We start from the raw sequence: 144179 nt of genomic DNA on the forward strand, positions 1-144179 counted from the left end.
GTGCTTTTCGAGACCCCATGGTCGCGCATGGTATCCACTCGTGAATGGAAGTGGCCCCTTGAGCCTTCGCCATTCAATGGATTTCAAACTCAATTGCAATATGCTCATTTATATTCAGAACATTCTCCTCCACTCATCATCATGATCATTCTCTTGACATTGCCATGGTTCACCTTCACTCATTCTTGCCCAAGGCCCAATTCTTGTTCTAGTTCTACTTTTCTGAGTTCTTCCATCCCCTCTTTCTATAGTTAGATTGATAAAAAATGATAATATCATTGTCTGAGTAGAATTAAATTATTCATGTCTATTAATTCAATTCAGACAATAATAATTAACTAAACCTCAAATAAGTGTGACACTGTCATTGACACAGATTGATCCATGCATATCCATTTCAATGATTCATCTCTTCATTTCATTCTTCATCATGTTCTTAATATAATGTAGGCCTATGTCATTGTCAGTGAACAAACATATTTCTTTGTACTCATCTACGTCAATGATCAAAGACATACACCATCGACCACTGTAGTGTACACAGTCATCAATCAATCATTCAGATTCAGAAATTATCACTCATAGACATCAGCACATTCATTTTTCACTTTAACTACCGGGTAGCTTACTTTCAGACTTGTCTGTCTTTTCTCTTGACCGGGTCGAGATTATTATTCTCAATCTCTTATAACTCTGTTTCCTTTTTTAAGCTCGAACTATGAACTATTAAGTATTTAACTTACATTTACCTATATCGGAAATCAGCCTCAGCTCACAAAAGCCGGTCAGTCAGACAGTGTAAGTGTAACTAGCGTCAGTTCGGCGTTCGAATCTTTCAATTCGGTTGCGTAATCAAAACATCAATTTTCACTTGTCATTGAAACTGAAATTTCGAACTAATACAATTCCGAATCTATGGTAGCTGTGAAGAGAAAGAGAGGGGTGAGATAAGGAAAATGTGAAAGGGCGGGGGATTTAAGTTGTTTGATGATGTTAATGAATTTTTAATTGAGATAAATACGTATAATCAAAACAGAATTACGTTAATGTCCAACGTTTTTGTTCTGGTTTAGTATATGTTCTTGCTTTTGTGTGTGTTTTTTTTTAGTGTTTTGTTATTTTTTAATTGGGATGGGAGAGAATTATAGGCCTATATTCCTCAAAGAAAGAGAAAAAAGAGACACCAAAAAGAAAAGTCCCTGCCAAGAAGATATGAAAACACATTTTTAAGTATCAGTTATAGTTCACTTATTATACCAATGCAGTTGCCGGACCAAGAGATGCATTTTCCGTCTCAGTCCGCCCCCTTTTGAAAACATCATTTTTTGTCCAAAAAAAGAGAAGGGAGGGGGGAAGAGAAAAGGAAGAAAAAGAGAAAGAAGGAAGGAAAAGGGAGGGGAAGAAAAGAAGGTGGAAAGCCGGGGTAGAAAGAAGAGAAATAGGGAAAGGGGATAGAAGCTATACAGAGGAGGGAGAGAGGAAGAAACGATAAGGAGGAAAGGGGAAAGAGAAAGATTCCGTATCGGAATGGCCCTATATTTTAGTATGCCCATGCACACCCGTGACAAAATAACAAAATATCGAAGCCAAAAATAAAAGGAATGAGTACGGGACTGAAAAATGAAATGTCAGTTTTTAATTTTTGTCAAAAAACTGTTAATCTACATGTACTTAGATCGGGTTGTTGCGGCCTCTTGTACCATACTAAATAGTTTAGGAAGGGAAAATGAAAGATATAGGCGCGAACCTTGATGGGGCAGCAGCTGTCAGAAGAGGAAAAGAAAAAAGCAAAGGAAAAGGAAGAAAAGCAATGAATGGCTTGATAAAGAAGAAGAAATAATGGAGGAAATGTGAAGAAAATGAGTGGGGAGAATCGATAGATATCAAACCTTTGGGTCGCCGCTGTAAAGTAAACATAAAACAAACATCCGCTCGCATTGCCGTTTAACATGTTTAATGACATAGAAATACATGATTTTCTAAAACAAGATTTTGTTAAAACTTTTTTACAAATGTTTTGGAATTTGAACTTGATTTGTAATCATTATTTGATTTGTATTTTGTATTTGTTTACATATAATAATGTATGCTTGATTTATATTTGACTTTTTGTTTATACAATGCTAATGATGGAAATGAAAATAAAACTTGTGCTTGAACTAAACGATGTAGCCTATATAGTGACGTTTAACATAGGCTAGTTTTAAAACTCATTATAGAAAAATAGTTTATTGCGCTTTGCATTTTTATTATTTTTTGTAAGATCATAATATACATCACGGTCAAAATTTCGAAAAGGCTCTAATGTCCTGTTTTCAGTCCTAACTTACTCCTGACTCATAACAAGAATTCAGTTCGCTCTTCGCGCTCACATTTTCTGTTTACTACACATCTTTTCATGGCCCTGGGAAGCGGGGGTCCTGGGGGTGCTGAAGATTTTCCCAGAGGGGGTGCTGTGTGTATTATTTTCCATCAGCAGCACCCCCTTGTATTCTGGTAGGTGTGTCACATAGGAGAAATATATGGGAACCAACATGTTGTGTTGAAACCCTTTTTTTGGGGGGAGGGGCTTTGTCAAATTTTTGGCACCAAAACGACCTTCATTTATTTGAAGTGAAACCGTATTTTTTTGCCTAGCTGTCAAATTTACAAAGGCGCATCCGGGGGGCGAGCGGCCCGGGCACTCCTATTGAAGGAGCAACGTAGAAAAAAGGGGGAAGAAGAAAAAAAGGGGGAGGAAAAAAAAGAAGAGAAAAAAGGGAGGAAGACGAGTGAATGAAACAAGGTGAGGAGAAGACTTGGAAAATAAAGTGAAAATATTTTATGTCACTTTACAAGATTTTCGCTCATGCTTTGCGCTCGCATTCCATGTTTGATGACAAACATAAACTTTTTGGTCAATATAGGCTGAGGCGGAGCTTAAAATTCTGAGTTTTGAAGTCATTATAAAAACGTATTTCAGCTCCTCCATCGAGCTTTCCAATTATGTTTGATTTACAAATTGATTTTGAAAAAGTGTTCTGTAAAATGTCCGTTTTTTGTCTCAGTATCAACATTTTCAGCACTCGCTGCACGCTCCCATTGTTTGATTTGTTAAGTACTTATTCTTTTCATGTATTAAAGTAATCAAAATATCCCTTTTCAGGTTTGATTGTCAATATCTATCAGCCAGCGCTGCGCGCGCTCGCAATTTGATTGCTGAGTAATTTAATTACCTCTAATAACGGTAATTCTATACTTATTATATAGTATTAATAAAAATATCAGTTTGCGCTTCGTTTTATCATTATTTTATTAAGTTCCAAATATCCATTTATGAACTTTCCTACACAGTGCTTGAATTAGTGCTTAAATTGACCCCTTTTCAAATCGGAATATAAAATATTTTCAGCTCGCACTTTGCGTTCGCTTTATTGATTTCATGATAAAAAATATAATAAGAATGCCCAGATAGTGGGTATAAATCTAAAACATGCTTGTTTATTGATTTACGCAACTTGTTCTTTATTTAAAACATGCTAATAATAAATTATTCAGTTTCAGATTAGAATATCATAAAAATTTCAGCTCGCGCTTCGCGATCACATTATTAATATAGGATTATCCAATTCAGGGCCGAAGCCGCGGGGTGGGGGAGAGTTCCCTGGGTTTTGCGGAACCCTGCCACTTGCAAACAGCCCCCCAAAAAAAAAGGAGCAAAGAAATTAGGAGAAAAAAGTAAAGGAGAGGAGGAAAAGTATAAAAAGATAAGAAAAGTATATCTCGTATATATTTTTGCCAATTTAAACAGATTATCATGCTCATGATTTGATTTTTGTAGCTTTGTTTCAGCGAGATACGCGATTACGCATCCTGTTATGATTACAAAAATGGATGAATTTAGAAAAAAAAAAATGTTCAGCTCGCGCTACGCGCTTGCATTTTTAGAATGTCAAGTTGCTATAGCTTAATCCACCACCAAAATTCTGCTCGCTTCACTCACTGGTGGCGGATTCGGGGGCAGCTATAGGGGACACTTGTCCCTAAAAATTTTCTGTAGGAAAATTGCCCTTTTTTCAAAATGGAAAATGTCAGAAAAAGTGCCCTTGTAATACCCTTAATGAAGTAAAACATATATTTAAGGTAAGAAAATCACAAAGATTTTGGCTCACGTTTCATCAATTATTGTTTAGTAATATGCTCACTCTGCATGGTCCTGGTTACCAAATACATAAAATGTTCAGTTTTCCGGCTGGAAAATCACAAATTTTGAATTGGGTTTCGCGCTCACAGAAATTATTGTTTATAAAGGTAGCCTATTTATTTTGCTCCTGCATGGTTAAAAAAATACTTAGAATGTCCACTGAGGTTGGAAGATAAATTTAAACTTGTGCTTCGCGCTCGCATTGTCCGACTCGTGAGATATGTATCCTTTTCATACAGTCCTTTTTTTTCTTTTCCGCAGTCCTTTTTACTTTTCTGGTCAGTACATTACAGCTTGGGGGCCGGGCAGGGGGGCCCACCCCTTCCGCGGCCCCTGCTTCATTTGTAGTAAAAAAAAACTGAACTGCCGTCTTCATAATGGTCCTACACATTAAACACAGTGCTTAATGTTCAATTCGATCTTCACTCTCGCATATATATTTTTATTGAGCAACTCCTTCTTTATTCAAAAGTGTGCTCAGCTCGGTTTTCACACTTGCATCGTTTCTATAGGTATAGCAAGAAACTATTTTTCATGATTGAAAAAGTGATTAAATTAGAATATGATAAACGCTTATTTCGATATGATATTTTTTGAAATCGACAAATTAAAGTACGGTACGAGGGAAAAACCCTGAAATGTTCCATATTGATAAACAAAATGATTGAACCACTTTATGTACATAATGTCAGATAAAAAAAATATTGGCATTATCGTGATATTGGGATTCTGATTGGGAACCACCGTAATAAGAACAGTTTTTATTTATAATTTCAGTTCGTACCGGTACCTACACCTTATTGTCAGCTAACCGTGTACGACCACTCCTCCGAGAGTCCTACCTTCTTTGAGGAAATGTAAGTTAGACTCCGGTTAATGTCCTAATTTGTGTGATTCATTTAATATCTGTTAATATAATTTTCTTTAGGATGGATAGGCACAAAAATTTAATTTCTCCATGCGTGATTCTCGGCCTCTTTGCCGGGCCTGCCTTGGCCCTGCAGCCTGAGCTGGGCGCTCGCGAAATTGCGATCAACTGGCGCTGGCCCGCGACGGGTGTACGTACCGGGTACGGTGGTGGGACAAGTGCCGAACGTTTCGGCATTATTGACCGGCCGCGGCCTGGTGTGCTGGCATGTGGACCCGTGCCCTCGACGTGACTGTGAATGTGATCATGCGTGTCCGGTTGTAGTGTATTTGTCTGCTGCACACAACAGGAGCTAGAGGAAGAAGGAAAAGCCATGAAAGCAGGAGGAGAAAGAGGGTGAGAAAGAAAAATAGAAAATGAAGACGTGTAGTGGCCGAAAGTGGCCGAATGTTCAAAGATACACCTCACAAAATCAGTCGTAAAACAAGCAAACTCAAATCATATCAAACAGCCAGAAGCACCAAATAAGAAAAACCTAAAATATATTTGAAGCTGAACTAAACTCAAAATAAAGATGTCGACTAAATGAAGTCAAGTGATGCTCTGATTTATTGGTCAGCAATCTAGACCTCACAAGGCATTGCCTTTACAAATTATATATTCAAATATATTAAAAAATAATGTCACATGATAAATTCAACCAATAGAGAAACAGAGAATGGAAGAACCCAGAAGAGTGGAAGAGCCAAGGGTGAAAGGTGAACCAATGAGGATGAGGTAAGATGATATGAATGAAGAAGAATGTTCTGAATGTAAATGAGAAAATGACAATAGAAACATGTAAAGATCCATGGAGTTGGAATGGCAATGGAATGATGTGATGTAGAAACTAGGGAATGAGAGAAACAGGTGTGTGACAATGGTATAGAAATGGGAAGTAAAGAAAAGTATGGAAAGCAAAGTGTGAAATAAACAATAAGATTAAATAAGGCAAAATTCAACCCTTACAGAAGGAAAAGAGTAGGAAAAGGAAGGAGGGGAAGATGAGGAAGAAGAAAATGAAGATGAAGAAAGTATGAAGAAAAAAAAAACATTGACACAGGTCTATATAATATGGGAAAAATGTATGAATGCAAAATGAAATTTATACATTAATACAGGTCTTTCTCTAAATTAAAGCAGGGTATTAATGCCTCAACTTGATTTTATGAATCCTGTATCTGACGTTATAACCTGGGATGGAATTGAGGCCGGCCTTGAGTCCATATTTTCACAGTGTACTCCAGCTCTTGACCTCATCTCGGCTGGAGTCATGTGTTCTGAGACTACATGTAGGAGGTTTTCCCCAGGTTTCATCTCGGGGATCTGACCTAGACTCCATTCATGTTAATCCCCCATGCTTAGAAATGTAATACATTAGATTCACTTGGCTTATTACCAGTTGGTCTAATAAAAACAAATTATTCATTAGGGCTCTGGAACATTTCATACATATCATAAAGAACTTGCCTTTGTTGTAATTTTGCCATTATGGTTACTTTGTAAACCACCCCAGGATAACAGTGCTATAGCCAATCTAAACTATCAAAAATGCTGACTCTTATCTTTACTTTTGAACCATACTTATCCCCTTTGGTGTCATTGATAATGTCTCTACCATTCCCCAACTTTCACCCAGCTCCCAATACATCTTTTAAGACAGCACCTTGTTTACACCAAACTGCTGCACTCCATCACATACAGTCGGTTCATCAAGTCACTGTATTCTTACTGCAACTTGAGGCTTGCAGTTCATGGAGGAATTTAGCACAGCCTATTTGTTTTATTCTACAGATTGATTCACTGAACATATATACCTGCTTATGAGAATGCCAATGTAGCAATAAAACCAAGAACATGGCTGCATCATCATCAGGAAGAGAATTAGAGGAGAGCAATCTCACTTTGTTTCCAAGGCCTCCAGGTGATGATCTTACCCAGACATCAAGGTTCTCAATTACTGGCTGGTTCCGCAAGGGAAAAGGTAAGGAAATTTGCTACAATGGCAAGCTGTTCTTAAGTTTAATCCTATGGATCAATAATATCCCAGGGTTCCCAGCCCATCAGGGAAATCAGGGAAAATTATTTTACTTTTTTTCAAGTAAGGGAAAAATCAGGGAATTTGATGACAAATACCTCAAATCAGGGAAAATGCCTCAAATGAGGGAAAAATCAGGGAATTTTGATCAGCCCAAAAGTTGAAAGCATGTTAGTCAGTCAGACTCTGTTATATTTTGTTGCTTATCAAAACAACATCCATTGAATGACTGGTTATGGTGGTACTAATTAGTTTTACATCATTGTTTTTATCCCAAAAAGACATTTAATATACTGCAAACACTTGGAAAATATACAAAACTGGGAGTGGGTTTAAATGTTTATCAGGGAATTTTTCAACTTCATTAGGGAAAAACAGGGTTTTTTTAAAATTGATCAGGGAATTTTGTTTTCTTGAATAATAATAATAACATTTGTAGGGCACTTTATACTGGTGTTTCAAAGTGCACAGGTTGGCAGATTATAATGATATACAGTCAATCGGTCAAAAAAGAAAAAAAAAGTTATGAGAAAAGGTGAGCTTTAAGTGACGATTTGAAAATTTCTACGGAGGTAAGCTGGTAACCCTGTGTTGGGTAGTTCTTACAATCAAATGTTTGAATTCTTGATATCAAGAAGTAAATAGCTTATGTCAAGGAAGTCATTACATAAGGTTCAGTCTTGTACACAGAATCTTCTGTTCCTCTATGTCCAGCTGCTGGTGATATACAGTGACATCTGAAGAATTGATGCAGTCCTGGGGAGGAACCTTCTAATCAAATTTAAATTCTGCATTAAGCCACAAAAATCAATCTTTTCAAATTGTAATACATCCTTAGACTCTACTACATGCTCAGGAAGACTAATTCATAACTTACAGTTTCTCAATGTAAAAAAGTTCCAACTTGTATTCTTATTAGCTCTAATCTCGAAAAGCTTGTGCACATGACTCCTTGCAGATATGGTATCAAGAATTAAATTCTTGATATTAAGAAACATACTATTATTTACAAGTAGAGCAAGATTTTCAATGTTTTTTTTAATGTATATATTTGTGTGATTAAGTTTGTCAAGCATGGATTAGTCAGATATGATTATTTACGTCTGGGATCGACAGTTAACATTACCATCCAAAAGTTGTGACTTGGGCTGTAACCTCTGCACCAATGTGTAACTTCTTCTATGTATAGCTTGGAAAACAAATGCATGCCACAATGCCCAGTTATTTATAGACATTTGTAATCAATAGAATTGTTAAATTGAATTGAATTTAAATCAAGAGAACAGAGTGATCAATAGAATATCATTTGATTTGCAGATTCCCAAGGTTCCAAGTCCAGTGACAAAAACCCTGGTAGCCGACCCAAGGATCTACCAATCAGGAAGTCCGTACTAGAACACAAACAAGAAGAAGAAGATCTAGAGGCTGAGAGAGAAGCTCCAACCAACACTGAAAGGAGATCGTCTGATGGTAGATTGAAACCCGAAGGTCAATTAAGAGGTTAGAGTTTTGGACAGACTTTCAATTGTCAATATTTTCTTTAATTGTCCCTTCCTATATGTGACTAGGCCCTTTTGAAGGCTTGCTACAATTGAACTTGATAAAGAACTGTGCTGACATTGTTAAGATGAAAATCAACATCTTGTAAATTTTAGAATATTCAGTCTGATGCTGTACATGTTTATAACCTAGGATAGTTAATTGATGGAGTTCGTTCCATAATATATTTTATATCGATGTGATAAATATTGTTAGGGCTATGGATATTTACTTTCTCTAATGTAACAATTCTGTTGTATTCACTTAATTGATCTAAGTTCAGGGAAAGTTTTGGGGATTTTTAATCTATTACATCTTACATTCGTTGCAGAGCATGACTATAGGTGATGGCGGCATCACCAGTGGCGTTAGTCTTTTTCTCAATTGAATAATAGGGGTAATATAAGGTTAAACATTTGGAAGTCTCTTCTTTCCCTTTTTGGTCACTATTAAGAAAATCATGGGGAGGCAGGTCTGGTCATCCCCTCCTCCCCCCATAGCACTGCTTTTATTGTCATGTATATGATGACATGCCTGCATTATAACTAGAAGTTTGATTTTTTGTTTTATGCACTATTTTAGGTTTACTTCCTCGAAGCCTGTCTCCTTTGGTCGGTGGTGGGTCAAAGAAGGATCTGGACCAGTCTTTGTCCAAGTCCAGAGGATATGAGTCCAGTGTATCAGCACCGGTGGTCAATTACACTCGGAGCTTGACCACTGTCCTTAAGCACCTTAGTAGTTTGATTGAGAGGAAGGGACAGGTAAGGAATAGTGTTATTTTTTAAAGTTTAGTTTTGGTGTCTATTTATAAGGAAAAGGGTGTTTAAGGTTTAAGTGTTTGTGGTGTTCTAATAATATATTGATATTAATATGATATATTAATATAATGGTATTGTTGGTGTTTAATATGTGATGACATTAATCAAGGCTCGACATTAGCGGTGGCCCGGGGCCACCAAAAATTCATCTCGGGCAACCATTATTGAAAAAATGTTAAGTTTTGGTGGCCCGAATCGGGCAACCAATAATTTTCAAAGTAGCGCAATTTTTCTCCCGATTTTGCATGTATTTATCAACTTTCTACAGTTCAAATTGCAAGCCAATTCGTCATGCGCATTTTTGTTCATCTACACGCAATACACATACACAAAGATTGCATAGTCATGACAGTACGTAGGCCTACTACCGCTAGCATACAGTAACTATTATTCAGCCGGCCGCGCCGGCTGTCTGGCTGAGCTTTGCGTGCATGAAACCACTGCAGCTAGCTATGCGCAAGCAGACTATTCAGACTCAGGGAGCTGTGATAAGAAATGTTACTGCTAAGAAATCTTCCCCAGAACTCAGAAAATCTACGTCAAAGTCACATTTTACACCAATGAAATGCCTTTCTACAGTCCGTATTACTGAAACCTGATTATCTGCAAGCATTAAAAGGAGGAATTATGACCTCTCTTTTGACTCAAAAAGACCGATTTCCAAATGCATTAATACACATAAAACACATAGGTGAGTACATCACAGTCCCGTATGTGCATTTGTATGTATGTTGATATTTGGTTTATTTCGAAGCTGTGTCTCTTCTAGCCAAAAATAAATAGGCAGCTTCTTTCTTTCTTGTTTACAAATGACTTCTTAAACCACTCTTAAGGAAGTAAATACTTTGGGAAGGCATTTCATTGATATGAAATGTGAATTTTTCCATCATTTTGTCAAATATAGGGAAGGAATTTTCTCACCGTTTTTTCCAGATAATTTTTGCCGTTTTCTCATTTTTTTTCTTTCATTTTTTTACAGTGATTAAACCATTTATACCCCTTCCCATTGAATATGCCTGATTAAAGAACATGTTTCTACTGAATAATAATTTTCCCCATTTTTTGATAATTTTGTCTTATTCATTTTTCTTACAAAGTTACATTTTCTTTTGTTTTTTCTTTCTTCATTTTTTCTTTTGTTTTATTTCACTTATTCATTTTTTACAATTTTTTATTTCTTTTTTCAGTATACTATTCTAAAAATGATTTTTGTTATTTCCCCCTTTTACACATTGTTCTATAAATTCTGCAGCATATTTTTCTGTGATTTTCTCCTGCTATAATATGCTGGAAAAGAGAAAATAAACTGGATTTGGGGCCTGCATAATCTTGGTTTTTTGATCAAAAAGGAAGAAAGGAAAAATAATTGTTTTGTAAATCTATCTGAGTTTGCTATATGCACTATTTATTTACTTTACCATTATGAGTGTGTGTCGACACGGAGATTAAAAATGCACAACCTGGGAACAATACAATTCTTTTATTCTCTTTCAATCATTTCATATTTACAATGATAGAACAATTTATATATTACCACAAAATAAGCAAAGTAAAATAACAGCAAGCACGATTTACATACAAGATGTACAAAGAATAGTGGTACGTGTTAGTGACTGCAGAATATTTCACTTTGTTTTATTCATTTTAAATTAATGTTTTTCTTTATATTTTTCGGGCCACCAAACTTTACTAATGGGCCACCAAAAAAATTATTTGAAGGTTTTGGTGGCCCGAACGGGCCACCAACAAAAAAAGTTAATGTGGAGCCTTGCATTAATGATGGACTGCTGTTCTTCCTGATGTTTGAAATGGTGTTGGTGTTGAATGTTGTGTAGACATTGGTGATTTGAGGTTTATCTCAAGAATCATGTGCTGAACTAAACTCCAACACTAACTCTGGGCTTTGAAAATAACGTCAATCATGTTATAGTTAGCCCAACACCAAGTATCAACAATCCCATCTCCAGTTTCATTTCTATTTGGGTGTTGTGGCTAGTGAATCGGCCCAAAAGACAATTCTTAGTAAACTTGTTTGCACTAGAACTTTGTCATATATTTGATAATGATGGACGATATTTCACATTTTAGTGATGATACAGCAATATACTATCAAATGCGTAATATGCAATGCTATGGAACCCTACTTTAAAGTATAGTATAGGGTAAATAATATGAAAATGCTATATTTTGCTTTCTACAGGATCCTACAACCTATTCAGACAGCAGTCTGCGACAGTATTGGATGCCAGACAGTCAGTGTAAAGAGTGCTATGACTGCGGGGAAAAGTTCACTACGTTTAGACGGCGCCACCATTGTCGGGTGTGCGGACAGATTTTCTGCAGCCGCTGCTGCAATCAGGAAGTTTCAGGCAAATTCATAGGATTCATTGGTGAGTGGAATATGCTTTTCTCCTTGTCTTTTTGTTTCTCTTTCTTATTCATCTTTTCTTACTTCTCCCCTTCTTGTTGTCCTCATCTCTCTCTTTTCTGTGTAGTCCTATGCATGCTTTCCTGTGTGCTGTGCATGTGACTTTCAATAGTTTTCAATTGAATATCATGTTGGGGATACCAAGGCCTTTCAGAAACTGCAATTCTTATGAGGTACTTTGTAAACAACTTTTCATAATTACAAAAAGTTAAACATTTGATCCAAATCCTGAAAATTTCAGGATAAGTATTTACCACCACATTTTCCTCTGAATCCTGAATTCAGACTGGAGGCTTCAATCTTTGCCAGGTAAAATAACACTTCTGGCCTCTACAAGAAGATGCATTGCAGCAAAGGAATGGGTGTGGGGGCTTCTGCCATGGTTCAAGTCTGGTCGCTTCCTTGTACCCTCTCTCAGAGGGTATCAGAATAAAAAGTTTTAACTTTTTGTTATAATTACCCTGATGAGGTACAATTTTCACACTGACCTATCACAGTCACTTTAAGATCTTCCACCACTTTGAGTTTCTTCCACCATTTAAAATCGTGACTTGACTTGAACTTAAAGGTCAAGTCCACCTCAGAAAATTTTTGATTTGAATTAATAGAGAAAAATCAGACAAGCACAATGCTAAAAATTTCATCAAAATCGGATGTAAAATAAGAAAGTCATGACATTCCAAAGTTTCGCTTATTTTCAACAAAATAGTTGTATGAACGAACCAGTTACATCCAAATGAGAGAGTTGATGATGTCACTCACTCACTATTTCTTTTGTTTTTTATTGTTTGATTTATACAATATTTCAATTTTTACGGATTTGACGATTAGGACCTCCTTGCCTGAAGCACAAAATGATAAAATAATGGAATTCCACGTGTACAGGGAGGAATGAAACTTCATTTCACATGACAATGACGAGAAAATAAAAATATTTCATATTTCATATAATAAAATACAAAAGAAATAGTGAGTGAGTGATGTCATCAACTCTCTCATTTGGATGTAACTGGCTCGTTCATATAACCTTTTTGTTGAAAATAAGCAAAACTTTAAAATTCCATAACTTTCTTATTTTACATCTGATTTTGATGAAATTTGCAGTGTTATGCTTGTTAAATTTTTCTCTTTATTCAAATCAAGTTTTTATTGGGGTGGACTTGTCCTTTAATCTTTATAAAACATTAAATATTTTCTCTATTTACCTGCAATATCCTGGAAACCTTCGGGTCTGTACATTTGTGTTCAGTTACACTCAGTCAACTTACACAGGTGACTGCAAGGCCAAACAAACCTAGTATGGATATGTTTTTGCTGTCTTAAAGCAACTGTTGCTATATTCTCTATTTTTCCTTCAATTTCCAGGAAACCTTCGGGTCTGCACCTACTGTTGTAAGGTTGTGCTGAGCTATGCTCAGTCGGCTTACACTGGTGACCTCAAAGCCCTACAGGAGGACCTGATGACCGTTACTGAGGCAAACACACCGAATTCGGAGGATGCCGTGCTGACACCAAGAAAGAAGTTCTTAGGATTCATGGATGAAGATATGAGAAGAACAAGGTAAGTATCAGTCACAGGGACCTGTTTTCATAAAGACTTGCAAGTATTGCACATTTGCAGTAATTATTAACTTCCATGGAAACCTTGATTGTAATTCGCTGCTGAACCATGTTACTATGGTTGCTGCTATAATTGCAAAGTTACAATCATTGTATCTTTAAGAAATAGGCACCAGATCTCATTTCCATCCTGTTTAATCATCTGAATTTTCTATTTTTGCTTCATTCTATGCAGTTATATTCATAGAACATGAATTTTGCATGTTTAGGGGGTTTTTGTCTCACCTGCGAAGCAAAGTGAGACTATAGGCGCCGCTTTTCCGACGGCGACGGCGGCGGCGGCGTCAACATCAAATCTTAACCTGAGGTTAAGTATTTGAAATGACATCATAACTTTAAAAGTATATGGACCTAGTTGATAAAACTTGGCCATAAGGTTAATCAAGTATTACTGAACATCCTATTAGAGTTTCATGTCACATGACCAAGGTCAAAGGTCATTTAGGGTCAATGAACTTAGACCATGTTGGAGGAATCAACATCGAAATCTTAACCTGAGGTTAAGTTTTTGAAATGTCATCATAACTTAGAAAATATATGGACCTAGTTCATGAAACTTGGACATTAGGTTAATCAAGTATCACTGAACATCCTACACGAGTTTCACGTCACATGACCAAGGTCAAAGGTCATTTAGGGTCAATGAACTTTGGCCGAATTGGGGATATCTGTTGAATTCCCATCATAACTTTGAAAGTTTATGGATCTGATTCAATTAAACTTGGACACAATAGTAATCAAGCATCACTGAAAATTTTGTGCAAGTTTCAGGTCTCATGATTAAGGTCAAAGGTCATTTAGGGTCAATGAACTTTTGCCAAATCGGGGGTATCTGTTGAATTACCATCATAACTTTGAAAGTTTATTGGTCTAGTTCATTAAACTTGGACATTAGAGTAATCAAGTATCACTGAACATCCTGTGCGCGTTTCAGGTCACATGACCAAGGTCAAAGGTCAATTAACTGGCCGAATTGGGTGTATCTGTTGAATTACCGTCATAACTTTGAAAGTTTATGGATGTGATTCATGAAACTTGTACATAAGAGTAATCAAGTATCACTGAACATCCTGTTCGAGTTTCAGGTCACCTGATCAAGGTCAAAGGTCATGTAAGGTCAATGAACTTTGGCCATGTTGGGGTTTTTTGTTGAATAACCATCATATCTCTGTAAGTTTATTGGTCTAGTTCATAAAAAGTGGACAAAAGAGTAACCATGTATCACTGAACATTTTGTGCGAGTTAGAGTAGTATTCAAAGTCAGCACTGCTGCTATATTGAACCGCGTGATGCAGGTGAAAAAAAGGCATTCCACTTGTTTTTAATGGAAATCTATCAGTTGCTATGATGAATTTTATTATACGAGAATCAATTGAAGTAGAAAGTATGCTGATCTTCGAGCATCAAATGCATTCAGGTTTACGGTTCATAAAAGTGACAAGAGCGACGGTATGCTGAACCTTGATTACCTGATATGTTTCAAATCTGCATATAATTTGTCAAAATCATTTTATGTATCATGCTGCTGAAATCCAAAAAAATTTAATTAAAAAATGCAGCTTTCTGTTAAAGGAGAATGAAACCTCTGAAAGTAGTTGAATTCATATAAAAGTGAAAAATTAAAGAAATCAATCAAAGTTTGAGGAAGATTGAATGAATAGTAAGAAAGTTATGATCATTTGATTATTGAGATCAATAATGTTATGTTGATCCTCCCATTGGCAATGCGACCAAGATCTGTGATGTCACACCATTACGTAAATTTCCCGTTTGATTCTCGACCTCACTTCGGACTGCAAACTGCGGTCGCATACCCCGTTTTGCGTTTGCAAATCTCAAACAACTTTTCCAACCCCGATAAACCCATCTTGGCCAGGTAATCCCCTTGTCTCGATTTCACCACCACGGGCCAGCTAAACGAGCGTTGAGCCAAGGACGAAATGATAAACAACAGCTGTGCTATTACGTAAGACTTGTCTGCCTGTGGAAGGATCTTCAGAATGAAATTATTGTATTCGATATTAATCACGTTTTCAAAGGCATATTACATTCAGACATCCAATACTAGTCCATTTTCAATTTCGAACGAAGAAAATCGACCTTGAAATAAGGAAAGTATGCGGAATAAAAATTACGGTATGCTTAGCATACAAGGACCGCGATGCATCCCATCTAGTTTCTGTCCGTACAGCAAGAAAATATGGGATGCATGCCGTTCACTCGCGCAACGATACAGTCTTAACGAAAGAAAGGAAGGAAGGAAGGAAGGAAGAGAGAGAGAAAGAAAGAAAACGAAAGAAAGAAAGAAAAAAAAGTTTCTATCAACGCGTGTATACATGGAACTCCATGCACTTAACAGAATGCAATCCATCGTGTGTGGCCCCCTGCTGTGACCGTTGATGCTGGGGTGTATTATCTTCGGACCGAGGTCAAGAAACAGGTGTTTCTATACTTAAATTTCATGCTTGTTTTGAGAAGAGATTTGATGATAAGGGAAACTTGGGGAATACTGCTCTTAAACGCAAAATTTTCGTCATGATTTACAACTTCCCCATAACTTTTAGTACACACTTCACTTAAATTTTCTCTCTTATCAATTCTATAGCAAGATCCAGAAGTTTTTTTTGTGTGAGAGAACATGTAATTATTATTATCAATTGTTATTATATATCTTGGATATTTGATGACATAGATGTATTGAGAGCAGTTGATAACAAGAAAGCAGTCATATTCGTCCTCTTATATCTGTCAGCAGCATGATAGACCATGAAGTCCTTCTTCAGAGATTGCATGTACAGTAGACTTAAGGTTGATGCCACCGCATTAGCATGGTTATGGTCGTATCTTCACTGCAGACGACAAATGATGAATATCAATGGGACTTTGTCAGAGGAGGCTCTCTTGAAGTACGGTGTTCCGTCCTTGGACCGCTACTCTTCACTCTGTACACTGCACCTCTTGGAGATTTTGCTCTTCATCATGGATTACAAGTTCATTTTCTATGCTGATGATACGTAATCGTATGTGACCTTCGAACCAAGGGTGAGAGATGATGATGCTGATGCTATTTGACATCTTACTACCTACCTGTCAGAATCCCGGAAATGGATGGTAATGAATTTTGTCAAGCTGAATGATGACAAGACTGAATATCTAGTCTTTTTTTCACCACATCTGCGAAACAAGATTGTCCCACAAATTCTTCAAGTTGGCAGTGTGTCTGTGTCCCTCATTCACAGAGTGCTCATAATCTGGGTGTCTTGTTCAACCAGTGTATGAAGATGGACAAGCATATATGTAAGGTATGCCAAGAGACCTACTGCCAGTTATGAAATATTTCAGATATAAGATCCCTGCTCATTGGTTCTGAAGCAGAAAGCTTAATTCATTCCTTAATATCCTTGAGGATTGACTTCTATAACAGTCTGTCTTCATTCCACTATGCTGAACAGAGTACAGTGCATACAGAATGCTGCTGCTCACCTGCTTACTGGTACAAAGAAATACATTATGACCCCATCACCCCCTCCTCTCATGGAGTTGTACTGGCTACCAGTTAAGTACAGGATCGAATTCAAAATCCTTCTCCTGACTTTCAAGGATGTTCATGGTTGAGCTCAAGGAGCGTTGTGGCCCAGTGGAGTTGTCTTCTGACTTTGAAACAGAGGGTCATGGGTTCGAATCCCATCCATAGCGTAATTTCCTTCAGCAATAAATTTATCCACACTGTGCTTCACTCAACCCAGGTGAGATGAATGGGTACCCGGCAGGATTAATTCCTTGAATGCGTGAGCGCTGAAAGGCAGCTCGAGCTAAAGCCGGGGTAATAAAATAATGATAACATCGCGCCTTCGAATAGAATATTTCGCGATAGATGGCGCTATATAAATGCCTATTATTATTATGTGACCTCTCAAACTCTTCAAATCGTCCCTCAAAACTCACTTATTTCAGCAGATGTGTGGTAATTAGCTTATTTGGATGATCCTGCTCCTATGAATGTTTTGAACAGAAATATGGTGCAATATAAATGCTGGGGATCATCATCATCTTCGAGTGTTTGTCGTATAATGTAATAGAATGAGCAAAAAGAGAGTTCCATGTTCAAATGACGATTTGTACATGTGTGACATCTCAGATCTTGTTTGCATTGGTAAATGGGAGGATCTCCATAGCATTAGTGATCTACCATGTGAATGCTGGTTAACTTTCATATTACTTGTCCAATTTTTTCGAACTTTCATCGATTTGTTTCTTTTATTTTTCTGTTTTCACACAAGCTGACTTGTTCCACAGGTTTCATTCTCTTGTATAGCTGTTTCTTCTTTAAATTTGTATTACCTTTCAGCCATGCATTATGGTGGTGATGTTTCTAATCGTGTTTATTTTTGCTTATTTGACGTTCAGTCGAGCAATGAGTGTTGGGAGTGTGGACGCTCCTTCATCCTCTAATCTCTTTGAAGTCTTTCCTGGTCTTACCAATTCAACTGATTCACAAGTATCCATTGTTGAAAATCAAAAGCTATTGGTAAGTACAAGTTATCATTTGTAACAGTTATAAATATGAAAAGCATTTCAATAATTAATTTTCCTCTTAACCTAAACAATTTTGTGAATACTTTGTCAGATCAACAGTAGAGAATGTTTTTTGTTAATATCAAAGCTATAGATAACTGGAGTAGCTATCAAAATGAGTTCTTATGTATGATAGCCAATCCAATCGAAAGGTCATTTGATAAAGCACATTTTCCTTTCGGTTACAAAGCGCTGTGCACACATTCCAAAACAATAATTAAACAGCTTAGTCCACGTAATTCATTGTCCTTTTTAGCAAAATAGATTGGATTTAATGGCTTTTTTTAATAATACAAATAAAAAAGGTTATTTTGTTCTTAAACTCTATATAGAAATTTTGTGACCTTGCATTTTTTTTCCTTTCATTAGAATTCGGCACAACTTCGAGATCTGTGGGTCCTGATAAAGAATCCCAACAATGGAATAATGTTTCAGAATCATCGTTACCGTCTACGGACCTATCCTGATTGCATCATCGGTAGCGAGCTTGTTGATTGGCTCATTCAAAACGACAAAGCTGCTCAAAGGTAAGACTAGATATCAAAGCATCTAGAACGAACCTAATGAAAGATATTGTAACTGTACTAAGAAATTGTTCTAGAAAAGAGATCAAAGGGATTAATACACTTGGTTGCACATGATGATCAATGTAATCAATTGTAAAATCAACCCTACGATCAACCACCATGGTTTGTTATACAGGGCTTAAGGGTTATGTTTAATAAGGGGGAAAGGCTGTGATACAAATATACGAGAAAGAGAGCTCCAAATGGGGTTTCATACATTGTAAATACATGATAAATTTGATGTGTGGTATTTTGATATATTGATTAACCTGGGTTAACTTAGACCACACTTTTATGGAGTGCCAGTTGTCATCTCATTCACCAATTAACAATTAGTGTTATTCTGCTTCAAAAATTGGTCAAAAAATATATTGCGTCGGGAAATTGGAAGAACAGGAAAATAACACAAAATTTGCTGGGTTTGAGTTAACAAACCTAGTTGAAAGGCAAGTCCAAAACCATAATAAATGTTTTGCAGCCGAGAATTTCATTTCAATACTGATCAATATAAGAACTTGTTTTTCGTACAAACAATGGTGGACTGGAACCATCTTCCAGCCACCATTGCAACTTCTCAGACAGTCGCAACCTTCAAGGCAGCTGTTGAAGACCACCTTCTATGGTACTGCTAATCTTCATAAGCCCCCTCTCACCTAGTGTGCTATACCAAAACGATCCTGCACTGTACACATCCAGATCCAGAACAGATATTGTGAATCTTAAATAATTAATTGATGTACTATAATTGCCATGAATATGGAAGAAATATTATGAAGGCAAGCATTCCACAGAAGTGTGGTATCAAATTCTAGTTTAGACCATGGTGAAACGTAGGTTGTATTATCAGAATACCGATACCACCCATGTCTGATTTCCAAGAGAGATAATCACTTTAGATATACTGTCTGCTAAATGTTGTTTTCCATCAGAGTACAATCTATTGACATTGGTAAAGAATTTGAGAGACTATGGATGGTGAGCAAGCATTCCTAGTGCATACATGTAACTTCCAGGCTAGTATGCTAAACTTGGCTGTCAGCTGTTATAGAGGCTGTTATATCCCAGCCATGGTGTAATTTCCTTCAGCAAGAAATTTATCCACATTGTGCTGCACTCAACCCAGGTGATGTGAATGGGTTCCCGGCAGGATGAATTCCTTGAATGCATGAGCGCTGAAAGGCAGCTCGAGCTAAAGCGGGGGTAATAATAATAACTCGCCTCGGAATAGTGTTTCTAGATAGATGGCACTATATAAATGCCTATTTTATTTTTCTGATTGTGCATGTTTTGAATATTTTAAAATTCCACCAGAGTACAAGCTGTGGCCATTGGTAAAGCCTTGCTAGATGCTAAATGGATCAAGTGTGTTACATCATCCTACCAGGAAGGTTTCGTTGATGGATATGCCCTCTATTGTCAAGGAGAGGTAATCATGGCTGCTCAAATATTTCAAACATCAATGTGAATTCATCTTTCATTTGTAATACATAGAAAAATTCTGATTAGGTTGTCAACCATTGTACTTGCTATTGAGGAATTTTTCATTGCTTTTATTAAAGATGTAGGCCCATATTCTGATAGGAGGTTTAACTTAAACTCAGGTTTAAAGTTGTGGTTTAAGTGTGGATAGCCAATCGTTGCATAAATCACAAACAGTAGAGATATCATACTTCAGCTCATTTGGCTCTCAAATCATTCATAATTGTCTAGGAAGTATAAATAGTTGATTGTCTTCACCATCAATGAATCAGGAAAAAGCACAGTAAACATAAGAAACATACAACTTAATAAAAATTTTGATACTTATGGCTTTCCATACTTAAACCACAACTTTAAACCTGAGTTTAAGTTAAACCTGCTATCAGAATATGGGCCGTAGTGTTTTTGAATGGAATAAAGATTGCATTTCTAACAAATATCTTTTGACTCTACCTCACGTTACGGTTTAGGGTTTACTCTCCATTCCATATTTACATAATCATAAAAAGTGGGCATCATTGTATCGGGAAAGAGACAGACTTTAAAATTTTAGTTAATGAAATAAAATAAATGAGACTACAAGTCCACCCATTCCAAAATATGCCAACATTACTTACCATTCTTATTAGATGAGTTGATAGATGATTAGAAATTCGGTGTAGGTACTACTGTATTGTTAAAAAGGCATTGTGCCATGAGCTGAAATCTGTGCCCGTCATTTCTAACGAGTGCAGATGGGGCATAGTAATAATGGACCAAATTCACAAAGGCGATTTCAATTTTACCATGGTGCATAACCGAGGACTGTGTATATTTTGTGTACATAATTGCGCTTATTTTACCGCGGTCACTGGGAAGAGTCCAATTGTAAATGCGTGTCTTAAGCAAAGGGTGCTAAATTCATGCATGAATGAAGTGTGATAATACAAGAAATCTCCATAGTCCGTGGCTTCGTACCTCTGTACAACTTAAATCACCTTTGTGAATTTAGGCTAATGAGTCCATGGTATTTCACATTACCCCTTTCTCCCTATCTCCATTTTCCCTTCAGTTAGCGGAGAGTCAGGACTTACTCGCCCCCCAGGGCAGTGAGTCGGAGAATCCCGTCTTTGGAGAGTTCATGGAACCTGTATGGTTCAGAGATATTCATCAAGATGATGACATCAACTCAGAGGACGATCTGTTAGGTATGCCCAAATTTTCACCTCCGTTTATCAAGAATTCTGTTTAATGTCTGCTCCTGCGATCATTATCCTGATAGAATATCTGCAAATTAAGCTAAACATGAATAAAAAAATCTTAAAACGTTACCCTAACACTAATCCTAATCCACACTGTTGGAACACTTGTGGAAGAAGAGGGGCTATAGACATAGCCAAAAATTGAAGATTAAGATGGATGGCTCATGTGAGAAAAAGAAATGGTGATCAGCTCGGGGGAAGTTTTACAAAAATTTACATCTGACTTTAAATTACTGCTTGATTCCAATGCATACATGATATTTAACATGAATGATGAATAATATTCATTGAATATATGATAGTATGCCTCTTCTGAGCTTGATATGACCATTGTGGCAACATGCTACACTATCTGTAGACTAATCACAATTAAGCCGATTATTATTATTGAATATGCACAATTTTGACATTTTAAATACATGTATGTACAAAAATTTTGAATGGGCATATTTTGTACCGACGGTAAATCCATCCAGGATGACTCGTCAGGGACCGGGTGTGCACCGGGCAAAATTTTGTTGGTACTGAAAATGGGCTGGCGAGTGGCGATATCCCTGATGCCAAACATGACTGGAAAATTCAGTGTGATTTAAAAGTTAAGTCCACCCTAGGAAAATGCTGACTTGAATAAATAGAGAAACTAGCATAGTGCTGAAAATTTCGTTAAAATCGGATGTAAAATAAGAAAGTTTTGACATTTTAAAGTTTCGCTTATTTTTCACAAAACAGTGATATGCACAACTAGGTGAGTCAGTTGATGATGTCCATCAGTCACTTTTTTTTGTTTTTTATTGTTTGAATCAGACAATATTGCATTTTTAAAATTAATTTGACAATAAGGACCAATTTGACTGAACCATTATGGTATTAAACAATGCTAATTCCACATGTTCATGGAGGAATTAATCATTGTATCACTTGACAATGAGGAGAAAATTAGAATATTTCATATGATAAAATACAAAAGAAATAGTGAGTGGATGATGTCATAGTCTCCTCATTTGCATACCAGCCAGGGTGTGCATATAACTGTTTTTGTCTCACCTGCATAGCAGAGTGAGACTATGGGCACCGCTTTTCTGACGGCGGCGGCGTCAACATCAAATCTTAACCTAAGGTTAAGTTTTTGAAATGACAGCTTAACTTAGAAAGTATATGGACCTAGTTCATGAAACTTGGCCATAAGGGTAATCAAGTATTACTGAACATCCTGCCTGAGTTTCATGTCACATGACCAAGGTCAAAGGTCATTTAGGGTCAATGAACTTAGTCCAGGTTGGGGGAATCAACATCAAAATCTTAACCTAAGGTTAAGTTTTTGAAATGTCATCATAACTTGGAAAATATATGGACCTTGTTCATGAAACTTGGACATAAGGTTAATCAAGTATCACTGAACATCCTGCATGAGTTTCACATCACAGGACCAAGGTCAAAGGTCATTTAGGGTCAATGAACTTTGGCCGAGTTGGGGGTATCTGTTGAATTACCATCATAACTTTGAAAGTTTATAGATCTGACTCATGAAACTTGGACATAAGAGTAATCAAGTATCACTGAACATCTTGCATGAGTTTCACGTCACATGACCAAGGTCAAAGGTCATTTAGGGTCAATGAACTTTGGCCACGTTGGGGATATTTGTTGAATTTACCATCATATCTCTGTAAGTGTATTGGTCTAATTCATAAAACGTGGACATCAGAGTAACCAAGTATCACTGAACATCTTTTGCGAGTTATAGTAGTTTTCAAAGTCAGCACTGCTGCTATATTGAATCGCGTGATGCAGGTGAGACCGCCAGAGGCATTCCACTTGTTTGTTAAATTAAGCGAAATTTTAAAATGTCATAACTTTTTTATTTTACATCCGATTTTGATGAAATTTTCAGTGTTATGCTTGTTTGAATTTTCTCTTTTTATTCAAATAAACTTGTTGTTTGGGTGGACTTGTCCTTTAAAGACTAACTTTGAATAAGCCGTGTGAAAACACTCCCTACTGTAGATTTACAAAGAGTATGGGATTTGAAATTGAGCATTGTCAGAGTGAAATTTCAGCAGTGAAGAGTGACTGGTGGAGGTATGTTGATTATAAACTGTCTTTTTGTGATATCAGGTATTTTGGGGCCTACCCCCTCTCCATCAGTTCAAGGTAATGATGATTGATAGTGCATATATATTACAACATAAATTGCTTTATTTCTTAAAAGATCCTAACATACAGCCCCATCATTCTCATGACTGGTAATAACGACCTAAGCTTTGCTATGCCTAAAGGCTTGTTCAGCCAAAGTGCAACAAACTGTCATAAACTGATGTAAATGAAATCAGTGACACATAGAGGTATATAATGTTTTTAAAGGTTTGAATTCCAATATCAATAGGCCTTTTCATATGCCATTGATAAAGTATATGATGTTGTCTTTTTTTGGTTGCAGCAGGCCATCACAAAAAGCCTGAACAAGCCTTTGTTTATAAGCAGCTTGTGCTTTATTAATATACATACACTGTATCTATATAATTATATATTCATATTTCATTTAACTGGTAAAGTGCTTGTGAATGATGTCCATGAGTGATATTCACTTGGTTCACAAACGGTTGACCTATTTTTGAGGTTTTCTTATACCACATGGGCTAAACCCATTTGGTCTACAATAAATTTGGGCTAATTTCTGTTTGGTCTACACTCCACCTGGTCTAATACCCACATACAGTCCGACCTCTCCTATCCGGCCTCCCCTTATCCGGATCTTTCTATTATCTGGATGCACATTTGCCAAGATTTTTATTTTTTCAATCTAGTATGTAGGGAAATGAGATTTCAATCAAAACTCAAAAAAATTCTGCAAATTCAAAAATCGCAAAATCACTTTGATTACAAACATTTTTCCAATATAGTCTACCTGCAACCTTATTATTTTTCATGAAAATATCTTTTCCAGCAAATCGGGGCATAGCGCAACCATTTCATCACATTCGAGAAAAAAACAACACGTCTTGCTCAGGCCTTGTTGTCTATACAGACAGCGCCATCTATCATGATTGAGCCTGCTGTCAGTAAAACAATAGCTGACTTCGATGATCCAATTTAGTTTCATCCAGTCATTCTCTTTCTTTCGAGTTATGCTTGATGTATTCCTCAATCATTTTAGCTGGTAAATTATCCAAGTGTTTACGCAACCAATCAATTTCATTGCCGTAAGTGCCTATAATTTGCACTGACAGCAGTGAAATACTGTCTGTGTTCGCCCACTACAATAGATTACATGTAGCTACCATTGGGAGGCAGCTGGGTGCATTTAATATTGGGTCTCTCAGATCAAGATTAATCCATTATCCGGGTTGGTGCTGGTCCCAATGCGTCCGGATAAGAGAGATCGGACTGTAGTCAAATTCTCATTTAGGCTATTTCCACTTTGTCTCTTACTAATTTTGCACTTTGTCAAGTGTAAAATTTGATTCATAAACAGTCCATCCTATTGCATGTACATAAAGTGGTGATAGACCAAGATAATGTATAAAGATGGTACAGCCTACCTGGATATTAGACAGTAGAGTATATAGGCTGTATGGCAGTTAGACCAAGTAGACATTCAGGTTGTAGATGAACAAGGATTAGACCATATGAGAAAGAAAGACAAGTGGACCAAACAGGTGTAGACCAGGGGCCGTCTTACAAAGAGTTGCAATTGATGTGATTAGTCGTAAATATGGAAAACTACCAACGTCAACATTTAAAAATACATGTTCAAAATATTTTCTAGAAATGACGTATGTTCATACATGTACTGATGTACATTCACTGTCTTTTCTTGACAATTCAGTATGTTTCTCTTTGTTTTCAAAGGACATTGAGCAAATTTCCTGAAGAAAAAAATTATGACATTGATGGATTTCCATATACTTGAGATTGATATATTCAATTGTAACTCTATGGAAATCCATCAGTGTCATAATTCTTTCTAAAGGAAACAAAGAGAAGCACACTGAATTTTCAAGATAACAATGAATTCATGAATATACATCATAATTAGAAAATATTTTGAACAAACATGCATAATAGATGTTGAAGTTTCTGGCCATCCATAGTTATGATTGATTGGATCAATCGTAACTCTTTGTAAGACAGGGCCCAGATGGTAATTGACCTGATTTCATGCCTCCATCCATCTCACACCCCAGACCGCAAATCAATGAATGAAGCAGTCATCATCAGCCTTCCCGAATCGTTGCCTTCGATAGACCATCCAACGGAGGAACAGGACGGGAGCGATCAGTCTCGCCAAAAATACAATGCTTCCCCAATACCGACCTTCAAATTGGAGTTAGATACAGGTCCTAATGCTGTCTTGTAATAATCTCTTTGTGGCATGTTTGTGATTTAACAAAACTTCTTTGTGCTGGGCATCTTTTTTTTGTTGAAAAAATAATTATCATGATTTCTTTGTCTCTTGATTTTGTTCCTTCTGCCTTTGCTTGGTTTCTGTGTTCTGTCGTGGTCTAACAATGTTCTTTGAACTCTATCCCAGGGCCAGATTTCTAATAATTTTATATCAATCGGGCAATTCCATAAAATATGTACGTCCGACCCCTTATATGTGGAACCTTCATGACATTTTCTGTCCCCAATTTCTTGTTCTTTTGGCACTCTGTAATATTCTCAAAGGACCATGACTTGGTCAGATTATGAAGTGTAATAAGACTTGAGAAAAATGGGGGTCGGGCATACAAAAAGGTTGATCATTTTATGGAATTGCCCAATTGCAAGTAACAAGCTACTGAAATGGTTCAATTTAATTGCCTGACAGTGGTGAATTTGTCATAAAAATGCAGCTTTTGTTACTGACTGACAAGTTTTATGAAACGGGTCGAAGAAATAATGATTGAAAAGAAAAAAAAATCACTGCTTTGTGTGTTGCCATCATTGGAGCAAAATTCAGCAGCTGTTACTGTCATCAATGTTGAGAAACATATTTCAATACATGTATAGTCTAGTTTCTATTGTCATTTTTCAACTCTTCTGTATTAAGATCATTCGTAGACCCATGGAATGCATCTGTGTAGCAGTGTTAATATGCATGTCCAAGTAGAGCATGAATGTGCATTGTGCTATGTCGTCTTGTTTTTCCTTGTTCACCTATCTTTATATTAGTCTCCGTCTTTTCTAGAAGGAAGATGTGAATTTTGATCGAGCATGATGTCTATGTAGTTGTTTTCTTTTCTCTTGTAGCTGCGATGGCCTTGTTCTTCTCATTGTCTTAAGCACAAATCACACTTATTCCGAATCAAGCAGAATTGGCCAGAATGAAAGGACTATTGTTCGACCACCAGTTGGTCATTTAAATCTACTTCGAACACCGTTTGAAAATACCCCTCGAATGTTTTGAACATGACCAAAACCTTTGGGACGGTCAAAAGAAATGACAAAAATATTTCGAATGCACTCAGAATGCAGTCAAAATATTGAGAATGCGCCTAGAATGTCCAAGAATGTAGCACAAATTATCATTATGACTCCATTGCGGTTCATTTTGATTAGTGTATGATGATTCACCTGGTCAATTTACTGAATTTCAACTCCAGTTTGGTGAATTCATTAGTTCCTCCCCAAAATTTCTAGATTTTTTCAAATATTTTTTTTTGTTCAAGTTTCTGCTTGATTCCTGCTGATTCCGAATAAGTGTGATGGGGGCTTTATATGCACTCTACCCCGCCCACATCTCTTGATGTTAGCATCATTTGTTCATCCTCTTACATGTATTGCTCTCTTTAGATATGGATAGCAGTTTTTCAGAGATTAATCTTAGAAATAATGATTTTCACCTTCTATTATGCATTTTTACCGATTCTTCCTTTCTTCATAGATCCAGCATGTAGTGTGGTAGTGCACTAACCATTTTGTAGAATTTCTTGTATTATGAGTGGTTTTAAACAAGTGTTGCAAAAATCTGTTCTTAAAGTTGTGAATTGAGTTATAATAAGCTTGAGTGTATATGGCAGGCTAAAAGTGAGTTACAATCATATTTGATAGCATTCGCTATAGGTGAAAATCATCAGTCGCTATTAAAGATCTCAATGCCTGCAAATATGCAAAGTGTGGTTTTGCAAAATCAAGATTTCCTTTTGATTATTGCTGACACAAAATTTATTCTGAATTTTTTGAGGCATCTCTGTTTTGTTTCATATCCCTTTTGTCCATAAAATTGTGCATATCTTTTCATGGGCATGTGAAACACATGCCTGACATTTCATTTTTGACTGGGTCTCCAGTGTAGTTTTACAAAGATCTTCTGGAGCCAAGTTTGATTTAGATATAAATATAAAAATTAAGCATGCATAGCATGAAAATGTTCACCATGAACATGCCATAGGTACTTTTTAAGGCAATCATGGACTTTCACAGAATTATTTTTTGGTATTAACTTCTCATTTTTTATCATGTACAGGAACTCATGATGGTGGACAGAAGGAAGGATTGGCCAATGGTCATTGGGAAGTGACCAATCAAGAGATCTCCGTTCCTCACACCACAGATTCCCTTACAGGTAAGTGTTTTAAATACAAAATACAGTGCGTCCCAGAAAAAACGAAACCAAGATTTATCGATGATTTATCATAACTTAATCATAAATAAAATAGGCAAATGACCTACCATTGTAAAGCTTAGAATCTCCTCTTTCATCTGGTATTACTTAGATTATTCCTCATTCACACATGAGTGAGCAAAAACAATTCAAAGAAAGGATGCCAAAAACTCATTTGGCGGAGGGGTATCTGAATTTCAAAAAGAAAATCACATGACTAAAAAGTTCAATATCTGCTCTTTTCTTTGGTATCTTGATCACAGAAAATGGTCAAGAAGTAAGAAAGTTATGATCCCTCGAAACAATGCTTGTAGTTCCATAATTTCATCAAATGTGTTTTCACCGGTTTCCCACAGGAGTTATCGCACGGTAACAAAAGACTTAATGCATGGCTGATCATCAACAAAACGGAGTGTCGAGTTAGTTTGAACGCTAGCCTGTAAAACCTCTTCATTTTATGAAATTATTGAAATTCAAGCCTTATTACAATCAACCAGAACTTTGTTATTTCTTGGCCATTTTCTGTAATTGAGGTATCATATTAAAGAGCAGATATTGAACTTTTTAGAAATGTGGTTTTCTTTTTAAACCCCAGATACTGCCCGCCAAGTGACTTTTTGGTATCCCCTTTTCAAATTGTTTTTGCTCACTCATGCGTGAATGAGAAATAATCTAAGCAATTTCAGATGAAAGAGGAAATTCTAAGCTTTAAGATGGTAGGTCATTTGTCTATTTTATTTGTGATTAAGTTATGATAAATCATCGATAAATCTCGGTTTCGTTTTTTCTGGGACGCACTGTATATGTGTACTTGTGCTGTATGCGCTATGCATTAATGTGGATGTGTTTTTCAGTAAATTGACATATTGTGTCAAGTGGCTGTTGACTATGTGGTGGTGTCGATGGTGATGATGATGATGAACACAAGATAGTGATGATGATGATTTTGATGATTAGGATATTAGTGATGATGATGATGATAATGAACTCAAGATAATGATGATGAAGATTTCAATGATTAGAATGTTAGTGATGATGATGGCGAGGGTGATGATGATGATGATGATGAACTCAAGATAATGATGAAGATTTTGATGGTTAGTGATGATGACGATGATGATGATCATGATGATGGACCCAAGATAATGATGAAGATTTTGATGATTAGGATGTTAGTGATGATGATGATGAGGGTGATTATGATGATGGTGGTGATGATGATGATGATGAAAATTATGATGCTGCTGATGATAATTATTATTAGGATGATGATGGTTTTTGTCTCACCTGCATAGCAGAGTGAGACTATAGGTGCCGCTTTTCCGACGGCGACTGCGTCAACATCAAATCTTAACCTGAGGTTAAGTTTTTGAAATGACATCATAACTTGCGCTTTTGCTGCGCCGCTGATGACTGGGCAGTGATTGAGCAGCGACTGTCCGCGCTGCTATAAAACGCCATGCCTATGGTGGCGGATTTAGGGACAGTGATTTTCCGCGATCGCGGAAAACGGACGGAATTCACGGAATCGGCTGTTTGAAACGGAAAGTGGCTTTTCAAACGGAAAATCACGGAAAACACGTTTTTTCTCAAAAAGCACAAAAAAGCAACAGAAATTAATCCCAAATACTCAACAAAATACTATCATCAACTGAAAAACACGATCTCACTTTGCAACAACAATCATGACAATCAAAACATTGTAACTACACTCGAGCCTCTCCATCACTCGATCGTATCCAAATTAGTTTACACTCACGTCCGCATAGAAGGCAGAATACGGCCGTGTGTTGCTGCCCTCTGCGTTCGGTCATAATATAATGATCACGGTGATTCATCAAATCCAAAATGGCGGATATTCGGAAGTCGTCGACTGCTCAAAACGATGTCCGAAAAGTCCCCAAATCAGCGATAAAATCCCATTTAACAATAAAATAATGCTAATAATATGAAAGGTGAGAATATATTCATGTTGATTATGTTTCTCTAAATATTTTTTGAGCTCGAATCTCTTCGATTAAAATGGATTTTAAAGCGATGTTAGTACATTGGTAGATGCAAATTTTGAGCAGCGCTAGCATTTTGACATCGCTACTCGTTGCGTATTGGTTTTCTATGTAAACGGAATTGTCAATTTTTCTTGTACACAAAGTCTATGGGGAAACGGAATTTCCGTTTTCAGACATGCTGAAACGGAATTTGAGATTTTCTGAAACGGAAAAGGCAATTTTTAGAAACGGAAAATCACTGTCCCTACGTATTATCACATTTTCAACAGATTATGAGGCGACACCACGACTTTTTCAAATATACCTCCCAGAAAAAGGAACAAAAAGGGGAAACTGCCCAAGCTGTTATGCCGGCGGTCAAAGAGACAAAAAAGACGCTCACATGTCTTGATAACGAAATGGGTTACCTCCTTTATGAGTGATCTCACATCAGTAGACTTCTTCTTGTAAGAACATTTGAAAGGAATTTACCTAACAATTTTGAGTGACAACTTTTGTGGAAAAAAATAAACAGAATATCAAAGATTTTTATGCTCTTTTATGAAATTCTGGATGCATCCCTCATATCAACTATTAGGCTCATCGACATCTTTCGAATGAAATTTAATAGATATTGTATATTATGTCTTAAGTGAGAGCCAGGATCGGACCCAGTATCGTTTTGGCCTCCTCCTCCTGTCCTCGTATCAGGTCCTCGTGATCAACTTCTAACTGATGTTGTTGTATAATGCTAAAATGTATAAGTCCAACCAAATTCTGGACATCCATCTTGGTCGGAGGTTGGCAATCGACTGAAAAATGTCTCATGTGCCGCTATTAATATGCCGATTGCTTGAAATCGTTTCAAGAGCCCATCATGAACGTAACACAATCGCTCCATTCGTAGCAAACCCGTACCGAGGTCCTGATTAGCGTATGAGCCTCGTTGTAAGGTCGCTTTGATCGCAGAAGCAGCGCATCACATCTGCCTCAAATCGTGGCAAGAGAGTGGCAGCGTCGTACTATCAGCGTATTACCATCGCCTTCAGCGCAGATCCGTCGCAGTGAAGTTGCAGTGCAATCGCCTCGCAGGCTAAAAATAGAATTCGAGGACGATTCTGCTACGCTTTGCGGGATTTAGACAGATCGCCGTGGTTGCCATGATCGCTATCCTAGTGAGATGGGGGCCTAAGAGTAATCAAGTATCACTGAACATCCTGTGCGCATTTTAGGTCACATGACCAAGGTCAAAGGTCAATGAACTTTGGCTATAATGGGGGTATCTATTGAATTACCATCAAAACTTTGCAAGTTTATTGATCTGACTTTTGAAACTTGGACATACGAGTAATCAAGTATTATTGAATATCCTGTGCAAGTTTCAGGTCACATGATCAAGGTCAAAGGTCATGTGAGGTCAATGAATTTTGGCCACATTGGGGGTATTTGTTGAATTACCATCCTATCTCTGTAAGTGTATTGGTCTAGTTCATAAAACGTGGAAATAAGAGTAACCAAGTGTCACTGAACATCTTGTGCGAGTTATAGTAGTTTTCAAAGTCAGCAATGCTGCTATGTTGAATCGCGTGATGCAGGTGAGACGGCCAGAGGCATTCCACTTGTTGAAATAATGGTGATGAGGCTGATGACGACGATGATAATTATGGTGAAAATTTTAGCATTCTTGACATAATATCTGTTTTCATCATTACAGCAGCAAATACAGAGATAATATAATATTGTAATTAAGTAAGAAACATACTATCCTTTTGTTAATGCAGTGGATCATTTTAATCCTGAAATACATGTATACTGTTTCAGATTTCATGTAAAATACATCAACCTAAAATTCATTGAGACAGGTAAACTAATATTTGCTTTTTAAAAGCATGTGAAGGCCTTTTGCTTAGCTGCAGTAATTCAATTTACATGTACTTCTTAGTTAGAGCCACCTTGCCATTCCAAATGTGTACCTAAAGGTCATATTAGGATGACTAGGTAGAGGGAAAGCACCTTGTGATTAAGCCTCTAGAAGCAATTCCCATTTGATTGAATGTCCCTATCATTGAAGTTAATAGATAACTCAGTTTAACAAGGGGCGACACTAATGATGAGATGTCAGGGTTTTATAATGACAGCATAAGATCCCTTTCTCATCAACTTTCTTGAACTGGTTTTCCTTAATCCAGCTTAGGAATCTAGTTTGGAAGATCGCTTCAGTACAGGGTTCGCATCACCATCTCCTAAACTGGTTTCTAGAACCACTTTGTGTGAACTGGTCTTGTTTTAATGGGAACAGGCTCAGTTGGGTTATACGTTTTGTGTGAAATTTCAAACTGCAGCATAGGCATACTACATATACCGTAGTGTGTACTGCACCCAACACGCACACACTCTGCCATACAAGGTTTATACAGATGTGTCTTAATCTACACGTCAACTAGTTTAAACGTCAAATCCCCCTCAAATGTAGATTTTAATCAATAGGGAAAAATCAGACAAGCATAATGCTGAAAGTTTCATCAAAATTGGATGCAAATTAAGACAGTTATGACATTTTAAAGTTTCGCTTAATTATTGCAAAAAGTTATGTGCACAATTTAGTCACATGCAAATGACAGACTCGATGATGTCCCTCACTTTTTCTTTTGTTTTTTATTGATTGAATTAGACAATATTTCAAGTTTTTCAGATTTGACAACAAGGACCAACTTGATTGAACCATAAAATGTTAAACAATGGTAATTCCACATGTTTAGGGAGAAATGAAACTGTTTCACATGACAATGTGGATAATATGATCAATTTTCATATTTCATGTACTAATATACAAAAGAAATAGTGAGTGAGTAAGTGATGTCATCAGTTCCCTCATTTGCATACTGACCAGGATGTGCATATAACTATTTTGTAAAATTTAGTGAAACTTAAAAATGTCTTATTTTGTTTCTTGTATCCCATTTTGATGAAATTTTCAGTGTTATGCTTGTTGGATTTTAAAACTTCTATTCAAATCAAATTTTGTTGGGGTGGACCTGTCCTTTAACAAGGCCAAAGCACAAAATTGAAAACCGCAATGCGACGTTTGGAAGACTACTTAAGATTGCTTCCAGGACCACATTGAGCATTCCCGTTGCATGTTTCCTCTAAACTAGTTCAAGAAAGTAGATGAGAATGGAGTCCAAGACTCATTAAAGGAGCCCTCCCATCCAGAGCTTATTTAATTATTCTTTCTTTCTTGTTCTCTTTCTCTCCATCTAAATCTTTCTATCGATCTATCTTCTTTTCTCCTGTTCTTCCAATTTCTTTTATCCCTCTCTTTCTCAGCCCCTCTCTCTATGTTCTTTGTATGATTTGATTCTTCCCCTCCTCTCTGTCTATTCTGCCTATCCCTTTCTCTTACAATCACTGTCTTCACCACTTCACAATTCTACCTTTCAGAATGCTATTACTTAAAAAAAAGATTTTTAACTGACAACAAGTTTTGGAACTATTTGGGGGCCTCCTGTCCCCACCCCATCTATACATTAGTTAAGCATAAAAAACAAAAGAAATGACATATTGGCCTTTAAGTTTTGTTTTTTCACTTTTCTATTAATCTGTTATTTTGTCCATTAATTTCCTATTCAATGAGAATAAAATTATTTTATGATCTAAAGTTATTTATTCTGTATAAGGAGACTGATTCATTTCTCATAAATCAAAATTATAATTTTCTTGTCTGCTGAAACTTTGGCACATTACCACATGAAATAATTTTCTGTCAGATTTTTTTGCCGCGCAATTGAGCCATTATTCCCCTTATACTTTTAGATACATGTATATAGTAATAGATGTGTTTATGAAAATGTACATATTAATATGATGCTCTCATGTACTGTAAAAAAACGATCATGTTCTGTAATACGAGTCGGCAGAACAAAATATGCATATTATGCACAGAATGTTTTAGTCAGGCATCTGAACCCATAACCTGAAAGACTTGATTATCATGTGATGAACTTGCCGAGTCTGTATGCTGTTGGAGGACAAGAATACCAACATTGATGTTACTTTGCTCATCTTCTTTAGCCACGGGGCTTGCGTTGCTCTCTGAAGTGCTCGGAGGTCTGACTTTGTACCACAATCCAGAGAAGATGGTCACGTAGACCTTGCGGAATTTGCGATTGAGAACCGCATAGATGTAGGGATTGATACAGGAGTTTGTTACAAGCAACAGAACAGAGACTCTGTGAGCCGTAAAAGATATGTCATTGTTGAAGTTGAAGAAGTGGATAACAGCAAAAGGTACCCAGCATATGATGTAAGCCAGAAGAGTCACAATGAGGACCTTTGATAGGCCAATTTCACGCTTCCAGAAGTCAAAGTTCTCTTCGATGCGACTCCTGTTGCGCTGGAACGCAGTGCGCTGGTGGATGCGCTTACGGCTTGACATGACCTTGTAGCAAGTTAGGAAGTAGAAACAAGGGATGAGGAAGAATGTGGTGACAATAGAGTGACAGACAAGGACTGTTGTATAGATCCAGGCATAGTCGCTCTGCTGATCGATGCTACATAGACCAAAGGCTGGGTTATAGATGATATCTCCCAAACCGTACTCCGGCATAATGACGATGAGGATAGTGGCGCACCAAATGAAAATTATATTGACCGACACTGCTTTCCAGGAGCAGAAGCGTTGATAGACTTTCGTAGGCTTGGTGATGAGAAGATATCTGGCGCCAGCTATGTGTGCCAAGGTCTGGACAGACTGTCCAAGGCATATGATGGAGATGTACGCTGTTGCATGGCACAGGCCATCGCTAAAGATCCAGTCGTTGTACTTCAAAGATATCATAAGGACCGGGATGGACATGATGTTGGTCACCAAATCAACGAACCCCAGATTGATGAGGAACAGATTAGCAGGTGTCCTCAGTTCCTTTTGCACAAACGATGCAGCAAGCACCATGATGTTACCAAAAGCTCCTGCAAAGCAAATCAAACCCAGGTATACGAGCTGAAAATTTAAGAGAGCGATGTTGGGTTGTTGTGGTGACGGGTTATCCGCAGAAAGAGTTGGAGTGGTCCTGGCTTCCATTACAAATCCATCTGTTGCTACCGAGGTGAAAGACATAATGTCTTCAATGACTTCTGACATTGATCTCCCAGATATCTAACCCACATCCACATCCACACAAAGATAAAAGTACTAGCATTTGTTCTTTTTCCAAATACATGCATGTAGAGTGATTCATCCAAGTGTATTTTTTAATCAAGTCATTGATTTAACAGCAGTATGGACGTTGATCCCCACGAAAGATAGTGTTTCATGATTTTATAAAACCATGATTCTTGAAAGAAGATGATTATTTTGTTAATATTCTAACCTCACAAAGTCTACCACAATTGATATAGTCTGGCGATAGAGAGCTTCCCTCTTTGGATCATAACCTCTCTCCTCGTTTGGAAACATGAACGTATGTCACTTTATGGTACATCGACCCATAAACATCATCATTTTAGGGTGGAGGCTTTTATCTACTCTTAATCAGCTCTCTCTATCTTCCTCTTCTGATTAATCACAGCAATTTTCCTGCTTCATTTTCATTAGAAACCGAAAGTTACCTGTATTCTGCTGCGAATTGTTATTGATAGTCCAATCCAAAATGTCTCATTTGTCTTCTTTGATGAATAAATCTGTCAGTAGGTGTTACCTCTGTTTGCCGACTTTATGATCATTAATGCTGAAGAACCTGCTAATTTGATATATTCGAGGTTATTATGAACCCATGCTGCATTCACCGTAGACTTTTTGGGTCCATCCATTATTACTTCTGATGCACCTCCTTTTATTTGAGCTCATATCAGTTGTAACTGAAGCCACTCTTTTGACTGAAAGAACTTGGTGATTTGATACTTGGTGGACACAAAGTCATAAAATCCCCAAAAATACTTTGAGCTGAGGGGTATCATAAAAAATCATCCACAGTTTCATTAAATTCAGGGTAATGTTGCCTTATTTTCCTCCTCCATGATGTGATAAAGTTCTTCTGTTCAATCCTCTATCCATAACTCATCTACCAAGTGCTCCATTAATAATGTGAATGTCTCATTGAGACAAAATTATTCATCTTGTCTGCTAGTAAATGGTCTCAAAGAGCAGGGAAGAGCAATGATTCCCATCCAATATCTATGCGATCCTCATTGGACCTAGCAGAGCTACATGTGCATGTGCGAAGCAAGATAGCAAAGTTGAATGATTAGCCAGAAATAAACTGCCATTTTCCCCTCCCAAGAGGTCCAGCAAATAGTTTGTTTCCTAATTTCCTTCTCGTGATATCTTGAGTGTTCTTTGATTAAAGAAGCGATGTTTGACCAGCTCTTGTCTTGTCAACATGATGTCTCTTTAATTGATTCCTTCTCACACTTCTTTATATTGCCCAGCAACTGGAGAGCTCAGTCACAAGAAACAATGTTGATGGTATTTTTGTTTGGTTTTCTAGCATGAAGACCCTCTTGATTTGATTATGCATTGTATTTACCCAATAATCAACTGGAATGTAAGTTGCATAAATTTCCGTGTATATACATGTTTTGATTGGTAATTATGTCTTAGGTTTTAAGGTTGGTAGGGGGCATGACTTAGAAAGATCATTGTTTTTATTTCAAATTACATGTCATTTCCTTTTTATTATGTAGACACATATACTCCTTTGTTTGATTTTGAAGTTTGAAAAAAGTGGTGATTGGAAATAAAAATGTGTAAAAACTATAAAAGCTTTTTCCAAATAGAATCCATTCTCTCAATACTGACTATGGACATGAAGAGCAATATTGGGTTTGTATCTTTAGTTTCATTAAGAGTATTGCATCAGAGGATTAGGACATAAAAACATACTGTTTTCTCCCTTAAAATTACTGGTAAAGAGGTCCAGTAGAAATGTATTACAGTCATTATGCATGATCAATATCACTCATTTCTAACCTGCTCTCTTCACCAAATGTAACTTATCCATACTGTACATTGTTATTTTATATTGTTATTAAACTTGTTTGTGATATGTGTATGAGATGGTTATACTTAATAAAAACGTTTAAAAAAATATATACTATGAATGACTTTATACTTATCAGGGTTTTTTTTTTTTTGGGGGGGGGTAAACTTACTTTTTCAAGTTCATAATCACAAGTGCCCTGCATTCTATTTCATGATGATGGAAGAATTTAATCTTTGTACAGACATGTTAGCGTGTTAATAGGCAAACAGGTTTTACCTGCATGGTGTGATGTGTTTTTACAATGGTTATACAGGTGAGCACCTATAAATGAACAGTTTATTCTTCAAAGATAAGGACTTGGGGAGATTAATGATGTCTCTCTGTCAACAATCGTCCCATATATAGCATGCCTTGTTGCCAAGGACTGTTTTGTGTTACAGCCATTATGATTCTTTAAAGAATATTAAAGAATTCTCTATTCTAAGCATGCACATGGCTTGTAGTGTGCGTGAGCTCATCGGGGGGGGGGGGGGGTACTCGACCAAAACAGTAGTAGGTACAAAGAAAATGGGGGTCTTGGAGCGGGCTTATTGTAAAAAGGAGGGTCCTCGGAACGGGCTTCGGAACTAGAAATGTTAGTGAAAACGGGGGTCCTTGAAATGGGTGGCTTGCTCGTGAGTGCGTATGCACCCCTCTGGAACGGGTGTGCAGTGCAGACTCGATGGTTGGACTGTGCTCTTCGGTCGCTTTTCACCAAAATTGTGGCTCATTGTGTAGCAGATCAATTTGGCCGGAATGGCGTAACATAAAATATGCGAAGCTTTGGAGTGGATTTCTTCTTTTTTTCACGATAAGAAGAAAATGCTATGCTTTGGAGTGGCTTCCTTTGTTCTTTTTCTCAAGAAGACAAAAATGATATGCTTTGGAACAGAAATTTGATTGTAATATTGGGGGTTCCCTCCATGGCACATCCCCACTATGCATTATATACTGAGTGCCCCCCCCCCCCGAGCTCATAAAAAGTATGTTGAACATTCCCTCCCCCACCTCTTTTCTTGTCAATGTCATTAAGAAGCAATTAACAGCCATACGTGTAAATTGAACACTAACCTACAATATCATGAGAGGAGGGTGCTGAAATGCATAATGAAATTGGAACATTTTATTCCATGAAGCAAAATTTATAGGTCATTATTTTGGGGGCTTTCATTCTTTACAAAAACGAATCTAGTTTAATTATTGTAGATTTTTCAGTCTTTATCAGTGTTAAATGATCATTTTAATTTAGAATAGCAGAAATAAATCCCCATTATAACAAATGGAATCAAGCTGCATAAGAAAACTTTCCAAGATGTAATAACTTGTATGACCACAAATTTGACACAATTACTGATACTGAAATCTATTATCAATTTGAGACAGAATACTCAATAAAGGAAAGTAATGATGAACACGATTTCCTTTTTTTGTGGGGGGGGGGGGGCAGGGGCATGGTATGCAGACTTGTTTCTTTTTATAAATCAAGAGTATCCTCCTCTGTAGTGACACTGCCTTACCTTTGGAGTCAGCACTGCTGCTATATTGAATCATGTAATGCAGGCGAGACTACCAGAGACGTTCCACTTGTTTAAATTATTCATCTTTAGTATGACTGGGCAGGGGATTGAACCCGCAACTTGCCTTTCATGAGGAAGGCACTCTACCAACAAGCCAAGATTACCTAGCAGCATATACAGTACCCTGATTTTGTTTCAGGTTTATTTTTATTCCCATTTATGGATGTTCCCAAGTAAAACACAAGTTTGGACAGATAATGAAAGTTAGATGTAAACTGGGGATTTTGGAAAGAATACGGATTCCTCTCCAATCGACTTTGAAACTTTCATATTTCAACTCTTTATATTGTCATGTTTGTGTGCATCCCTATCTCTGCAATTTTCACGCCATGCATGATAAGTGAACAGGTGCCTAATGAGCAATAGGTATCAATATCAGCTGATTTTTTCCAGTCAATGTGAAAATATTTTTTCAAAATAACAAATGTGCAGTTTCTAAAACACTGTTTCTCTTTAAAAAGCCAATCATATATTGAAGGATTTTAGTAGCCTTAAACCATTATTGCAAATTTGTTTTCATAACAAGTTTGATGAAGCAGGCCCCTGGAATCAATTCATGAAGACTTGCAATTAATTTTTTTCCATCAATATAATTGCTTTGTAACCTTGATGTTGATTGGCTATTCTCATTGAATAATATCCAAACGGAGAAAAAGGGCAACCCCCCCATCTTTGTATACAGTAACCCATCTGACTTTATTAATATCCGGCTTATTATTCTTATTCAATTTGACCCTCCCTTCAAAAATGTTACTAGGCAAATGCCAACTGATATCTGACTTTGTTTATTTCTATCTCTGAAACTAAATATCTTGAGTTTATCCCCCCCCCCTCTCTTTACCTCTTTCCTGTTTGAATATGATGCATATTAGCAAATAAATCTGAACATGTTTACTCATCTGTAGGTGTAGTACAAACCTGAAATGTAAAATATTCTATGAAAAGGTATCAATTGCAGTTTGTAGCTGAGTTTGATAATCTTGTTGAAATTTGAGAAATTAAAAAGAATAATTGCAAATCAATGAAATTGTAATCTAACCCTAATGTGGTAGGAACTCTGTGATTTGTTTGTATTGGGACAAGTTTCTTGTTTTCATTATAATCAAATCAATCTAATAATTTTTATTTTAATATTCTACAATTCTCTAATTATTGTTATAACTTACAATTTACTTACACTTATACTAATATTCATTTTCTACATTTCTGATCAAATGAATTCTCCAAAATGGTAGTGTTTAATGAGGCAATTCCAAGGTTTAAGCACATTTTGCTCTGATTTACTTGTAACTCATGGTTGGTAGTAACGTTTTTTCAAACAAGTCAGACGCTATTATGCATATTGATGATTGTCTGGGAAGCACTGGCCTTCGTTAGTGCTGATGATTGAGTTCTCTCTCCAGAGGAGAGAAAAAAAGATTCCTCTGGAAATGTCTTCCAATTGCTCTTGATCACAAGAAAGTGTTCAGGCCTAAAAATACCTTGTTTTCCGTGTTCCCACGCACCAACCTGAATCAGACAATTGTTTAGTAGATATGTATGAGTGAACAACAAGACTCTAGCTTTCCTTTACAAAGAACATGCCTCCATTGTGTGAATTGGTCTGACTTGGAGCTGAAATAATTGGCATTTGACACGAGCGACCACTTAATGCATCGATATGTGTGACAGTGTAGTTATTAAGAAATTTGCCTGAGATATGAGTAGGAACCATTACTTGCATTCATCCAGGAAAATATTGATGTGAGTGAAAGAATACGGAGTGGGAGAGCATCCCATTCAACATCTTGTGCCTCCTTTTTGCGTCAAGGGGACTTGTGTTGCTCCAATTATCTCTTGAGTTGGGTGATTCGCAGCGTGCATGGTCTTGAATTATTAATAGCTTGCTGATCACCAAACACCGGAGTGAAAATTAATTGGATATCTGAAATTAAAAAAGTGCCTACTGCTTTTTAGATAACATCTCACTACCGTCAGTTTCAACTGTCTATGAAATTCTCACGAAAATTAGTTGCATGAAGTGTTTGTGCATCTGTTTAATACATTTTCTATTTGGATTCATCTCCTTCGTGTTTATAAGTAGATTGCCATTTCATAAGTGTTATGAGAACTTATTAAATTTGGATGGACCGTGACTGCTTTTGTGAACATCTAAAGAGATTTTAACCAACTAAGGTTGCTCTTGTTCCCTGTAAGTACTGGTCAAGGGATTAAAGCAGCCAAGCAAATTAGTGACCTCAAAAAAGGTTGACATTCTTTTTGATAGTAGCCGGGCTGAATGTGAACCTTGTTTTAAAGACAATGGAAGGAACCCTGCACTTGATGATTCATGAAATCTACTGCTTGCTCAACTATTGCGGTCATTTACCATATTGGTTCTGTCTGATCAAGGAGATATCACCTCTGATGCCAACACTTTGATGAAAGACTTTTATCTGATTTTTGGTTCTACTTTCAATTAAGGAAAATGTAAATGCAAATGATACATGTGGCAGCCAAAACGGACTTTGCCCTGGTTATCGGAACCTGACTTGCCTGCATACCATATATGAGCTTTTTCCACTCCCTGGGGAGCAAAGATGGTTGGATCAATGGATGCAGTGATTGATGAAATTGACAGAAAATATTTGTTTGGATGTATTGACTAATTCTCCATGGACATGTACATGTATATTAATTTCTTTGCTATCTTTGCTATCCATGTATTTTCATCTTGTACAACTCTTTGGACAAAAAGTGATAAAGCAGACAAGAGAAAACTGTTCTGTTCTTCACTTCTGGTAGCATTTCGAGGTATCCTTTTTATCAATACTTCTTGTCGTTTAATTTTGACGAATGAAACAGAAGTTTGTTATATTCAAAGACACAGATGCTGCTCAGACTTGTTATTGGAAGTTTTATGAAGACTAGACCCTCACTTTAGCAAAGTGAGTTTTCCTAATATAATATCTACTGCAGACTTGCCAAGTGTAATTTTTTTAACCATGAGGAAATGTTCTTCTTTGCAACAGAGTGGAAAACGTAACAATAATTGGATGCGAGCTGTGGAAGACATTATTTTAAGGAGTAGACCAATCATATTATTGACAAAACTTGAACATCTTTTAAATCTAGTCCTGTCCTTCATATCTTCAAGGGAATTTTGTTTACATTTCAAGTGACTCCATGGTGCACATCCTTGGTTAACATTCTTGGTTAGTGTTCTTAAAAGCAATATGGAAAGCGTTCAAGGTCAGCAAATATGCTCCTGTCAGAACTCTGTCGGCATTGAGAGAAGGAATGATAAATTTGTTGGAAACCCTAGGAGGGCTACAGACTTTTAATTTCTATCTTCAGGACAAGTCCTCAACAAGTAAATGTTTGTGATTTAGATGGTCACATGCTTATCACATGTGTTTGTTCACTTTCTGCAAGAGGTTGACTTTCTCTTATAGATGATGGATGTGTAAATTTATTCAGGGTTTTCTCCTCCAAGAAAGCGAGATAAACACTTTTCGTATTTTTATGGCGGATCAATATAAACTACTTGTTGGTGAATACATTTATGTGGATAAAGGACCAACAGATTTGTGAGAGGCTGTGGCAGTAGAGATTTGCTCTTTCAATAATCTTGTTTGGCTAATAGCTTGATAAATCACGAAGAAGCTGCATGGCATTCCTTAATGAATAAACATAATGTCCATCAGCTTTCTACAGTAGATATGAAAGTGCTGAATATTTGACTTTGATCTTAAAGTGGAGCAAATGAAATTTACCTGTGAAAGAAAAGGCATGGTTTTTCTTGGATAATTGTGTGGATCTTGGAAATATAAATTAAGTTATTGTGTTTTATCTGTCTGTGTCTATTTTAGGATCTCCTTTCTATCTGAAATGTATCGGTCTTGCCCTTTTCAGGGATGTAAGACAATTTACATGCTTTTAAATGACATCGACAGAAAGGATGGGTGTTTATATTTGTTACTTATTTTTAAGTGCCTTGGTATCCGATAGTGCTGTACATATGAGGATTCTGACTGACTCTTGTGATATAGTTGAGTGACACAAGGACATAGCTGTGCTCCTGTATAAAACAACAGTAAGAATGCTTTCTTCTTACAAGTGAGATTAAAGTGACCAGATTTCAAGAATTGACCTTTGTGGATGCAGCCATGTTTCAGAGTACTGCAGGAGAAGTTTACTTTGCAGTGTTCTTTATAATGAGTGTAACAGGAATGTTTGGCAATGTCTGCTCCCTCATTGCGATAGCCAAATCTCCTGTCCTTCGAAGACACAACAATGTATTCCTGATCAGCATGACCTGTATGGACATCTTAGTCACAGGCTTGGTTGAACCTTTGGTCATGGTCCAAACCTACTATGAAACCTGGCCTTTCAACCATGCTTCCTGTAAAGCATTCAACTACATCCTTATTTTGTTTTCTGGAAACTCCCTAACCACCGTTACATTCTTGACCTTGCAGCGGTTTGTTAAGATAACCAAATCTGTGGCTTTGTACGAAAAGGTATTTGGTGGTTACAAGGTGTACTTTTACCTCATCCAAGTGTGGGTCATCGGCATCGCTCTGTCGATCATGCCAGAGTTTGGATTCGGAAGGATATCTTACATTCCCATCTTCTCGCTATGTTCCTGGGACCCAGAGGATTTCCATTCGTGGCTTTACATGGCTGTCCTCATGAGTGTCGCGGGGTTGTATCTGATACCAGTCCCAGCAGCATATTACCTAATCTTCAAGAAGGTGAGAGACTCTCGAAAGCAGATGCAGCATTGGGGTCAAGATGGATCGCTTCCCGCAAACAACAACAGCGACCCGGCCCCTGAGTAAAAATGAGCTACGCATCACCAAAATATCTTTGCTGGTGACGATTACTGTCATGATAACATGGTTACCTGTCTGTATCAGTCATATCCTTCAGATCGTCGTCCCATCTGCAGTTTATGCATACCGCCCTCTGCAAGTTCTTCTGTTTGCGAATTCTACCATTAATCCATTCCTGTATGCTTGGATGAATAGACATTACAGATCGGCTTACCAGAGCATATTGAGTGTGTGTTTTAAAAATAATAGGGTTGTGGGGCTTAATATCAACTCAACTGCTGTTAACACCATTCATTTAAATCCGAATAATGGAAATTCATGAATGATGTTTATCTTCAAGTTAAAATTTGTTCGCAAGTAACACCATGTTGTGGTATATTACGCTAGCCTTTAACTATTTGCAATTCAGTTCAAACTGTGGTGTGTAACGCTGGGTCATTTCTTCAAACATATTAAACTTTGTTCAATTTATTCATGGATTGATCATTGAGTTTAACACCAACATATTAAAACTCTGACAACCTGCATCAATTGTTCGAGAAACTGAAAGCAAAGAGTCTTGTGTGTCTTATTTTTCTAATAGCAGTGAGATTATCGTTTTTATTTTTGTCTAGTGCAATATAAACCAGGGGTGGTATTCTGAAAATTGTCTTATCTCTGTAAGGACGTCCCCTATTTTATCTCTGCCACGCCCAATATTCAGTCATCAACCAATTATTAAGCTTGTTATATGCTTAGGTCAACCAATAGAAGCATCTCTTCTGAAAAATGATGGAGCGCATTGTTGATATGAGGCGTAATTTCCTTGCGCTCCTGACGCTTATGCTTGTGCGCTTCTGTGCTAAAAATACACGTAGCTCTCTCAAAGATATATTTTCTCTCCAAAGATCCATCGTCTCAAACACCAATTTTTAATTGCTGAAAATTCTACCAATCCGTCGTTATAATGTCTTTGGAACGTCTCCTTTTGTAAAACATGATGTTCTTACAGGATGCAGCAAGACATAATTATTGCAGACGGACAAATATCGCATGCAACAATAAGTTACAATGGTCCCACACCTCTTGTAAATTTCAGTTTATTTTCCAAGGAAGTAAAGAGAACGCAAAGATAAGAGAATTTTCAGAATACCTTGTAACTCGATATTTTATCTTGCGCAGAGACATAATTATGTGCCGATTATATATTTACGCATCATTATATCTCTGACATCATACGCACTCAGTGAAAGTTACAAGAAAAGTTAAGACAATTTTCGGAATACGGATTTTATTGTAAGTCTAAAGATACAAGAATATTTCTCTTAAGACAATTTTCAGAATACGGCCCCAGAACTGATTTATTAATTATTCCCTGATTATGAATTCTTTTGCAAATGCTACACATGTAAAAAAGGAATAAGTTGCATGTATATTGACAGGCTTAACAACGCATTTCATAAAAAGAAATAAGTATGCTCACTTATTATTTTTTTTTCAAATTACTGAGAGGAACTATTGCATAAAGCATTTACTTAACATACAGGGGCAATGGCTTGTTTAAATCCCTTCCACAATCAAATTTAAGTGTTTTAGAGAAAATCGACTTCAAAGTCTACTATAAATTCCACATCTTGTCCCCAGTCTAAAAAGATTTTTATTGCTATAAAAAATATACAAGAAAGACCAAGACTATTGCTTGACATTGATATCTTTATTCTTACACAGAACCAAGAATCAGAGAAAATTTTGCAAAAGAGGTACAAGCTTGTGATTTTGGTTTTAGTGGTTTAGATTATCCCTTTGCAATAACTCTATTTGGAATACAAGAACGCTGACCGAATTTTCAACACGCGCAATTGGCAAACCTCATATCACTCTTACATGTTCAAAGTTGATGCATTGCAGATATGACGATTTACTGACTGTTCATTAGCAAATTTTAAGCTGTTTGCTTTGCTTCATTACCTGTTTTCAATGGATTTTGTGTTTTTTATCAACAATTTGTACAGGCATCACTTTGAAATTCCCCACATATCTCAGAAATTAAAGTCAATTGCTGCCCAGAAATTTAACTATGTTTAGAGTTCATACTTTAACTTTAATTTTCTGCAAAAATCTCAAAATCATAATTTTGACTAAAATTGACAGGTGTGACGGCTTGGATGAATGCCGACAAAGTCACAGATTACAATTAACGTATGAGTGTGAGGGAATTATTAAACAGCATAGCTTGTATTCGTAGGCCCCTCTCATACCTCAGTCACATTTGTACCTGCTAAATACAGGTGGTTTGAATTAAAATTCACCAAACAACTTTTTTTGACTCGCCGTAAGGTCGCCATATGGGAAATGTGACTGTATCATTAGATATGACTTGGAGTAATTTAGCTATTGGTTAAAAGAGTATGGCTGTCGTGACCAATAATGAAGCAGAGCGAACTAAGTTTTTAATCAAAAGACTATTATTTAATCAAGAGCCACAATTAAGCTTTTATTAAACCCACCACCACCACTAACTGCATATTTGCCTAGGAAACTATCAATTGATTTTTTTTTTAGTTAAAATTCCATTATTTGCAATTGTTTGTAAATGAATTTCTTGCAAGATACTTAATGTAATTCACTTAATGTAATTCAAGCAATGAAGGGTTGATTTCATTCATTTCTGTATGTGATCCTCACTCAATCATTTCTTTGTATTGACAAGGCAGTCACTCCCTTTTCTTGTTGATTCTTTTAGAGCCCTTGTCTTGTATTGACATGTCAATCTATTTCTCATCAAATGTCATCACGTATATAACTCTTTCAAATATGGATGCGCCAGTTAAAGTGGTATATGTGTGCTATTAAAACAGACTGCAATTAAGTTGAAGTATAATTATCAATAGTTTCAAAGATCCAGTGTATTTGACTTCATTTTTTATATCGATCGAGTAAAGTGCAACACAATCATTAAAAATTCCCTGGATAATGTTTTTTGTTGTATTCAGTATGCAATTTATCAATTTTTAATTAGAATTAAATTATTCAAACTGTTGGCCAAGCATTCTGTGCACATTAAGACCTTTGCATTATTAAAACTATTTAGGACCTTAATGGATCTGCTAAGTGCTTTTTTTAAGTTACAGATTACTTTCTTGTCAGTTGATTAATTGAGGAAATATCTTTTTAAAGTAGGGGAGATTGGGGTTTATTGGAACACAGGTTATGTTGAAACATGGTAATTTTCTGTAATGCCTTTAATTAAATTTATGCAATACTGCCCTCATTTTATGCCATTATCAACAGCCATCCTCCATATTACAGACAACACATGTGCAACAAGCCTGGTGAAGTTAGAAATGAAGTTTTGTTTTTTGACCTTCTGAGTATTTTTTTTCTCTTTCAGAAATGTTTTATTATCTCACAGAAGTTTATAGATCAAGTTGGCCATTTTGGGGTATAATAGACACTTTTACCAATCTACAAAATATGGTTATTAATATGCCATGGTGAAGTCCCTTATTTGCGCTATAAAGCTCATAAATGGCAAATGGGCCTCTGGGGTTAGTTGGAACAAAATTGAAGGGGCTATTTGGAATGTGTTCCAACTTACCCCAAACATAATTATAAATGAAAACATTGGATATGAGAAAAAAAATGTATACAGTATTTCACACTCTTTTTAACATGTCTTGTAAGCCATGCTTGTTTTGTTTCTCAGGTCTGAGTGTGCATTTAAGGCCTACTGTAGGCCCCTAATGCGATATTAACCCTTATCAAACGACAAATTTTGTCACTATGTTGTTGCATATTCTTCAAGTCTTGCGCATCATTTGAGACCAAATTTGCGATGCCCGGTTGCGAGATTTCGAAATTAAACAACATTTTGTATGTGCATGTCGGACCAAAAATTGCTCCAAAATATGAATCCATGTACAAGGTCAACCAAAAATCATAAATGTATGATTATTTTTATTTTTGCTGGTTCAAATTGATTTATTTCATCATAAAACACAATAAAAAATAAAGGTTAAAAAAACAAAGAAACACAAAAAAAAAAATTTTTTTTTTGCAATTTTTTGTAGATATTTGTTATAAATGTAAAAATTGATGCTTTCACCAACAATTAGCATTCTACTAGTTAAATAAATTGAGTTAAAGGCAAAGACGTACACACAAATCTAATTTAGGCAAATTTCATATGCTTATTTGCATGATTAATAAAAAAATATAGATTAATTTTTGTCATATAAATTTGATGCAGAAGTACACGAAATTGATGATACACTTAAGTGCATGTAAAATCTAATGCACACATAAACGTGCAGAGCTAGAGGTGATGGTTGAACAGCGCTCTGCGGCTGGTTTTTTCCAAAATTGCAGCTCATCGTAGCGGATCAATACGGCCAGAACGGCTTAACGAAAAATATGCATAGCTTTGGAGCGAATTTCTTTCTTCTTTTTTCTCGATAAGAAGAAAATGCTATGCTTTGGATCGGCTTTCTTTGTTCCTTTTCTCAATAAGATAAAAATGCTATGCCTTGGAACCAGAATTTGAGTGTATACTGAGTGCCCCCCCCCCCCCCCGTGTATGTTCCATTGCAGGAAAAAAATTATTTGAAACTACTTTTTTCTTCACAACATGTAGCATGACAATTTAAAGTTTCACAAATTTTATTCTCATTTGAAAAATTAACTTTTGAAGAAAAAAAGTGTTTTAACATTGAGTAAAATGATAGATATTTGATATGAATAGAATGACAGGTAATCATAAGAGTAAAACTGATGTGTAAGATAATTTTGTCATTTTGATGTTGCATGAATGCATTTAAATTTACATGCTGGGTTTCTGCAGAATTTGGGGAAGTCGGGGAATTCAAAACTGTCGTTTTGAGAAGGGAAGAATCTGTGATAATGCAATGTAATATTGAAAGTCATGTAAATCATTTATGGTTTTAACTGATTTATGATTTTTAAACAAAATTGTATTTATTTGTGTCTTTAGCCTTAGAGTAATAGCAAATTTATGGTTTTGGATGAGATTCCAGAGTCTTGGGATGTTATGTGATCTGAAAAGAAAATTAAATAACAGATTTTTCAAAATATAAAATGATATAACCCCTGCCAGTTTTCTGTTTGTACATGCATGTAATAGCAATAATTAATATTGTGATGATAATGATGACAATGACATTGATGTTGATATTGATGAGGAGGAGGAGGAGGGTGATATTGTTGAACAGAAGGAGGGCCAAGAAGGAGAGGAAGATGATAAATGGTGGTGGTGATTATACTGATGATGACGATGATGATGATGATCATGATCATCATGATGAAGATGTGATGATGATGATGTTGTTAATGATTACAGGAATGATGTACTGTATTTCTTACTCATTATGAAAGCTGTGATTTTCATAAAATAGACCAGTTCATAGTCACTTCTTGGACAATTTTGGTTAAATGACCTTTCATTTCTTTCATATTGAGAGGCAGATATCAAAGCAAGATAGTACGTAAGCATGCCTTACATAGCAGGATGCAGAAATTGTATAGACCAGGGGCCCATTGCAGAAAGAGTTGTGTTTAAACGCAAGTCCCAAACACGCGCTGTTGATTGGTTGAAAATCAAGTTGCGCATGATTTTTAGAGTTGCGATTGATTGCAACTCTTTCTGCAACGGGCCCCAGGTGACTAGAATAGCACACCAGTGAACACGCTGTGAAGGTAGTTGTTGCATTTCTGCTTAGATATAGCATGCTGTACAATTTACCTGGTAAACTGTGAAATACCAGTCGTTCGTGGATGCATTGTTGTTTTTTGTGGATGTAAATTAAAGAACACAATGCAAAAGAATATAAGAATAATCATGATATCAAAGTGCTTATCTCATTAAAATTAACCACCCTGTCACTTAAGTACCAATGACCTTCCTTTGATCATGCGCATAATCTTCTGATCATGCGCGGAGTGGAACTACGAGCTGGCTTATTCTCTTCAAACTAGAAAAGACTAAACTGTCAAATCAATATTATTGCACTTAATGATTAATCCACTCTCAGCATCATAAGTCAAGAGTAATTCATTTCCATCAGTTTTTCTTTTCCTCTTGTTTTTTGAATTACTGTTAAAGTTTCTTTTATGGCACGTGTGTTTGAATCCCATCATGGCCTAGTGCATTTTGGCAAGGCGTCAATCCACACTTTGCCACTCTCACCCAGGTGCTAATTGGGTACCGTTAGGAAACGACAGTCATTGTGGTTGGTTTAGCAAGTTTGCACCTAACATGCTGCTTGGAATGCTATGAATCCAGTGACTGGTAATTATAATTGTGAAGCGCTTTGAACAGTTGTAGATTGATAAAGCGCTATATAAATGCCAAATATTATTATTATTTACACAAAATGATCAACCCCTCCATTACTTAATTGCCTTTTATCTTCAATTAGAAAACATATTACAGAGTACACCAAACACTCTGACATAGCAAAGTTCAATGCTTATAAAATGTTAGACTCTGAGAATTGCTAATTTAGGCTATTAAAAATATTGATCCTTTGTGGCATTTTCCATCCCTTTTCATGCATTTTAGTTACTTTTTATATGCTTCCTTCACATTCATGGACACAACACATTTAACCTCCAGCATCATTTTACTACCATTTTCATGAACATTCGATAGACCTATTATTACATCAAATGCAGTATAAATACAGACCTCAATGTATATGGAGCTCTTTGTTCTATTCAAAGGGGTTTTGAAAAGAAAAGAAAAATGCTATATGTCTTTGTGAGCAATTAAAGCTATCCTTGCCTACTTTTCAGGAAGTGGTATCAATTTGTGCACCTAATGCTTTATGGGTATTGAACTTGAAGGAGCTCAAGCACATAATGAATAACATACCCTAGTCATAGACCAATATCTATGTCAATAGCCTTGATACTGTCGGAAATACATTGTGAATTTTTGTTTGAAAATTGATTTTTTTTTGTCTTCATTTAAAAATAGAATACTTTCAACTTTTGAAAACACATAAAATTGACAAAAATCAAACAAGAAGTAACAAAGTTATGACATTTTAAAGATTTGCATTATAGTTCTGTACATATAAAAACATGAAATAATTATGATTTCATATAACATAAGACAAGTACATGTAGGGACATGACATCATCAGCTCACCTAATGAATATTGCTTAAACTTTAAAATTCAATAACTTAGTTATTTGTTGTCAGATTTTAATGAAATTATCAGTATTTGCTTGGTGAATTTCACCTTTTTTATTGAGATGTAATTATTTTCAGCTTAGAGTACCCCTTAATGCTCTTTATTTATTCATAGATACATGTGCACGAGAAAATCAAAATTTGTGTATTTCATACTATATCCAACACCAACATTCATTATCATGTGAGACTTTTGGGTCATCAAATTTGCCCTAACTCATACAGGATAGCATGCACTATAAGTGATAATAATAATGATAATTCTACATTTATATTGTGCAATTTATATATGTATTTACTCAACTGCACATTACAATAATTAAAAGGTGGCATAATTAACAAGATAAGTAAACAAAAAATATGATTAAGTTATAATTACAGGAAAAAGGGAAGCCTACTGTCTCTACAAATTATTATTACAAACGTGACTTATGTATTGAAACTCTTGAAAAGGGTGTAGCTTTTTAGTTTAGTTTTGAACTAAGTAACAGATAATGTGTTTCTTTCTGAAGAAGCGAGACTATTCCAGAGCTTGGATGCAGCACTAAGGCACAATCACCTATTGTAATTTTTTTTTAAAAAGACGAATTGAACAAAAAAAATCCTAAAAATATGTACATGAATTATAAATCCGTAGCATAGGGAAGTATAAGTAGCACTATAAGTGAGAACCCAAGAAAGTTGTAGGTTTGGGTTTTTTTTGTAATTAATCATTTTGAAAGAGATACACAGTGAATACTACATGGTGTTGAGAACATTTTAGTCACATAATCTATGTGTGTGAGTGTCGTCATAAAGTGCACAACTTGAGCGCCTGTAAAATGAAACACACAAAATTGGTTTCACTTCCCAATTGACATAGAGCTATGTTTGAAGAGTCTAAATCTCTTATAAAGGAAATAAGGATAACAAAACTGCATCCCAGTATACTTTAGTTTATATTTGCTGAATACATTATTTAGTTCATACAAAACCATGAAGCCATTTAGATAGATATTGCTCTGGGTTACCTCTTACCATTGCTATTTATATACGCTTCCTGTAGTGATCATTTTAGGATTTTCCTTCATAACTTCTTGAAAAGCTTTCCAATTAACAAAAGAAGGAAGTGATCATCATTTTGAATTCAGTAGTATGTTCATTAAATACGTGTATCTATCAAGGATGTTTTCTATGTGAGATGGTTGATCAAGCCAAAGCCTACAGGTATCCAGCTCATGGGCATTAGGAGACTCTGATGTTACTTTAGGTGGGTGTTTCATAAAGCTGTTCGTAGAGTTACAAATGACCTTACGAACGAATGTTGATATTCTCTTGTAAGTTTTGTGCACTAAAATGTCATTTTTGCTGATTAAGCCCCTAGGAAATGATCACCAGGCGTTTGTAAAGTAGCTGGTAACTTATGAACAGATTTATCAAACAACCACCAGGTCTTCTCACATTGAAAATTTTGAGGTCTTGAAAGAGATTTGTAAAACCAGATAGAGGTCAACTTGTGCAGTTCATCTGATTTTTGATCACGCCATTTTTTCTCTTTTCCTGTTCTTTGTTGAGCAGATAGTTTTGGAGGGACCTCGGCGATAAGTCAACCATCTCCAGGCCTGTCCCAGTCCTTCCCCTGGAGCTACGAGATGTTGGAGCCTGGTCTAGCCTGTCCAGATACAACTGGGGACCTGGTCCTGGAATCCATTAGGACTGAAGCTAACAAGATCCTTGTTGCTTTCTTGGACCAGCAGCTCCAGCATGAAGGACTAGACCCAAGCTGGGCAGAGAAGATCCTGCCTCTTGCCAAGAAGATATGCTCAATGGTAAGGAAATGTGGCCCAAAGGATTAGTCTCTGGACTTTGAAACAGAGGGTCAAGGGTTCAAATCCCAGCCATGTGCTGCACTCTACCAGGGTGAGGTACCTGGCAGGATTACTTTCTTGCATGCAACGAGTGCCGCTGATAAAGTTGTAGCTTGAGCGAAATCCAGGGTAATAATAGTTGCAATTGTATCCTCTGGCGAAAAAAGGGCTATATAGATTTAACTATCATTGTTATTATTAATATCCAATGTAATCCAGTCAGAGCAATGTGGAGTGCCGGTTTCTACGTGTAGTTTCTGAATAAAAGGCACTGTGGAATTAAAAACCAACCCGAAGCAGACCCTTTCATTCTGGGTAAATTCTCAGAGTGATGAGCATGCGCAGCATGATCTGATTAGCAGACGAAGCCACATTGTTCCACTATCTGCTCGCTGGGTTGAGAAAGTTCCTGTTATTTGCTGCCACATTGCCAAAATACCCTTGAATTCTGAAAAAATATCCATGCAAATGCAAATGTTCTCCCAATTTTGGCAAGTACCTACTATTTAGCAGGTATTTTTCTTTTTGGAATATTACAAATATTTGCTTTCACATTGGCAAAAATACCTGGAATTTTCTGATTGGAAGTGGTCTAAATACGCCTTTGGTTCCTATGAGATGCGTTTTGTTTATTTTACTACAAGGTCAAACCCAATGTTGCTGAGGGTGATGTAATGGATATCAGATACTATGTCCACATCAAGAGGGTCCCAGGAGGCAGTAGATCTGAATGCTGTTTGGTCAAGGGTGTCATCTCAACCAAGAATGTGGCACATAAGAAGGTGAGCCAAAGATTGTTCTTAAAGTTCTGTCACTTCTGAATCCCGTTGCGGATAGAGTTGCAATGAAATGCAACCCCAAAAATCATTCCCAACCAATCAAAGTTTGCATTTTTACTTGCGCCTGATATGTTGACTTGTCAGGCTCTCAAGCTGCTCTCAGAACATCAAGGCTGGTCCTCTCATCTTATCATTGTTACTGAGACTTGTCAACTGATCTACTCTTCTCCTGCTCCGAGTCCTTGCCAAAGACTGCACTTTTCTCTTTTTATATATCCTTGCCTTTCTACTGCTTCCCGATCTCTTTCATTTTTATTTCCCTTCAACCACATTCCAAACAGTCCTTTCTGGTCTAAAAAAATGTTGGATCATAATAGCCTCTTCTATGTTACCTGTACCACTGTTCAGACCTTGAAAGATCAATAGAAATGCAGTTCTTGAGAAGAATGCTCAGAATACCCGGGAATGGCAAAGTAGCAAGCGACAAAGTACAGTGCTACCTGTATAAAGGTCACTAAAGCTGAACAGAATTAGTGGCCACTATACACAGCATTGAAAACCATCTCTGTTAAAACACAATATCTACGCTGAAAATGACCGTACTAAATCACCAACACATATAAACACATGTGGGACATTGTATTCGAATGGCTTGGCAAGAGACCTGACCCTTGGCAAGAATGCCATGCTTATTTTCTCAATTTCTCAGCAACTACAGAGATCTAATCGTGCTATATAAAACTTGTTTATATATTGTTAATGTGAAAAGGAAATAAATGAAATAAACATCTTAGTCGAAACATTTTCATAGGTTTTGTATATTCTTTGTTTCAGATGTCACAGAAGCAAAGTAATCCTCGGATTCTTCTATTACAAGCAGCCATTGAGCATCAGAGAGTACAGAATAAGTTAGCTTCCCTGGAACCTCTAGTTCTTCAGGTGACCTGTTCCCCTCTTTTAATCCAATCGATGGAGCATTTTACGAAACAAACAGTCAGTGACAAGCTACTGAAATCCTTGATTCTGATTGGTTTAGAACAAATAGTCAGTGAAAATCAGTATGTTTTGATGCAGAGCCATTATCCGAACACATCACAAGAAAGAGTATAAAATGTCTGAATATGCTGAACCCATTTATATAAAGTCCTCCAGTTTACCACAATGAGGAAACCGAAAAACAATTATTATTGACTTAGCAATGAAAATGGAATTCTCAAAATTTCATTGAAAACACAATTTTTTAGGCATGAAAATTTGAATTGCAAAAAGTACAGTTAAATTCATTTTAAAAGCAAATCTAATAAATGAACCATGCATCAGTAGGAGACCTGTCAATTATAGTATTTAGCATTTGTTTGTCTATCTGTATCAGTGTACTAGTTCATATACTTGTATGTTACACCTATGTTTTTTTTTTTCAAGATTGTCACTGCTTTTTATAATTTTTATTTTTCTAAAGGAAGTATACATGTACAACTAAAAGCAGAATCAAAGCCATGTCACAAAAATATTTTAGACAAAATATTTGATGTCAAATATTGTATTACTTTTTAGATTCGGGCTTTGAGAAAGCAATGTATTCATTAATGTAATGATTTTATGATTTTTCTTCTAATTCTAGGTATATTTGTTGTATTTTTACAGGAACATGAATACCTCAAGAACTGTGTATCTAAGATCGTTGCTCTGCGTCCGACTGTCTTGGTCGTAGAGAAGTCTGTTGCGAGACTCGCTCAAGACTTCTTATTGGCTTGTGGAATCAGCCTTGTACTCAATGTGAAACCTGTACGTATGCTGTCTTTGACATTTGCTTTCGTGCCAACATGTTTTTCACATATAGAACAGTGGTAGATTTAGGAATTTAAGAGGGGATACAAAGAACAAATTTTGTGAAGGAATGTGTTTGTTCAATGATTGATTCTTAAAAAAAAAATAGAGGGGGCAGGCATCCCTTTAAGCCCCCATCACACTTATTCGGAATCAGCAGGAAGCAGAAGCTGGAATGACTTTTGGGAGGAACTTATGAATTCACCAAACTGGAGTTGAAATTCAGTAAATTGACCAGGTGTATCATCATACACTAGTCAAAATGAACCGCAGTGGAGTCAGATTGATAATTCGTGCTACATTCTTGGTCATTCTAGCTGCATTCTAAATATTCTGACTGCATTCTGATTGCATTCAAAATATTTTTTTTTTTAAATATTTATTTCTTTTGGACGTCCCGAAGGTTTTGGTCATGATCAAAACATTTTTGAGGGGTATTTTCGAATGGTGTTCGAAGTAGATTTGAATGACCAACTGGTGGTTGAACAATAGTCCTTTCATTCCGCCCAATTCTGCTTGATTCGGAATAAGTGTGATGGGGGCTTTACTTCTGCCTCTTATCTTTTTACAAGGCCTTGTGACTTGGCTATGTCCTTTGTCAAGTAGTGCCTGAAACAAGGATAGTTGGTGAAACATGGGTGAATGTGTGATCGACAGTCGAGAGGCCTTTTGTCTTTGATACATTTGATAGTATCATGGATAGCAAAATGATAAACCTGATTTTGTGTTTGCCTTTGCTCAGGGCAATAATCTAATTAAGCTGAAATCAAGATTTTTTTCCATGTACATTCTTGCTTTGCCAGGAAGTGTCATAATTCATTGTATTTCTCCAATTGAAATGAGCGATATTTGATGCATTTTCTTTCAGCGTGTGGTGGGTAGGATAACCCGGCAGACTGAAGGTAGCAGTATTTCCTCCATCGATCAGGTTTCTGCAGCTAAACTGGGCACCTGTCAGAACTTCTATCTTCAGAGGTACACCCTACCCGGAGGTATGACGTCCATTTTTCTCCTTCCTTATCATAGTCTGATTGTATCATTTCAAAAGTCAGAGAGGGATGAAAAGAAGTCTTGATTCGCAGTAGGGAATTTTCATTTCGCAATGCACAACAGATTCAAGAGTTGGTGGAGCGTTGTGGCCCAGTGGATTAGTCTCCGGACTTTGAAACAGAGGGTCGTGGGTTCAAATCCCTGCCATGGCGTAGTCTCCTTCAGCAAGTAATTCAACCACATTGTGCTGCACTCAACCCAGGTGAGGTGAATGGGTACCTGGCAGGAATTTATTCCTTGAAACACCACCGCGCTGTAAAAGGCTGCGGGGCTAAAGACGGTAATATTATCCAAGTCCTTTGGAAGCGCATAGAGACGTTATTCATAATGTGTTATGCACTATACAAGAACTGACTACTATTATCATTATTGGTAAACATCTTGAAAATGCCCGTCAAATAACAATGAACAGCTGGGAGGTCTGTCGAAAAATGGCGAAACAGCAGCAGTTTTATCTCAAGTTTCGGAGCATGTCGTCTGTCCAGAATCCAGGACGGAATGCTGTATTGATTCACCAATTTTCGAGAAACACTTCTTGGTTGTTCATTGTCATGAAGGGCATTTAACAATACATTTTCTATGTTCTTGGATCCGTCATGTGTTGTGGATCAAAAACTTCCTGTTGTCAAGGTACAGAGGCCTGTATTCTGAAATTGGGTTTAACTTGGACCATGGTTTAATTCTGAGCTAAAAAAATATGCGAAGCCAAAATTGTCAACATTTTGTTAACATCGTTTTTTTTTATGTTCACTGTGCTCTTGTGCTATAATAATAATAATGATAATGATAATAATATAGGTATATTTACCCAGGGAAGCCGCTTCAGTTACAAAAACTGTTCTCCCAGCAGGCCCTGCTATCATTATTACCCCCGCTTTAGCTGGGCTGCCTAGGCGCTCAAAGCATTTAAGGAATTTCTTCCTACCGGGTACTCATTCATCTCACCTGGGTTGAGTGCAGCACAGTGTGAATAAATTTCTTGCTGAAGGAAATTACGCTATGGCTGGGATTCCAACCCACGACCCTCTATTTCAAAGTCCGAAGACTAATCCACTGGCCCACAACGCTCCACTGTATAATGGAGGTGCCGTTGTATAACGTTTCTGACTCGCCTTTCAATCAGAGGATCGTGTGTTCAAATCCTACCAGGCGCTAGCGTCCTTTGGCTAGACGTTGATCTGCATTTGCCACTCTCCACCCAGGTGTTAATCGGTTACCCGGTAGGATGTGAGAGTTATTGTATGTTTGAATTTGCCAGTGCATTTTGAGGCTGCGTTGAATGCAAGGAATGCTCCCCACAGTGTGGAAATTGTGCAATTTCGTGCAAGATTGAAATGAATTCAATGACTGGGGTAATGATATGCTGGAAAGCGCTTTGAGCCGTATATAAAAACTGGCTGTTGTTATTATTGTTCTTGTTTTGTTGTTAATATTGTTATAATAATGGGAAAGAAAACAAATTCTGTTCAGTTAATATTCCCAGACAGTTGATGATAAATTATCTGAATAATATTATCATTTCAAGATAAGTATTTCATTGAGAAATCTTTGCAAAATACTTAAATGTCTCCTAACCAAATGATTGTCTCACTTCAATTACATGACCAATCCTCTATTTTGCCATTTAAGCATTTCTTGACCAGTTTAGGTGGTCCTTTTCAGGACCAAACATAAGTATATCCAAGAAAGAAAATATGATATCCCACGACGCTCCTACATTGATACCTTCTTTGCCATGGAAACCTTCAGAAATTATGTGATTATATCTGTGTGTTCCGTTCATTGACGGGTTTCACAAAGACTTTGATGTTCTTTGATGGCTGCCCTTGTCATAATCTACTAGTATTCATTCTTTGCCATGGAAACCTTTAAAAAACTATGTAATTGTATCTGTGTTTCCATTCATTGACGGGTTTCACAAAGACTTTAATGTTCTTTGATGGCTACCCTTGTCATGATCTTCTTCGATTCATTCATGGCTGTGGAAACCATCAGAAATTATGTGATTATGTCTGTGTGTTCCATTCATTGATATGTTTCACAAAGACTTTAATGTTCTTTTATGGCAGCCATTGTCATGATCTACTTCTATTCATTCATGGCCGTGGAAACCATCAGAAATTATGTGATTATATCTGTGTTTTCCATTCATTGATAGGTTTCACAAAGACTTTTATGTTCTTTGATGGCAGCCCTTGTCATGATCTACTTTGATTCATTCATAGCCGTGGAAACCATCAGAAATTATGTGATTATATCTGTGGTTTTCATTCATAGACGTGTTTCACATAGACTTTGAATTTTTTTGATGGCAGTCCTTGTCATAATCTACTAGTATTCATTCATAGCCATGGAAACCATCAGAAATTATGTGATTATATCTGTGTTTTCATTCATTGACAGGTTTCACAAAGACTTTGATGTTCTTTGATGGCAGCCCTTGTCATGATCTACTTTGATTCATTCATAGCCGTGGAAACCATCAGAAATTATGTGATTATATCTGTGTTTTCATTCATTGATAGGCTTCACAAAGACTTTGATGTTCTTTGATGGCAGCCCTTGTCATGATCTACTTTGATTCATTCATAGCCATGGAAACCATCAGAAATTATGTGATTATGTCTGTGTGTTCCATTCATTGATATGTTTCACAAAGACTTTAATGTTCTTTGATGGCAGCCATTGTCATGATCTACTTCTATTCATTCATGGCCGTGGAAACCATCAGAAATTATGTGATTATATCTGTTTTCCATTCATTGATATGTTTCACAAAGACTAATGTTCTTTGATGGCTACCCTTGTCATGATCTTCTTCGATTCATTCATGGCCGTGGAAACCATCAGAAATTATGTGATTATGTCTGTGTGTTCCATTCATTGATAGGTTTCACAAAGACTTTAATGTTCTTTGATGGCAGCCCTTGTCATAATCTACTTTGATTCATTCATAGCCGTGGAAACCATCAGAAATTATGTGATTATTTCTGTGTTTTCATTCATAGACGGGTTTCACAAAGACTTTGATGTTCTTTGATGGCTGCCCTTGTCATAGTCTACTAGTATTCATTCTTTGCCATGGAAACCTTTAAAAACTTTGTAATTGTATCTGTGTTTTCTATTTATTGACAGGTTTCACAAAGACTTTGATGTTCTTTGATGGCTGTCCTGGTCATCTAGGATGCTCGGTTTTATTACGGGGAGGAGGCATTGCAGAACTCTCTAAGGTAATAGCATGAATCCATTCAAATATTTTTTTTGTGTGTCCCAGATTTTGGATTATTCGCCCACAGTTAGTATGTTTAAAATGCATCTTAAGACCTATCTTTTCAGTAATACTCTATGATTTGTATCATTCATTTTGTTATGCACAGCTGAAAATATTATTATAGTAGCTGCACAATATAAATGCTCTTTTATTATTATTACTATTACATTCGGTTCATGGTTGTGATATGGTTTTTGGTATTGAATAAGCTGAGGAATAGCTGTGGAAAAAGTGATTAGCTTGGGATAAAGGTAAGATATTTGGATTAGGGTTTTAGGATTATTTATGATATTTTGCTTAATGTATACATATTCCAGAGGAGGTGTGGTGGTAGGGAGCAAGCGTCATGGACTCAATCATTTTGATTTAATTATCCCAAGTAAAAAGTTAAAAGGCGATTTGAGTCAGGGTCGCTGTAAAATTTACAAGCTGCTTGAAGCCAAAATAAACAAAGATAAAAAAATTGTCATTGATTTAAAGGTCAAGTCCACCTCAGAAAAATGTTGATTTGAATCAACAGAGAAAAATCAGACAAGCACAATGATGAAAATTTCATCAAAATCGGATGTAAAATAAGAAAGTTATGACATTTCAAAGTTTCGCTTATTTTTAACAAAATAGTTACATGAACGAGCCAGTTACATTCAAATGAGAGAGTCGAAGATGTCACTCACTCACTATTTCTTTTGTTTTTTATTGTTTCAATTATACAATATTTCAATTTTTGTCTCACCTGCGAAGCAAAGTGAGACTATAGGCGCCACTTTTCCGGCGGCGGCGTCAACATCAAATCTTAACCTGAGGTTAAGTTTTTGAAATGATGTCATAACTTAGAAAGTATATGGACCTAGTTAATAAAACTTGGCCATAAGGTTAATCAAGTATTACTGAACATCCTATTAGAGTTTCATGTCACATGACCAAGGTCAAAGGTCATTTAGGGTCAATGAACTTAGACCATGTTGGAGGATTCAACATCGAAATCTTAACCTGAGGTTAAGTTTTTGAAATGTCATCATAACTTAGAAAATATATGGACCTAGTTCATGAAACTTGGACATAAGGTAAATCAAGTATCACTGAACATCCTGCATGAGTTTCACGTCACATGACCAAGGTCAAAGGTCATTTAGGGTCAATGAACTTTGGCCGAATTGGGGATATCTGTTGAATTCCCATCTTAACTTTGAAAGTTTATGGATCTGATTCATGAAACTTGGACATAATAGTAATCAAGCATCACTGAACATTTTGTGCAAGTTTCAGGTCTCATGATTAAGGTCAAAGGTCATTTAGGGTCAATGAACTTTGGTCGAATCGGGGGTATCTGTTGAATTACCATCATAACTTTGAAAGTTTGTTGGTCTAGTTCATTAAACTTTGACATTAGAGTAATCAAGTATCACTGAACATCCTGTGCGCGTTTCAGGTCACATGACCAAGGTCAAAGGTCAATGAACTTTGGCCGAATTGGGTGTATCTGTTGAATTACCATCATAACTTTAAAAGTTTATGGATCTGATTCATGAAACTTGTACATAAGAGTAATCAAGTATCACTGAACATCCTGTTCGAGTTTCAGGTCACATGATCAAGGTCAAAGGTCATGTAAGGTCAATGAACTTTGGCCATGTTGGGGTTTTTTGTTGAATAACCTTCATATCTCTGTAAGTTTATTGGTCTAGTTCATAAAAAGTGGACATAAGAGTAACCATGTATCACTGAACATCTTGTGCGAGTTAGAGTAGTATTCAAAGTCAGCACTGCTGCTATATTGAACCGCGTGATGCAGGTGAGACGGCCAGAGGCATTCCACTTGTTATGAATTTGACGATTAGGACCTCCTTGCCTGAAGCACAAAATGTTAAAATAATGAAATTAGATGTGTTGAGTGAGGAATGAAACTTCATTTTACATGACAATGACGAGAAAATCAAAATATTTCATATAATAAAATACAAAAGAAATAGTGAGTGATTGATGTCATCAGTTCCTCATTTGCATACCGACCGAGATGTGCATATAACTGTTTTGTGAAATGAAGCAAAACTTTAAAATGCCATAACTTTTTTATTTTACATCCGATTTTGATGAAATTTTCAGTGTTATGCTTGTTGATTTTTTCTCTTTTTATTCAAATCAAGTTTTTGTTGGGCTGGACTTGTCATTTAAGTAATATATTTATGAGGTTGGAACAGTCATGTTTAGCATCAAATTTGATTTTTATTAAAATGTTATGTATGTATGATTATTTGTTTTATTAAAGAATGTCATGACTTCATCTATTCCAATCAATATTATTTTTTATTCTATGTATAGTTTAGGAATACCTCATCAGTATACTGTGATACAAGTCTGTTTATGTACTGTTTAGTCAAATTTGTTGCCAGTTTTGAAAAATATTTAAAATATTTAAGAATATGAAAGCCTCCTTGGTAGTTTTTGACAATTTCAGTAATATCAAGGCTTTGATAAATTGCGAAGTATTTGACTCTGACTGTTACAATGCTTCCTGTGCTAAAGAGTTTGTATGACTTGTTGCCATATTGGTTTAGAATATTATACGTATTTTGCTTGGTTTTGATCATTGCAGGTGAAGAGAGTGCTGAATCTGATGGTGTATGCCGTCTATCATTCTCGTCTCGAGACCTCGTACCTCAAGGACGAGTTTGCCAAGCCTCCTCTGACCCCATCCCCCGCAGGAAGCCCACCAAACTCACCACCATCACCCATGGGACAGACACCTGGACGACAAGCTATGAAGGACACAGGAACCTTCCATGAAGTCATCAAGGCTGTCAGGATTGAACAGGCTTTGATCAGGAAACCTGCAGGAGTGGACAACCCTGCAGGAGAGGTAGAGACAGGCATTCCTGTCCTTGCAACCCCTCCATCGAGTCGGAGAGGATTCAAAGCCACAGTGCAGAAGCTTCTGATGGGGAAGGGGAGTGATGGAAGTGATCATAGTGGGAGTAGCAGTGCCGCCGGTAGCAGGAGAAGCAGCGATGGCACTGTGGGTAATGATCGGACAGGAGCTGTAGGAGTAGCAGCTAAAGAAAGTAGCAAAGAGATGCCAAGTGGGGCTGCCAAGCTTCCTCATGCAAGCACCTATCCCAGCTTCGATGCAGCAATAGAATCTGAAAGCCTGACAGTAGATGCAGAAGGTACTGGAACACCCAAAAAACATGATGATGCTACAGTGGAAGGTATATCACGAATAGGTGCCGACTCAAGTTCTAGCCTCAGTGCATCAGAAAATGGACTTCTCCAAGAATATGTCCTTGTTGACGAGAGTAAACATGATCATAATGCCATTTCTCAAAGTGACTCGATGGTTGAGAAAGGTGGTGAGATTAAAGTGAAAGACTATCAGGTTAAGAAGATCAGCAGCAAAGAGGAAGAAGAGAACGTCTTCAGCTTTGATGTGAATAGCAATGACAGTGAGGCTGAGGAAGCTATGGAATCACTGGACTCAACAGACCCATTAAAATCATCCAGTGAAGACAGTCCATTAGAGAAGGAGGACAGAGAAAGGTTTTCCAGGGCCTTCAACAACACTATTCTGACAATTTCACCATTTCTGGCATTTCCTGCACCTTACTTTGAAACCGAAGAAGGGAGGCAGTCCCCAAACCGACACTTCTTTCCACAGAATGTCTTCTGGTCTCCTAAGCTCCAAGACAACCCAGGAGATGTCTCTCAGGCAGTGGAGGCACACCTGGAAGATGACGATCCTAAAGACGATGTGGTTTACTGGTCGACAGATCGTTGCACCCACAAGATCAGCTCCATGGGCTTAGCACATCCCCACCCATTCACTTTCCTGCAGCTGACCGAAGACTTCTGGTCGGAATCCACCAGGACTCTTCTCGCTGACTTCCGTGCCCGCGGAGGGCGCTACATCCCAAAGGACCAAGCTTCTGTCCACACCCTTGCTCAGAAATCCCTCATGATTCCTCATGAACACAAACCAAAGCAACAACAGAACGCAAACCAGCAATACCTGCTAGCCAGGAAAGGCAACAATGACACCCAAGAACATCAGTCTAGACACCCTGTCTATGACTGTCTTGACCCCTACCATCACCAGAAGATTCTTCTTCAGTTCAGCAGCTACTCGCATCACTCAGGAAACATGCCAGGTCACTGTATCCACCCTTGGATGGTTACCATGGAATTCTATGGCTATAACGATATCACCTTAGGCATGTTCCTCGATAGATATTGCTTTAGGTGAGTTTATGACAAAACTAAAATGTGAAAATCTAGCTCATTCCGATTTGATTCATCAATTGGGTAGAATGTAAAGGAATGGTATATACAACATATTGTGGCTGAGAAATCAGCATAAATGCCATTGGTTAATATCCTCCTCCTTCTTCACCCTTCTCCTCCCCCACCTTATCCTCCTCATTATCAATATCATCAAGGCCTGTGACACCCTGATCACTAATATCTTGAATTTCCTCCTCCTCCTCCTCATAATCATCATCACTATCATCATCATCATCAACATAATTGTCGTCATCATCATCATCATCATCATTATTTTTTTATTCCTTTCTATCTTCTTGAATCTCAGTGCCAACTATCTTTGTCCTAGTGAGACCTGTGACAACCTGAATACTAATCATATCAGGAGGTTGAACCTCCTCACTGTTCTCCTCCTCCTCCTCCTCCTCCTCCCCCTTATCTTCATCCTCCTCCTCCCCCTTCTCCTCCTCACCATTATCAATATTATTTTAGGTGTTCCTTTTTCACTCCTTGAATCTCAGTGCCAACTATCTGTGTCCCAGTGAGACCTGTGACACCCTGATGGCTAATCATGTTAGGAGGTTCGTTCATGGTAATGCATCAATCCAAGTCCTTCAGAGACAGCTAGATAGTCCTGTTCCAGGGTACAAGAACAAGGTCCTCATGTGGAGCTGGTGTCGAAGATGTAAACAGGTTAGTGGTGTAGGAGAAGGAAGAGACAGAAAAAGATGAAGAAAAATAGGGGGAGGTATCTGTCAAGAAAAACATAGATGGATGGATGGGCAGATGGACTGATGGACAGATAGATTTTTTTTAGAAACTATTAAAAATTATGTAAAGAAAGAACATTATTTTTTCATTTAGAAAGCTTTCAGGGCCTTGTGAACAAATATTGAATAAGGGGTGCTCGGGGACTTGTTCAGGGGGTTGTCATCAGAAGAAAATAAAATTACAAGCAATAACCTTTTTTTTTTCCAGGGAGTGCTTCCTATGAAGCACCCCAGCTTCCCAGCACCATGATAGCACTATGAAATCCGAGATGCCAGTATGTACTATGTACAACAAGATGCACTGTCATATAAGAATTCTTCTCTTTAACTGGTATTGACCCTTTCCTCCAGGTAACGCCTGTTCAGCCTATGTCACGGGACACCTGGCACATGTCATTTGCGAAGTACCTCGAGATACACTTCTATGGGAAGGATTATGGTCGTCATGGTAGCTCGTCTCCGTGCTGCCACTCTCTGCATCATCATCACTATCAATATTTTGGACAGCACAACATGGTTGCATCATTCAAGTAAGTTTCAGAATGATATTGAGTTCCCCAGGGATTGATGTATATGCATATGAATCAAGTAAGCTTCATTAGAGTATAAAGAAGGGTACTGAGTTTCCACAGAGAGTGGTGTAGGTGTATATGTATAAAAATCAAGTAAGCTTCATTATAGAGTATCAAAATGATATTGAATTCCCCTTGGAGTGGGTTATGTGCATACAAATTGAAAAAGCTCCATTATAGTATAAAAATGTTATTGAATTCTTCAAGGAGTGTTGTATGTACAAATTCATACAAAGAAAGTCATACATTCAGCCTCCCATTTTCTTGCTAAGTAGGCATTATACAGTATTTTTTTTTTTGTATTATTGCATGGCAGCACAACTGTTTTTGAACTTGGAACAAATGATATTCTAGTGATGAAAAACAAGTATGTTGTATTTGTGGAAGTGCTGTGGTGTGGCGGTTCTGAATCTTGTCTTGTATTCAGAGGGTCGTGTGTTCGAATCCCACCATGGCCTAGTGTCCTTTGACAAGATGTCCATACACACTTTGCCACTCTCTCCCAAGTGCTACTTGCGTATCTGTAGGAAAATTGTGGTTGGTTTGGCAAGTGTGCGGCTAACAGGCTGCAAAAAAAGCTATGAATCCAGTGACCGGGTAATAATAATTGTGAAGCGCTTTGAGCAGTCGTAGATTGATATCGCACTATCAAAAAGCCAATTATTATTATAATTGAAATGGATTGGTTCCAGTATTTAGTACATCTTTGTACAGTCCAATGTATGGCATCGCTGTTCACTGATTTAAGAAAGATGAAAGATGGGAATTTCTTGTACACAAAATGTGGCAAAAATTTTGTATGTACATAGTAGATTATCGAATGAATGAACAACAAATCTTGATCATTTATAAGCCTTTTAAAATCACTCATCTTATGATAAGCAGTTATTAATAGGAGTAGAGTTGGTCTGAACAAGAAGGATGCTTGAGACATATGTAGAGAAGGAGGGAGTGTCATAGTGTGAGAGTCTTTAACTCTTCGTAAGAGGAAAATTGCTGAGTGAAATCAGTGATGATGAAGATGGCGGTGATGGTGGTGATGATGATAATGATGATAATGATGATGATAATGATGATGATAATGGCGATGATGGTGATGATGGTAACGATGACGATTGGGATGATGATGAAGATGGTATAAATGATGATTTTTGATGATAATGATGATTTTTATGATGATGACAGTGATGACGATGGATGGTGATGATGATGATAATAATGACGATGGTGATGATAACGATGATGACGATTAACATGATGATGACAACTATGGATGGTGATGATGATGATGATTGATGATAATGATGGTGGGGGTGATGAAAAATGATGGTGATGATTTTAGTGATGAGAGTGATGAAGATTGTGATGGTGGTGATGATGATGGTGATGATGATGATGATGATGATGATGGTGATGATGATGGTGATAACATACATGCTGTTGTTTTGTTTTTTCAGATTCAGTCCCATAATTTTAAGAGAGATAGCTTTCCCACCTCTTCCAATCATGATAGACCAGCCGTTCAGAGCTCATAAAAGCTACTTGGAGGAGAGCAAAAGTCTTGCCATTAGGTAAGTGGACCTACAAAACTTATCATTAATTGTTGAACTGACTCTTATTTTTCAATCAGCGAGAGTATTTGGTTCGAATCCTTTATCCTTATCGTTGCATGCACCACGAACCGTCCTCTCTGCGCACTTCGATGCAAAAGTTAAGCGCACTGTATCTATTCCACGAACTGTCCTCTCTGTTACGTTGCCCACTGTGGCGTAAATAATTAACTTCAAGAAAATATAAAGATACGTTATGAAACTTTGGAACCTGAACTTTTTGACGAAGACACCGGTAAATAAATTGCTCTCCTAGTTGGTGCACTTATTGCTGGTTTAAAAAAAAACTTCTTTAAATGTGTTTCCTGCAAAAGTAACTTTCGAATGGAAGTGCGCAGAGAGGACGGTTCGTGGTGCGTGCAACGATATATGACCAGCCCCCTCAATCCAACAAGTCGCCAGGGAAGGTTCTCCATAAAAAGCCCAAATAGTAAAAAAAAAAATCAAGAAGTGGCTTTTCTGAAAGAGTAACTCTTCTTCTTCACACTGTCATATTTCAGGTTTAAATTTGAATAGAAACCAAGATACAAGAGGGGTTTTTTTACACAAATTTTTCAGACTGCTTAGAAGTTTCGCTGAGGTTGCACAGAGTGCACATTTCATGCTTGAATCAACCTGTTGATCAATTTTGACAAGTTCTGTATCATTTTGAAACTTAGAATATCTATGTACAATCCTAGTAAAATCTCAAAATTCATTTTGGGCGACCTATTGTTTTGGGGTGGCTGGTTAAACATTGTGCTGCAATCGACCCACAATGGAGATGAATTCTTTGAATGATTTAACACCTAGGACAGCTCAGCTATACAGTCCAGGGGTTCGTTTCATAAAGCTGTTTGTAAGTTAAGAGCGACTTTAAGAACGCCTGGTGATCCTTTCTTACGCGCTAAACCATCGCCAATTTATCTTCCATTTACCACAAGAAAGGATCACCAGTCGTTCTTAAAGTTGCTCTTAACTTCCGAACAGCATCATGAAACATCCACCGGGTAATAATATACCATGTATTACGCCCAGTAATGCATCTCTCTGCTCTATTGGCCTGTTATTATTATTATGTTATGACAACTTACTTAATTGACAGAAATAGAGTATATTTTGATACTACAGTATGATGTGCCTGAAAACAAAGATTAAAGATTATACTAGGCAACTGTGCCTTTGTTGGTGTTGCACCCAAACTCTGCAATAGTCTCCCTTCCTCAATAAGAAACACATAATCTGTTAACTTATTCAAACCAAACTGAAAACCTAGCTCCCTTTTGAAGAGAGTTTTCATTAAATAAGTCATTGATTTGTAATGTTGTTCGTAGAGAAACATGTAGGAGCTTCCCTTATTTTCCTTTGAGTATATCCTTGTATAATTTGCACAGTATAAATGCATTGTTGTTATTAATATTGTTAGTATTATTACTGTAATTATTACTATTATTATCATCATTATTTTCATCATCATCATAATTATCATAATCATCATCATCAATCATCATCATCATCATCGTCATCATTATCATCATCAATCATCATCATCTATCATCATCATCATCACCATCATCATCAATCATCATCATCAATCATCATCATCATCATCATCATCATCATCATCAATCATCATCAATCATCATCATTAATCATCATCATCAATCATTACCATCATTATATCTCTTTTTACTATGTCATGCAGAGGGAATCAGGTGTTCCGTGGTATTTTTGGTAACATATCAAGTCTAACGGTTGGCAAACTAAGTCAACTTCTTGAGCAGAAAGAGCAAGAGTTCACCAGTCAATATGAGGTAGGTTGGAATTAAAATTATATTCTTTTTGCTAAAAAAAACACAACATATACACAGCATGCTGGAGAGAATTGAGCAGAAATTATTTTGTCATTTAAGTTATGATATGAGGTAGTTAGAAATAAAATTGTATTCTTTTTGCTAGAAACAAAATACATAGCATGCTGGAGAGAATGGAGCAGAAATGATATTGTCATTTAAGTTCTGATACAAGGTAGGTTGGAAAGAAAATTGTGTTCTTGGGCTTTATGAAACAACATCAAGCTACTCGGCTTGGAACCAAAATGGAGAGAATTTAGCAGAATTGATATTATCATTCGTTTTATGATATGTTGCAGGTTTGAAGGAGATTTATTTTCTTTGGCTAACAAGATATATGAATTAAAATGATTTTTGTAGTTTTTTTTATGTTTGTACCTTTCTCAGATTTTCATTGATATTGCTAATTTGTATTTTTCAAAATATTATACTGTCTATCACAAGCCTTTGCTGTATAAGGGTTAGTAATAACTATTTTGCTGTCTTTCATTGTATTATACTTCAATACTTTTTGTGGTTGAAATAAATGGAAATTGAAATTTACTAAACAACTATGTTCAGTGGAACAATTGTGTTCATTTTGTGAAGCTCTTTGCCGAGAGATGTTTGAGAACTTAGATTGTTACCTGTTTTTTTTTTTTTTTAGAGTATCTCTATAAAATGCTTCTTTTGGCTGGAATTTTTTAGACGGATTACAATCGCTTCAAGCAGAACATGGACGAAGTGGAAACAAAAGTGATGTATGTGGAAAAGTGGAAAGCCAGCCCTGACAAGAAAAAAGATAGCAGTGGGAACGACTGTAAGTAATAAGCATGGGACATTTCGCATTGGATTATGTAAGCTATACACAATCATATTTTATTGTTGGACCATAATAAACAAACCATTAGCATTAACAGTGGTTAAAAATAAGAAGGGTTGTAGATTTTTCACTTGATGTTCAGTTTGGTTTTATGATAATGGTATTGAAAGTGAATGCTAGGCACCTTAACAAAAGTTAGGGTGCTTAGCAGGGACTCAGCACATATAAACACATTACACAATTGGTGTCAATAGATTTGTTGGTTTGTCAGCCCATCCTGGATCACCACTAGTATATTTCAAATCATGGAGGTTTTTTAGGCCAATTTAATAGGGTTTTCACAAAGATGCCTAATGAATAGCTTTTAAAAATAAATGGAAGTATTTGCAGTAAACACCGAGTAAATACCAAACTCTGTAAAACCAAGGTTTAATTGTCACCATATCATTGTAGATCTAGATCTGGTATAGTGACAATAACTGAGCTTTGTTAAAATCATGAAATCAAAGCAGAAAAAAATGATCAGTCTGAAGATCACCAACATAGATAAGCACATATGGGACATACATGTAGTAGTATTATTTCTTGGCAAAAGACCCAACATCATGCTTTAATTTCATGCTTGTTTTTCTAATACTTTAGCAATTACACAATTTCTTCAAGAATCTTTTGGCACATATTTTTTATTTAATACATTTTTTATTTAATATATACATGATAACAATGACCACCTGGGTGGTCATTTGTATCAGATTCTGTAAGAACCAATCTTGAAATCATTACAACAACTGGCAATTTACGGCCTGAGAGTCTAAGGCCAATGATGCATTAATATGATGTCCATATAACATTGCTTTCACAGTTAATTTGAGTGTCAACAAATTCAGAAAAGGTTTCAAGATCAAACATGAATATCTATGGCAAGAGATCTTTCTCAGATTAATGCATCAAAACTTGGCCACATCTGAATCGATCTACACTGTGAAATAGAGTAGCATATAACTATGTTATATGGACATCTTGTAATGTATGCCCCTAACTCGATGCCTCACCCAGATGCAGTTTGAAAAGCCTGAATATTTTTTTATACATGTGTATGATACATTGTTATTCTTTGTCGTCTTTAGGGAGCGATTTCTGTCTCGAGGACCAGTTACTTGACATTGAAGACTCCATCGTCATTGCTAAGAGATGCTTGGCTGAAATCAACTTTGCCTGGAATACAAGGTAAATTAAAGGGAGGGGGGTTTCTCAACTGTGATATCCTTTGGTTACTGTTATAAGCTACTGAAATTGATTCATCTGATTGGCTGAGAGAAACTTTGTGGATGAAAATCACTGGCAAGATACCTCATGAAGCTTCCATGACCAGGAGGTGCTTCATAAAGTTTCTTTTAAAGTTAGGTACAAGTTTAATGATAATAATGGGCATTTATATAGTTTACTAATGATTGGGCTCTTGGAAGCCATAGGGATGGGCTCTCAGTCTTTTATTTCTATTTGTCGAAGTTGAAATGTGCAAATATGAACTTTTTTGGATTTACTCGGATATAGACACGTAGAGCTTGCAGCTTATTTGCCCCTGGTCACATTGGAAAATCTCTATCCACTTGAGGGCAAATTTTTTTTCTCATGAATTCTCTCTCTGCATTCACTCGTGATAGTGCAAGTTAAAACATTTACCACCATTTTAACTGAAATCATATGAAATTTAGTCAAACTTTGATTAAATATCAGGAAAATATTCAGGCTTATTTTGGGGCACTTAAAAATCCACTAATTATAGTCATCTGGCTCTGTTAATTCCTTTGCAGATTCCATGATTTTCTCCAGCAGGAAAAGGAATTGGAGAAAATGAGAAAGAGCTTAGGCCGCAAGCCATCCGGTGATGTAGATACCCCAACGCCAACAAAACTGGAGGTATATTACAGTGCCTGAAGCCTATTATATTACATTGATATCTAATGCTATAATAAGAACACTTTTGGGAGTGGAAGCCAGCAATTTAATTTTTTTTTATTTGGCAACAATTTTCTTTGAAGAATATTTGTTTCTCATGTCGAGTCAAGTTAAATTTTGTTTCTTGTTCCTCTTCTGGTGCTACTCATTTATTTAAGGATCACCATCAATTAAGAAACTATTTCTTTATTTTCATGTAAAAATAAGATGTAAAATATTGTGAAAATGTCCCATACGACACAGCATGGAATTGCTCTTAAATTTATTTATTGCCTTGAGACAAGAAATATGTTATGGTAGAGGATGTATATTCAATTCATGGTACACCTGTTATTCTTGATTCCAGTCTAAAACTGCTTTTCCTTTTGGACTAACACCCCCACTAACACCCATGCTTACAATGGAACAGTCCAGTCCTGTGTTCATCAGCCCATCTCAGCTGACCCCTTCCATTACCAAGACCGGGGGGTTAGCCCTCAAACACCTGGAAACACTCCATGAAAGAAAGAGGGAGGAGCTACAGGGTCGCCAGAGAGATGATAGTGATGGTAATGTCTTGTGAAAAAGGGTTTATCCTGATTTCCTCACTCTTATTTGCGTTTGTACATAGATTTTTGCATGCACTGTGTCTTTAAGAGGGTGTCACAAGAAATTTGCAATCAATTACATGTAATTTTTACTTTACATTAATCCAACATTGCATGTCAGACTGTTGCAAGAAACTTGTGATCAATTGCAAGTCAATTTGGTCCCTAAATCAATCATATGTCTTGCAGTTAATTGCAAATTAATGATTAATTGCTAATTTGCTCCTTGAAACAAGAAGTTCAATCTGATTTGCCACAGCTAACGTTGATCTATCAGTTGTAAATTTGTAACAGAATATTTGCAATTGATCGCAGATATTTTCTTGCAACACCTCTAAGCCTGTTCATTGATCAAATGGAATATACAAAATGCTCCAAACTATCGGTTCAAGTAGTTCCATGTTGCATGAGAGGGTATGTCTCAGACAGAAAATACAAACATGTAACAATGCACTGTGGTGTAATACGCAAATTAAGACCTTGATAATACTATTGGGCTACTATTACTACAAGTTGTATAGAAAAACAGCATTCTTTGAGTAAGTATCAAGCCAATTTAAAAAAAATGATTATAAAAGGTGCTGAGACCACATCTTCTGGTAGGCATTTCCAAGAACTAATTAGTTGATATGAATAGAAGTTTTGTGAAGGGTCTCTAGTCCTCCTTTCCTTACTGCAAATATGAAAATCCTATATCTTGCACCTGATTTTACAATTTCAGTTGATTTTAGTGTGATTCTTGCAGGATAAAAAAACAATTTTGTTGTGATTGCAAAATTTGTAAATGATTGCTCGTCAATTTCTTGTGAAACCATTTCTGCTAGTTGAGTTTGCTTTCAGTAAGCTACAGTATAATTGCATGATAGTTTAGTTTGTGTTGCACACACCGTTAGACTTTGACTTGCTTATGTTATTGTTTCTTAGCATGCTAAAATTCTTAGTTGATTTTGCTTGCAATGAGTTTTAGTACAAAACAGTGCATGCTGTGATTTTTACATTAGCTAAAACTTTTATGCAGTGAATCTTAATTAGTAGTTATTATTTCTCTTTTAATTTGTAGTTATTATTTCTCTTTTGGACAACAATATTCAATTGAATTTGTGTTTTAATTTATTATTAGTTCTTTTTTTTTGCTTATTTGGGGGGATGAGCTATAATGAAAACAAAAGGTATTTTCAGAACGATTCAGAGCAAATGCATATAAAGCACCTGTTATTTTTATTTTCGGCCCCTGGTTTCTTGGACACTGCCAGGGACTGTGGCCCCTCTAAGCCTACACACGTTCCCTGTGAATTTTCCTACTTTGAAGGAGATTCAAATTTCTGACAAAGTCATGGCTCATTGAAACCATCAGGCAAAAACCAGAACTCTAATGTATGCATTTTTCAGTTAGGCATTGCTTATAAAATTCTTGGCCCATATGAACCCCCTTCCTTCATTGGGAGTGCTCCGTACCCGGGGGCCAGAGTTAAATTTACAGGCACATAATTCAATAAAAATGCATAAATACTAACACCTAAGTTGATATGTACTTGTTTAGGCACAGTGTGTATGGCAGTTTGTATTTCTGTAGTGCTATTAGGAGCAAGGCTGAATGTCCTAATAATATATTAATCATGCATAGAAAATAGTATCCTTTCATAAATATATTATACTAAGAAATTACAAAGCCGCTTGCCGGTAGATGATCATTCCTTACATCTTACCCTTTGACCCTTGCATCCACCTATCCCATCATGCATTTCCTCCCCATGCAGTCTCCATGCTCGGTGACATTTCTTTGACCTCCGATAAGGCGGCAAGGTATTTTGATTATGGTATCTCACCGGGCCTGGTTGCTGGCCTGGAATATAAGCCAAGTAACCATACGGATTCTCCACCACAACGTAAGTCATTTTATAAGTGAAGATAGTTGTACTGTTTTGTTTTATGAATAATGGCAGACTGACCCTGATTTTGATGAATGTGCTTTTACACAATTCTTATAGATACTAAATTGATAGTGTCCATGACCTTTGCTCTCATGTACATGTAACATCGGTGCATGGGAGAAACCATAATCCAACCTCTAACCAAATATCAATTATGATAAGATTCATCACTAAGTTTTATGTTGCCGGGCCGTGGTCAGGATCATTTTGAGGTTTTAAGAAAGGAATTTATAGTATGCATGTACGTAATAATTGTAATACTTATTTTGAAAATGACAATATAATGTCAATCGTTACAATTGATTACTTTTCATAGAGGTATTTATTCCCCACCCCAGTTCATACCACCTCTGCCTGTTTTATTATCATGAATTGTCTAAGAAAGCTGATTAATAACTTGCTCAAAATCTTTTGACTTGCTAAAAGAAAATGTCAACCTGCCCTTGAATCTTGCATTTTCTTGTGATAGGTGCAAGTAGTAAAGAATTATAAGCATTTTTTTAGTTTGTACCATAACCATTTTTGTCTCACCTGCATAGCAGAGAGAGATTATCATAGGCGCCACTTTTCTGATGGCTGCGGCGACGTCATCAACATCAAAATCTTAACCTGAGGTTGAGTTTTTGAAATGTCATGACAAAGGTCATTTATTGCCTATAAACTTAGAACTTGTTGGGAGAATCAACATCGAAATCTTAACCAAGGTTAAGTTTTTGAAATGTTATTATGACTTCAAAAGTACATGGACCTAGTTCATGGAACTTGGACACAAGTGTCATCAAGTATCAGTGAATATCCGGCATGTGTTTCAGGTCACATGACAAAGGTGAAAGGTCCTTTAGGGTCAATAAAATTTGGCCATCATAATTTGAAACTTTATTGATATAGTTCATGAAATGCGGACATAGGGATAATCAAGGATCACTGATCGTCTTACACAACTCTTCGGTCACACGATCATGGTCAAATGTTATTTAGGGTCAATAAACACAGTATTTTTATTGTCATTATAGATGGTGTTTTTGTGAATGATTATTCTGTAGTCATTTTCCAAGTCAGCACTGCTGCTATATTGAATTGCGTAATGCAGGTGAGACTGCCAGAGGCGCTAGACTTGTTAGATTTTTAGGGTACTGAAAAATTCTTAATCTTGTGTTAATCTATGCATGTGTAGTACTTGGATTGCTGTTTATTTTATCATTTAGTTGTGTAGCTAGAGATTGTATTACACTGCACACTTGGTGGATGTCTGAAATGTGGAGTTTATTATGTGTGCATCGATCAGTTAACCAACATGCAGTTTTCCCTTTTTTCTATCTCTTTCTTGCATGGTTATCTTACTTGTTTTTGCAATCAATTAGTATAGGAAGTGTGGCTGGGTGGATTAGTCTCGGGACTTTGAATCAAAAGGTCTGGGGTTCAAATTCCACCGCAGCACTCATATCCCTTGGCAAGGCATTCAGCTAAGTTTGCCACTTTCCACCCAGGTGTAGTAAATGGGTACCTGGCAGGAAGGACTTCCTTGAATGTTCGATGCGCGCGATCGGGGTTGCCATTCTAAAGCTGTGTAATAGTATGCAGTGTTTAGAAACATTGTATTAAGTGCGATGTAACTGTTACATGATATCATTATTAGTATTCCAGGCAGGAGTTAATATCTTGAAATGCTTGTGCCCTGTAAAAGGCTGCTGGGCTTTGGCCAGGGTAATAGTATCCCTAGGAAGCTCATTGAATCGTTCCCCAATATGATCCTCTTTGCTTACAAAAAGAGTACATGCCCTTTTAGATTGAAAATGATGGCATTGCTTGATGATCGTTGTTAAGGTTGATTTTACAATCGTAACTCTTTTGTAACATGAGGCTTTGATTTAAATATTCTTATATCTAGATTTGCTGGTTTCCAGCCTAAGTTGAAAAACTTTTTACTTCATAGTAGTAAGTATTCATTCATACTAGTAGTACTTTCTCCTTTTAAGTTGCGTTGATTATATCTTTTATTTATGGTATATCTTTCCTAGATGCTAATGATAACCACGAGCCATCAGTCCGAGGATCTGTGAACTTCAGCCAAGGGTCCCCACAGACAGGACCTAGACTAGGTCCAGTTCCAGGACCAGCGCCTTCAGTAGCCCCTAACAATAGTGAGTGGAAAGTGTCAGTAGTGTTAAATGGGGAGATTCATCCTGGCCTAAAGTAATAAAAGCAGAAAAAAGGAAAAATAAAGAAACAGAATCTCTTAAAGAATAATAAGAGTATGTTAGATATGTAATGTTCTGATTCATTTTTACTTTACATGCAAGCAGCTCTGCCGTATGTTTTATCAATAAATATCAGGGGGAAATGTGTTTTATTGAGGAATGCGACATTCAGAACCCTGATAATTTCTTCTCAGATTTGATAGTGTAATCCCTTGCCTCAAACCTGTTGAAGCAAGTGTGGTGTTCTGCCTTGTCTTGTCTGTCCAGTGATGCCTACAATCATTAGAATTGGTCTGAACACTGAAAATATCGTGAGGATTTGTTGTGGGTTGATGTCATTATTAAGATGGGCTCAAAGATGGAGAGATTTTAACATGCAAGTAAATAAGCCTTATGTAGATTCTGTACTATTTACTTTCCACATGATTTGTGATTCTGTGGCCCCTTCAGAGCTCATTCGAGACATTGCAAGGAACTTGTTTTTCAACTGCACAACAAGCATAAGTCCCTAAATAAAGCATGTATAGGAGCTGTTACAAGAATTTTAAGTTGTAATTAAGTGCAGGTCGACTACAAATTTGCATTTAATCAAGGGCTTGCTGTGCTTGATGTATAAGATGTGCACTTGATTTTGAAATGCATGTTAGTTTCCCATAATGACATTTTAATCATGTCAGAATTATGTTTTTTATTATTATATGTTATGATCATGTTAGTATTATAAACCCACTACAAATCCTGCTCACATTGTCAGTAGTTTGATATTCTATGTGTTACATTCTTCAACTATAATTCACCTTTATTTATATTTCTCAATCTTTATCATGTATTTCAAACGTGTGATTGATCTTGCGTCTTGACCATTTCAGAGAGAGACGTCGAGAAGAGTTGCGAGACCGTTTATTCAAGCAGTCAGCTGGCTGCCAAGAGCTTCGTTGTTCAGGATGATAGCTCTCAACTGAAGGAAGAGATAAAAGACGAGGGGAAGGACAGAGAGAAGGATACAGGGATGGAGGATAGTGAGAAGGGCATCCCCTGTTCTACTGGTAATTACATTTTATTATTAAAAAAGGGATGGAAAGGATGATAAAATGTACCACCAAATAAGAAGTATACTTACAGAGGATTGCCTAATGTGTTGCATTAAAGATACTACAAGGGGAAGATAGGACACTTCACCGATGTTTTGAAATGCTCGATTTCGCTCATGGGAAAGGGCTCCCAACAGCGTTGAGTAAGTAAGCCTTCACACATCGACAAGTTGCTGTGTATGAAACATGGGGGAAAATGAGGGAGGCGATTTGGGAGAGAGCCCAAGGTCGAAGCACGTGGATATTTCCACCTTTTTCTTTCCCAGAATTCTCTAAAATGTATTCATCTTTAAGTTTAGAAGAAAAAAAATTATTGAAATGAAAAAATTGTCTATTCCTTCACCCCTCCACCATTTCCCTCATATGTTTTGTAAAAAACCCAAATACGCGAAGGCTTGCCAGAGCTTACTGACTCAACGCTGTGGGGCGCTCTTCCCAGGCGTTTCATTGCACGCTCTATGTACTGTCCAGTCTTCCTCTCTTAGTGTATTTCATTGCATTTACTTCTCAAAGAAACTGTGTTCCTATTTACCAAAGTAATGCAAACCTCCAAAACTTGTATTTATGTCTATAATATGTTATGGGATTGTAGATTTGCTTGTCCATTATTTCATTATGAATGTTATATCTTTGGCCAAAACATGAAAGTGAAAAATTATTATTATTTTTTAATCATTTTCAAAGTAAGAAGTGGTGATGGCAGTGATGATCATAAAGATTGGGGAGATAATGATGAGATTGATGATGATAATGATAGTTATTGTTATATCTTACATAGATTGAATCCTGGTTTGTGTTTCATAAAGCTGTTCGTAAGATACAAATGACTTTACGCATGACTGGTGATCCTTTCTTGTGCTATGTGATATCACTGTGTAATTGAGTTATGACCTAAGAACATGTTCCAGTCGTGCATAAAGTCGTTCATATCTTTACGAACAGCTTTGTGAAACACCCACCTGTATAGTGATTTGTTCAGATAGCATCATGTTACCGAATATATTTCAACTATGATGTTGCATGACGTCAGACCTCAATATATTTTTTGCTATACCAATATTCTGACGTCATTATTTCAGAAAACTGGATATTTAGCTAAACTCTTGGGCGCACCGGCCAGCGAGCTCTTTCTCCCGGGCAAGTCCCGCGATGCGTCGACGCAGGCACTAATCTGCGTTCCGCTGAGCGCGGTGACTCAGAGCAAAGTAGGTAATTCAGAGCAAGTAATCGGACTTTGCAAGCTCAGCGCATAGATTTTGGTTATAAATTATTAAGTAGGATATAAAGCAAATATATCAGGCCTTTCATTCGAAAACATAGTGGGAATTATTAAATCCTCGGTTAGACTGGCAAAACTACTATATTTCCCTCGGGGCTTCGCCCCTCGGGGAAAAATAGTAATTGCCAGACTAACCTTGGATGAATAATTCCACCATACTTTCTCAAAGCCAAATGTTAATGATTATGATGATGTGAGTAATTCATGCAGATTATGAGGACAATTATCATAGTGATGATGTTGATGATTAGGATGATATGACAATGATGATGACAATATAAAGATGATTGTGGTGGTGATCAATGGTAGTTAAGGTATCTGTTCCCTCTCTACTCATCAATTTTTACAGCATAAAAAATTAGATGCCAGTATATTTACAGAGGAAGTAGGTAGACAAGAAATATTCCAGTTAAAATAAATTTTCTTGAACCACTGAAGTAGGACACCCATTTTTTTTAAAATCCTGTGTACTAACAAAGCTGCAGCTGACGAACCAGTGACCTCTGTGGCATCATCCTTCACCCAATCCTTAGATGTGGTCGATGGTAGGAGTCCAGCTAAGACCAAGCCAGGAGCTGTCAAAGGCTTTCTCAATCAGTTCTTGCAACCCACTGGATCTACCCAGATAGAAACACCTTTGTAAGTAATGCACCTAGCACTTGGAAAGAGTAGATGATTAAGTCACTGATGTTGAGGAGTGGAACTTAATCCATACCAAGAACTCTCATACAGTTTTATGCTTCCGTCTTTCAGTTTGTGTATACGAGGATATACATGTAGGAATGTCAATGATCTCTATTTTGGAGAATGGCTTGTTTATGTCATGATTTAATCTCAAGATTAACAATGTGATTAGATTAATTTCATGGTTTTCACAGTATCAAAATAAAATTTTGCAGTATGGTTCCGATCTAGCAATGGCATAGGTATAAATTTTGACACTGTTCAGTCAAGAATCCATCTAATTTTAGTCAGACTACACTGCAAGTTAAATTTAATTGCTTGTATTCTTGTTCTTTTTTTCTCCAGCCCAGCCGATGAGCATCATACTCTCCCACCGTGCAGTGTCATACCAATCATAGTCTATGACAAGGAGCCTAGTTCAATCATTGCCTATGCACTCAGGTAATCTTTCATGGACTTTCTTAGAGGCGCTGTGGCTCAGTGGATAGGTCTCTGGACTTTGAACCATAGGTCCGGGGTTCAAATCCAACCATGGCACTCACGTACTTTGCTTATACTCTCGGGTAATCTTTCATTGACTTTCATAGAGGCATTGTGGCTCAGTGGATAAGTCTCTGGATTTTAAACCACAAGGTCCGGGGTTCAAATCCCACCATGGCACTTGCATCATTTGGCAAGACATTTGTCTGCATTTGCCACTCTCCACCCGGGTATAGTAAAGGGGTACGTGGTAGGAAGGAATTCCTTGAGTGCTCAAGCACTTGATTAGGGAAGCTGTTCTAAAGCCGGGTAATATTATTGATAAGTACATTCTTCTCAACAGCTCTGGACAATACAAGACCAAACTATATGAAGTACAGCAGTCCCGTTTCGACTCAGGTCCAGAGACCCCAGACATTGCATCGATAGGATCAGGCCTTTCATATCTATGCCAATAATTTGTGAAAATAAATACATTCTTCTCAACAGCTCGGAACAATATAAGACCAAGCTATACGAGGTACAGCAGTCCCGCTGCGGCTCTGGTCGTTTGTCCCCAGGAGGAACATCGCTAGGGTCAGCCCAGGGGAACAGTAACCCCGAATCAGGACAGAGCAGTCCTCATACCAGAAGAAAGGCTGCAGGGGATGGAAGGATGGGCGGAGGACCCGAGACCAAAGATCTGTCACGTAAGATTGGACAGTTAAAACGTGAGTTGAACAAAGTGATAGGAATCCAAGATATTCTTTGAAAAGTAGGTTTACACTGACCGAGGCTTGTTGCAGAAGATCTGCCACTTGAAATGTGGGTTGTTTATAATATTTAATTTGAGATATTATTTGAAAGGAAGGAGGCTAAGGTACCTTTTCAAGAGTCGGAGCCACATCTTTTAAGCAGGAATCCCTCAAGGGGTCTTCCATCATGGGTTCTCACATTTCATCATAGACATAGCGATAGGGAATGCAGGAGAATTGCTATGTAAGGACGCATAGTGCCATTATAGCAGGGTCCTCGCTGAAAGATGCTGCCCAGAATTTTTACAAGGTATCTAGTGACCATGGAATTCTACAAGGGATTTCCTGGAAGACTAGAATGGATGATAGGATGGGTGTAAGATTGGAGAGCATGGATATTTATCGAAAGATTGGCTAGTTAGCTTGTGAAAGTTTAGAGTAATAATTATTGGGGATAAAATTTGGGGGCCTATGATCAATTAATTTCATTCTTTTTTGTGTGTGCTATTGTCTTTTCTCAAGCCAAGGAAGCTACAAGGAAAATGAATTCTTTAGAAAATGGTTTGAATCTCTCGTTCCTGTTTTCTTTTTATCACATAAAATTTGGTGCAGGTTTTTTGTGCTACAGTATGTTGTTTTGCTGTATTACTGCAATTGAAGGATAATCTCATGAATTTGATTGCAGGTCGCATCAGTCAGGGGTGATGATGTTCCACCGGACGAAGACATCGAGTGTGGGCGGGGCAAACCAGGGTGCCTCTAAAGATGGTGGACCCTCTATTACCATAGACGCTGAAGACGATGACTCACAAGGTATGATGGGATGTAATATTATAATACTATTGATAATTTATAATGTGCTTTTCCCCAGATTAAATTTACCTAAAACATACAAAAACAAATACACAATGACAACAAACAGCAGTTGCATAAAGTGCCATAGTTTTAGAGTTGGATATGTCAATCGAAGTGGGTCTTCAGAGGATCTAGTTCTTCTACATGGGACATAAATTTCTCAACAGACGGACAAGTATTTTGGGGCTAGGGTATCGAGTGATTTGTATACGAAAAGAAGGAGCTTAAAAAAAAATTCATTGTCTAATAAGGGAGCCGATATAAATTATGTAACAGGGGTTCAGGAGGTTTGTCACGGCAGACCTTGAAAAAAAGATGGGCGGTTACTTTGTCAACTGTAGAGGTTTGGCTCAATGGATAAGTCTCCAGACTTTGAACCACAAGATCCAGGGTTCGAATCCCACCATAGCACTTGCGTCCTTTGGCAAGGCATTAATCTACATTTGCCACTCTCCACCCAGGTGTAGTAAATGGGTACCCGGTATGAAGGAATTCCTTGAGTGCACGAGCGTCCAATCAGGGTAGCTGTGCTAAAGCCGGGATAAAAATATTTAGTGCTGAAAACATTTTTTTTAAGCGCTAAATGACAGTTACATCTTATTACCATTAGTATTATTATTATTATGCCCTATTAGTCTTATTGCACTTAGTCTTGTCCAGTTTCATGCAGAACTATGTCATCTGATAAATGATTAATATCAGTTCATTTAATTACTCTTCTCAAGTCTAAAAATATTACAATATACATGTGCAAAATTTGGTAAATATTAACACAGAGAAACAGAAACTGCCAAATAAATTTGAAGTTAAACTGGGTAGTCCCTAACAAAAGAATGAAAGTTTTAAGAAACAATTACATAATTGATTTACAGATCGTGCAAATGAAATGAATTATAATCCTAACAACACATCATACCAACAAATACTAGCGATCAAACAAAGAAGGGGGGTAATGATAAATGTAAGCACAATGAGAGTAAGTTACTTGGAAGGTTTGTCAATTATATATATATATATATATATTTGAGTAGATGCTATAAATACAACGAGAAGAAGCTATGAGACGTAACCAGCAGGGATTCAGTTCATTAATCACAAGATTTGGGCCATAATTGGGCCTGCTTCAGGTATCTGAAGTACAAGAGAAAGAAGTGGCCATAATGTACAAACAAATTTGCGGAATATGTATTCACAGAAGAAGGTCAATACAACCCAAGTATTATGCTAATTTAAGTAATTGAAGTCAATCAATCGCAGCTGCCTTATGAAAATCTGTAAACAGACGTCTTGAAGAATATATATATTGTATATCATATATGTTTAGGCAGATTCTATAAGAACAGTTATGGAATTATAAAAAAGGTGGTTTATTTTTAAGTATATTGGTTTTCAATATGTAGTTATATAATTCACATAATTAAGCACAATTTTGTAAGCACGTAGGAATTCTAGCGATCACACACATTCATTTCACATTCTCGCACATCCTTTTACATACTTATTCATGCACACGCGCTTTAAATAAGATTCGTATCAAACTTAAAGCTAGATGTACTTTGTAGACCTATTAATCATACAAAATATTTCCACAACGTGTAACAGTAGTGTAAATATATATATATATTTTGGGATGTGGTAAATTGTATATAAAATGTAAGCTTCTTACTTTGAATTTTAGGATGAGTGCTTGACTGTTCATGTGTTTGTCTTTAAGTGTATGTAGTTGAATGTCAATAAATCTGGGGTGGTGATCGTGTGCATTGACCCTAGTGGGGGGAACGGAAGTGCTAGGGGATTGGTGTTCGTGATGTGATTGTGCAGGATTCATTTGTGTGATTTACATTTGAAGAAGCCAGAGGGGTCATTGGGTGTGTTGGTGAGGGTGGGATTTGGTGTGGTGTGGGGAACGGGTGTCCAGCCCTGACAAGGAGGTTGTGTAGGGTGGTCCTCTGCAGTAGGAGGTGGTTGGGTGGTTCGGGAAGATGTTGGCTGTTGTTGTTGATTGTTGTAAGATAGGGAAATGTGTTTTTATTATTTGGGGTACCTTGGCTGTTATGGGGCAGAAGGTCATGGGGGAAGTAGATTTTATTGCCTTGTTCTTTATGGTTCTGATATGTGAGGAGTGGTTCTCTGGGTTTCTCTTTGCCTGTTTGATTTGCTGTTTAACCATTCCATAATCTACTTCCCCATCCTCTGAAATATACTCCAAAGCACCCTCGCAATGTGTAGGTCCCTGCTCCTCACAATTATATATTAATACCCTGTTCAGTATTCTATCTATTGGTCTATTGCCACTGATTTTAAATACCATTTTGTCTAATTTCCAGTTATGTTTATAGCTGTGGTAACTATCTCAACATCTGCTTAAAGATTTTTTTTCTTTCATGAGTCTAAGTTTAAGCCAAGTAAACACGACATGGATGAGATAATAAAACATCACTGATTGATTGATGATTCTACTTCATCTTAACATTTCTATGCAGAGAGGCTGAACCCAGATGACAGGCTGGATGATCTACCATTGCCTCATATAGAACTACGTGAGTAACCTCGGCCTTTGATGTATACACTACACTCATCTTTTCTTCTTTTTTTTACTCTGCCTGTGTTTGTTTGGCTCTTTCTTTCTTTGTCTGTCTTTCTCTGTTTTTGCTTAGTCTGATTGAAACTTTGATCAACAAGTGTGTCTCCATGCAAAGACTAGCACATACAAAACTTGCTGTGAGGGCCTTCAGTACACAAGGCATGAGTAGGCTGCAATTCAGACCCTTTACTCGAGTGAAGGGTTTGCACAGCTGATCAGTTTTTGCCCTCATTATACCCTCACTGTCTTGGCTTGGTATTCATCTTCTCTCTATCACCTTTTAGTATTTCTCCCTCCTTCTTTGTCCTTGTCTCTCTCTCTCTCTTTTGGCCTCTACTTCATTTCCTTCATTTTTCCGGCTCTGTATGTATGAATGTATGTATCTCTCTGTCTCTCTCCATCTCTCCCTCTCTCCCTCTCTCTTATCCTTGGTTTTGGTTTTTATCTCTCATCTTTGTATCTACCTGTGTTTCCAGCTCAGTGTGAATCCCTGTTATCTGTCAGCATAAGACTTTTTTTCATTTTTGTCTCACCTGCGAAGCAAAGTGAGACTATAGGCGCCGCTTTTCCGACGGCGGCGGCGGCGGCGTCAACATCAAATCTTAACCTGAGGTTAAGTTTTTGAAATGACATCATAACTTAGAAAGTATATGGACCTAGTTCATGAAACTTGGCCATAAGGTTAATCAAGTATTACTGAACATCCTATTAGAGTTTCATGTCACATGACCAAGGTCAAAGGTCATTTAGGGTCAATGAACTTAGACCATGTTGGAGGAATCAACATCGAAATCTTAACCTGTGGTTAAGTTTTTGAAATGTCATCATAACTTAGAAAATATATGGACCTAGTTCATGAAACTTGGACATAAGGTTAATCAAGTATCACTGAACATCCTGCATGAGTTTCACGTCACATGACCAAGGTCAAAGGTCATTTAGGGTCAATGAACTTTGGCCGAATTGGGGATATCTGTTGAATTCCCATCATAACTTTGAAAGTTTATGGATCTGATTCATGAAACTTGGACATAATAGTAATCAAGCATCACTGAAAATTTTGTGCAAGTTTCAGGTCTCATGATTAAGGTCAAAGGTCATTAGGGTCAATGAACTTTGGCCGAATCGGGGTATCTGTTGAATTACCATCATAACTTTGGAAGTTTATTGGGCTAGTTCATTAAACTTGGACATTAGAGTAATCAAATATCACTGAACATCCTGTGCACGTTTCAGGTCACATGACCAAGGTCAAAGGTCAATGAACTTTGGCCGAATTGGGTGTATCTGTTGAATTACCATCATAACTTTGAAAGTTTATGGATCTTATTCATGAAACTTGTACATAAGAGTAATCAAGTATCACTGAATATCCTGTTTGAGTTTCAGGTCACATGATCATGGTCAAAGGTCATGTAAGGTCAATGAACTTTGGCCATGTTGGGGTTTTTTGGTGAATAACCATCATATCTCTGTAAGTTTATTGGTCTAGTTCATAAAAAGTGGACATAAGAGTAACCATGTATCACTGAACATCTTGTGCGAGTTAGAGTAGTATTCAAAGTCAGCATTGCTGCTATATTGAACCGCGTGATGCAGGTGAGACGGCCAGAGGCATTCCACTTGTTGTTCATCTGTTTCTATCTATCTGTCTATCTATCTGTCTGTCCGTCCGTCCATCCATCTATCTACACTGTTCATGAAAGTACATCTCTACTTCCTCTTCTCTCTCCCTCTGTCTCTCTTTTTCTCTCATCTCTATGTCTATAGACCATGCTCATGTGACATCATAGTCTCATAGCGCCTTCCCTAAGGGGATATAGGAATATGCATAACAGAGTTGTCAGATAATGCACCTGCTGCTGATCACCAACGCATGCGAAGCAATGGCTTCAGCTATTAAGATGTTGGCACAATGAAATCAATTCATAGGATTAAAATGCCTCCTTTGCGCCATGTAGGCATGAACTCAATAAAAAAAAACATTGTTACAATTTCAAAAAATCTTTCAAAGAGAAGTTCGGCCACTCTAACTTCATAATCTGTCTTAATTTTGTCCGCAGAATTCTCTGATGAAACCAGCACGCAGTTCTTCTGTGGTGTTTATTTCGCTGCTCAATTCCAGGAGCTGCGGAAGATCATCTTCCCGGTCGGTGAGGACGTCTTCATCCGGTCTTTGTCTCGTTGCATGCAGTGGGTGGCTAGAGGGGGCAAATCGGGGTCAAAGTTCATGAAGACCATGGGTAAGTACTAGCACAAAACAAAAAAGAAAATTTATTTCCTCTTGGAAGTTTTGTGGTCCCAATCGACATTCTAGGTTGCGATTTTAAAGAAGGCTAATGGTTTTTGTTTACATGTACATGAAAAGTATGATGTAGGACATTCCAAGGGGTGGTGGCTCTTAAAGTTCGTCTGGAGTATATTTTGCTTTAGGATTTGTATTTTCCTCATGTACACCAAAAGCCTAATAATGAAATGATATGAATAAGCACCTCACAACTGTTTATTATGGTAGGTGTTACAACTCTGAGCTCATCCAAGACAATGGCTTATTCAAAGCCTCATTTCGCATCTTTTTTATTTTTCAAATGGGCAACATTAGTACTTTCTTTCTTTGTTAATTTGTTTTCCTTTCTACGTTTATGTTTCATAAATGTAAAAAGAACTGTACATCGCATTGCCAATTTGAGGATTTCAATTATTATTTTCATTCAAACATGTTATATAGCTTGATTTAGTATGTTTAAAACATTTTAATCTTTCATTTGATGTACATGTATATGGTTTTATGGCAAATGCCAACAAATTATCTTTTTTTAACCAAAAAAGGTGAAAAAAGATTTAATATAATTAAATTTCCCGTTTTTTTCCTGTCTCTTTGTAGATGACCGGTTGATTCTAAAACAAATGTCCAAGTCTGAAGCCCATTCATTCCTCAATTTTGCACCACATTACTTCCAATACATCCAGACAGCTCATGAAAATAATGTAAGTTCACCTTCTACCATTGCCCTGTCTTATACAATTTGCAATTGATTCAAATTATGGTAAGCCAATCATGTTATAATTTGCCTTGAATAATATGCAGGTCTGAACGTAGTGTGCTTGCAAAATAAGGTATGTTTGTGCTTGCAGTATCGATTTGACCAATAAGAATGATGATGATTTAGATGATGATAGTGGTGGTGGTGGTGGTTGTGATGATGATATTGATGACCATGATGGGAATGATGATGATTGTGATGATGATGATGATGTTGGTGATGATGAATATGATGATGATGATGATGTGGATGATGATGATTCATGGCATTTCTTCATTTTAGCTTCTGTTTCACTTTCATTCATATTCCTTGAATTACTTTGTATAATCATGACAAACTTTACACCAAGTGATAATATACATCCCCCTGGTCAGTAATTTTGTATTCATGTATTGCTTTGTCTAGAATTCATTTGTATTCCTATTATTAACATTTTCAGAAACCGACAGCTTTAACGAAGATCCTTGGCTTTTACAAGGTGGGTTTCCAGAATCCTGTCACCAACACTGCCCAGAAACTGGATCTCCTAGTCCAGGAGAACCTGTTCTACAAACGTAGGATAGCCCAGGTCTTTGATCTGAAAGGATCTGTGAGGAACCGACATGTCAAGACTTCCGGGGTCCAGACGCAGGACTTGGTTCTCTTGGATGAGAACTTACTCAAGCGTAAGGTCGCTTTATCCTCTGTCGGGCCGGAAATTGTATCCATTTGTGAGGAGGGCCAGATAACTGTTTGAGAGATAAACTTTGCTTCAGTTCAGTTTCAGTTTGGTTTGTCTTTCATATCTCACAAAATATAATTCAATGCAAAGTCCCTCAAGAATGAATAAATCCTGAATGATGAAATAATACAATACATCACAATAATTCAGTATACATGTAAATAAGACAATGGTTATAACATTTGAACGTTCAGTTTGGAGACAGACATATAAATAAAATGAGGATATGAAGGGTAAACTAAAAAAAAAGACAGAGCTTGTAACTTGTAGTTTCCCTATAAATAATTTATAAGTATTGTCAGTTTGTTTTAATGTCAATATGTTACAAAAAATAGAAAAAGAAATTTACCTAAAAAGAAAGAGAGAAAAAGTAAAAAGAAAAAAAGAGAGATGAGGGTGGACTGACAATAGTTAGGAGGAATATATTGCATATGGGAGTGACAATGATCTGGTTAGAATTTGTTGGTCACTGTGTCAGAGAGTTAAATGGTCATTGATCATCTGGAAGGCTTAAAAGTTAAAGATGTGCTATGTATTTCTGATCTGGCAATAATGAAGACAAATTTTGACCGTAAATTTTGATCGAAAATGTAGTTTCATTGAAAAGAAATCAAGTGGCCTTTATCATAGATTTATTGAGCCATGCGTAGCATCAGAGGTGAAAACTAAATGGTTGATTTTCTCATATGCAGTAAATTTGAGTTTTCATATATATCAGCCCTCTATAATTGGATTTTGGGGGGTTATTCATTCTACATGTTTTGGTCTACTCACATATATTCACGATATGTCTCCCGTTTTCTTTTACAGACATCGTAGATTCGCCTCTATACATTCGAATGCATAGCAAGACAGCCCTAGCAATGGCAATCAAAGCGGATACAGAATTTCTTTCCTCCCATCTGGTTATGGATTACTCCTTACTTGTTGGTCTCGATGAAAACACAAAGGAACTGGTCATTGGCATCATCGGTATGTAGAATTTGTCTCTGCTTGCCCCCCCCCCATCCTTTTGAATCCATACAGAAAACTATACCTCATTTTGTCTAGTTTCCAATTGTGCTATACCCATTTTGCTTGGTTTAACAACACCTAATCTCTGCAATTTTTTTTTGTATGATATATTCTGCACTAGGAATTATTATTTTCAAATCAATTTCTATTTTTCTTTTCAGACTTCATCAGGACTTTCACTTGGGACAAAAAATTGGAAACATTTGTGAAGTCAACATCAGGTAATTGTCAAAAAGTTGTCATCAATTAAACAATCAATACTTCTTCATAGCCATATAATGCTACAAGCATAATGTTTTTATCATGAATGCAATGTTGAAATTTTTGCTTGTATCTGTAGACGTTGAATGCAATGAGACGTTCCCTTGTATCAAAGGTCTTTTCTTATTTTACACTCGATTTTGGTGAAATTTTCAGAGTTATGCTTCTTGGATTTTTAAACTTTTTATTCAAATCAACATTGTATTGGGGTGGACTTATCCTGTAAATCACACATTTTCATGAAGCAAATCGTAAATTTCAATTTATTGCAGGAAAGATGCCTACGGTTGTTTCACCTGAGATCTACAGGAACCGTTTCTTGGAAGCCATGGACAAGTACTTTCTATTGGTTCCCGATCGCTGGACAGGTCTTGGTCAAGATGCTTACAGTAACAGCTGATATCGTTTCCCATGAGCATTCTGCATACAGCTTTAATACATCAAATACCTAAAGTGATCTGGGTCAAGATCTTTACAGGACCAGCTGATAGATTCGAGCAGAGTACGAAATGTGACATGAAATATTTCATGAGAGCATTCTGTAGATAGCTTTAATTCATCACAGATTCATGTTATAATGGTTCTAGATTTTAGTGTGGGGTCAAGATGCTTAGATTACAAGCTAGTAAATCCAAGAAGAGTAGGAGACGTGAAATATCATTTCGTGCGAGCATTCTGCAGACAGCTTTTTTGTGTGCGAACAATTAAATCATAGATTTTTAAGAACTGATATGAAATATTACATGAAGTATCACTTTGTTTCAGCTTTCTGGAGATGGCTTTTTTGCAGGAATAAACCAGTTGTTTGAATGGCTCTAGATTGTTAAAGTGGTTTCGTACAAGATGCTATCACTAATACCTGAAAAGATTCACAAGCCTGTATACTAGAGTGTCCAAATAAGATAAAATGTTATATGGGCTTGTTATTTTATGTGAGCTTTTTGCATACTGCCTTTATAAGCCAAGCATGAACCAATGATATTGTAATGGTTCAAGATTGTTTGACTGGTATGGCTTAGAAAGTACATAATTTGTAGTTACATTGGAAGTGATATATGCCCTTACATGTAGGTGATAATGTGTAGTGAAATATATTATATCACAAGCTTGAGTTTTAGTCACAATCACTGTGAAGAACCTTCCGTTTTTCATCAACTCAAGATATCCTCTAAAATTCTTGAGAAATAACCACTTTTTATATTAATAATAATAATTATGATGATAATAATTAAATATTTATATGGCGCCTATAAAAGTTTCTCAAATTGCTTTACAATACAAAACCTAACTACTTGACTTTAAAAATCAACTTAACTCAATTACTTATCTAACTGAACTGAACTACGTTGAATAACTTAAATAAAAACTGAACTACGGACAAAATTAACTGTGAAAATCAGAATGATTGAGGAAGATGTATGTCTGAAGTGCTAGTTAAGAGGAACTGAGAAAAGAATGAGATTTTAAGGAGAAGTGAGTTCCATGATTATAAATGGTGAATGTCACAACAACAGTAACAAACTTTGTGATATTATAATATGATAATGTTACTATAATGTTTATCTATGAAGAGGTCACCCTCGCACAGGGATGTTATACATGTAGTATGTCAAAGCTTTTCATGCAGCTCAAATTTTTAAAAATCAAATCATGCAGCTTTGAAATGAGATATATATTATAGTTAGTAAGATTTGGTTAATTTATTCGTGATATTTTTTCTTCTTGTAATACGTGATTAGTTTAGATGACAAAGATTTTTTATATATGGTATATATTCTTTTTGAGATCACCTTGCTGAATGATATATGTTATGAAATAAAAAATTAATTTTGTTGACACATTTTTTTTTTAGTTTAATTTTCTGATATGGTTTCTATTTTATTATTTTTATCTCATTTTATAAACTATATTTATTGAACAATAAGAAGGGAGATTTATTTGTTTAGCCCTGTTTTAGTGGTGCTACTAATGCAGTGTCATTTTATGCCCTTGATCGTGGTGCATCTTATGAAAATATACATACCATTTGTGATATTTGATATCCAAACTCCCACTTTGTCTGAACCCACTTCTAGAATTTTATCACTTTTTCTTTACCCTGGACCATAATTTGTCCTTCCCTCACACACCCGGCGGAGGAAATGCTTGCTTTTGTCACACAAAATGCAGTAATCCCAGACTAGTGGGAGCCATTCATTAGCGCTTATCTCTGAATGGACAACAGCGCTGGTTCCATTGCCCCTAGGGCATACATCGAGCACCTTCCTTGGCCTGGCCGGGTGTCTTGGGCGATTGCTGGGCTAATTCTGCTAATTGCAGGGCCAATTATGGTGTTGGATGATCTGAGAATTAGACCATTTGCCAGTAGGCCTAGTGGGTTTAGCCATGATGGTGTTGGATGATCTGAGAATTAGACCATCTGCTAGTAGACCAAGTGGATTTAGCCATGATAGTGTTGATCTGAGAATTAGACCATCTGCTAGTAGACCAAGTGGGATTAGCCATGATGATGTTGGATGATCTGAGAATTAGACCATCTGCTAGTAGACCAAGTGGGATTAGCCATGATGGTGTTGGATGATCTGAGAATTAGACCATCTGCTAGTAGACCAATTGGGTTTAGCCATGATGGTGTTGGATGATCTGAGAATTAGACCATCTGCTAGTAGACCAAGTGGGTTTAGTATCCATGATGGTGTTGGATGATCTGAGAATTAGACCATTTGCCAGTAGACCAAGTGGGTTTAGCCATGATGGTGTTGGATGATCTGAGAAGTAGACCATTTGCCAGTAGGCCAGGTTGGTTTAGAATCCTTGTTGGTGTTGGATGATCTGAGAATTAGACCATCTGCTAGAAGACCAAGTGGGTTTACCCATGATGGTGTTGGATGATCTGAGAATTAGACCATTTGCCAGTAGGCCAAGTGGGTTTAGCCATGATGGTGTTGGATGATCTGAGAATTAGACCATCTGCTAGTAGACCAAGTGGATTTAGCCATGATAGTGTTGATCTGAGAATTAGACCATCTGCTAGTAGACCAAGTGGGATTAGCCATGATGATGTTGGATGATCTGAGAATTAGACCATCTGCTAGGAGACCAAGTGGGATTAGCCATGATGGTGTTGGATGATCTGAGAATTAGACCATCTGCTAGTAGACCAAGTGGGTTTAGCCATGTTGGTGTTGGATGATCTGAGAATTAGACCATCTGCTAGTAGACCAAGTGAATGCAATTCATTTCTAATGGTGTACGATTAGACCTAGTCCATGCAGAACACTATTGTTACGATTTCACTAGTAGATTGTTTGGCTGAGTATATTATGTTTTATGTACCTCTATCCCTTTTTTTTTGGTCAAATATTGCTTTGAAACTCAGGAAAGGGTAGAAAAATTGTGTTTTTCAACATTATATTTTTCAACTTTCACTGCATGGTAATATGGCTTCTTCTTTTCTTTACCATCAGTGCAATAATTATCAAATTTTCAAATTTGCTCAATTTGCTTATTACACAACTTACCAAGTCATTTGATTTTTATACCTGAATTTGACCTTTTTCATTTTTACACTAGCAATTTAGAATATATTGTATCATTAGATAAACTTACGACAAGCAAGTTTTAATTCAAATTGAAAATTGTATATATTTACATTGTGTGCAATATTGTAAATTGTAGAACAAAGAAAAGATATTGATTTCTGAAATGAATTAGATGTATTTTCCCGTGCAAAGTAACTTATCATCTGTTTGGCTTGTTTTGTTGTTTTATTTTTACACTTTTAGAGTTTAAGTATATAATAATTCATAAAGAATTTCAAATGACAATGGCATCTTAAAACCATTTTCATTTGTGCAGATATGTTCAGGTATCTATAGCAAGACAAAATCAACCTACTTTTCATGTATCATTGATCATTTTAAATAGCTACAATGTGAGGATATTGAATTGAAATAATGAAAATTAAAGATAAATATTTTTTTTATTTGAGGTACATGCAATTTCTTGTCATTTTGGGAGGGGCTCCACAAACCTCCTCTTCTATCATAGTTTAAGAAAAGAAAGCACTCAAGCAAAGTATGTCAATCCTCTTGAAATAAAGAATGAAACATATTGATATGGCTTAATTGAAATAAGAAAAGTGAATATTGATAGATCTGACTGAGCTGAGTCACAGGTCATAAAAAAGAAAGTTGCATCATTTCATCACAATCTAACTTTGTCACAAACTAATTTTGTTACAACTTAATTTTGACAGAATTTTAATCTGTACCAAAGTTCATTTTGACAGAATTTTACTCTGTACCAAACTGATTCTTTACCAAATTCATTATATGTATTTTCCTTAAATGGCTTATTTGTTTTTCTATATGTTCTGATAAGAATGGAGATCTGAACATCTATTTTACAAGAAAAAAAATGCATTTGATAGTTTATGGTTGAAGCAGAAATTAGATAATGATATTACCAAAACCAATAAACAAGCATGTTCTTCTTGAAAAGGTTAAGAGATTAAATAGATTCATCCTAGTTTTATTGAAGTTTCACAGAAATACACAAATAAAATGAATTGTATAACATGCAGTATTGTAAAAATAATATATTGTTGCCAGGATTGAAGAAATAAAAGCTCTATTTCCACTGTATGTACATTTCATGCATGTTTGAAGAAATAATGCAAGAACTATGTGGAAAAAAATATATGTTAGCATTATTTTTGTAATAAAAATCAAAGTATGAAAATCATCTGTCGTCGCCTGTTTTTTTTTTTTTTTTTTTTTTTTGTTTCATGATGATGGTAATTAACACTTGATATGAATTTGATATTGATTTTTTTATTATTGAATGAAAATACCTCAACCCTTTTATTGTGGGAGGGGGACTGGTTCTCTAGCCTTAACATTTTTTTAATATTTACCAAAGTAGAGAACATTTCTGCTCCAACTTGAGTATTCAATTGTTTATTTTTATTTAGTCATTTGTTTATTTTTTGTTTATTCATTTATTTATTTATCTAGTTATTTATTCATTCATTCACTTATTTATTCATCTATTTCTTATTCACCTAAAACTTCAGCGTTGGCCTGTTCAGTTAAAAAAAAATGCTTTAGAAAGGCGCCCTATATACAGTTAAACATCAATCGAATTGAATGATTTTAATTTCGGTTTATTAGATATAAAACAAATACAAACAATACGATGCTTTAGTCCGAAGTCTAATTTTGCAATGTTTACATTAAAATATTATTTGAAGATTGCATATACACTTAAAATCATCTACATTTGATTTATTGAGACATGTACACATATGTATTAGTTTAAACGGTGAGGTTGTATGTGATAAATACCTGCCTGGGATTGGAATGATTATGTATTTGGAAAAATCATTCAGGTTTGATTTGCATTCTGAAGTTATAAAATGGAGATTTGTAATCAAGCTATTGCATCAGAAATAATCATAGCTACAGCACAGTATATATAAAAAGACGACCTTTGATATGGGAAATTCATTCAGAAGAAAATAAATACGGAGTGACATCATAAACTATTAACAAGAAAACAGAGTGGATAAATGGCTATCTAAAAAGTAAAAAGTGGACAGCATTTAGGTCTAAATCTCAATTTTTCCGCTCGCGCTTCGCGCTCGAATAATCTTTTCTGTTATATAAAACCTATATCTATCCTGTTTACGACTACAAATTATTATGCTCACGCTTCTTGCTCGCAGCAGTTATTTAGTTGCCTTATTTGCATACACATCGTTGAGCTATCCTGTTTGCCACCCCCCCCCCCCCATATTGGCGAAGACTGGATCCGCCCCTGGATGCCCTGTATTATGATGAATCAATTTGTCTAGTATGATTATAATGATAGGGAATGAGTAAAAGATGATCATGATCACGGTGATGGCAGTATTGATTTTCGAATAGCGTATGCATGATGGCAATCAAATATTTTTCTCGGAATTTTATAATTTTACGTTTGTTGTTATTTAATGAAACCATTCCTTTCAGAAATCGTTAGAACCAGATGGATGGAGAAATAAATTCAAATAAATTCAAGAATAAAAAGAGTAAAAGGGTAAATATTTTGATCACTTCGCTCGCAGCTTTTCATAAATTTTGCCCTCTATGTTATGTTTGCGGCTCCCTTGGAATTTTCGACTCGTAATGCTACTGACATCCCCCCTCCCAAGCTAAAAAGAAATGATTTAAAAAACCCTCACACAACGATATTTGTGTCAGTCATCCCCCCCGCCCCCACAACCGTGAACACCGATCGACGCCCATGATGTAAGGTGAGTTGATCCCGGGGGGGGGGCACTTCCATTGACGAGTGGATACAGTGCGCGTGCGCGACCATGAGGTCTCGAAAAGCACCCTAAACACGTATTTTCCATCTTCTGAAAATGCACCCGTTATCAGCCCCTGCACCTCACACATCTCGCGCAAAATCATACTCGAAACACGTAGTGTTAAAGGATAAGTCCACCCCAACAAAGACTTGATTTAAATAAAAAGGGAAAAATTCAACAAGTATAACACTGAAAATTTCATCAAAATCGGATGTAAAATAAGAAAGCTATTAAAGTTTCGCTTATTTTCAACAAAATAGTTATATGAACGAGCCAGTTACATCCAAATGAGAGAGTTGATGACATCACTCACTATTTCTTTTGTATTTTATTATATGACATATGAAATATTTTTATTTTCTCATCATTGTCATGTGAATTGAAGTTTTTATTCCTCCCTGAACACGTGGAATTCCATTATTTTAACATTTTGTGCTTCAGGCAAGGAGGTCCTAAATCGTCAAATTCGTCAAAATTGAAATATTGTATAATTCAAACAATAAAAAACAAAAGAAATAGTGAGTGAGCGACATCATCGACTCTCTCATTTGGATGTAACTGGTTCGTTCATATAACTATTTTGTTGAAAATAAGCGAAACTTTGAAATGTCATAACTTTCCTATGTTACATCTGATTTTGATGTAATTTTCAGCATTGTGCTTGTCTGATTTTTCTCTATTGATTCAAATCAACATTTTTCTTAGGTGGACTTGACCTTTAATGACTCTTGAGGCAAAAAGTACACCCTTAATCAAACATTTTAGTGTTAAGTTTTGGAACCCTCGCAACACGTAGAATTCCTAGCGAAATAGATACCCCTTTTTCATTATTTTAGTATTTTATTTTGACACCCTTATTGCGTTACGTACGCAACGTGCCCTATCTTGAAAAGACATCATTTTTACGTGTTTTTTTTCTTTTGGTCGCGCATGGTATCCACTCGTCAATGTAAGTGCCCCCCCCCCCCCCCGGAGTTGATTTTATGTCATTTGTGTTATTTAAAGCAATGTAAAGGAAAATCATTAATATCAACTGACCTAACTAAAAATGAATGTATATATAACTTGAATTCAAATGGGAATTTTGCTTCCACTCTCAAACAGGAACCCGCCTGTGTGCTCGGACATTTTTTTACAAAATATATATTCTTGTATCATCAGTCTTTCAATTGGTCAAGTTTTGCTACGTCACTTTTACTTAATATTTGGATAATTATGCTTGTATCATCTTTCTTTCAATTGGTCAAGTTTTGCTACGTACGGTCACTTTCAAGAGCTACCTCGTTTCCACTTCTGTTTTTAGCCATCACTCTCCCGTCTCGACTGAGTCCAGATTTGGCTGTCCACAAAATGACAGTTGGCTTTGTTTAGGCCTATTCTCCAAAAAAATTGAGCTCTCTTTCTCGTAAGATTTTATCTTTTATTTTGTCTCCATGTTTTACATCAATTATGCTTATACAATTTTATTTATTGGATTTGTTGTTGAGTTTTGACTAAATGGAATTACAAGAGAACACAAATTTACCCTGTACAAGCTGTTAATGTGGATCTGGACATCATCACCATGGATTTTCTTGATAATAGAAATAAAATAACATTTCAATGAAAATATATGAAAAATTAAGCGAATGGAATATAAGTTTTGTTATATTTTACAATATAATGTTTGATATACCCGTGGTATGGCACTCATCAATGTCATATTTCCCCACTTTTAGTAGGCATTTTGAACGAGGTAGCTAGGTCTATTATTGCAATGTTCCCCGTTTCTCTAATATTTCAGTTCAAAGTGTGAATAATCCCTCGATGTTTGTCATATTGTTATACATGTTCCCCTTTGAGGTTTTTCAAATTTCATCGGTAAAGGTTATTTATCAAAAATGAAATAAAATGGCAAAATTAGACTTTGTGCGCCGCGCCACCATTCAACTTCACCAAACAACCATTCACACTATTTTATCCACCTCTGTGAGACTTTGTAAGTGGGGCAAAATCGTGAGGGAGGGGTCATCATTGACTCGAGATCACGCTCCCAACTCTCCGGAACTACTTCATCTTGATATGCAAATCCAAGTGTTGTTCACTGTATATGTACTATGACCCGAATTTGACCGATAGACGCCCACTCACCTCTCCGAAAACATCACGTACCTGCAATTAGGCTTTCTTGCAGACCCTATTTGTGAAAACGTACAAATGCCGTTATAAATTATCATTTCTAAGAAAGTAATATATGCAGAATCGAATAAATTGTGCTTCCGAATTGAAAGAGATACTAATGCTGTATCAATCCTTCATTTTGACAATAATTTGGTGATAAAAAAATGCGATGATGAATATCTTTTATGTTTCTTTTTGAAACACGTGTATAGAATTACACACTATAACAAAGGGCTCGTTGCTCTCTTCTCATTTGTGATGCTCTATTGAAGAGCTCCTCGCCAGGGGTTGGCTCTCTTCCTTGTTTTTACCCGCAGCCACGCCTATTGTTTTTACCCTGTCAAAAGATCTTCCACACCCCTCAGCGACCTGGGACACTGGTAGGACAAAGGAGGGAAGTCAAGAGGGTTGGAAGGGGTGGAGTATTGACCGCTAGCATGGGCGTGGGCATGTTAATTTACTTTTGACCACTTGCGCACATGGTTTCAGAGGTTGGCCCCACAAGCTACCTCCACCATCCCGATGGAAAAGGCGAGGGGGAGGGGAGGGGCATATAGGTAATAGGGGTATGGGGGGGGGGGTATCCAACAGACGGCCTCCATCTCCCTGACTACATTTTAACCTACTTTTAATGGAAAGAGAGTATAATAGTGAGACAGATGGGGGACGGAGAGTTGAAATATATCAAAATCAATCTGAACCCGACTCATTTCTGTGCATCATTATTTTGGAGCGGAAAGTGAAAAAAGGGAAATAAATTATGGGCGATATTTCGATAAATCTCCAAGCAAATGAAGCGAATATGTCGAAAGAGAGTAATGGTGAAAAGGTTGAATCCGTGAGATTTACTTATTATAGTATGTATCATATCACTCATGATCGATGGACACGTCTGTGTGCTAATGAACGCTATGAACCTCGCTTTGATCCCAACTTTTTCAAATCTTCCCATATCAAGGCCCCCAGTGCCCCCCCCCATGACAGAATCCTAGCGACGCCAGTGCTCTCCTTCTTATCTGCAGGACTGAAGCCCTCCTCCTGTTATGAATCTCATTTTCGATATTTTTATTGTGGAGAACAATGCCCTGTTAATTTCAAGAACAACGAAAAATACTTATCATAATGCTTATTGTGAGTAATATGAATCATACACAACTTATTCAATGTAATTTGATGTACGAACTAGCGACAAATATCAGACATTTAATCTAGATTTACATATTAATGACGTTTAAAAAATGCCAAATCGCCCATAGCGGCCTAAGAATCTGCATGCAAGCCATTATTATATCATATGCTCCTCATGCCTGCACTTTTACAATTATAGGCCTATATAAAATATAATATGTTTTTCTGGGGGAAAGTGGTTGGGTTTACATGTGTAATTATGTAGGTGTTCGCAAGAGGAGAGAGAGCAAGAGAGAGAGAGGGGGGGGGTCATCAGTTGCTTGAACGGCTCCGGCTCACTCAGATTTTTGTGATTTTATTATGCCCCTGTAATGCCTGTTGTCTTTTTTTTCGTAGGTCAGTCTGAGGGGTAAGGAAGATCTTTTGACAGGGTAAAAAACTATTTAATATATATATATATATATATATATATATATATATATATATATATATATATATATTAGCTAGTAGGCGTGGCTGCGGGTAAAAATGACGAAGAGAGCCAACCCCTGGCGAGGAGCTTTTTTTTTATCGTAGGTCAGTCTTTTTTTTTGTTCATCTTGGACTTGACCTTTTCTCTTTAAAAAAAAGTCAACATGTTTTACACAATATTATCTTTTTCTCACCTCTCTCTCGCTTAAGTTCCATTATGTTGTCATTTTATGTAAATCGTTTGTAAATATCGGCTAAACAATTTTACATCAAATTCAATATTAATCCTACTTTTTACTGATTGCGGTCATTTTTTGTGAACATATTTTTATTTACACTATTTACAGAAAAAATATCTTAATAATTCACACAATTTTTATACAGAAATTATTTGTTTTAGGCAGTATACGTAACTGATTATCGTCCAGGAGCTTTGTAGTTTTAACGATTTGCTAAATATTGCGACTTGGGTCGTTTCTAATTTTAGGCCTAATTGGCAGGTTATTTTATAAAGTATGGCCAAAAAATAAAATTGATTGTTTTCAAATTGGTGTTATTTTTGTTTTAAAAAAAAATGCCCAGGCGCCACGGTCACCCTATATACAGCGTTACACGCATGATATGAGCCATATGGATATATGAGCGAAGTCTACTCCTTGGAATGGGCCTTAACGCATTTGTTATGGTTGCAAAGGAAATATATGCATTCAAGTTCATAGCCGTATAGATGTTTGATTTACTCAGAGATATTTTTATGACCTGAAAATTTTAAGGTCCTTTAGGGAGGGGGGGGGGCTGTGGGCGCTGCCGGGAGGAATTAGGGGAAGGGGGAGTGGTGGAGGTTTGTATTCACGTGTCCCAATGGCGATCGAGAGTAAAGTAATCTTTGTAATTTGGACCATGGCCCCACCCATTGATCCTTGTCGCTCTATGACGAATCCCGGGTGAAGAATAAACAAATGACTAGCCACGACACCTTGCATTTTCTCTCTATTCTTATACTAAATATGAGATGATTGTTGAAAATTGAGTGATTATTTCCAAGATGCTGGAATCTGAGAGAATGAAGTGTCATATCTGATAGAAATAAAACTGGCGGAGGGATATTTGGGTGTTCATTGTTGTGTATTCAACAGCGCAGCTGCTTCCCTGTATTATTCTGTGTGTGGATGAGTGTGCTTCGCGAAATCGAGTGATCACATCGCTGATGAAGATTTTACGCCGCCTCTTTGCGGCGCGGCAGTGCCTGTGATCTGTATACATTGTACGTGTGTGTGTGTGTGTATTTGTGTGTTCGTAGTTTTCGTGTGAAGTAAATTGATGTGTGCGATTCTGGACAGCAAAAACACTGTGCCAGGAAGTTACAAAGGGTGGAGATATCGCCTAAAATGGCAAAAAAATCGTCTAAAAAAGGACAAGGAAGTTATATTCAACCCTCAAGTATGTCTCAGGTGAGTCAAATACCATGTTTTGTTTGCATATGCCGGTAAAAAACTGGTAATTGTGTGATCTTGCGTGACATGATGTAGGCAGTGGCTTGTCGATCGCCGTTCATAAAGTCTCATTAACCCACACCCACTTTGTTCTTTATACCCGCCCATATTTCTATGCAGGAGACTCAGCCATCCCCTCTTGCTCTCCTCGCCGCTACCTGTAGTAAGATCGGTACACCTGCTGATGGACAGGCCGGTGCTATCAACCAAGGGCAAACTGTGACAGTCTTGGGACAAAACCAGGGGCAAGCAGTCCAAATTCCCGGGGGTATAATCAATGCAGCAAATGCTCAGCAGATACAACAGGCACTCGGCCTTCCCCCTGGATTTCCAATTCAACTTGCCACAGTGGCGCAGCAAGGTACTTCAGCTGGGGGCCCGATGTACATTGAGGTTGCTGGAGGTTCAACAAACATTCCGGCTTCATCTGTTACTAGTGCAGGAGCCACTCCAACTAAAACTCTCAATGCAGCTAATATCTTAAATCTGAACCAGCAACAGGGTTCAACGACAGGTGGACAGCAGATTGTTACAAACGGGAATGTACAGTATAGTATTGTTCCACAATTGCAAATTGATCAGGATGGGAATCTGATTACGACTCATGTTGCTACCCCAGTAAGTTCAAGCCAAGCCCACCCTCAACCTCAGCCAGCCCAAACGGTTGTAAAACAATCGCAAGCTGCAACGTCCCGATCGACGAATGTGGCTGGAAGCAATGTTGCACAGATTGCTATGTCAGGGGTACAGTTTGGACAGATTATTCAGGCAGTTGCGCCACAACCAGCACCAACTCAGCAACCCTTCGTCCTTGGGCCTGGCTCTCAAACCATCACCCTGCAGCTTGCTCCGAATACGGTCATGTCGAATGCCACTTCACAAGATCAAACTGTTGTCACGCCCGTTTACAACATCATCAGCTCCACCCCGCAACAGGGCAACTCGGACAACACAGCCCAAACTTCACAACTTCAGATTCAAGAGCAGCTTCAAACTGCCCAAATCATCTCAAACAGTGGTCAAACTCAAGGAGCAAATACAGGCAACAGTAACCAGGCAACTTTTGTGCAACTTCCAGGTAAACCAGGACAAGTTTTATTGCAGCAACCAACAGGACAGGTACAACAATTACAAGTTAGTGGCCTCCAGATACCAAATACCAATGTCCAGACTGCACAGATCAGACAGCAAAGTGGCAAGGTTGTGGCATCAGTTGTCCCACAACAGGTACAGCAAGTGCAGCAACAACAGCAGCAGCAATCAACAACATCACAAGTTGTCTCACAGACAGTTCAACAGCAGCCACAGGCACAAGTCATACAGATCCATCAACCTATCCAAGGGCAAGCGGGTACGTCGGTACAGCCGACTCAAATCTCATTACAGCAACAACCCGGAACTGGTTACTACACCATACAACAGCCCCAACAAGCCCAAGCCATAACTTTACCAGTCAATGTTGCAGGTGGTCAGGGCTCGGTTCAAACCATCACCTTGCCCATTCAAGGCAACCAGCTCCAAGGTGGTGGCAGCATCACGATACCCCAGAACATCCTGCAAAGCATTCAGCAACTCAACGGCAATGGCGGACAGATCGTGCAAAGTCCAATTGTGCTGAAGACACCACAACAAACCCAGGTACAGACCGTCCATCTGCAACATGGCGGTGCCTCGGTTGCAGCTACAAACTCCTCCAGTGGCCAGGTTCAGCAACAAGTCATCGCCACAGATGTTACTTCGGCAATATCATCGGCTAACAACAGTACCATTGCAGGCCTTCCTAATTACAACGTCCATCTGGCACCTCTCAGCCCTGGACCGGGACCCGCTGGAAGCTCTGCATCTGTGAATACATCAGTGGCAGGTAGGTTAACATTCCATTCTTGCAGGATAAGTCCAAACTGGCATTCAGAGTAAAGTTGATTTGAATTTATTTCATAGAGTGCAGTTTAATGATCAAAATTTGATCATAATCATAACAAGAAAATGAATGGAAATTCTGAGTTCAAAATCACATAATGTAGTGTACACAACATTCTTTTTTTATTTAATGATGGCAAAACTTGAAATCTTGAAATTCAATTAAAGAAGACAGAACCTCAAAGTAATTGAATAAAGTTATAATGGTTTACATATGTACTGTTAGCTTATATTGTACTCAAGTTTTGGGACTCTCCCAATTACGTAAGAAATTGCATGGTGTGAAGGGTGTCAACTCCACTATACATGTACATGTTCATGTACAGGGAGTTGGGACTAGAAGTAGAACTCCCTGGTATACCATAGAGAATTATGAACTCCAGTATGTACGCAGTGGAACCTACGCAGTGGAACCTACGCAGTGGAACTCTCCTCTTGATAACATGAAATGCATCTTCAATGCTTTTGAGCTCACAGATCAACCATTCCTGTACGTGTACTAGTACAAATTTTCATGTACTGTACTATGCCCTTTCATTCAAAGGTTTTGAGGCTTTGAGCTAGTTTCTCAATTATCATTTGTAAAGAGACACTTGTTTATTGCTTACTCATTTGTTTTCAGGAATACACTTGTGATTTATGGACAATTGACCACATTTTGAAGCTGGGTCAAAAATATTTTAATAGAGAGCCCTGAAAATTGTGCAAAATATATCAGATGAAACATGTGAGAAAAGGGATCTATGTACAAAGCCCATTCTCAATGCAATAATTGAAAATAACTACTGGTATTGTTAAATTGGCAATGTAATTAAACTTGGAAATCACTTTCTTTTCATGTTCTGTTAAAAGAATGCAAATTTAAAAAAAATAGCTTGTAGAGACATTTTTTTATCAATATCCAAAACACTTTTCCTTAAAAACTTTGCAACTTTGTACTTAACAAAAAAGATTTGTTTTATTGTAGTCCATTGAAGAATGAAAGTTGATGAGAGTAGGCTACAATATTATGCATTTCCCAGAATGATTTAAGCCTTTTTATTAAGAAATAGGAGATGGGATGATGATAGGGATTAACGTAGTGAATTTGATACGAGCAATGATGAGCTGTTTTGAAACGGATATGGCCTGAGGTTAGATTTGTGTCAGTTCATAATCGTCCATTATTGAGTGATTGAATCAATCAACTTTTACAAAAAAATGAATAAAATCTTTCAGTTTTTCTCTTCCTGTATTATTATCATTTGAAGATATGTATTGTACATGCACATGCAATGTATGGCTGCAATGAATTTATTCACATCTGTTTCCAAAAAAAAACAAACATGCGATTCATGTTAAATGAGCCACGTATGGCTATGATTTTTCATTTTTTTCTAATTTTCAGTAAAACTGCAGGTATTCAATTTACTGTACATCAATAATTTATTACTGGGAGCTGATTTGTTAATTTTGCCCGATATGCATTTTTTTAATACAGTTTCATCATCCAGCTTAACCATTTGAATGCTAAGGGTAGATCAATGCAATTACAATGATTAAACACAAAAATGCTACAAGAGAATAATAAAGGCATTGCTAGGAAGTTGTAGCTACTAGTAATATGTTGATTGCAATAAATAGATTCTAGGATAAATTTAATGACAAAGTTTGTCCCTAGCAACAAGTTGATATGAATAAATAGAGAAAAGAGTACAGACCACATGTATGCAACACCAAACATTTCATCATATCAGATATATGTAAAATAAGAAAGAACTAACTTTATACTTAATGTTTAATTGTCACAAAACAGTTATGATAATTGTTTATTATAAATTTTAATGACTAGACACGTTCTTTGAGGAATCAAAGCAGGCTTTACATTATTTGATGAAATATGTGACTTGGATGCAGTGAGTGTTTGACATCATCATGCAGTTTCTACAGATTTCGTATTTTGGGCAAGACGCTATGGAGAGTAGAAGTTGGTGGAAACAGAAAATGTCATTCAGACTAATTCATGTGGAAAAGAAAACATTCTCTGAGAAGAGCTACATGGCTATGTTGGGTTGTTGGGCTTGACACCAATGGATACATGTATGATAAAGTTACAATACATGTAGCAATATTACATTACAAATACATACAGTGTACACAGTAGATAGGCCTACTTACAAGTAAATAAAGAAAATAATGACCTTTGTTCATTCTGTTTTTATCCTTTCTGTGTGCCCTATTCTATTTGCCTTCGCAATTCTCTCAGATCTTTTTATACCCTAAAATCTAAATTCGTCTAACAGTCAAAGTTCATTTTTTTATGGGAGTACATAAATGCATACATACAGACTCTTAAAGTGATTGGTTAACATTGGTTTGAATTTTAAAAAATCTGAGCTAGAAGGTCACACTTGTCACCTGTGTCTGATATGTTCCAAAAATGAAGCCCAGAAAAAATTACGTTCGAAAATGATTATTTAGTGCTTCAAAAATTGAAATATAAAGTGACCGGAAACACCATCTTAATTTCATCCCATACACTCGTGTACTATTTAGGTGTCTATAAGATGCCTATTTACAAAATCGGGGTTTGCCTTGTAGTTTTAGCTTTTCATTCTCAATAATGGTTGTTTTCGGGGTTTATTAGTTCTAATACATGCACTTGTACACATGTTTCATCTTGGTTTGAGATTTTTTTAAATCGGCTTCTCACAAAGTTAAACAATACCTTTAATCATTGAGCTTTTGTACACTTCACTTAAGGTATTTAATTAACCCGTTATGGAAATTTCCCCTTAATGGAACTACTTTAAATTGATTTTCAAATCCATTTTAAAATATATCTTTAAAGAATAAAAAGATGTACCTGAAGTGTGCACCAGAAATATGAAAAATACAAAAGCCTTATAATCAGGTTGGTTGCTTCAGTGGTCCCTTGCTTCTGTACACATACATACACTCTTGAACATTTTGCATAGACGTACTGGTACTTATTGAAAAAAGGAATATTTTTTGTGTATACTGTTCATACTATCATTGATATGGATATTTAAATGTTAGCTGAATGTGTACATTGTATGTAAGCGTAAATACTTTGTATGTGGGAATGACCCTCTATTGGCCTCTTCTCCTCCCTTTGTCTACCAGTAACCCAGCAACAAATGACCCAACAACAACAACAACAGCAGCAACAGATGAGCCAGGCATTGGTCATCAAGGCAGAGAAGCAACAGCAGCCTCAATGGCAGGGGGTGATCCAGACAGACGCATCGGGTGCCCAAGGCACGGTGACAACCATCTCCACGAACGGTACCAACTACCCACCTACCATGGCCAGTTACGAGCTTCAGATTGCAGAACAGAACCCAGTCCCAGTGCCCAAAGATCCCCCAAAGAAGGTCAGGAGATTGGCCTGTACCTGCCCAAACTGCAAGGATGGTGAAGGAAGGTATGTAGTCCGTAGAATCTGTTAGCAGCGAGCCATTTCATGGATGTGATAAGGGAATTTTCAGCAAGTTTTACAAAAATGTCTCTTTAAAATTTTGCATATAACTCTGCCTTGGTCATCTCTTGAGACTATAAAAATCTGTTTGACTTGGGTAAAATTCAAGATTTTTTTTGCATTTTCTTGACCCCATAACACAAAGGTTAGCAATTAAAAGCTAATTTGAAAGAACAATTCTGATTGGTTAGGAATCAGTCTACTGAGCAAACTGTGCATACAATGTTAACCTTGATAGGCCATTTCGTTTAACGATTTTTAACAATTGCTTACCTTTGTGTTACAGGGCCCTGGTCTGAGATAATGCTTTGAGATTAGACAATTGTTGGACTGAAGGAAGGCTGACTTATAAATGCAGAGACTACTGTAGATAACTAAATTTAATGAATGAGGCCTAATTTGAATCAATTACACTATTTGTAAAAATTAATGACTTGGTGTGTTGGCTCAGTTGCCGATGTGTTTTCTCGGTTGGTAGAGCATCCACCTCGCAACCGGGGGGTCGGGAGTTCATGTAGATGGCTCGTCAAAGGACGCAAGTGCTGCTGTGTGATTTGAATCGTGAACCTTGTTCAAGTCTGGGGGCTTGCTCACCACATCCGACAGGAGCATCAATCTATATTGGCCCTCAATCTTGATGTTTTGCATCTTATTTTTTTGTTTTGTTGTTGATAGGAATTCTGAAAAGGGTAAAAAGCAGCATATCTGTCACATCCCTGATTGTGGTAAGGTCTATGGCAAGACATCACATCTAAGGGCACACTTACGATGGCATACCGGTGAGAGACCGTTTGTCTGTGATTGGCTCTTCTGTGGAAAGCGTTTCACACGCTCTGATGAGCTCCAGAGACATAGACGCACACATACAGGTATACTCTTCATTAAGATTTTGTTTGATGGTTTCTTTAAAGGCACCCTGTCTAGCTCGTAAAGGAAAGAAAGACGTTGGTACATGAAAAGGTGCCTAAATTGAATTTTCAGAATTACTGGGGATCAATGTGTATTTGACCTGGTTCAGACATTCCTACTTGTAGATGCAATTTTTGCTAGTCTAGCACTTCTAATGTCCAATTTGTGGAATAAAGGGTCAGCAATGGTCTGTGCCTGGCTGTCTGTAGACAAGTCTTGACCTTTAATGTGGGGGGGGTGATAGTTTGCAGACATGAGACTTTAATTAAACAGCACTGGACACATCGATAATATTGCTGCATCTTTTTGGATCGGCTCATAGTAGAGCTATCTTTCACTAACTGCTTTAGGCATTATCAGGCTAGGGAAAGTGAGATACATGTAGTTTAGGGTAATGGATGGAAAGTTCAGAGCAGCTGTACGTGAAATAATGTGTTTATTGTTGTCATTCTACCTTTATCTTCTATTTCTTGAATTAGGCGAGAAGAAATTTGAGTGTGGCAGCTGTGGGAAGAAGTTCATGCGAAGCGATCATCTGGCCAAACACCAACGCACTCACATCAGAAAACCAGGGACAGTCAGTATGAAGGTACAATCTGGGAGTGGTGACGCACCCCTCCAGGTGGACCTTGCGCAGGGTGTTCAGGAATTCGAAGAGGAGCTAGAGGAAGTCAATCAAGATTCTCAGGGTGATGTTGTGGTGCAAGGAGCAACGGTCCAAGAGGTTGTGTACGTACAGTGATTGTAAGGGGTGTCTGGGAGTTGTGTTAACTCCTTCAGGTGGACCTTGCACAGTCTGTGCTGGACTTTGAGTAGGAGCTGCAGGAAGTTGCTCGAGATCCTCAGGCTGGGGGGATGTCCAGAGAACAACAGTCCAAGAGGTTGTGTATGTAGTGTGATTGTATGGGGTGTCTGGGAGTTGTGTTATCTTCTTGTGGTGGGCCTTGCACAGTCTGTGCAGGACTCTGAGAAGCTGGAGGAAGTTGCCTGAGATCCTGAGGACGAGGTTGTGGTCCGGAGAGCAGCTGTTCAAGAGGTTGTATATGGACAGTGAATGTGAGGGGTGTCTGGAATTTGGGTTTCCCCCTATCCATTCTGATGGACATTGCATAGGAGTTTTCGAAAGAAGTAGAGGAAAGTGAAAAATCCCAAGCATAAGGTATGCTCCATGAAAGTAAATTGAGCTAAATCATTCCTAATTGAGATCTGATGTAACAAATAAAAAAAAAGAAGCTTTCACAAGCTGCAGCTTATGTGACAAAATAAAGGAGAGGTAGCCTATAATCTAGGCTGCTTCTGCAACCAGTACCTTTGCGTTTACAAGTCTGATGCTGCGTCGCAAAGCGATGCAGCAAAAGTACATGTACAAACAGTGATTGCTGAGCAGCCAGTGCCTACCAGTGCCTATACACTCCCCTCTTGCTAATAGTTATATTTTTTATTGAGGAGTGTCGCTCTCAGTATTTCGTACAGTAAATCACATTGCATCATGTTCTAAAAAGAAAACGGTGATTAAAGCAAGACCAGACGGTATAGGTGGCAGTTGCTTTCCACCCGCTCTTCTCTTGCTGCATCAGACACTTTGCTTATGCTTTAAGCATGACAAGATACATCTACATGTGGCTCCACCTGTGCTTGGGTCTAAAGAGAGGGGGCTTATGGATATCTGGATTCTTGTTTTTTGACAATCATCTAAACTCAGATGAGGTTAGCTCCTTAAAGTTCAATTGTTCTCTTTGTGTTGGTTAGAGAATACCTGTTATGTATATAAAAAAAAGAAGAGTTGCCACTGCAGATAAGATGCATTTAGATTTATATTAATGAATAAGTATTTTGTACTGCAAATTGTAAAATATAATTAAAAACAGACAGACTGATGCCTTTTGACATGCACTCATTCGGAGTAAGATCGTAAGACTGAACAGACACTACAACAAAACAATATATCAATCCGAAATCGTCAAACTAGCACGTTTACAATCTTTGCGCACATGCAGAAAATCCAGCATTCGTACTGCGATGGATGGTGGTAGTCGGCCATTGCTTACCAGGCAAACAAGCATGCAACGAACAAGACTGTTCATCTTGGTTTAAGTTACTCAGCCGAGCAAGGAGTTTCCCTCACCTGTTTGTGCTGGAAGCAGCATATAATTCATCTTACCCCATTTTGTGCTTCCAGAAGGAATTTGTAAGAATCCTTGTGTTATTTTAGTTATTAATGCTTTAATTAACGGCTGTTTACTATAAAGCCTAATTTGTTCAGCTTGTTGGTCAGTCAAAGCTTGTTTAGCATCCATTGCCTTTTTCAGTTTTATTGTACATGTCTATTGTTTTGTTCTAGCGTTCTAATCATGCAATTTTAGTCAGATGAGTGTTGTCGAAAAGCTTCAGTATGTCCATTGTTTTTATTGCTATTCTAATAATTATAATGATGTAGGGTATTCATGTGGGACACTATTCACCTTGTTATTTGTAGATTGTTCTTAACTAGGCAAACAACTTTGGTGCTCGTAGGTCTTTTGAGCAATGCCTTATAATTGCTTGTACCTGTTTCGTTTACCTCATCTGGATTGATTGCAACAAAAGTATAGATAAAATTCATGCCCTTTAGGGCATTCACTGAGGACAGATTTGCTTATAGATTAAGGGAACAATTGTTTTAAAAATGAAATTTGGAAACCAGTCCTTGGGTCCTTGTTTTTTTTTATATGTATCTTGGTTGTTCTTTGTATAAAAGAAAAGGAAGAATATTATTTATTGTAATCTTCAGAATTGTTCCTGTTTATGTATTACTCAATCGTAGTCCAGCTGGGATGACATGCTAATCTTACTTGATTCTCAGCAGTTACACGTTTCTACCAGAATATCATTTGGTATCTATTTATGCAAACAAGCACTTGGTGGTAATTTGATTCCATTCTGCTTGAACTCTTTGAGAAATGTTACCGCAAAAGGCAGTTAAACATTTCGATGGATTCAGTGATTGGCATTGCACTGACTGCATGCATTTACACAACTTGTTTAATTAATTGCACAACTCTTCCAGATCTGTGAGTAGTTTCAGAAGATAAAGATATAACAGTGGATGACACAATGACTTGATCCACAGGTCTTTGTCTCGCTTGCATAGCAGGACAATACTATAGGTGCCGCTTTTCTGACGGCGGTGGTGGCGTCAACAACATTGAAATCTTAACTAAGCTTAAGTTTTTTGTTTTTTTTATATCATAACTTAGAAAGTGCATGGACACTTTTCATGAAAATTGAACTCAAGGGCAATCAAGTATTATTGAACATTCTTTCCGAGTTTCAGGTCACATGACCAAGGTCAAAGGTCATTGAATTTAGACCATGTTTGGGGAATCCACATTAAAGTGTTAACCAAGGTTAAGTGTTCTTAATATGATACAACTTTGAAAGTAAATAGATCTAGTTCATTAAAGTTGGACATGTAAAAGTAATTAAAGGACAAGTCCACCCCAACAAAAACTTGATTTAGATAAAAAGAGGAAAATTCAACAAGCATAACACTGAAAATTTCATCAAAATCGGATGTAAAATAAGAAAGTTATGACATTTTAAAGTTTCGCTTCATTTCACAAAATAGTTATATGCACATCTCGGTCGGTATGCAAATGAGGAAACTGATGACATCACTCACTATTTCTTTTGTATTTTATTATATGAAATATGAAATATTTTTATTTTCTCGTCATTGTCATGTGAAATGAAGTTTCATTCCTCCCTGAACACGTGGAATTCCATTATTTCAACATTTTGTGCTTCAGGCAAGGAGATCCTAATCGTCAAATTCGTAAAAATTGAAATATTGTATAATTCAAACAAAAAACAAAAGAAATAGTGAGTGACATCATCGACTCTCTCATTTGGATGTAACTGGCTCGTTTATATAACTATTTGTTAAAAATAAGCAAAACTTTGAAATGTCATAACTTTCTTATTTTACATCCGATTTTGTTGAAATTTTCAGCATTGTGCTTGTCTGATTTTTCTCTATTGATTCAAATCAACATTTTTCTGAGGTGGATTGACCTTTAAGTATCAACCTTAATCTGCCACTTGTTTTTGTCCTCCAATATATCTGCCTGTTGGCTCACATGTAACCACTGTATTTATTGCAAACTTTGAATACCAAAACTTGCTCGATTTCAGTCATTTTTAATTTATCTTTCCTTTTCTTCCACTGCAAATCCATGATTGCCCTTCTCAGCTGTTTTAATTCAGAAATTGTCTTACCCCTCAATTTTATCAGTTTTAGAATAAATTATAATATACATTTTTAATGTAAGAGTTGAATATATTGTGGAAATTTCAAATCACTTTGTGTGTATGTTATAATCAATATTTTATTTGAGTAAAGTTTCCTCTGTGCTTTTTCAATATCTTGACGTTGAAAACCTGAAATTTCTACATTTTTTCACATGTGATCTACATTGTATTTGTATATATTTACTTGTATTTTTCAAGTTTACAGCAATTTGAATGTAATTGTTTACATTATGTACATGAAGATATTATAATTTACTTATTATCTTTGTACATTTTTTTGTAATTTTCAATCTACATGTATATTTGCACTCAAGCACTATCATAAGCATAATGTACAGTACAAGCTTTGTACAAGTTTTGCTTAAAATTTATTATGAAATAAAAGCCACATATTTTGCCATTTAATGTTTACTTTGCCATTTGATGTTATTTCCAGAATTTTCAGGCATCGTAGAGAGAAAAGAAATTGGAAGTAAGAGGTGTGAGAGTAGAGTTAAAATGTAGGGGTAAAAGACGAAGAGAAAACGAATTTTGAGGAGAGTGAGAAAAAGAGCAGGGTACTGGGGGAAAAGGAAAGGAGTGGTGGGAGGGGATAAGAAACAAGAGGATGGGTAAAGTGGAGATCTGGTCGGTGTTTCATGAAAGTTGTCAGCAATGACTGAATTGTCGGTGCTGACAATTTCAGTGAAATCATTGGTTTTGATCGGCTGAAAGGGCGCTGGCTCTGACTGTTACTATGGTAACTGTCGGAGAAAGACAACTTGTCAGTGCTGACTACTTTCATGAAACGGTCCCCGGATTAAATGGTGGAGGTAAAAGTGGATAAAGAGGAAAATTTGCTCCGGCAACAATTGCTCAGCTCTAAATTCGGGCCAATATTCGAACGGCCAACTTCAACCCTTGGTTTAACCCTATCTAGTCCGGGGTATTTTTTTTAGATCATATGGCGCCCCTCCCCGGCCTTGATAGGGTTAAAACTGTACGCTATATACCTTTAACCTAACATAAAACCCTATTGGAACCCTAACCCTACATCTTAAGACGAAATCAATCCCGGAGCACTTGTCTCTGCAGGAAATGTCGTGTCGCCAGGTAGAATATGAAGGAGAGGCACAATTAAAATTGTTAATGTTAAAATGCCGTTAAAACAGAAGTGTCCCCCTCTTTTTAAAGTGAAGACTTTTTGTGGGCGAAATACCCGTAATTTTGTTTTAAATTTTCTTTTGCTTGTCAAATTTTCCCTCGGAAAATAATTTCATTTGTGACTGATAAATTTTATCTTTGCTTGTAAAATTAAGCGATGATTAAGTGATGACCTAGGCTTGGCGGGGGGGGGGGGCTACTTGTCTGATTTTGGGAAAAATGTACAAATACTGGGGCCTTGTCTGGGGGAGGGCCGGGAAATTTCGAGAATGAGAGGGTGGAACAGGTAAGACAGTGGAGAATGAATGTGGATCGGGATAATGTAGGGGAAAAGATGGGAGAATAATGTGTGGGGGGGGGGAGGGGGTGGACAGGGAATGTGAACAAATACAGAAGGGGTGGGAAGAATAAGGAGAGAGAGGATAAGGTGTGCAGCGAGAGGGGGGGTGGCTGAGATAAGGGAGGGAACATAGAGGCAGTGGACTGGATGTGGAGAGTTAGGAAGTGACAAATGGAAGAGCAATAGGGAAAGGAAACGGAAAAGGAAAAAATATATATAAGGGGGAAAGAAATAGAGGCATGCAGTAGGAAAGAGGGGGTGATGGATAGAGAAGGGGGTAAATATTCTAATTCATATTTATTTATTTCACATCCATCAAACAAAGACAAATTGTACACCATATATAAACATAGATATTTTTATCCGTTGCAAAAAAAATTAATAATTCATTATGTTGTGAAACAAACAATTAGACAATTTGGGCAACACATTGTAGGTTTTAAATATGTATACTATTTTTCAATAGAAATTATATTAAGATGGAAATGGAGGGACCCACTATAAATCAATGCTTGTACAATTTGGGCCCCTCAGAAAATAGATGACACAGCAAATAACAAAATAGCAAAGTATAAATACAGATAATCAAATGAGAAAAAATAAATAAATAAATGAGAGGGAAATATTCACAAAATAAATACAAAGTTATGAAAAAATATAGTTTGATAAAGGACAAAACAACACGTCTTAAAATATATCCACCCTTCCCCACCCATCCCCCCCCCAGAAAAAGAGAAGAAAAAAGGGGAGAATGCCCTGAGAAGATGGATGGGTGCTGCTGAGCGTAGATAGAACACATGTCATCGTGGACTCAAGCAAACTGATAATTCATTGATGTGTATAAAAGGAGAAAAAATATAAAATATAAAATAACCTGGAAAGAATATAATACACGAAACATGTGATTGCAGTAAACAATAAGCGGTAGGAAGGCGGACAGGAGAGAACGAGAAAATAGAAGAGAGGATAGACACAATGATATATGAGGTTCAATAATGAGCACATCAGAGAAGGACTTGTGTCAGATTTTTTTTTCAATAAAAAAGGATAATAATAAATGATGACTTGACAGAGATGATGAATTAGACTTAATTTGGGAGTATATTATAAGATTAAGGATGAGGATAATATTAAGGATGAGGAAAGAGGTAAATTAAAGGGATGGTCCGGGCTGAAAATATTTATATCTAAATAAATAGAGTAAAATTCACTGAGCAAAATGCTAAAAATTTCATCAAAAACGGACAACAAATAACGAAGTTGTTGAATTTTAAATTTTATCAATTGTGAAAACAGTTATGCACATCATCATAAAATAAGTTGCGGCAATAAATAACTAATGCACTTAGTCAGTTGTCAATCCAATTGTTTTCCTTCTTGGTAGAAAATTTTTGAATAAACCTAATTTCATGTATAATAATATAATAATGATAATGAAATAATAAAACAATAATCATAATTTCATAAGTAATAATAAAATATAAAAGAACAAGCGGGGATATGACATCATCAGCCAACCTAATGAATATTCACGAAGACATGCCTAGAACTGTTTCACCGGAATAATGCAAATCTTTAAAATTCAATAACTTTGTATTTGTTATTTTGAAATTTACTCTATTTATTGAGTTGAGATATAACTACCCCCAGCCTGGACCATCCCTTTAACGAGTAGGCGGTAATGAGACAGAGCGTTATGGGGAGGTTATTGAAATAGAGACATGGGGAGAAAGATTAAGAGGGGAGGGGACCGGGTGAGTCAGGAGCGGTTCCAATTTTCGTTAAGAGGAGGGGGTGTGCGGATATTTTCATTCACATTATATTATCCCTGAATGGCCGAAGGGCTAATATCTGGGTGAGGGTAATAATAATCATAACTATAATAATAATACAGGTATATTTACCCAGTGAATCCACTTCAGTTCTGAAAACTGTTCTCCCAGCAGGCCCTGCTATTACTATTACCCCGGCTTTAGCTGGGCTGCCTAGGCGCTCAAAGCATTCAATTAGGAATTTCTTCCTACCGGGTACCCATTCAACTCACCTGGGTTGCGTGCAGCACAGTGTGGATAAATTTCTTGCTGAAGGAAATTACGCCATGGCTGGGATTCGAACCCCTATGATCCTATGTTGTAAAGTCAGAAGACTAATCCACTCGGCCACAACGCTCCATATATAGTATTTCTAAAAACTTTTAACTTTATATTTAGATAAGGTATCTCATAATTAAGGCCTTAATTATTAATGCGAGGAGAATACGCAGATTTTATACTCGTTATATTTAGAAATGAAAACGAAACATTCTTAGCATCATTTGTATCATGAATAAAATTATATTGCATCTCACTAAAACAAGCGCATGTGATAGTGAATCTAGAGCAGAAATTGTTAAAGGACAAGTCCACCCCAACAAAACTTGATATGAATAAGAAGAGAAAAATTCAACAAGCATAACACTGAAAATTTAATCAAAATTGGATGTAAAATAAGAAAGTTATGACATTTCAAAGTTTCGCTTATTTTTAACAAAATAGTTATATGAACGAGCCAGTTACATCCAAATGAGGGAGTTGATGATGTCACTCACTCACTATTTCTTTTTGTTTTTTATTGTTTGAATTATACAATATTTCAATTTTTACGAATTTGACGATTAGGACCTCCTTGCCTGAAGCACAAAATGTTAAAATAATGGAATTCCACGTGTTCAGGGAGGAATGAAACTTCATTTCACATTATTACTTATGTCATAAGTGAAATGAAGTTTCATTATTGTCATATGATTTGTTATTGTAAACGAAAGTGGAAAAATAAATTCAAATCAAATCAAATCAAATCAAATAAAAAACAATGACGAGAAAATCAAAATATTTCATATTTCAAACAATAAAAAACAAAAGAAATAGTGAGTGAATGACATCATCGACTCTCTCATTTGGATGTAACTGGCTCGTTCATATAACTGTTTTTGTGGGATGAAGCGAAACTTTGAAATGTCATAACTTTTTTATTTTACATCCAACTTTGATGAAATTTTCAGTGTTATGCTTGTTGAATTTTTCTCGTTTTATTCAAATCAAGTTTTTGTTGGGGTGGACTTGTTCTTTAATAGGCCCATACTAACCTGAAAGGAGGGCATTTTAACCTTTGAGGATTATTTGCAGGGATTCATGAAGAAGATGGATATTTTACTAATAAAAGAAATGAGCGCGTATAGCGAGTTGAGCATTAAAAAAATGTATTAGTAATATCATAATAGTCTGGTATCCTTATTATTCAACTGACAAACTATAATGCACATTCGGTTAGAGGGCGCACTGCTTTCTCTGCGTTGTACAGACTCACTTTCAGCCCAGGAACCTCCGCCCCCTGTGTTAGACTCCCCATAACTCTTGGAATGAAAAGCCCCCAACCCCTCCAAAAAGGACATACAAACGTCATCCGATTTGATTTTGTATAATCATTCAATTCAATTCAATCATACCCATTTTAATGACCTATGATACAGTTTTTTATTTTTTTTTCTGCTTATCCTCTTTTTATTCTCTTTTTGTATGTCATCATATTGTTATTATTATTATTTGTTTGGCGTCACCTGTGCCTGGGAGGCGAAAAGCGAACTGAATCACTATGACCCGCAGGTCTCTCCTCCCGATATAACTGATTGGGGGGATGCAGGTGGACCACTACACCGGGGTTTCCCCCTACTCTTATACGAATAGTGTAGTGGGTTCTTAACGTGCAAAGGTGGTGACTCTCCTCTACACGGGGCCTCCATTTAACGTCCTATCCGAGGGACGGAGTGTTTTCCATTGTAACATAGCCTGCATCTATGAAACATGGGAGAGACGTTTACACACAACGCACTGGCTTCAGTCATCCGCCCGGGGTGGACTCGAACCCACGATCTTTGGTTCGACGGGCAGACGCGTTACCGACTGAGCCAACACCGCTCTCAAAAAATCATATTCGAATCATCATTATTTGGGACCGAAAACCCTTTTGTGCTTTATCTTTTTTTTCTTACAAAAATCCGCTACATTTTTTGGGGTGAAATTTCCCCTCTTTTAGTGGTCATTTTTTATCTTGTAATTATCTTCTCCTGCTGTTTGACTATGATTTGTCATCGTAAGATACAAAGCCACCTATACTTTTATCTTGAACCACCCGTCTCTTTCTGTGCTCTGGGATGCATTTAGATTTGGCTTTTAAGAAAAGAGAATACAATAATATTGCGCAATGAGAAAGGGAAAGCTAATAATTATTTTTGGAGAAAAATAAGGATTAACGCCAAGTTTGATAGGTTAATTGCAACACACGTTTGAAATCGCGCGAGTAATTATAATAATAACATCTTACAAACAAGACAGCTAACTGCATGCGGAGGTCATAGAAGATGGAAAAGGAGAATGGAGAAAGAAAGGCATATATAAAGATATATATATATATATATATATATATATATATATATATATATATATATATATATATATATATATATATATATATATATAGTGCGTATCAAAAAAAAGTTTACACTTAGAAAAAATCCTTTAAAATTATTAATTTGTAATATCCTAAAGATTTTTCCACCTTCTAACATTGGTACAGATCCATTTAAGCAAATGACGATATGACTGTCGAAAAATATTTCCGCCTGAGTGAGCACCACTTACTTTTGAAAAGTTAGTGAAAAATGATTTGCGCAGAACTTTGAAAAAGTCATGCGAATAAAAGTACACCTTAATCGTGAATAACACGTGGAATTTAGCTAGTAAAATTGATTTGAAGATATCTTTTACCTTTTTAAACTTGTTTCCTTGCCCAAAACACTTCGAAGAGTGCATTGCGCCCCACCCCACTCCCCCACACACCGAAGCCATCGTGACGATATTTGCTTTACTTTTACATGAAATGGCGTAGGCTTGATTTTCATTTTGTTAATCATTGTCAAGCTTGGAAAAAGTGTGGATAAGCAAGTATTAAATGAAAAATGAAATGTAAAACCACTTTAAATGATAAAAACTTAGTGAAAAAATGCTGGAGATGTCTGATATAAACTTTTGTTCAGATTTAGTTATGTCCTCAGATCCAGGGCAATGGTTGTGTATTCTAAGTGTTGAAATTTCAATTTGGATTTCAAAATTGTTACAAAATTCTTGAATGTATCTGCTTTATTTCAATTGACTAAAAGTGCAAGGGAAATGTATATGTTTTGCAGGGTAAGTTTGATTTCGCCTTTTCCCATTGACACAGCGTGAAACGAGCATTTCTGCGCAAACAGATTTCTGCCAGCTTTACAAAAATGGACAGTGCTCACTCAACATTCTGTCAAAGCTTTTACTTTCATTCGATAGATGAGACCCCAACCCAAGATTATATGTGAAAATATTACCCACATGTTGTATATTTTTTAATTCCCAGGGCTTTCTCAAAGTGTAAACTTTTTTTTGATACGCATTGTATATATCGGCCAGGCAAATGGCAAAAGAGGGGGGGGGACTTGGAAAAGAGCAAGGAAGAAATAGACGAAAGTGAGTGAAAGTAGTAAGAGAGGTATGAAGAGAGTGGAAGAGAGTGAAAGAGAGAGCGAATAAACAAGAGAAAGGATGATGGGGAGAGAGAGGGAAGGGATCATATAGAATCGGGGGGGGGGGGGGTGGGTTGGAAATGACAGAAGCGTGACGAAAATAGCTGAAATAAAGATGACGGGATACGAGTACCAATTCCATCTCGACCTTGGAGTCCAAACAATATCCATTTCATTCTCCATGCACGTATGGTTTCAAACTCACTCATTAAATTTCACATTTTGATGGACTGGTTTAATGATTAATGTATATATTAACATTCCCACGTGAGCCGATCACTGCGCACGCTGCATGAACGGTGAGTTTTATTAGAAACCCTATAAAGTAAGAGCGGGCTCATTTTGCAAGCGCAAATTTCATAACTACATCACCTTCATCATCAGCTTTCAAGGGTGGATCGATGCCGGGTTTACCAAAATGGGGCGGGGCATCAATTTAAAAAATGGCAAGCAAATGATTGAGGGGTTCATCACCCATGGGGAGCGTACAAATACAAATGTTTTGAAGGAAGGGCATACCCCCACCCCTGGATCTATGCTTGACATCAACCTCACCTCAAGGAGTGATGTTGATTTCATCTTAAAACGAAATTTTATGAACGGCTGGGTGCGCATGCGTGTTTGTGAAGTGTATATAACTCCTCCGACTTTTCATCCAGCTTTTGAAGGCATCACCATAATTATAAACTGCTCCATCATTGGATGCTGATATTCTGTCGGACGAAATTGTGTTTTTTAAAGCCGATTCCGGTAAGTTTTAACCGTTTTTCGTGCATTACTCGACAGTTTTTTGTTTGTTTTTACTGTAGGTGGAGATTCTGAAGGAATGTCATTTTATCCGAACGCTTTTGAAAACACTCGTTTTGCACAAATTGAATTTAAAAGTAGGGCCTAAGTATATGATAGGGCAGTGATGTTTTATTTTAATGTTTATATTACACAAACGCTGTGGCTATGTGTTTGACTCTAGGCTTGCTCATTTTATCATCGAGGGTTATTTCCCATTTTAATGATTTAAGCCTCCATTTATACCGCAAATCCTATTGTCATGGTTTAACTGGATACCCTGGCTTTTAGTCAAAGTATACGGGCGTATCCCACAATTAGCTTTTGCTTATGGGATCTTATGTATTCTTTTCTAAACATAACTTTATGACGAACTGATTTTGTATGAATTTGTGAATACAAAAAAGAAGAAATTTTTTAAATGGAAGAAAATAAATATTCATATGAAATGAAATGAAAATTTTGTTTTATATCATTTTAAAATTGTAGACTAGATACATAACCTTTTCTGCTTTGTAAATTATTTTCATAATTGCATCTATTTATTTTTTGATGTATTGCGATGTATATTTTCCGCAATGTTTTTATCTTATGAAGATGTTTCTGATACGTGTATTCAACTCTGTAGGCCTACATACTTATGTACTATGTCGCAACGTACAAAAAAGGAAGAGAAAATTAAAGGACAAGTCCACCCCAACAAAAAGTTGATTCGAATTAAAAGAGAAAAACAGCTAACAAGCATGCATACACTGGAAATCATCGAAATCGGATGTAAATTGAAATATTAAAAGAAAGTTATGACCTTTTAAATGTGAAATTAGCACGCTTTTAATACTATAAGGTTCAGTCAAGTTGTTCTTAATTGTCAAATCTGTAAAAAATATAAAATATTGTATAATTCAAACTATAAAAAAAATGGTGAGTGAGGGCATCATTATCTGTCTAATTTGCATATAACTTAGTTGTGTATTGTATATATTTGTCCACAGGCGTATCCCGCCACAAGCATGTGCTTCTAGGGACATACGCCTTCCTCTGTACACATAAGTTGTTTATATTTATATTCTTTATAGAAATTGATTTGAAGTGAATTCTTGTTAACAAAAATGAAGTAATTTTGTAAAATGGAGGAAAATAAATGTTTCTTTGAATTCAATTGAATTGAATATAACTTAGTTGTGCATGTAACTGTTTTGTGAAAAATAAGCAAAACTTTAAAATGTCATAACTCTTTTATTTTACATCAGATTGTGATGAAATTTCAACATTATGCTAGTTTATTTGGTTCTCTATTTACTGGAATCCAAATCAACATTTTTCTGGGGTTTACTTGACCTTTAAAGTGTAACCATTTCGAATGATCTATGACCTTCGATTCATGCAATGTTTGAAGCATATCTAACATGTACTTTATTTAAATCAATAAATGCTCGCAAATAGGACCATCATCGATTTTGCTTTTATTGTCTTATATCTCATGAATTTCATATCAATATAGGGTTTATTATAATACTTTAGAATGATTGCAGTTGGCATACGCACCATGCCTTTATATTAATGATCTAATTATACAGAGTTTATTCATATATAGTTGATTTCTTAATTGAGTTTCGTAATGTATTTCATGTTTTATTCTGGAGTTCATTCAGGTTCCATTAACTGATTAATGACTTTGTATCGCCTACAGACTTTAATTTGGAAGAATACTTCAAATGAATTGATAACGAGTGTATTATTCGAATTCTGAAGAAAAAAACAATGGACCTATAAAAGAGCCCTGTGGTACTCGTATTGTACGCATTCACGCTGTTAACTCTGTCTTCATAAAAATACTGCCCGACTGTTGCCAATTCAATTGAACGAATCCATTTTAGAGACCAACCCTCCGTAAAGCGATTACCTAATTCAAACATGGTATAAGGTTAACTAACCTGGTGAGTGTTTCATAAAGCTTGTCGAAGGATCAGTCGTTCTTAACTTACGATCAGCTTTATGAAACGGCCCCCTGGGAGAGAAAGAGCAATGAACAAAACGATTTTTTGTTTGTTCATATCTATTGACCGAACTGTAGTGAAAAATATATATCATCTAGGTAGATAATGAATCCTCGTGGACTGTTGTTACATTATTTTAATACATGAATACCATTAATGAATTCTCGACCAACACTTTTTAATGAGAAAGTTGAAATTGGTCTACATTATAGCAATCACCATTTATAAATGGAATATAGGGTGTATTTTGTAAACCCTTTTGCTCAAACATTGCATTAAAATATGATTTTTAAAAATAAAAACCAGATAAAGACTATATAATAATTGCAGCTGGCTTAACATGTTCAATATCATCACAATAAATCTCTTGATTAAATGTTAATTTAACTAGTGGTTAAGACACCAGCGTCCTATAAGCTGGGGGCCCTGGTTCGATTCCCGGCAGAGACATTTTTTTCGGTCTTACCAAATTTTCCAAAGAGTTGGTAGTTCTGCTTGGGGGACCTTGAGTAAGCTACACCTGCCATTGTTATCTTTATTCATTTCTTTCACATATTAAAATATAAAAAAAGAGTTGCCGAAGCAGTTGTACATACAGTATACAGTATATATACTTTCTCACATTTATATTATATATAATTTGTACATCATCACTTCAAAGTAACATCAAATTTATTGTCTCTACTAGTCAGAATATTGTGAAGAAATAAACCCTCTTTCCCTAGTGACAATCCTTTTGGTATAAAATATTCAAAGACTTTAGTGGCCTATTTTATTTTATTTTATTTATGATGAATGTAATCATGCTCATAAGCGCTGGAACGATATATTTGATAAGAGAGATCGGCAAACCACAGCTTCGATTTAAAAAAAATCCACATTATCATTCATTGAAAATATATCATGAATAAAACATAATCCACGTCTCTCCACTGCTTGTTTTCTTCGCCTATTCTAATTGGACTGTTAAAGTAACCTTTATGGGACCACGTTACTGGTAAATCAATAACATATAGATCGATATTGCGGCCAAGAAGTAAAACCTATACCATGTTCCGTGTTTAGGATAATTCAATATTTTTTTCAATATCAATTTAGCTTTTGGCTCCATAATCATAAATCTTGTATGGAACAGTTGGAACTGCAATTTGTGTTACTGCGACATAACTCATTCATGTCATTACGAATTGGCTACATGGTTATACTGATAATTCACTTGCACATTTGGAATCCAAATTATACATTTAAATGGAAAGAAGTTTTGGAATTAGCATTATCTTCGACTCCTGCTTCTAAAATGAATTAATGAAGGCATTTTCTATTCCAAAAGTTTTCAAACTCAAATTTCAGCAGGAGAAACGAATAGTAAATTGTACTATGGGAAGAAAAAAGCAATATCAAGAGTAAATAATTTATATTAAAAAAAATGATAATTGTATGTATAACATGTATTTCACATAATCATAATAATTTCGTTTCAGTTTCCAACAATACAAATTAGTCCAAGATAGGCCCCATAGAAAATTGACCAAACCTTTATTTTAATGGATACAATATTTTTTGATGGTTTCGTGTCAATTCGAGGGTGCTGATTACGAATCTGGACGATGCCACTCGTGTAACCTTGGGAAATACCCATAATTCTTTATTGGACAAAATATTAATTTCACAAAAGAAAACACTCCGAATTATCTAATGTGTGTTCAATCGACTGATATGTGGCAAGAGATATTTATATATTCATGGTATCCTATTGTTGAAAATCAGTTTTGGCGAAGAGGGTGATGACGACTGTTACGACGATCACGGGTGTTAATGATTGTGAAGGCGATGGTTGACTATAATGATGACGACGACGACGAAGATGAGAGGATTATACCTTCATGATGGTGGTCATGACGACGACGATGATAATGGTGGTGATAAAGTTGACGATCATGATTGTGTTGGTGATGACTGCGATGATGATGACGACGATGATGATGACAATGATGACGATGATGATGATAATGATGACGATGATGATGACAATGATGACGATGATGATGATAATGATGACGATGATAATGATGACGATGATGGAAGTGTGATGAGGAAGGGGAGGAGGATGGGATAGTACGATTTTCATTTTTGTGAACGATTAAATCGCTTTTCATTGAATGGCTTTTGGCTTCAGTGTGAATAATTAGTCATATATCACCAAAAGAACTTCAGTTCTAGATAAGTCTTGGGCATATCTCTATGGTCTTGGGCCAGTTTCACAACAAAATTACAACTACGGTAGCATTGCCATTATGGCAACGACTATGAAAACCTTGATGTTGATTGGTTGATTAATTTAACCATTGTAGTTGCCATAGTGGTAACTCTCATGAAACGGGTCACAGAATAATTATCTGTCTCAACTATTCAAAGAGCAATAAAAGCTTGCTGATAAGAAAAGAAACTTCAAACACTGAAAATGTTTATTAATTTTCATAGCTTTATTTTACATTGGTGCTAAAAAATACATTTGAACAAACTGGACATTCGTGAAAATACCGAGTGTTAAATAAAGGTTTAATATTGGTAAAAGCGGTGGTTTTACATCGTCGGCACTGACCGCATCGCCCAGGTGACCCCGGCCTTCGCAGACGCCAATACAAGCTTTAAACACAAATTACCAAAAAATACGTCATATTCTTAAAAGTAAAAAAAAACAGTGAAAATATAATAACATCAATATAAACATTTTACAACATAATATTAGGTTGAAAGTATAAAAAAAATAACAATGAAATGTTTTTTTTTTTTTTTTTTAGTAAGGACCACAAAGTAGCGAAATGAGGTGTGCGGGTCGCTGAGTCAAAGAAAGTATCAGTATATTTTAATTACGCAAGTGATTAGTGACGTACATAATGAGCCAAAAATGGCGAGGGACAGAACATGGCGTTGGCCTATGCGGCAAAATTCCTGAAAAGTTTCGAGCTTGCAAAGCGAGTGAGCTGAAGTTTTACCTTTTTAAAATCAAATTATACATTTGTGATAGATTTTGAAATGATATTCAGAAATTTATATAACATGTCACAACCTTCCTTCTGTTTTCTTTCCCTTTCTCAGTTTCTTGTTTTTCTCGGTCTTAGAACTTTTGAGGGGCCCTTAGGACCCACTATATAGGCCTGCATCTGGGTATGCTGAGCAAGGGATTAAACAGACACAGACATCTAAGATAAAGTTGTTTTTTAAAAGAAAATATAGGCCTAATCATGGTATAACGTTCTAATAGATGGAGACAACAATAGAATCAAAAGGGGCATATTGACCAACATATCAACAAGGTTATAACCTTGTATGTTGGTCACTATTTTGTATAGTCAGAATGAAACGAATTCTAGTTCTCAGAGATTCATAAGAGATGATCATTTCAAACTGAGTAAATCAGATATGAGAAAAAACTTAACTGCAGTTGAATAATACTTACTACACGTTATTAACGGGTCGTGTGGTCCAGTGGTTAGAGCATTGGACTCATAATCGCAAGGTTGTGAGTTCGAATCCCAACTCTGCCATTGTCTCCACTTTGATAAAAAGGCCCGAGAGTGATATCTGTCGTCTATAACGTCAGCCATTATGACTGATTAACCTAGACGTAAAATGTTTCGTAGGTAATTTGTTTTATGCCAGCTTGGCGTTTACCAGCAAAATGCTGTCATGCCGAGTTCCTACGGGAGTTACCACAAACAGAAACAGAAACAGATGTATAACAGTTAAAACTGTACGAACTTAAGCATTGCCAAAAAAATCAGAAGATCCCCTTACATGAGTAAACATGATAAAGCAAAGTTATACTATATACAACTAAAGGACGATTTGATTTGTTTGAAAAAAGCACTACAAAACTTTGTAACTCAATCTGGAAAAAAAAATATTACAGAAAAATTAAAACATCCCATGTCACTATAGTGCGTATATATATAAAAAATGTTTTTAAAAATCTTGTAAAATTATATATTTGTGATATCCTGAAGATTTTTCCACATTTCAACATTGGTACAGATCCATTTAAGCAAATGACGATATAACTGTCGAAAAATATTTCCACTTGAGTGAGCACCACTTACTTTTGAAAAGTTAGTGGAAAATGATTTGCGCAGAACTTTGAAATAGTTATTCTAATAAAAGAAGACCTTAATCATAAGGAAAACGTAGAATTTAGCGAGTAAGATTGATTTAAAGATATCTTTTACCCTTTTAACTTGTTTCTTTGCCCAAACACTTCGAATAGTGCATTGCGCCCCACCCCACTCCCCCACACACCGAGGCCATCGTGACGATATTTGCTTTACACTAGCTGTGATTACATGAAATGGCTTAGGTTTGATTTTCATTTTGCTAATCATTGTGAAGCTTAGGAAAAGTGTGGAGAAACAAGTATTAAATGAAAAATGAAATGTAAACCCACTCTAAATGATAAAAACTTAGTGAAAAATGTTGGAGATGTTCTTAGGCTAAACTTTTGTTCAAATTCAGTTATGTGCAGCTGACACAAAAGGGCAAAGGTTGTGCTTACTAAGGGTTGAAAAATTGTTACACAATTCTTGAATGTATCCGTTTTATTTCAATTGACTAAAAGTGCAAGGGAATTGTATGAGAAATGTTTCGCGGGGTAAGTTTGATTTCGCCCTTTCCCCTTGACACAGCGTGAAAACGAGGCAAACATATTTCTGCGAGCTTTACAAAAATGAACAGTGCTCACGTTAGTGTAACATTCTGTCAAAACTTTTACTTTCATTGGATAGATGAGACCCAAACCCAAGATTATATGTGAAAAATTACCCACATGTTGTATATTTTTTAATTTCCAGTGCTTATTCAAGTGTAAACTTGTATTGATACGCACTGTATAGGCCTTCCTCAAATATTCCCTGGGGGTGAAATGACAAGGTTCGCTTTAGAAATTTGTTTTCATCATTTGAAATTAGTGAGTGTAATGGACATGATTAAGTAAGTAAATTACAGGCGTGCAGCATTAAAACAACTTTCCTTAGGCGCCATTTATTGTGTATTTTCATTTATCGGATCCGCCTATCTGCCTCTGCTAGCAGCACACCGAACAAATCTTAATAATCGACATCGTGAAAGAGGAAGAGGTTAAGTTAGTATCTAACTTAAGCTTGACTTCGCTCTATCCCAGCGGATTTATCTCCAAATCAAAGTTCTCAAAAATATTGCTCCATCTTTTACATGTAAACATTAGAATAACATTGTATTTCTCACCATAGATATAATAATTTGATATATATATATATATATACTATTTTAATATTGCATAAAGTCTTCCACATTTCAAATGTTTTCTTTTTAACAATTGTATAATACTGCAAAGAAAGTAAATTGTATTTATTTTAGAATAATAAAACGCTGTCCGTAATGATCCATAGAACCATACATTCTTTGTGAAAAATATGAAATGAATATCCTGGCTATTCTAACTATCACTAGTCCCAATCCAGCTCACACAACATTTCCAAAAGGTATCAGAAATCTCTTTGACTTTTTTTTTTACATAATCAATATCACATTATATGTATATTCCTCGCGTCAATATATTTGTCTGATATGCGTTTGAAATGTAATAACACATCCATCTTCGATGTATGTAAAAAAAAAAGTGTAATAACATTTTAGACTGATTGGGGAAAAAAATGTTTTGGTTACATTGCATGCACCACACTTGTAGGAACAATTGTATAACATAAATATGTTCTGTAAAGTAAGGATGAAATATTTTCTATTTATTTATTCATTCATTTATTTATTTATATCTACATTTATTTTGTTACCAGGCAAGATAATAACAAACATGACAATTACAATATAAACATTACAAGATTGATATTGTGCCCCATTGTGCACCAGCCAATACTTTTGGATCACCTAATGAATGGAATATTCTGTCGAGAGGTTCTTCACACTGGCTGGTGCCTACATAGAATAACGTAAAAGAGAAATAAATGTAAAAAAGTGTGTACTTCAAAGTACATTTCCAAACGTTTTAAAAATTTCCTTGCATTTTAAACCATCTAAACCTGTTTTACGTAATCAATTAAACACATTTCTGCACCTTTCCCTTATATAATTTTTTTTCTAAAACGTTTGAAAAAAAAACATGAACTCATCTACATTTAACGTCTTTGAAAGAAACATAAAATTTTAAAATCCCAAAGTGGATATCACTATCCAGCAAAAAGTTTTTTCTTACACTACATAAAATTTTACTTCACATTATTATGAAACTTCTATGATTTTGTGCTAGGTGGCTTAGGTGTATTGAGACTAACTGCATACTTGAATCGACAACAGTGATCTGTGACAATAACTATTAATAAGGTAATTACAACCAAAGCCATAAGTAGTATCACAAAAGGTGTTACCAAATGTAATGTATATCTTGTATCTTCTCTAGCCGACCCTTCATCACAATTCTCAGTCGACAGAACGACGTTTCTCTCGGTGGTTTGGAGTTCACCGATGTCTGGGCAATCGACGACTGTTATCCTCAGAAAGGCTTGTGCCATCTCTCCAGATCCCGGCAGGGAACATGCGTAGACTCCTGATAAAAGCTTTGAGATGAAAGTTATTACGAGAGAGCCATTTTTGTCTACAGATACGGGATAAGAGTGGTGTCCGGGAGTAGCCATTCCTCCGAGGGTTAACGTATCAGGCAACGTCCAAACGATCTCTTGGCGATTCGTAGCATTGAGCGGACAATTGAACGAAAACATCAAGTCACTGGCGTAGATGAACAAACGTTGGTCTTCAATTGGGAATGTGATCCCTTCCTGTACTCCAGTAGTGAATTGGTTTTCACCCCCGATGGTAAGGCTCGTGTAGCTTTGATTCGCAAATATTGAAGGGGTATCGCAAACAGGAGGAACGGAGAACTGCGAGATCCGTCTGACAAACGATATCAGCTGAAGGTCACAGTGCCAAGGATTGCCCGCAAAATCGATTTTCAGTCCATTGGGGAGAAACGGTAGATCAATGTTCAGTATTGAAGATAAGTTATTATTGCCAAGATCAAGCCATGTGAAACGTAACATATGAAATGCACCAGGTGTAACTAGAAATATATCATTGTTATTAAGAAAAAGCATGTCTAATTTAACGAAATTGGGAAAGTCCGTTCGCCTGATAACTTTAATTTTATTCCAAGATAGATCTAGATTTCTAAGGAATTGAAATGAAGATCCATTTGTCAGTTGCCCTGGGACTGCTTGAAATAGATTATAGGATAGGTTTAAGATCAGCAGAGATGTTGCTTGTATTCTGGGAAAATTATAGGATAAGTTGTTACTTTGGAAAAATGCAGCAATAAGACCAGTCCGAATGACATGTGAAGAGTTTGAACACCATTTACTAACAATGTGAGCGTTGGTCAGATAGAGGTAATTCAAGCTTGGAAGATGATGAAAAGGGGAAAAGCTGGATGCATTATGTTTCCAGTGTGTGAGAGAGACAAAAGTGTTAATGCTGATAAGCCAGAAAATAGATTATCGTGTGCAGTGGGTTGCCAGAAATATCTAAAGTATGAAGCAATGAACAACAACTAAATGAATTTTCAGGCAAATACATTAGGTTATTACATTGTAAAAATATAAAGTTGATTCGTTGTAACCCCTGGAGGCTGTGTTCGTCGAGAGATGATAAAGAATTGTGGCTCAAATTAAGAGTTATTAGATACGTAGCCGTATAGAAAAGGAACGGTCTGATTTCAGTAAGGGCGTTTGAAGATAAATCTAAGAACTTCAACGATTGACTGAAGATCCATTTGATTTCCTCTGAAGATATGCTATTCCCCTTTATATTTAATACTTTCAAACCTGATGGTATGTACTCTAAGGAGTTGTCCCTGCCTTTGATTCGGTTGTCATCAAGACTTAACCTCTCCAGCGATGCTGGGAAATGCGGGGTTCTTTCTACATTATTTCCATCCATCATAAGATTTCTCAAAGCGTGATAACTCTCAAAAATGTTTCTTTGATAGAATGATATGTTGTTGTTTTAAAGATTCAGAACATGTATGTGATTAGATGGTAGAGAGGGAAAGAATTGCAGCCTGTTCGACTCCAAATAAAGAACCTCTAATGATGGTACTTTACCGACTTCACTTCCGGTTACATTTACAATATGGTTTTCACTGGGGTGTAGATATCTCAGGTTGGCCATACTTGTTAGAACAGGGAAATGCTTTAGACAATTTCCCACGAGAAACAGTTCCACAAGGGCAGGGAATTCCAATGCACCACTCTGTATCCATCTTATATGATTGAAGGATAGATCAAGGTATTCAAGACTTGGCAAAGAAGGGAGATTGGACAACTCATGAATAAAATTGTTTTTCATTTGGAGCTTGAATAACCTCGTTAGATTCGTTAAACCCGAGTCATTCCAAATTGATATTTGGTTGAAGTGCAAGTCCACGAGGCGCAGGCTATAGAGGTTTCGAAAGATTTTTACACTTCTAATTTTGTTATAGCCTGCGTGTATCATTGTGATATTATGAGAACCATCAAACCTGATACTCCTTATAGAGTTATTGTAAGCAAAAATATGTTTGATATTCACGCCTTTACCAATATACAGCTCTTCTACATTGTTATTTGCAAAATTTATCAAACACATGGACGGTAGATTAGAAAGAACCATTAATTTTTGTTGTAACAAATTACTATTAATTACAAGATTACAAATATTCGGAACCTGGGCCGACGAAAAGTACATTATCCTGTTGCGTTTGAGATTCAGATTCTTTAATAAGGGTAGGTTAGTCAATGCCCCAAGAGTTAAAGAGTTAATGATATTATCATCGAGATCAAGTCGACTTAGAAGCGAACTGTTTCTAATCACGGGTAAAGATGAAATGAAGTTTCTATTCAGTTGCAACTCCTTCAAACTTGTGAGGTTGTCGAAAGCGCCGTGTGTAATGATCTTGATGCGATTGTGTGATAACCCTATGAATCTTGATGAAGACAGCTGGGACATAGAACCTATGGTTTCTAGTTTTCCGTAGGACAACATTAAATGTGTAATGAATGCTGGATGATGGATGATGGAACGAACACGAATCAACGTACAGTGCTTTGGTCCCTCTGATAGATACCAATTTTAGCTCGTTAAGCACCTTCACTGTCTCCATTGGATTATAGTCGACTTTGAAAATAACGTATTTTTTTTCGATTGGGAACTGCGTGGGCCACTCTGAAAAGTTGTTATGAGATACGTCGACATAGAGGAGCTGTGTAAGGAAATGCAAGGAAGGCAAAGTCGCGATGAAGTTCCCTCTGATGATCAGTTTTACCAATGACACAATCATGTCGAAAGCACCGGCCTCGATTGCATTGATGCGATTGTTTCTGAGGTCCAGTGTCACCATGTTTTCTTGACAGAGGAAGGACCCGTTCCGAACCCTTCTTACAAAATTATGACTGAGTGTAAAAGCAGTGGTGTGGCAAGGGATACCTCTGGGAATCGTGGTGTGTTTTCCATCTGAACAGTAGACTTTCAAGCTATTCCCTTCAGCACATTGACAACCGCTTGGACACGACGAAACCTCGTCTATCTTTAAGGCACCAAGCAATATAAGTAGAAGAATCCCGATGAAGCCTCTTCCTATCATACAACCACGTTGGTTTTCCATCTTTCAGCCAGGCTAAATTCGAATTTAACTACCTACAAAATAATGCAACCGGTATTACTGTCTTTTACCTTGAAAATATGAAGAGATAAATTCCAATCCGAAGTCTTATGTCCTTGCTTGAAAGTTTTTGTACTTTAACGTAAATCGATGGTCGTCGTCGGTTTAAAACCATATAAGCAATATTTAATCTTATAGATATTTCTGCCAGGGAATGGTGGGATGCAAGCAAAGTAGCCGTCGCCTTCCAACGTCACAATGCTATGTACAAATTTAGTTGGGACCACTGAAGCCTTATAAGTAGACGGGGCATCTCGCAATACTGTTCATTGGGAGAGCATGATATTTATAGATTTTGCAGTCAGTGTTGCTGTGCCACGGTGCATGCCGGATGATCAACGTCGACAATATATGGTTTCCAATGCCGTTCAAATGGGGGTCTTTGGGGCGCTTTCTCGCCCCTCCCCCTTAAAAAAAAATCACGACCAAGAGAAATTGAAAGAGAAGGATAACAGAAAGGGTGAAATTATTATATTGTTTTCTGAATATAGTGTCAAAATCTATCACAAATTTGATTTTTTTTTAATAACAATGTCAAGATTTTTGTTCGTCTCGCTCACTTATTATTATTATAACAATAATGATGATAGTAATAGTAATAATAATGATAATAAAAAATAGGCATTTATATAGCGTCAATTATATATAATCTATTCCGAGGTGTACGCAATACTGTTTGGGCCAGTGGCAGCTATTTTAGATAACAAAATACAGAAATGTTCCCATAAATGACATAACAAATGATATATCTCGTTAGTAATAATGATGATGCAATGATGATATTTATATTCAAGGAAATAGTATGATGGGAATTATGATTATAAAAATGACTATGAAGAATTTACACAAAATGTATTCGGGAGGCCAAATGTGTAGTGTACTCAAGTGCAGATGCGTTCATTTGTCATTCCTGTGATGTCAATTTTACTCAAAAATAAATCGTTCAATCCCAATCATTTAAAATGACTCGTAATAAGAGTCATTATTTTCGTTATCTTCATGTATTACTTTACGTATATTCCTTGTATCTATTTTTGAGGGGTCCACATTCTACAAGCTTTGCTTTTCAGTGGACCCCTCCATTCTTCTTATGATATATAATTGCAATGATTTAATTATATTTAATGATATTGATTACATTGATTTAAACTTGACATGTATGTTAATTTATATTTAAATTACTTTCAAATATGGATTTTTTTTTCAATATTGAATTTTGTTCATGCTATTATTTATTTAAATTGAATCAATCTATCTTGTACTTATTTGTATCATTTTAAAGAATGAAAATAAATTTGAATTGAATTGAATTGAGTCATATTTGTCTCGCCTGCATACATAGCAAAGCGAGAATATAGGCGCCGCTTTCCGACGGCTTCGTCAACATCAAATCTTAACCGGAGGTTAAAGTTTTTGAAATGTCATCATAACTTAGAAAGTAACTGGTGTGTTGGCTCAGTTGGTAGAGCGTCCGTCTCACAACCAGGAGGTCGGGGGTTCAAACCCCGGCCGCGCGTCAGACCAAAAGACGTTTAAAGATGGAATTTGCTGCTACCCTGTTTGGCGTTCAACAATAAGGGATAGAGTCTCGTCGATCTGGCGCTGCACAGCGGCTAAAAATATTCGCTGCCTGGGCGGTATGCGGGTTGCAACCAATTTCGTCTGCTGCTAATTCCTCCACTCACAACAGGGTCCACATTCATTTAGTCTAATGTAATTCTGTCCATTTACTTACCATAAGGTCCAGTCATCACTTCGTCTAATCACCAGTTCGTTTATGACCATTTCGTCTCATAACTCGTAGGTCTAATATCAATTTTAGTTTCCTTAATTTCGTCTAATTAACACTTAGTTCAATTAGACCAAATGGCATATAGAATAAATTGCAATTGGACCAACTTGGTTATTAGACGAAATGGCAGACCACGTGGAAAGTGGACGAACTGATGGTAGACCAAATGATAGCAGACGAGTTGGCATTAGACCAATTGAAAATAAACCATTGAAACGACAGAACGATGTCCACTGCTATCCATATGCATAGGCGGATCCAGGGGGCGGGCCCCCCCCCCCCCTATTTGCGGCGGAGCAAAAAAAAAGAAAACAGGAAAGAAAGAAAAAAAAGGAGGGAAAAGAGAGTAGAAAAAAAAGAAGAGGAGGAGACGAGTGAATAAAGTAAGATGAGGGGAAGACATGGAAATAAAAAGAACCTTTCATGTAACTATATAAAATTTTCGCTCGCGCTTCGCGCTCACATTGCCTGTTAGGTGATTTTAATACCTTGTTCAATATGGAGTTTAAATTTCAAGTTTGGAACTCAATATACAAAACATATTTCATGTCGAAATTCAAACTTTCATTATTTTGTGTGATTTACAAATTTATTTTTTAAAAGTGCTCTGTAAATATGACAGCTTTATGGTCTGAATATTAACATTTTCCGCTCGCGCTGCGCGCTCGCAAAATTTCGATTTATCAGGTACCTATTATTTTCGTGTATTCCACAAAGTCTTCAAAATATACCTTTTCAGGTCTGAATGTCAAAACGTATCAGCTAGCGCTGCAGGCTCGCATTTTGATTGTATGTCTCAATATTGATTATACAATCCCCTCTTCATGACAATGTATACAAAGATTTAGGCTCGATTTTACGCTCGCATTAATTGTTAAAAATATATTAACTGATGCATCCTATTTATAATTACAATAGTGCTTGAAATGTCCAGTTTTTAGGCCATAATATCATTACAAAAGAGCTTGAAATGTCCAGTTTTTAAGCCATATCATCAGACTTTGCGCCCTCATTAGGCATTAATGAATAAGATATTAATGTAATAATTGAATTGTCCCTTTTTTATATTGCGCTTAGCAAGGGGAATAGGAAGACAGTCATCATTTTCATATGATGACATGTCCTACATGTCCTAAGCATGTACCGGTCTAATGTCAAAAATCAAAGTAATTATAATGAAAAAAAATCAGCTCTGTGCGATCCATATCCACCTTACAATTTTTTTACAAAGTGATTGAAATTTAGAGCTGAAATTGACTCTTTTTCAGATCGGAATATTAAATAGTTTAAGCTCATGCTTCGCGCTCGCTTTGATTTTCATGATAAAATATGTATTTAGAATGCCTAGATTCTAGGTCTAAATATGAAACACGCGCGTATGTTTATTCAAATATTCAACTTGTCTATTTAAATCATTATCCAGTTTTATATCACAATATAAACAATTTTCTGCTCGCTCTTTGTGCTCGCATCATTAATGTAGGAATTACTCATTCTTTTCAAAATTCACAAAACATGAATAGAGTGTCCCGTATTTAGGTCTAAATCTCGATTTTTTGCAGCTTCCGCTTCGCGCTCACATCACGCATCAATTGTTTAGTTATATAGCTATCCTGTTCACGATTTAAAAAATTGATTAAAATTTTCCATTCTTTATGTAGAAATTTCATTTTTTTTCAGCTCGCGCTTGACGCTCGCATCAATTGTTTATATATACCTATTTCGTTTAAATTACAAAAAGTCCTTAGAATTTCCATTCTTTAGGTAATTTGTCCAAAAAAATCAGCTCGCGCATCGCGCTCGCGTTATTTGATTTTTAAAATATATACGTCTTCATGACTAACTGCATGTAGTCTTTAACAAGTACCTTTCCACCAGTTCATTTCTGCTCGTGTTTCGCGTTCGTATTGAATATTTATTTGCATACACATCTTTTTTAGGAAAACAAACATTGCCCAGAATGTTCAAATTTTTTGAAAAAATACATTCCACATTATATAAATAAGGATTATGATATCATATATTCATGTTGATTTATAAGAATAAAGCTAAGAAGACTTCCCCTTCAGAGAAACCAAAAATCATCTTCCAGCGGCCGATCGGATAAAAATATGGCTGAAAAATAATTACGCTCCCCCCCCTATTGGTCAAAGCTGGATTCGCCCCTGGAACACAGGCAATGCGAGCGCGAAGCACGAGCGAAAATCTTATATAGTGACATGAAAGATTCTTTTTATTTTCATGTCTTCCCCTCATCTTATTTTTTTCACTCGTCTTCCTCCTCTTCTTTTTTTCCCCTCTCTTTTCCCTTCTTTTAAAAATTCCTTTTTTCCCTTTTTTCCTTATTTTTTGTTCCGCCAATAGTGGGGGGGGGGGGGGCGAGGGGCCCGCCCACTGGATCCGCCTATGCATATGGATAGCAGTGGACGTCGTTTTGCCGTTTCAATGGTTTATTTTCAATTGGTCTAATGCCAACTCGTCTGCTATCATTTGGTCTACCATCAGTTCGTCCACTATCCACATGGTCTATCTGCCATTTCGTCTAATAACTAAGTTGGTTCAATTGCCATTTATTCCATATGCCATTTGGTCTTATTGAACTAAGTGTTAATTGGGCGAAATTAAGGAAAATAAAATTGATATTAGACCAACTAGTTAAGAGACGAAATGGTGATAAACGAACTGGTGATTAGACGAAGTGATGACTGGACCAAATGGTTATTGGACCATATGGTTGTTAGGCGAAAAGTAAATGGACAGAATTGCATTAGACTAAATGAATGTAGACCCTGTTGTGAGTGGAGGAATTAGCAGCAGACGAATTGGTTTCAACCCGCATACCGCCCAGGCAAGCAAAACAAATTCACGACGAAATTGGCGACGAAATTCACGACGTCGTGAGTTTCGTCGTGAATAATTCGAGACGAAATTTACGATGTCGTGAATTTCATCGCAATATTCATATTGGCGACGATATTCACGATGTCGTGAATTTTGTCGCCAATTACGTCGTGAACATGCAAATTAACGACGAAATTCACGACGAATTTGGCGAGTGAATTTCGTTGCCAATTTCGTCGTGAATATTCGCGATTTGGTCTATTTGCGATGTCCCTTCAGGACCACCATATACCCATTTACTATCCTAGCTGGATAGAGAGTGCCAAAATAATGAATATTTACGGATGCGAGTGCACACACATGTAATGCCCCAAAACTTGGCAAGATTATCATGACCGTACTTATTCCTAACAAATAATTTCAAGAGAGCGAAAACGCGAGGTGTTTGGTCAGTAGTTGAAACAACCCCCCCCCCAAAGAAAAAAGAATGCAAAATGGAATCAAATTAGAAATACATGAGCATGGGCAATTCTTTTTTTTTTATTTAAAGGCGTGACTATCTGCTCACTAAAAGGCCTACACATGTAAGTTAAAACATTTATTTCAATATATGAGCTATGTGTTCTAATCACGCGACGTGTTCATAGATTAGGTGATCGAAACCTGGATGTCTAAATTAAGCGAAATTTGATGGGCAGCCCACTCAATAATTGCTTTCTTTTATCCAAGTAATACCAATTCAAAGACAACTTCATGTGTTGACGCCATCTTGAAATGTGTACATGGGCATTTTGAGGGCGAGCTCGTGAACTGAAATGGATTATCAGGCTCTCGTCTTGTCTTTTTCACGAGATAATATTCATCAACGCTATTGAATTTTCTGTCGGGTGAGCATTTTGAGGGCGAGCTCGTGAACTGAATCGGATTATCAGGCTGTATTTGTCTTTTCAAAGCTCTTCACTCGATGAAATTCATCAACGCTATTTAGTTTCCGTTGATTCGATGCAAAAAAAAAAAAAAAATTAAACAATCACGTCTCTGTGGCGCAGTGTTAATTGAGACAATCACTCCCATTGACAAAGTCTATCGATAAAATGGAGGTATTACAACCAATAGCTTCAATGACATATCTGGATTGATTTGCTGTAATAAATGAGAGTGCCGTGATATTGATTACATAGCATTATCATTTCGAGCCACGTTCTTTTCCCTCTTTACAATCCGCTTCTTACTCTTCAGTATATATTTCATAGAGTTTCGTTCTACAACAGAACACTTTCTTGTTGAAATAGGGGTTAGTACAATATAGCAGCTTTTTCCAGAATGTTGACACTAAATTCAAGCAAATTGTTTTACTATAGAGTCAAATTAAGTTATAAATATTCGACAGCTTTGGCAATCATCTCTAGCATATTTTGAATTAAGACAGCAGTTTCGTCCTCTATAGACTCTGGACAAACGACATATTATTTGCAATTTTGTTTGTCAGCCCCTAAACTTTAGAACGAAACTGCTCTTCCAGGTCACCAATTTTCGACAAAGACTTCCCAGCTGTTCTTTGTCATTTGACGGGCTATTTCAGTACATTTACTGTGTACTTGAATCTGTCGTGCGCTGTTGAAACAACTCAACTATGATTGGTGATCCTTTCTTGTTTTTAATGACATTCACCTTTAAATGTTCACCTTTTAAATGTTCACCTTGATGTTCACCTCTTGATGTTCACCTTTAAATTCACCTTTAGATATTCATTGGCGATTGTTTAGTGCGTAAGAAAGGTTTATCAGTCGTATCAAACACCCTCACGTTAACACAAAACTTGCCCATTGTTTATATGTTTATTTGATTTATATCATATAAATTCTACTTATTGATCAATCATAGCGTTTGGTGTATACGAACCCAAATGGAATCAATTATTATTATTGTTTCAAATGTGGCTAAACAAGAATATTGCTTTTCCGGATTCCTACTATATTTTCACGAGATTTTAAGCTTGACCAAGAACATGTATATTTTAATTTAGAATCTGGTTATTTTGACTAAATATATAGTGTAATATAATGTGCTTCAGAATGCTCAATACACTGCAAAAAATGCCGGTGTCCATTTAACACCAGTCTGGTATCTCATCGGTATACACCAGGGAAACAACCCCAGTTTGGCGTTAGGCTAACACCAGATAGGAATTAAAGCAAGACCAATAGTGTTAAAAAATATCGGTTTGGTTCTAAACTGGTGTTGTTTCAACACTTCCCTGGTGTTTACCGATATCGGCTGGTGTTAAATCAACACCGGCGTTTCAGTTGCAGTGTATACTGTCATCAGGGTGTCAGGTTCAAGTTTGATTTATTTCATTTCAACTCAACTCAATTATACAACATATATCAGGAAATGATTACACAGATATAAAATGAGAACCGTACAAATCATTAGAACTGAATGTACATTGCAAGCAATATGATTATACTAAATAAATAAGTAATATTTATGGTATATACTGGTCCCCTGCTTGAAAAAAGAAGGGGGAATCAATGGGAAAAAATGAAGCGCTTTAAAAAAGAGGTCTTGGATATTCAATTGATAAAAAATATATACATCATTATAATAACATTGGTCATCTTGCCTCTCTCCCTTATACGATGAAAATACACTGGCGCTCCTGACACGGGCGTAAAGTTGGGGGCTTGTTGGACATGCACCCCCAAAAATTGCCAAAACCAAGAAAAATGAAAGAAAAGGAAAGGAAATGAGTGAAATAAATATGATAGTACATTGTAAATATTATGTAAAACCAACAACAATTTTTTTATATAATCAAAATCTAAATTATTTTTTTGCTCCCTCGCCGCGCTGCTTCTTATAAACTTTGGCCCCATAACTATGTCTGGCTCCCTCAGAAAGGTTGGCTCTTTACGCTACACCGGCTCAAGAGAAAAACTTGTCTGGGCAAACTTTTTAAGTTGCGGAAAAAAAAGGAAGAAAGTATAAGCAAAATAGCTTACTGAAAAGCGATTTCATGACATGTCCGAGTACAGTTGAAAAAAAAATCGTTTAGCGAAATAGACGTTTCATGACTTGGAAAATTATCTTACTCTTTTTTACTCTAAATCTTTTACTCTTATACTATTTCTCTTACTCTTATACCTGCATACTCTAATCTTTATTTAAGAACATACAAACTTTTCCATTTTATGTTTTTTTTTTTGAGATGTAGCTTCCTTTTAACTTATGGAACTGGAACAAAGTACTGAAGAATACAACTACAGTTTGTCACTCAGACTGCGATTTGTATATTTTAAGTGACAGTCCTTCAAAATAAGATAAATATTCCAAAATATTATTGACTTTTCAATCTAAGTGTTCCGACTGTTTGTCAAAATATGATCTATGCAATTCGACTGCTTCGCTCTATTGGAATACTAAACCATCATGAAATCCCGTCCAAATTATTTCTTTAATATTCTTCATCAGTGGCAGACATACAAAGATCGAAGCCTTTGAAGACTCGGTTTGTTGGCAAAGCGTGCATGTACCAAGTTATATATTTTTCGTGACATTATTAGGAATAATGGGAAAATGAAAAGAGACATGAATGACTATTGGAATAGGGATATAGGAATATGTATATTGATACGAATAGGAATAGTTAAAGGAGTATATGAATAGGAATGGGATAGGATAAGAATAATAATAAAGATAGGAATAAAATAGAAAAGAGTAAGAATAAGAATGAGTGAATATCAATATTTTATTCAGAAATGCTATACGCTTGGCAAATGTGCTAAATCATAAATGCTCTATGAGTTTATCCAAGTTTATATGTAATAATTTTCATATTAAAAAAAACACAAATTTGACAAACGACGTGTAAAGCACGTTTCTCATTGGATCCATGTAAAAAAAAATACGATGAGATTTGGGTTGGTGACACGAATATTCTTTCATCTTATTTTGTGAATTGCACGAAAGTTAAACATTTATGATAGCAGTCCTGTTTTTAAAGGGGGAGTGAACTGGGTATGGTCTCTCATCGACTGTGTGTTATAAATACATATTCTTAAAGCCTGTGTATAGTTTTGGTAAAGGGTCAATAATGTGATTGATAATCGAATATCATCTAATATGACAGTCTTACTGAAGCGTAGAGACCGTTAGATATTTTTCCAACTGCACTTATCTGAGAAAATTTCAAATATTCAAATCTTGGATATATAGCTCCCTCTCTCGGCGATGCTTGTTTTAAATTTTAAAAATGGCATTCAAGCACTTATCTTATAAATTTAGTGATTAGATATCCAAAAGTTACAGACAAAGAACATATCTTGAAAGTTTCAGCCCATTCCATGATTTGGAATAGGATTTAATTGAAAGACAAAAACACACAGATATTTTAATTTGATCGGGTGACCCGATCAAGTTAAATTTCCATGTAAAATCGCAAAATTTATCCTGTAAAACACATTTTCATTTCATATCCTCCACATCATAACTGTTATAGGGCATATCCATTCATATTAGCTAGCAATGAATTGGAATAGTGATAGGTGCATTTTGGTGGATTTACCAAAACTATACACAAGCTTTAAAATGTACGTTTTCAGATATCTACTCATACTACAGAGAATAAATTGACCTACAATTGTATTTGTATAGAGAAACCAAAGTATTTTTAGAGGAAAAGTGATTGTTTCGCTACTTGGTAACATAATTATTGCCGTATAATGGATTGAGTAGTCTAATAGCATGTTATCATTCAAGTGGGTCTATATCACTAGACTACACCAGAATTATGGGTCAGGGAACAGATTGGATGTATATTTTGGGATTACATAGTCATTCGAATGGAAATAATTGTGTAAATTCTATAATCTCTGTTAAAAATTGAATATGCAATATTTGAATTCCAAAGCTCAGGTGATAAATGCATTAACTCAAAAATTATAACAGAATTTATGGGGGAGGGGAAGAAACTGCCTAGCAACGAAGTCAGGCAAGTTGAGTTTACATGTAATAAAGGAATGAAGGTGAATAAGGGTGTTATCAGGCGGATTATATTCAGAGGTGATGTTCGTTATTCTGTTACATTTTAAAATACCATATCGTCTGCTACTACTCGTCTGGTCTATAGTTGTCATTTTGTCTATACACTGCACGTGGTCTCAAACCCGCTTAGTCTAATTTCCGTATGCCCATTCGGACTATCTCCACTTTGTCAACTTATTATATATTCTTTTATTTTGTCTCATGAAAAATTGTTTATTCATACATAATTTTTATATAATAATATTAATAATAATAATATCATTATAATAATAATGATAATACTTTTGGACGGAAATGTGTTTATCCTATATATTTCTTGATTATAGTGAATTATAGTGGTATAGTCATATGACGTAAATCGAATGGAGGCATATGTACATGTACCACTCTAGAGAATCCCAAAGAGACCGTCAAGTACTTTAATTTGAACTCGCTTGGTCAGCGGCTCATTCAATTACAGTAAGGGTTGTAGCATTGATAAAAGATCGACTCCTGCTCTGCACCATAACAGCTATGATAAAGATGAAATGAGTGAGTATTTTTAGGGAAAAAATCGAGATGGATTTGCGACATTAATTCCTTCCTCGTGATTTTATTAGGAATTATATTATTTAATCTAATATCATTGACATGACTGGTACATGTCAAATGAAATGAATTAAAAAAAAAGTTTAAAAAAGAGGAAAGAGTGAGGGTCATTTTGGTAGTTCAACTCTCGGGGGGGGGGTCAAGAACATATTCACTGGGGGCACACAGGGTCCATTATTGTCACCTCCTTTATTCTGTGTAAGTTTTAATTCAATTTAATGAAGATTACTGTGACTGAAGTTCAACGCGAAATATTTGAAAATGAATAAAAAGTGGATGCAATATCATGGAGTTTTCGGAAAACAAGGTGTCATTCCAGTTACTTCTGTAATTACTGAAATGGGGCGCAGGTGGACCTGGACAGGGGCACACTGTCCCCCTCTGCCTACCCCTCTCCCCAACACAGTGCCAACTAGAGGTGAGAGAGAAGATTGAGAGAAAGCGAGGAGAGAGAGAGAAAGAGGGGGGAGGAGGGGGAGAGAGAGAGGGGGTAAGGGGAGATAGGGGGGGGGGAAGAGAGAGAGAGGGGAGGGGGGGGGGGGGGGTAAGATGAATAAGGGGATATGAAGGAGGGAGGAATATGTGAAGGGGAATGGGTCGCTTTACCCTGAATAGTGACCCCTGACTAAATATTATTTATCATTACAATTGTAGGTTCAATCAAATACTTTCCACGGGAACGAGCTAGCTAGTTGGACAGCGCTTTATGATTGATGAAAGTAATTTTTAACCAATCATTTAAAATAACACACACACTACCCTTATGGAACAAACACAGTGTTACCACAGTGTGTTCACATAGTTGACTATGTGTAAACTATGTGTTAACTATGTGGTCACAGTGTTGTCACAGTGTGAGACTTCAGATCACATAGTTAATCACATAATTGCCCACATAGTTGGGTAACAAACACAGTGTTACCACAGTGTGTTCACATAGTTGACTATGTGTAAACTATGTGTTAACTATGTGGTCACAGTGTTGTCACAGTGTGAGACTTCAGATCACATAGTTAATCACATAATTGCCCACATAGTTGGGTAACAAACACAGTGTTACCACAGTGTGTTCACATAGTTGACTATGTGTAAACTATGTGGTCACAGTGTGAGACTTCAGATCACATAGTTAATCACATAATTGCCCACATAGTTGGGTAACAAACACAGTGTTACCACAGTGTGTTCACATAGTTGACTATGTGTAAACTATGTGGACACAGTGTTAGACTTCAGATCACATAGTAAATCACATAATTGCCCACATAGTTGGGTAACAAACACAGTGTTACCACAGTGTGTTCACATAGTTGACTATGTGTAAACTATGTGGACACAGTGTTAGACTTCAGATCACATAGTTAATCATAATTGTCCACATAGTTGGGCAACAAACACAGTGTTGCCACAGTGTGTTCACATAGTTGACTATGTGTAAACTATGTGGTCACAGTGTGAGACTCAGATCACATAGTTAATCACATAATTGCCCACATAGTTGGGTAACAAACACAATGTTACCACAGTGTGTTCACATAGTTGACTATGTGTAAACTATGTGGTCACAGTGTTAGACTTCAGATCACATTGTTAATCACATAATTGCCCACATAGTTGGGTAACAAACACAGTGTTACCACAGTAAGTTCTTCAATCATACCCGAGAAAAATTTAACAAGCAAGAACAAGGGTCTTCAAGCTCGCGCAGGGCGGGGGGGGGAGCAGGGAGGAGTACTAAACTTGAAAAATGGTTTGATGCACTATTCCCAATACAATCTCCATTTAGTTTTTAATTTACACTGAAATTTTGCCGGTAATTTTGATATTTGATGATTTTTTTATTTTCTTTTAAGATCATCATCGCAATGGATAAACTATCAGTAAAGGCTATAACGTTAATAGAGTTATAGATCTATACTAGATATCCGGAACTCTTCGGTAAATCTCGGCCTCGGAAATCTATTTTCGGCGAGGCATGCTAGCGCTAGCGCGCTAGTGTAATACATGTGCGTTTCAAATTCACTCGCTAAAGCTCACCGACGCCCGTTACAGTTTATCGCTTCATCCAATATTTACGCCCGTTAGAATCTGATCTTACTGCACTTTGTCTTAATCTTCTTGAATTGATAAGGATATCAACCATGTGCGTCTTAGTACACTGGGTGGAAACAAGGAACTGTTACTTCTAGCGATTTTGTAACAAACAAAAAGATGTCGGTCAACTTGGTGGACCCGAAGTTTGAGGGCCTGGTGGAGTCCGGAACCCCGCAGAGGGCAGTGTATACAGCCACACGCGTGTGTCTTTACCATCCAGCCACACGCGTGTGGTTATATCCAGAACACCTATCTGTGGATACCGCCACACGCCGCCAGTAATAACAGTAAAACACGTATGTAGGTCGGCGCTAATGCAGTTTCGCACCGGCCGATTACCAGCACACCTAATTACCAATAATTGTTACCAAATGTCATGACAAGTCTCTCAGTCACATTTCGATGTCAATATATCCACCACTTTTCAAAATATTGTGATCGGGAATGGCTGTATTTTTCGTCTTCGATCTCAACGTCGTTGATCGACATCGCTTCGCGGATCGCTTGGATTCACTGTGCACCGTAATGTTGATACGAACTGAAGTTCGCAACCAAATCGTGCGAACATAGATTCGCATGCGGCATGCTGGCAGTTTGTTCACCACATTTTCGCATGATTTGGTTGCTAACTTCAGTTCATATCAACATTACGGTGTACGGTGAATCCAAGCGATCTGCGAAGCGATGTCTACGCCGTGTCGATCAACGACGTTGAGATCGAAGCCGAAATACAGCCATTCCCGATCACGATATTTTGAAAAGTGGTGGATATATTGACATCGAAATGTGACTGAGAGACTTGTCATGACATTTGGGAACAAATATTGGTGATTAGGTATGCTGGTAACCGGCCGGTGCGAAACTGCATTAGCGCCTGTACGTCTGACCGTCTATATCACGATCAAAATAACCTGATTTCTTCATTAAATTCTTACATTCTAAACCCCTTTGATATCCTTAGATCGTTTCAATTTCATTCTCACCGTCTTCTCTCCTTGCTTTTCTTGTCTTGTTACAAACGGTCGTCTGTTTAACAGCAAATTCTCTTTTTCTACTTGTGTCGATTCTGGCAGACCCATACAAATTTTCGTACCAAGCGTTAAGCATGCACGAATCCCGAGTTTCGTACGTACACACGTACGCGCACATAGCCTAGAGTCAGTAGAGAATCGACACAAGTAGAAAAAGTGTGGAAATTTGCTATTTAACAGGCGGCCTTTTGTAACAAGACAAGAAAGACAAGAAAAGCAAGGAAAGAAGACGGTGAGAATGAAATTGAAATGATTTAAAGAAATCAGAGTGGTTTAGAATGTAAGAATTTAATGAAGAAATGAGGTTATTTTGATCATGATATAGACGGTCAGACCTACATACGTGTTTTACTGTTATTACTGGCGGCGTGTGGCGGTA

The 144179-nt window shown here is 36.7% G+C and overlaps 2 protein-coding genes across 8 annotated transcripts; both read left to right on the plus strand.

Moving 5' to 3' along the window:
- The first annotated feature begins 6762 nt into the window (after window positions 1–6762).
- On the plus strand, window positions 6763–89722 carry LOC121417675 (1-phosphatidylinositol 3-phosphate 5-kinase-like). 7 transcript variants are annotated; one of them, XM_041611431.1, is made up of 40 exons: window positions 6763–7074; window positions 8443–8628; window positions 9250–9428; window positions 11686–11875; window positions 13279–13474; window positions 17941–18061; window positions 18478–18635; window positions 19986–20100; window positions 21205–21340; window positions 25579–25731; window positions 27843–27941; window positions 52131–52381; window positions 53065–53202; window positions 54034–54138; window positions 54844–54984; window positions 55895–56018; window positions 59212–59306; window positions 61941–63580; window positions 64123–64294; window positions 64723–64901; window positions 66401–66514; window positions 68238–68346; window positions 69073–69184; window positions 70315–70414; window positions 71002–71107; window positions 71493–71694; window positions 73491–73619; window positions 75683–75805; window positions 76732–76908; window positions 78718–78871; window positions 79262–79357; window positions 79886–80120; window positions 80826–80943; window positions 83469–83525; window positions 85633–85812; window positions 86454–86557; window positions 87053–87278; window positions 88145–88306; window positions 88510–88569; window positions 88882–89722. In XM_041611431.1, exons 1-40 carry the CDS (start codon window positions 6948–6950, stop codon window positions 89007–89009), a joined length of 7197 nt encoding a protein of 2398 aa, XP_041467365.1. In that variant the 5' UTR covers window positions 6763–6947; the 3' UTR covers window positions 89010–89722. The 7 variants fall into 7 exon arrangements, 1 of the variants encoding a protein (XP_041467365.1); XR_005970392.1 differs by lacking the exons at window positions 86454–86557; window positions 87053–87278; window positions 88145–88306; window positions 88510–88569; window positions 88882–89722 and having other exon boundaries at window positions 79886–80106; window positions 80816–80943; window positions 85633–85754; XR_005970390.1 differs by lacking the exons at window positions 86454–86557; window positions 87053–87278; window positions 88145–88306; window positions 88510–88569; window positions 88882–89722 and having other exon boundaries at window positions 6764–7074; window positions 78712–78871; window positions 79886–80106; window positions 80816–80943; window positions 85633–85754.
- Window positions 89723–99879: 10157 nt separating this feature from the next.
- LOC121417704 (transcription factor Sp4-like) lies at window positions 99880–108015 on the plus strand. Its single transcript, XM_041611441.1, has 5 exons — window positions 99880–100174; window positions 100337–102080; window positions 105263–105563; window positions 106293–106486; window positions 107006–108015. The coding sequence occupies exons 1-5, from the start codon at window positions 100112–100114 to the stop codon at window positions 107266–107268; spliced, it is 2565 nt and encodes an 854-aa protein (XP_041467375.1). The 5' UTR covers window positions 99880–100111; the 3' UTR covers window positions 107269–108015.
- The last annotated feature ends 36164 nt before the right edge of the window (window positions 108016–144179 follow it).

This window comes from Lytechinus variegatus, chromosome 1 (genome assembly GCF_018143015.1).
Source record: "Lytechinus variegatus isolate NC3 chromosome 1, Lvar_3.0, whole genome shotgun sequence".
NCBI lineage: Eukaryota > Metazoa > Echinodermata > Echinoidea > Temnopleuroida > Toxopneustidae > Lytechinus > Lytechinus variegatus.

Coding starts and splice junctions, on each gene's coding strand:
- LOC121417675 (XM_041611431.1), top strand. CDS start 6,948: ATGGCTGCATCATCATCAGGAAGAGAATTAGAGGAGAGCAATCTCACT. Junction 7,075..8,442: donor CTGGTTCCGCAAGGGAAAAG/GTAAGGAAATTT, acceptor TCATTTGATTTG/CAGATTCCCAAGGTTCCAAG. Junction 78,872..79,261: donor ACCCAGATAGAAACACCTTT/GTAAGTAATGCA, acceptor TTTTTTCTCCAG/CCCAGCCGATGAGCATCATA.
- LOC121417704 (XM_041611441.1), top strand. CDS start 100,112: ATGGCAAAAAAATCGTCTAAAAAAGGACAAGGAAGTTATATTCAACCC. Junction 102,081..105,262: donor TGTGAATACATCAGTGGCAG/GTAGGTTAACAT, acceptor TTTGTCTACCAG/TAACCCAGCAACAAATGACC. Junction 105,564..106,292: donor TGCAAGGATGGTGAAGGAAG/GTATGTAGTCCG, acceptor TGTTGTTGATAG/GAATTCTGAAAAGGGTAAAA.